At 40.9% G+C, this 132,439-nt stretch overlaps 1 long non-coding RNA gene across 1 annotated transcript; it reads left to right on the top strand.

Annotated features, from left to right (window-relative positions):
* The first annotated feature begins 10,887 nt into the window (after positions 1-10,887).
* On the top strand, positions 10,888-91,334 carry LOC122705142. Its single transcript, XR_006344043.1, has 3 exons — positions 10,888-10,979; positions 90,003-90,111; positions 91,275-91,334. It is a non-coding gene; the product is annotated as an uncharacterized LOC122705142 (long non-coding RNA).
* The last annotated feature ends 41,105 nt before the right edge of the window (positions 91,335-132,439 follow it).

The following is a 132,439-nucleotide window of genomic DNA, read 5'->3' as shown; positions in this document are numbered from 1 at the left end:
CTCTCCTCCCAGCCAGCCAGGTGCTTTCCTAGAGTCACGTGGTTTCTGGTCCTTCCTTCCATGGATAGGCTGGGCTGCAAGCTCAACAGGTATGTGTATTGATGTACCTATCTCCATTCACCAGGTGAAGACGCTGTTCTTAGGCTTCTAGCCCAGGACCCTGCAGACAGCTTGCTCATACAGGTACCTCCCCTCAGCTGGGGGTAGGGCTGGGGCAGTGTTGATAACTATCCCTAAATTCTTACATTTCCTGTTTGTAGAGGATGCTCTGGCAGTTGCTAATTCTTGACTTCTGGCTAATGTCCAGTGCACTTAGTGCCCTGCAGGCCTAGGCAGTAATGGAAATGCAGGTGTGAAATGGGCTGGTTGGACAGAGAGGGGAATCTGGAGAACCTCTGCCCCACTTTTCAGCTTTCAGATCTGGTGAAAACACCACCACATTAAGCACATGATGAGACATCTGTGAGCTGACTGATTTCCTGTTTTGACCTTTGGCAAACTTTAGGTAGAAACTCAGATGGAACATGACTCTGAGTCCCTAGAGGTCTGTGAAGTGCATGTAAATCTAATGAGATACTCTTTAAAATTCAAGTTAGGGGGGAGAACAAGATGGCAGAAGGGTAGGTGGACCTGGAGTACATCTCTCTCCGTGGATACATCAGGAGTACACCTTCAGACACAGAAATACATGCAGAACATCACTTGAGAGTGAACAGGAGTACCTGACCAGTGGAAAAGAATATATAGAGTCATGTCCGCTGGTAGGACGAAGGAACCAGGGGGAAAAACAGGAGTGTTAGTAGGCCTGGACCTGCCCTCGACAGGTGGGGGAACTGAAGCAGGGGTCTGATCCCCACATCAGGGCAATTGTTTGAGGCAGAGGAAAATCATTTAAAGCTGAGAGTAAAACAACTGATCTCTGGCAGCCTAAATAGGATGAGAATCAGACAGTCCTTACCGCCGCCATATATACCCCAGACAGGAACGCTGGTCCCCTGAAGGGTGCAGCGGCTGGGAGCTGGAGTTTGGGGATTGTGGAGCAATCCCAGGGTAAGGGCTGCTGGTGACTGTGGAGAGAGGGATCGAGGGGATGTGAGGGAGAAGACTGTGGGGGAAAATGCCTGTGGAGGAAAGCCCTGCAGCCATGGAAGCAAGGCGATACCACTGAGTCCAGCATAGGGGGTGGAGCCAGCACCATAACCTCTCTCCCCACACACCAGCATTGGCAGCTGAGCAATAGAGACGCTGGCCCATCAAGCACCCAAGGCACTGAACTGCAGAGTAGGACCCCACCCAGGGTGCCCCTTTAGGTGCCTGCCGCCTTGATCCGCAGAGTAGGACCCCAGCCAGGGGGCCCCTCTATGTGCCTGATGTGCCGAACAGAGAAGGACCCCAGGCAAGGAGCCCTGTAAGTGCCTGAACAGGCGGAGCTACAGAGAAAGACTGGCCAAAGAGGCCTGATCGTCAGCTACAAGAGGCTGGAACAGAGACTCTGATAGGGCCATAACTCCTGTGGCAAGGCAGTCCACGTCCCTGCACACTTGGCACTGACAGGGTCCCCGAAAGCCAAGCAGCTGCACCAGCTTCACGCTCAGTTCTCCCTGGGGCCGAGCTGCCACAGGCCAAAAAAGGCTTGCGTCTGTGCACGCAGGGTCGCTTCCGTCGTGGCCGACTCTTGTAGACTGTGGCCTGCCAGGCTTCTCTGTCAGAGAGGGGGTCTTCAGGCAAGAATACTGGAGCGTATGGGCCAATACTGGTTGCCATACCCTTCTAGAGCACTGTATTTCCTGCTGCCCCAGCCATCAACTCCCCTGAGTACCTGGTGCTGCCAGAACCCCTGCGACCCAAGCAGCTGCACCACCTCCACACCTGGCCCTCACTGGGGCAAACCCCAGTCCTCCAGGGCAGCCTCAGGTGCAAACCCCAGTGGACGACCCACATGCAGAGGTGGAAATAAAACCACAATTGAAACTCAGGGGCAGTAGGCAGTATGGCTAAGGAAGAAGACCGAAAACCTTCCCACCAGCTGTACAAGCCGCAGATTAAATTCACACAGTCAACTAGACAGCCTCTGTGTCTTTGGAATATATAAAAAGCCACTGAGAGCTCCCACAAAAGAAAATGCACTAGTTCTGATAGCTGTGGACATTGGAGGCAAGAACACACAGGAGCAGGACCAGATTAGAACCTGAGCTGCCCCCACAGCAGGTCCAGAGGTCAGCACAGTGTTGAAGGGCATCCTAGGGAGGTGAGGTGGACTGTGACTCCCAGTATGGGAAAGGACTCTTGACAGCAGTGACTCAGTAAAAACATTTATTATTCTTATTGTTTGACTTGTTCTGTAGAATCTTGGATTTTTTCCCCCCTTTTTCCCCCTCTGTTGTAGTTGTTGATTTTATTGGCACTGCTACTGCTACTGCCAAGTCACTTCAGTCGTGTCCGACTTTGTGCGACCCCATCCCTGGGATTCTCCAGGCAAGAACACTGGAGTGGGTTGCCATTTCCTTCTCCAATGCATAAAAGTGAAAAGTGAAAATGAAGTCGCTCAGTCATGTCTGACTCTTTGCAACCCCGTGGACTGCAGCCTACCAGGCTCCTCCGTCCATGGGATTTTCCAGGCAAGAGTACTGGAGTGGGGTGCCATTGCCTTCTCCGTTATTGGCACTATGAAATCCAATTAAGCTTTTGAGTGTTTTTTTTCCCCCCTCAGTTACATTTTTTAATTGTTGTTATAAACCTCTGCCTCTACGTTGGGCTTTTGCAGTTCTGTGGAGTTTTCCTTTTCCTTTTTTTCTTCTTCCATTTTTTCCTTTTTTATATAATTTAAAATTTTTAAACCTATTATATTTTTTCTACATTTATTCCTTTGTTTGCCTTTCCTACTGTTCTTTTCCCCTTGCAGTTAATCTTTAATGTATGAAAATTCTTCATCTACTTCTATTTAACTTTGCATATCTATTCTTTCTTTTCTTTCTTTCCTTCCCTCTCAATATATTTCTCAGTTTTGCTTTCATTGCTTAATTCCTCACTTGTCACCTTGCTTTAGTCTTGTTTTCCAGTTTGTGCTTTAATTAGTTTCATTCTTAACTGGTAAATATAATTTTTGGTTTCCTTTGTTTGCCAGGTCAATCTACTGTACTCTATTTTTGTTGGACTGTTTTGACTTTGCTCATGGGTGTATATTCCATTATTTTAATTATTATTTGCCTGATTTTGGAACTGCCATTATTCTGGGGTGCATCTTTGGTTTCTTGTTTTTGGATATTTTCAGTTCAGTTCAGTTCAGTTGCTCAGTCGTGTCTGACTCTTTGTGATCCCATGAACCACAGCACACCAGGCCTCCCTGTCCATCACCCACTCCCGGAGTTTACTCAAACTCATGTCCATTTAGTCAGTGATGCCATCCAGCCATCTCATCCTTTCTCATCCCCTTCTCCTCCTGTCCTCAATCCCTCCCAGCATCAGAGTCTTTTCCAATGAGTCAACTCTTCGCATGAGGTAGCCAAAGTATTGGAGTTTCAGCTTCAGCATCAGTCCTTCCAATGAACACCCAGGACTGATCTCCTTTAGGATGGACTGGTTGGATCTCCTTGCAGTCCAAGGGACTCTCAAGAGTCTTCTCCAACACCACAGTTCAAAAGCATCAATTTTTTGGCGCTCAGCTTTCTTCACAGTCCAACTCTCACATCCACACATGACCACTGGAAAAACCATAGCCTTGACTAGATATTTGTTTTAATCTCACTTAATTCCATAATAAACCACTTGTGGAATCTTTGTTCCTGACCAGAGATCAAGCCCTGAGCCTTTGGAGTGGGAGCACTGACTCCAAGACCCTAGACTACCAGAGAACTAGCCCTAGGGAGTACCAAATAGTGAGAACTCACACAAACGAAACCACTTGAATACAAGACCCAGCATCACCCAACCACCAGTAGTGCCCTGTGCAGGACGCCTCATCTAAACAACAAACAAAACAAAAATACAAACCCAATCATCAGCAGATAGGATTACCACCCCACTCAACCTTGCCCATCAGAGGAAAAACAAACAAACAAACAAAAACTCAGCACAAATCTCACCCTATATGAAGCTTAAACAAACCACTGGCCCAACCTTAGGAGGGCAGAAACCAAAAGGAAGAAAGAATTCAACCTTGAAGCCTGGGAAAAGGAGACCTCAAACACAATAAGTTAAAAAAGAATAATGAAAAGGCAGAGAAATACTACACAAATGAAGGAACAAACTAGAGACACAGAAGTCCAAATAAATGAAGAGGAAACAGGCAAACTCCCTGAAAAAGAATCCAGAATAATGATAGTAAAGATGATCAAAAACCTTGGAAACAAAATGGAGAAAATGCAAGAATCAATTAACAAAGACCTAGAAGAACTAAAGAATAAACATGCAGAGACAAGCAACATAATTATTGAAATTACAAATACTCTAGAAGGAATCAATAGCAGAATATCCGAAGCAGAAGAACAAATTAGTGAGCTGGAAGAGTAAATGGTAGAAATAGATTCACCGCAATCCCTATCAAATTACCAATGGCATTTTTCACAAACCTAGAACAAAAAAATTCATAATTCATATGGAAACACAGAAGACCCAGAATAGCCAAAGCAATCTTGAGAAAGAAGAATGGAGCTGGAGGAATCAACCTTCCTGACTTCAGATTATACTACAAAGCTACAGTCATCAGGAAGGTATGGTACCAGTACAAAAACAGAAATGTAGACAAATGGAACAAGATAGAAAGCCCATAAATAAACCAGTGCACCTATGGGTACCTTATTTTTGACAAAGGAGGCAAGAATATACAATGGGGCAAAGATAGCCTCTTCAATAGATGGTGCTGGGAAAACTGGACAGCTACATGTAAAACAATGACATTAGACTACTTCGTAACACCATGCACAAAGATAAACGCAAAATGGATTAAAGACCTAAATGTAAGACCAGAAACTATAAAACTCTTAGAGGAAAACATAGGCAGAATACTCGATAAAATAAATCAGATTCTCTATGACCTACCTCCTAGAGTAATGGAAATTAAAAAAAAGTAAACAAGTGGGAGCTGATGTAACTTGAAAGGTTTTGCACAGCAAAGACAACTATAAGCAAGGTGAAAAGACAACCCTCAGAATGGGAGAAAATAATAGCAAATGAAACAACTGACAGAGGATTAATTTCTAAATTATACAAGCAGCTCATACAACTCAATACCAGAAAAACAAACAACCCAATCAAAAAGTGGGGAAAAGACCTAAACAGACATTCCTCCAAAGAAGACATACAGATGGCTAATGAACACATGAAAAGATGTTCAACACTGCTCATTATTGGATAAGTGCAAATCAAAACTATAATGAGATATCACCTCACACCAGTCAGAATGGCCATCATCAAAAAGTCTACAAACAATAAATGCTGGAGAGGGTGTGGAGAAAAGGGAATGCTTTTTCACTGTTGGGAATGTAAATTGATGCAGCTGCTATGGAAGACGGTATGGAGATTCCTTAAAACTAGGAATAAAACCACCTTATGACCCAGCAATCGCACTCCTAGGCATATACCCTGAGGAAACCATAACTGAAAGAGACACATATATCCCATTGTTCATTGCAGCACTATTTACAATAGCTAGAATAGGGAAGCAACCTAGATGTCCATCAACAAATCAATGGATAAAGAAGTTGTGGTACATATACACAATTGAATATTACTCAGCCATAAAATGGAATGCATTTGAGTCAGTTCTGATGAGGTAGATGAATCTAGAACCTATTATACAGATTGAAGTGAGTCAGAAAGAGAAAGATAAATATCGTATTCTAACATAAATATATGGAATCTAGAAAAATGGTACTGAAGAATTTATTTACAGGGCAGCAATGGAGAAACAGACATAGAGAATAGACTTGTGGCATGGGGAGAGGGGAGGAGAGGGTGAGATGTATGGAGAGAGTAACATGGAAACTTACATTACCATATGTAAAATAGATCGCCAATGGGAATTTGCTATCTGGCTCAGGAAACTTAAACGGGGGCTCTGTATCAACCTAGAGGGGTGGGATGGGAGGGAGATGGGAGGAAGGTTCAAAAGGGAGGGGATATATGGCTGATTCATGTTGAGGCTTGACAGAAAACAAAATTCTGTAGAGCAATTATCCTTCAATAAAAAATAAATACATTTTTTAAAAGAGAAAAATGCAAGTTAGGCTAAAAATGGGTTTTTTTTCCTCAAATGTCTCCTCCTATGCATATTAGATTTTATTCCTCTCATCCCAAAATAGACTTTTTCGTGTGCTTGAGGCCAGAGTTCAAGAACTGCCTAAAAAGTAGAGACTTTCTGCTTCCCCCCACAGCCTGGTGTTGGCCTCAGAAGGGATGGGGCTGAGCACATTTAGGCTCCGTTCCCCAACAGACAGAAAACTGGAGGGAGAAGGCAGGGCTGGGCAGGCTCTCCCGGCCACTGGTCTGGCTGGTCTAGACCCCCAGCAGGCGTGAAAGGAAATCCAAGAGACAGACTGGCAAAAGGAAGGCCCCCAGAGCACCATTCCAGATGCTGCCTGCTGTCTCCCCTGAATGGGGCAGTGGCTGCCTAGCGTTTTCCAAAGCCAACAGAAATGGCATATGGAATTTGGTCTCGTATTCTGGATTCCAGCCTGTCCTCCACAGTCCGCTGTCCAAACCGTTTCTTGAAGTAAAGAACCATCTGGGGATTTGACTCTTCTCCCCATTTTACTTTGGCACCTGATAATAAGAACGCTGATTGTATTCTTGGAGAAGTTAAAGATAAATGCATGCAGTGTAGCCATGGGAACTTATTAAACTATGAATGAGAAGATATGATTTTTTTTTCCTCTCCTGACCCGCATGGTGGGCTGGACAGGACTGTCGCATTACACAGCTCCAGATGACACCCTTCACGTTGCAGTATATGTGAATGGCATGCCCCCTCAGTATGCCCCCTCACTGTAGGCTGTGCCTACAGTGCACGGCCTGAGCAGCCATACATCACAGCCCTATGTGGTGACCCTGGGTGTGTGTGAGGTGGCCCACTAAACCTCTGTGCCACGTTGTTGGCTTCCAGATTAGAGTTGGAAGACAAATCTTAAGAAACAGATGGCTAAAGCTCTCAAGGCCTCATCTTTTCCATGGACTCTGATCTTTGGACCTGTCTTACTGTGATATGCACCAATGATTGTACATACGATTCTTCCCAGTAGGTGAAATTCCCTTGGCATAAATTATTAGTAAAGATAGCTGGAGCAGAGGAAACCAGGCTCACAAAGTGGCTACATTTAGCAAGAAAAATGATTTGAGGACAGAAATCTTTTAAATCAATTTTTAGTTTTTAAAATGACTCCAATCTCCAGGCCTCTCCCCACATTTTGACAAACGGCTTTGGCTTCTTATCCACATCAGTTTATCTGACCTCCTTTTTCCATCAACTACCAAAATGAAAACGGCGCTGCTTGAGAGAGAGAGAGAGGGAGCAATTTTAAACATCTCTTAGCAATGAGGCAGAACATGCTATAGCCATCAAGTTCTAGTTGTTCATTCTATTTATTGAAAAAAGCCTGTAGCCTGATTTCTTTTATGCGAGTACATTTGAGCAAGCAAAGTTTATAGAGATGACTTATCTCATTACATTAGAAGAGTGATTTGCTATCTCAGCATCTATAAGCAATTTTAACAGACATTTCTGGATGAAGAAAAGCTTTTGTAAATATATGCGAAAGACACAATTTCATCAAGCATTAAATTGGAGGTGCCCTGGAAAAATATTACATTTGTGCATTCAATTAGCTTGATTGTGGCTGAATTTTGTCCACTGAAGGCAGCATTTCTGCAGAAAAACGGAAGCATTCCGTATGTCAGCAGGTTTCTTAAAACAGAAAAAAACACACTTTCCCCTTTGCAAGTCCTCTTTTGCATTTGTGCTGTTACCAGCTATGCGTCCCTAATCATCCTGCCCAGTCTCGTTCTTCACAGTATAGGGCAAAGGGAGAGTGAACCAGAAGCCACGTTCTATAGGCTTTAGAGAAATCCCAACCCAAGGATTCTACCATTAAATAGCCTACATCTAGTCTGAAAGCTAGGTAAGCTCTGGGCAAAGCTGGGACTGATTAACGATAGACTTAAGTTCTCCAAACTTCCCTGCTTGGTCTCTGCAGGGCCTATCTCTCCTTTCAGCGTCTGTGGGATGCTGCTGAAATCTTGACAGCGTGGTTAGCCATGTCTCTTTCTTGGAGGTAAGTTTATAGGGTAGCCTTTATCTTGGAATGAAGGCTTTGTTCCCGCATCATGGAAACAAAAGGAGTTAGTGAAGACATGGAGAATGGCTGGGGTTCAAGAGGGCATTCTTAAACCCCTGAAATCACAATAGAGAAGTGGGCTGAGTATTTAGAATGGTCACTATCCCTTCCCTGCAACCCTTGTTGTTCTGTAATAGAACCATCAGTTTTCTATTAATAAGAAACAAACCATAAAAGATGTTATGTCAATGGAACCTGGCTGTGGAGGTGACTGTCCTTTTTAAGTAGTAGGTAAGGACAATTAGAACTTTCCTAGCTGTAATCCATTAGAGCCCAAGGCTATCATACTTCCAAGTATGATTAATTAATTATTAAAGATAATTAATAATTTTTAAAGATTAATTAATACCAGGATTAGCAAGGAGTTTGGATCAGGAATACAGAAATATTTCAAACAAGTTTTAGGTTTCTATCAGCAAGATTGTCATATTTCTTGGATTCTTAAGCTTGGGAAAACCATCTTGGTCTTAAAGGATCACCTTTGTCCTAATAGATATGAAGTCATCTACGACTAGGAAACATTTTAAAGTCCAGGGTTGAGCAGGTAATACAGGATCTGTCAGTCATTCACTTATTCATTTATTGACTTATTAACGTATTCAGTAGAAAGCCTACTATATGCTGGTGACTGAACTAATCACTGAGAATTGGAAGAAGAACAAGGCAATGCTGACTATATAGAGTGATAAAGGCTAAGATGGAGGCACAGGTGAGACACTTTGTGGTCCACAGTAGCTGATTTTCACCTGGGATAAAACATCTGGAAGGGTTTTATGAGAGGTAGTCCTTAAAGCCTTTGAACTGTGGTGCTGGAGAAGACTACCGAGAGTCCCTTGGACTGCAAGGAGATCCAACCAGTCAATCTTAAAGCAAATCAACCCTGAATATTCACTGGAAGGACTGATGCTGAAACTGAAATTCCAATACATTGGCCACCTGACATGAAGAGCCAACTCAGTGGAAAAGGCCCTGATGCTGGGAAAGAATGAAGGCAAAAGGAGAAGAGGGAGGCAGAGGATGAGATAGTAGGATGGCCTCACCAACTCAGTAGACATGAGTTTGAGCAAAATCCAGGAGATAGTGAAGGACAGGGGAGTGTGGAGTGCTGCAGTCCGTGGGGTCACAAAGAGTTGGATACAACTTAGCAAACGAACAGCAACAATAATCCTTAAAACAGGAATTTTATTATTTTTGTACTTTTTTCCTGACATACAGGAAGAAGACAACAGAATCACTATAGGAAGTTCAAAACTACAGAAAAGTATAAAGGAGAAAGTCTGAATCAACTGGAACTCCAACTAGAACTAATCACACTGTTAACATTTTGGCAGGACGACCTTTTGAGAAGAGCTCTTGCTTCCTTGGCAGTAAGCTCATCAGGAAAGAACATGAGGCAGGCTTCCTTCCCCATCCTGAAGAGGGAGGACCAAGGTTCAGGCAGGAAAAGTCAGGCTCCCCTTGCTTCATGGAAGAGTTAGGCAGCTTTTGAGTTTCCAAAGTCCTGTTCAAGAAGATGTATACCTGGATTGTCTTCAAGGGAAGGGTTCTGGAGTAAAGGAAGACACAACTAGCCTTTAGCAAGTAGCCTAGCCCTGGGACAGCTGGGTTCGGAGACTAAACACGGCAGAGCCCAGAGATGAGGAACAGTACCAGCCTCCACACAACGCCTGGAGTGTCCTGACCTCTGAAGGGGGAGACTGGATGTTTGCAGGGAATTAAAAACTTGCCCACCACAGTACTGGTTCTATCTGGGAACAGCTTAGAGACTGGTGTAGTCAGTGGGGGAATGAGGCCCTGCCTAATGGTAAAATCTATTTTCCAGTCTTGCTCTGATTCTATACCATTTCTTCCCTCAGTCACCAGGACAGCCCACATGTCAGGATGAACTGCTGGAAGGGAATCTTTTTATGTTTACCTCCAGACTTCTTTCTCTTTTGAAATTTTATAATTTACAATATCTGTTCCATATAAATCCTAAGTATTCCAGATACTTCAGAGCTCCATGATTTAGATCTAACTTCGTGCTTTGAAGAGCCTAAGTTAGGGGTTCCGTTTAGAGTCTTCAAGCAAGAGAAGGAAGATGACAGATGCTCTCTGGATAGTGTATTCCAAATTGCTGGGAAAACAAACCATAGAAAATTATTTCAGAGCATATATGAAACAGAGGAGGAGGTGGAATCAAAACTTCTCAGCTCTTCAGTGGGATAACTGCCAGTTCTATTTTAATGTGAGCTTTCTGCATAGTTCACATCTAGTTTCTAATATGAACAGATGCAGAGAATGCACGTCAGCCTTATTCCTCGCCTCTGTATCCTTTGTTTATTCCCTTGGCCAAGACCTCCAAATCTGCACGTAGGAATCCAGGCCTTTGCTGGCCTGAGCGTGGAATATTTCACCAGCTTTGTCTTCCACTTAGCACTATCCCAGTCAGTCTCACATGGCCCAGCTCTTCCAGGAAGAGACTACTTGCTTCCTCCTTTCACCCCAGAGCCCTCCCCTTTGAGAGAACCTGCCTCTCCTGGGCCCACAAGGCTCCAATCAGCTTGTATATCATGTCCCTACAAACCCTGCAGGTTGCTTTCCTGACTAGATGGTGATCAGCTTATGCCCTGAAGCGACAGAGACGGAGACGACCAAAGTTAACAAAATAAGGTAGAAATCATGCTTCCTGCAAAATCAGTTGGCTTTGTAACTGTCTTTTCTCCTTGCCTAGCAACTGCTTTCTCCCACGTGAATACAAGTATTTATTGCCTTGTACTTGAAATGGAAAGGCAAATTTTGAGCTTCAAGGAATGGGCAGTCCTGAGAGGGCAGGGGCTCTGGAAGAACAGTGGTTGGTCAGCACAGGCTGTGCTCTTGAAACGACTTGACCTTTCTTCCCTCTCAGAGCCTATCCTCTAGGTCCGTCTGACATCTGCAAGCCTGGTGGCCACTCTCTCCCTCTGGGGCAACCTGAACAGTGAGGTGTGCAGTACCGCACAGGGACGAAATGTCCATCAGTTTATAAATCAACCACACTATTCTTGGGGCTGGGCTGGCTCCCCATCCCAGTTTTAGCAGGATGGGGCTGTGGCCATGGGGCTCCTGCTGAGCTCTGGGACTGTCCAGGGGGTGGGCACTGGTGCCCTCTGGGTGGGGAAGGGAATGTGCCGTAGGAACCCTGTGCATCAGGGCTCAGTATCTGCACATGGGCCTTACATGAAGGGCCGGCTGTGTCCTCCAGGCAGCAGGGAGCCCGGAGAAGGTCGTGGGATGTAGGGTCTCAGGTTCACACTGCAGGGCTGGCCCAGGAAGCCAACTTTGGGGGAGATCGCAGTCCTCCTCTGCTTACTATGATTGAAGGCCTCCTTCAGGTGGAACTTCTGGTCTCCAAGAAGTGAGCAATGCAGAGGGCTGGCTAATGCCAGATCCCTGCCTCGCAGTGGACCGGGCCCTTGCCTCCCTTTTCCCAGACCCAATGAAGCCTGTTGCTTTTTGGAAGCAGGAGCGAATATCAGCCATGTGGGCCTGTCTCGCCAGGAATCCATCTGTAGTGCAGGTGGGCCATGCAGGCCTGAGAGGCCCTCCCAGACACTCAGGGCGTGGTCATGCGCAGGGTGGCGGGGAACTGGCCCTGGAGGGCTTGGTAGGTACTTTCAAGGTGGAGGAACAGGATTGTTTCTGAGCTGCCGTGGTCCTTAGCTGATGTTCAGCACTGATGTTTAGCTCAACATCAGCGCCGTAGCTGCTGTTGAGCACTGGTTTCCCACACGGGCTGATGAGCGCGCTCTGGTTTCAGTCCTCTCTGGTGAAATGCGTTTTACAGCCATGCAACCCTCAAGATATTCCAAGTAGAAAGCCTCCTATCTTCCCCTGGAGGAACCACACTTGCTGGCGGGTGGGCTGGTGGAGGAGAAGCTAGGTGGGCGGGATGCGCCCCTCGGTCCCCTAGGCAACCTCGCCTAGCGCGCTGGCCCGGGGCCTGAAGCACACGGGGAGGTGGGCGGGGAGCGAGCGGCGCACGCCCCCGGGTTGCCAAGGAGTGGGGGCGGGGTGGGGTGCTAGTGGCTCCGCCCACGCCACGTGCAAGTGCCTCCTGCAGGTGGGACTCATCACAATGCTCCTTAGTCCCGCAGGCTCGGCGTCCTATGGGCCGCTCGCCATCCCAGCAGCCTGGCTGGGAAGTTTTGCGCTGGGAGGATAACTCAATATGCAGCATTACTAGAAACTAAATTCAAGACATTTAAGTGGAAGAGCCAGGTAAGATAGGTCATTTGACCCTTGAACCACGCACGGGTTAGGGGCGCCGACCTCCCATGGAGTGGAAATCCCTCATGCTCTATCTCTGTCTTGAAAACAAAGGAATTGGTACACGATTCACCTAAGAGCTGGAAGCTTAAAGAATTTGGATAGAATCCGAATTCAAGCCCTCGTTGTTGTTCACTCGACTCTTTGCGACCCCATGGACTGCGTGCAGCACGCCAGGGCTTCCCTGTCTTTCACTGTCTCCTGGAGTTTGCTCAGACTCATGTCCATTGAGTCGATGATGCTATTCAGCCATCTCATGCTGTCCCCTTCTCCTCCTGCCTTTATTTTTTTCCATATTCAAGCCCTAGTTCTTTGGATCCTGCATAGTGCGATCTCTAATTGAATGCAGACTCCCCCCCCCCACCCCCACATTTAATTAAAGATCTATATAGTGTAAAACACAGGTACTATATATGTTGGAAAAAACCTACCTGTAAGCTCAGTGCAAACTGCCGTTCAAACCTGCCTTGCTCAAGGGTCAGCTATATTTTAGGATGAAACTTTGGCTTAGATATCAAAGGTTTATGAGGGCTCCCTTTCAGAGGTGAGTTAAATAATCAGTCATTTTCTACCGCTGCCCCAGTAAAGAATACAGATTTGGGGGTGCCCAGTGGGTAGCTTGTGTCTAGATTCAGGTCTGCTGCTGTAAGTCAGATGGCTGAAGTTAAAGATAATCATAAAAAGTGTAGGGACTAGCAGGCCACCTAGATTCAGGGGAGTTTTGGCCCCACAAGCTCAGCAAACATGGAAAAGGCCAGAAGCCCGCAGTGTGTGGTGTCTGTTTCAGATGGATGTGTTAAACCAGCGTGGTGAGTCTTACCTCCATGCAGTGCTTTCACTCTTGTTCCTGGGGCCAAGCCCCTAGGAGTCACTTCTGGGGACATCACAGAATGTGTTATATAAGTGAGAAGTAGGTTTATGGATGGGGAATTTTATAATCATGTATGTGGAGTTTCCATGCCTCCCAAATATGTGTGTAAAATATTTCTAGGAAATGAAGTGTGTGTGGTGGCTCTTCCTGCACTGTCCTCTCCTCGTGTCCTGCAGCCTGCCTTGCTGGGGCCAAGGAGTAGAAGGAGGCCTTTTACAATGAAACTCCCCTGTGAGCGTCTTCTTTTCCTTTCTTTTTTTAAAACAGTTTAATCATAAAAAATCAACTTGACTGTCACATGTCCAGCATAACCTAAAAGGTAACCTTTCTGTTTTAGACAAATGTAAGCAATTGTTACAGTGGGCTCCACAGCTTTAAGTTTTTTTCCTGACTGTAATAGTAACCTGATGTAGAAAACATGAAAAATATTTTTTAAATTATGAAGAAAAACATGTAAAAATAACAGGTATCCAGTGAAAACCATTGTTAACATTTAGGTCTAGTATAGCTTTTTTTTTTTTTTTTTAATCCCCATGCATGTTTAAAGATATTAGTGAACACAATGTATATTGAGTTTGGGGACCTGCCTTCACTAAATATGAAAACATAAAACATAAGCATTTCCCCACATTGTTTTGAGAGCTTTATAAATGTCCCCGCTGAGTTTCGTAGCATTATAAGGAGGCTTGCTAGTGGGTGTGAGTCATTGCTGGGTATAAGGTTTTAGTCTCTGGACTTGACCATGAAGCAGAGGTGGATCTCTGCAGACAGGCCTGGGAGGGAGGTCTGGGGAGAAGAGGGAGTGAAGGAGCAAGAGGAGAGGCAGAAAAAAAAAGGCACAAGGGAAGGGTGAGGAAGCACCTTTTTCAGGCTGCACCCACAGAGCCAGAGACTAAAGACCCATCAGTATGGGCTGAGCCCCGGAGCCAGACTGAGCTGATTAGAGGAAAAAAAAAAAAAAACCCCATATCTCTCCCATAGAGACTGGCTCTGTATGAATTAGACTGTATTGCTTGAACCTGGCTCTCTGTGAATTAGATTGTATTGCTTGAACCTGGAGTAAGTACCTATTGAATATTTTTAGGGAACTGATGTTGATGCTTGATGGGTTAAGAGTAAAACTTTGTCATTCCATCCTCCACAATAAGGAAACCAGTCTAGAGATTTTTTACATTCTGAGTTTTTCTTTGAAATCTATTTACTACCAGGACATTTGTTTGATCAATCAGTCCACACTAGCTAGCTTGTAACAGCAGCAATCTCTTGAACTTACTCTATGTCAAGTGCTGTGTTATGAGTTTAGCATAGATTATGATGTTTAATTCCTCCAGCATGCCTGGAAATAGGAATCATGAGCCCATTTGACTGACGAGAGAACTGAGGCTCAGCGAGGTTGACTTTCCCAAAATCTTATGGCCAGTAAGAAGTGGAACCCAAATCTCTTAACACTCTTACTCAAACAGAGTTGGTAATTAACTCATTCACTGCCTCTGCAGCAGAATTTTAATAAAAATGGAAGAAAAATCTGTTCATTAATTTTGTGTGTGTGCATGTGTGTGAAGTGGGAAAAGACTGTTAACACTCCTTATAGCAAGCTTTTAATCTTAGAATAGTTTAAGATTTACAAAATTACTGTGAAGATAGTAAAAGAGTACCTATATTCCCACATCCAGTGTTCCCTTTTTAAAAACATGAGAGTGTGATATGTTTGTTACAACGAATAAACCAACATTGATATATTGTTACTAATTTAAACCCATAGTTTATTCAGTTTTCCCCTTACGTCCTTTTTCTGTTCCATGATTCCACCCACAATATTACATGTAGTAGTGTCTTCTCAGGCGCTTTTATATGGTAGTTACTCAAACTTTTCTTGTTTTGGGTAACTTTGGCAGTTTTGAGGATTGCTGGTCAGATATTTTGTAGAATGTTCCTCAGTTGGAATTTGTCTGATGTTCTCCTCATGATTAGATTAGTGTATTTTTGGAGGAAGACTGCAGAGGTAAGATGCCATCTTCCTCATCTTGTATCACAGGTCCTCCCATCACTGTAACATCACTTAGATGTTAACACTGATCATCTTCTTGGGTTGTCTGTCTTACTCCTTCCTCCTGTTTCCACGCTGTCCTCTGTGGAAGGAAGTGACTTAAGAAGTGTGGAGTTACGTGCCATCTCCTTGAGGATGGAGTATCTGTATAAGTTGTTTGGAATTCTGCAGAGTGGCTTTGTCTCCTTTCCCTTTGTATTTAATCAGTAGTTTATATCAGTATGGCCTCATGGATATTTACTTCATGTTTTAGGTTGTAATCCAATGCTACGTAATTTTCTTGCTCTGATTGTTCCCGTTTTGGCCATTGGGAGCTCTTTCAGTTGACTCCTGTTGTTGCAGGAAAGGGGACCCCTTCTAACACTCTTCTGAAAGGAAGCTCTTCTCTAACACTCAGAAATGAATTGTCTAAGAGAGTTCAGCACATTCAGCACAAGGGCTGACAAAGCAAGAGACTGTATTGGGGGGGCGCCTGGGCCGAGAACAGGAGAGTAAGGGAGCCCAGGAGGCCTGCCGCGTGGCTCACAGTCTCGGGTTTTATGGTCATGGGGTTAGTTTTGGGGCTGTGTTTGGCCAGTCTCTCTGACTCAGGGTCCTTCCTCGTGGCACATGCATTGCTCAGCCAAGGTGGATGCCAGCAAGAAGGATTCTGGGAGGTGGTAGGATGCGTGGTGTTTTTTGACCTTTGACCTGGATTCTTCCAATTGGTGGTGGCTTGTTAATTCTGTGTTCCTTACCAGAGCTTCCTGTCAGAAAATAACTCATGCTGGTGATTCAGTCAGTGTGTTTCCCATAACACTGTGTCCCTATGACACATCAGTTTTTTTGAGCAGTTCTTTGTTTCTTGGAGCTACATATGTTCCAAACTCATCTTGTGTATTTCCTGCTCTAGTCCTTGAATCTACTGCTTCTCCAAGCAGCCCTGGCTCCTTTCACCGAGAATAGTATCAGAAACCAGGGTCTGGGCATCAGGTGTGCTCATTGCTGTGGGGATGGCATTGCTTGTGGGTCCTCTCAGCTGAAAGAGCAAGGAAATGTATGTGTACTGATCTGTGTATGTGTGAAGTGGCTCAGTCGTGTCCGACTCTGCATCCCCATGGACTGTACAGTCCATGGAATTCTCCAGGCCAGAATACTGGAGTGGGTAGCTGTTCCCTTCTCCAGGGGGTCTTCCCAACCAGGGATGGAACCCAGGTCTCCCACACTGCAGGTGGATTCTTTTACCAGGGAGCCACAGGGAAGCCCAAGAATACTGGAGTGGGTAGTTTATCCCTTCTGCAGGGGATCTTCCTGACCCAGGAATCGAACCGGAGCCTCCTGCACTGCAGGCAGATTCTTTACCAACTGAGCTGTGAGGGAAGCTCTATCTGTGTATATATACATGCCTATAAAATTTTCTGTATGTAACCATCTGCATGTGTATTAAGCTGAGTATGAGTGCATACTAATATCTCCAGCTCCAGTCCACCACTGCATGGCTCATTCTATCCATCTCCCCTTCTTTATCTGTAAATTCACACTCCAGCGATGAGACATCTGCTTCCTGCCATCTGCCACCCTTTAACTTAGTTGTTCAATTCCAATGTATTTGTATAGATATCAGAATTGTTAACTCGCATCCCCAAGGAAAAGTCTTTATTGACTGGAGTGTAATGCTGTGTGCAGTTCCTGTTTCCTTTGGTGTTACAGATTCTACTGATTTTTAGAGTTACTAGGATTAGCACTATTGCCCCCCCAGCCTGTTTAATAAAGTTGTTTCATACATTTGTAATACAGTTGGGTTCAGCTCACATCAGTCACTCAATCGTGTCTGACTCTTTGTAACCCCATGGACTGCAATACGCCATGCCTCCCCGTCCATCAAAAACTCCTGGAGTTTACTCAAACTCATGTCCATTGAACTGGTGATGCCACCCAACTGTCCCATCCTCTGTCATCCCTTTCTCCTCCTGCCCTCAATCTTTGCCAGCATCAGGGTCTTTTCCAATGAGTCAGCTCTTTGCAGCAGGTGGCCAAAGTATTGGAGTTTCAGCCTCAACATCAATAATTCCAATAAATATTCAGGACTGATTTCCTTTAGGATGGACTGGTTGGATCTCCTTGCTGTTCAAGGGACTCTCAAGAGTTCAAAAGTTCCACAGTTCAAAAGCATCAATTCCTCGGTGCTCAGCTTTCTTTATAGTCCAACTCTCACCTCCATATATGACTACTGGAAAAACCATAGCCTTGACTAGATGGACCTTTGTTGGCAAAGTAATGTCTCTGCTTTTTAATATGCTGTGTAGGTTGGTCACAACTTTTCTTCCAAGGAGTAAGAGTCTTTTTATTTCATGGCTGCAGTCACCATCAGCAGTGATTTTGGACTCCCCCCCAAAATAAAGTCTGCCAGTGTTTCCCCATCTATTTTCCACGAAGTGATGGGACCTGATGCGATGATCTTAGGTTTCTGAACTTGAGCTTTAAGCCAACTTTTTCACTCTCCTCTTTCACCTTCATCAAGAGGCTCTTTAGTTCTTCTTCACTTTCTGCCACAGGGGTGGTGTCATCTGCATATCTGAGGTTATTGATATTTCTCCTGGCAGTCTTGATTCCAGCTTGTGCTTCATCCAGCCCAGCGTTTCTCATGATGTACTCTGCATATAAGTTAAATAAGCAGGGTGACAATATACAGCCTTGACATATTTCTTTTCCTATTTGGAGCCAGTCTGTTGTTCCATGTCCAGTTCTAACTGTTGCTTCTTGATGTGCATACAGATTTCTCAAGAGGCAGGTCAGGTGGTCTGATAGTCCCATCTCTTTAAGAATTTCCACAATTCCACTGGTGATCCACACAGTCAAAAGCTTTGGCCTAGTCAGTAAAGCAGAAATAGATGTTTTTTGGAACTCTCTTGCTTTTCCAATGATCCAACGGATGTTGGTAATTTGATCTCTGGTTCCTCTGCCTTTTCTAAAACCAGCTTGAACATCTGGAAGTTCACAGTTCATGTACTGTTGAAGCCTGGCTTGGAGAATTCTGAGCATTACTTTGCTAGTGTGAGAGATGAGTGCAATTGTGCAGTAGTTTGTTCCTTCCTTGGCATTGCCTTTCTTTGGGATTGGAATGAAAACTGACCTTTTCCAGTTCTGTGGCCACTGCTGAGTTTTCCAAATATGCTGGCATATTGAGTGCAGCACTTTCACAGCATCATCTTTTAGAATTTGAAATAGCTAAACTGGAATTCCATCACCTCCACTAGCTTTGTTCTTAGTGATGCTTCCTAAGGCCCACTTGACTTCACATTCTGGCAAGTCTGGCTCTAGGTGGGTGATCATACCATTGTGATTATCTGGGTCGTGAAGATCTTGTTTGTATAGTTCTTCTGTGTATTCTTGCCACCTTTTCTTAATATCTTCTGCTTCTGTTAGGTCCATACCATTTCTGTCCTTTATTGAGCCCATCTTTGGATGAAATGTTCCCTTGGTATCTCTAATTTTCTTGAAGAGATCTCTAGTCTTTCCTATTCTATTGTTTTCCTCTATTTCTTCACATTGATCAATGAGGAAGGCTTTCTTATCTCTCCTTGCTATTCTTTTGGAACTCTGCATTCAAATGGATGTATCTTTCCTTTTTTCTTTTACTTTTCGCTTCTCTTCTTTTCATAGCTATTTGTAAGTCCTCCTCAGACAGCCATTTTGCTTTTTTGCATTTCTTTTCCTTGGGGGTGGTCTTGATCCCTGTCTCCTGTACAATGTCATGAACCTCCATCCATAGTTCATCAGGCACTCTATCAAGTCTAGTCCCTTAAATCTGTTTCTCCCTTCCACTGTATAATCGTAATAAAATCAAATAGATTTGATTTAGGTCATACCTGGATGGTCTAGTGGTTTTCCATACTTTCTTCAATTTAAGTCTGAATTTGGCAATAAGGAGTTCATGATCTCAGCCACAGTCCGCTCCTGGTCTTGTTTTTCCTGACTTGTTTTCCATACCTACTTCATCTCTGGCTGCAAAGAATACAATCAATCTGATTTCAGTGTTGACCATCTGGTGATGTCCATGTGTAGAGTCTTCTCTTGTGTTGTTAGAAGAGGGTGTTTGCTATGACCAGTGCGTTCTCTTGGAAAAACTCTATTAGCTTTTGCCCTGCTTCATTCTGTACTCCAAGGCCAAATTTGCCTGTTACTGCAGGTGTTTCTTGACTTCCTACTTTTGCATTCCAGTCCCCTATAATGAAAAGGACATCTTTTGGGGGGCATTAGTTCTAGAAGGTCTTGTAGGTCTTCATAGAACCATTCAACTTCAGTTTCTTCAGGATTACTGGTCATGGCATAGACTTGGATTACTCTGATATTGAATAGTTTGCCTTGGATATGAACAGAGATCATTCTGTCATTTTTGAGATTGCATCCAAGTACTGCATTTCAGTCTCTTTGGTTGACTATGAGGGCTACTCCATTTTTTCTAAGGGATTCTTGACCACAAATAGTAGATATAATGGTCATCTGAGTTAAATTTGCCCATTCTGGTCTATTTTAGTTTGCTGATTCCTAAAATGTCAATATTCACTCTTGCTGTCTCCTGTTTGACCACTTCCAATTTGCCTTGATTTGTGGACCTAACAGTTGGCTTATCATACTTTTTATTCCAGTCTATTCCACTTTGGAATCTTGTAAATAATTTTTTTCCCTAGTTTGTGTCTGCTTTACAGTATCACACAGAATCACTGCCCCACCCCCCAAATCCGCTGCTCTTCACCTCCTCAACCTTACCTCCCCCCTCAACTCCTGGCAGCCAGTGATATGTTTATCAGCTTTATAGTTTTTCCTTTCCTGAATGTTATATATTTGGTACCACATAGTAGGCAGCTTCCCCAAACTGACTTCTTTCATTTGGTGATACGCACTTAAGATAAATCCATATTTTTCAATGACTTGATTGCTTGCTTGTTTTTATCAAATGAGGAATGCTTCATTGTCTGGGGGTAGCACAGTTTATTTATCCATTTGTCTATTAAGGGACATGTTGGTTACTTCCAGTTTTTGACAGGGTCCATCGAATTGATGATGCCGTCTTGGGACACAATTCTTAGGAATACAATTGCTGAGTCAGGTGGTAAGACTATGTCTAGTTTTGTAAGAAACTACCAAAATATCTTTCACAGTGGCTGTACTGTTTTGTGTTTCCATCAGTACTGAGTGAGTGTTCCTGTACCCTGCATTCTTGCCAGCATTTGGTAGTGTCAGGTTTTTTTTTTTTTTTTAATTTTGTCATTCTAATCATCTTGTAATGGTATCTCGTTGTTTTCACTTGCAAACCCCTAATGACCAGTAGTATTGAGCACTGAAGAATTGATACTTTTGAACTGTGGTGTTGGAGAAGACTCTTGAGAGTCCCTTGGACTGCCAGGAGATCCAGCTAGTCCATCCTAAAGGAGATCAGTCCTGGGTGTTCATTGGAAGGACTGATGTTGAAGCTGAAACTCCAGTACTTTGGCCACCTCTGACTCATTTGAAAAGACTCTGATGCTGGGAAAGATTGAGGGCAGGAGAAGAAGGGGATGACAGAGGATGAGATGGTTGGATGGCATCATAGACTCAATGGAGATGAGTTTGGATAAACTCCGGGAGTTGGTGATGGACAGGGAGGCCTGGCGTGCTGCAGTCCATGGGGTCGCAAAGGGTCGGACACAACTGAGCGACTGAACTGATCTGAACTTATTAAGCACCTTTCATATGCTTATTTGCCATCTGTATCTTCTTTGGTGAGGTGTCTGCTCAAATTTTTGACTCCTTTTAATTCTTTATTTTAAATCATTGACTTTTAAGAGTTCTTTCAGATTTTGGATATTGGCCCTTTATCAGGTACGTGTTCTGCAAATATTTTCCTCTAGTCTGTGGCTTAGTTTTGCATTTTCTTATCAGTGTCTCTCACAGAGCAGAAATTTTAAGTTTGATGAAGTCCAACTAATTTTTCTTTTCATCGACTGTGCTATTGGTATTTAAAAATTCATCACCAAATCCACAGGCATGTAGATTTTCTTCCATGTTTAAGAAGTTTTTTTATTTTTCCATTTTATGTTGGGGCCTACGATCTACTCTGAGTTAATTTTTGTGTAAGGTGTAAAGTCTATGCTTTGTTGCTGTTCAGTCACTAGGTCGTGTCCAATTCTGCGACTCCATGGACTGCATCATGCCAGGTCTGTGCCTAGAGTCCATCTTGTGTGTGGGCATTCAGTTGTTCCAGGACCATTTGTTAAGAAGCCAGCGTTTTTTTTTTATTGGCAACACATTTCTGTCTAGTTTGTGGAACTGGAGTGCTGTGAAAGTGAGCTTTGAGAGCTCTGGCCTGGTCACTGAGGTCTTCTGATAATGTCCGTCTATTATTTTCCTTTGTCCATCTTCCTGCCAAATCAGATGTTATCTTCCACCTACTAAAGAGAACTTGGTAGTTCCCCACTCCCAGCACAGGAGAGGGAGTGCTCTGTGCGTGTATGTGACAAAGACAGAAAAGCTTCTTCAGAGGGGACTTTGTGGAGCAAGGCACAGTAGTTGGAATGCCTCTATTTTGGCCTTGAAGATAGAGAAGTCTTAAGACAGTAGGCAACCTATCTAATTAACATAGTTTTAAGACAGAACTTACCTTTTAGGAAAAATATGGAACCATATGGTACACACATACCCACAGAGACACACAGACACACATAGACACAGACACACACACACACCCTTTTTCCCAAGGTCTGGCATTTCCTCAGAGCACCAACACCCATCTTTCCAGGCCTTTCTGTCCTCCATCAACACAAACCTCATCCTCAATGAGGTGAGGGGCAGATTTTCATCACTGTGACGCGTGTTACAACATTGAACTTGATTCTATATGGAGTTACCTACATATCCCATTTATTGTTAGACTGTGTAGAAAATTCCTTTTTGGCTTATGAATTAAAGGTAAAGAAGAGTGCCATCTTGTGGGCATCTATGTTATGACCACAACCACATCCGATCTTGGTGGATTTCCATCAACCTCAGAGAACTCTGCTATGTACACATCTGCATGTAATGTATCGTCAACTGGGGGCAACTGATGATGCCCCTCTTCAGCTCTTTTACTTACAGTGAGTCATCCTGTGGGCTTTTATTTTCATGAATGACCAATATCCTATAAAGTCAGTCATGGAGGAGTATTAACACTGGCGTTTATAATAAAAATGGCACATTACTGGTTCCCTTACATACTCTAATTCCATTTTGTATAAAAAGTTTGGCTGATGAGCTCCACAGTGTGACTCTCTGTGACCCCATGGACTGTAGCCTGCCAGGCTCCTCTGTCCATGGAATTCTCTAGGCAAGAATACTGGAGTAGGTTGCCATTCCCTTCTCCAGGTGATCTTCCCAACTCAGGGATCAAACCCAGGTCTCCTGCACAACAGGCAGATTCTGTACCAACTCAGCTACGAGGGAAGCCACCACAGTAAATGACCCCACATGGACTGGGAATTCTGGACATTTTGGGGGAGGATATTGTATTCGGTGTTGTATTGAGTTTGGTTGTGGTTTGCAGTAGCTGCTAGTCTTGTTTTAAAGAATATGGTTGTCATTTGTTTCTTTAAAAAAATTTTTTTTTATTGAAGGATAATTGCTTTACAGAATTTTGTTGTTTTCTGCCAAACCTCAACATGAATCAGCCATAGGTATACATATAGCCCCTCCCTTTTGAACCTCCCTCCCATCTCCCTCCCCATCCCACCCCATCCCACCCCTCTAGGCTGATACAGAGCCCCTCTTTAAGTTTCCTGAGCCGTACATCAAATTCCCATTGGCTGTCTATTTTACATATGGCTATCTATGTTACTCTTTCCATACATCTCACCCTCTCTTCCCCTTTCCCCATGTCCATAAGTCTATGTCTGTTTCTCCATTGCTGCCCTGTAAATAAATTCTTCAGTACCATTTTTTTTTTAGATTCCGCATATGCATGTTAAAATACAATATTTATCATTCTCTTTCTGACTCACTTCATTCTGTATAATAGGTTCTAGGTTCATCCACCTCATCAGAACCGACTCAAATGTGTTCCTTTTTATGGCTGTGTAATATTTAATTGTGAATATGTACCATGACCCTAGACTACCAGAGAGCTAACCCTAGGGGATATCAAATAGTGAGAACTCACACAAAGGAAACCACTTGAACACAAGACCTGGCATCACCCAACCACCAGTAGCACCCTGTGTAGGCCGCCTCATCTAAATAACAAACAGAACAAAAATATAAACCCAACCACCAGCAGACAGGATTACCTATTTGATTATCATCAGAGGAAAAACAAACAAACAAAAACTCAGCACAAATCTCACCCTATATGAAGCTTAAACAAACCACTGGGCCAACCTTAGGAGGGCAGAAACCAAAAGGAAGAAAGAATTCAACCTTGAAGCCTGGGAAATGGAGACCTCAATCACAATAAGTTTAAAAAAGGTAATAATGAAAAGGCAGAGAAATACTACATAAATGAAGGAACAAACTAGAGACACGGAAGTCCAAATAAATGAAGAGGAAACAGGCAAACTCCCTGAAAAAGAATCCAGAATAACGATAGTAAAGATGATCAAAAGCCTTGGAAACAAAATGGAGAAAATGCAAGAATCAATTGACAAAGACCTAGAAGAATTAAAGAATACACATGCAGAGACAAGCAACACAGTTGCTGAAATTAAAAATACTCTAGAAGGAATCAACGGCAGAGTATCCGAAGCATAAGAACGAATCAGTGAGCTGGAAGATAAAACGGTGGAAAAAACTTTTGAAGAGCAGAATAAAGTAAAAAGAATGAAGAGAACTGAGGATAGTCTCAGAGACTTCTGGAACAATATCAAACGCACCAACATTCGAATTATAGGGGTCCCAGAAAAAGAAGAGAAAAACAAAGGATATGAGAAAATTTTTGAAGAGATTATAGTTGAAAATCTCCCCAACATGGAAATAGTCAATCACGTCCAAGAGGCACAAAGAGTCACATACAAGATAAACTCAAGGAGAAACACACCAAGACACATACTAATCTAACAAAGACTGAACACAAAGAAAGAGTATCATTTGTTTCTTAAGGTGAGGAGAGAACAAGGACAGACCACTCATTAGCAGAAAAGTAGTTTTAGTAGCAGTTCAGGGACCACTGAGCTAGATTGTGGACCCCAGGCCTCCACAGGGAATTGGGTGCCAGGATGCTCTTTGGCAAGGAGAATGGGCCATGCTAGTTAGTATACTTGGGAGATGGCCTTCTAGTCCTGGGCTTGCTTCTTTTTACCAGGAGACCTTGGGCAAATCCCTACACCTCAGTGGGCTTTTATTAATTTATTTTTTAACCTGTGATGAGACAAATTTGCAATTTATAATCTCCAGGTTCCCCTCAAGGTCTAAAATCCAATGTGTGAAAGAGAAGGTCTCATTTCTCAATGCTGCTTAACCCAGGTTTTCTGGTCAAAGGCAGGATTTATCATAAAGATCCTGATTTTCAGTGAAGCTTCTAGGTAGAACATTCTGAAACCACAGAAGTGGTTTTGTTGGTCAGTTGCTAAGTCGTGTCCAACTGTTTGTGAGCCCATGGACTGCAGCATGCTAGGCTTCCCTGTCATCTATTACCTCTGGGAGTTTGCTCAAATTTATGTCCATTTAGTGGGTAATGCTATCTAACCATCTCATCCTCTGCCACCCCTTCTCCTTTTGCCTTCAAATCTTTCCCAGCATCAAGGTCTTTTCCAGTGAGTCTGCTTGTCGCGTCAAGTGGCCAAAGTATTGGAGCTTCAGCTTCACCATCAGTCCTTTCAATGAATATTAGGGGTTATTACCTTTAGGATTGACTGGTTTGATCTCCTTGCAGTCCAAGGGGCTCTCAAGAGTCTTCTCCAGCACTACAGTTTGAAAGAATCAATTCTTTGGCACTCAGCCTTCTTTATGGTCCAACTCTCATATCCATACATGACTACTGGAAAAACCATAGCTTTGACTATACGGACCTTTGTTGGCAAAGTAGTATCTCTGCTTTTTAATAGGCTGTCTAGTTTTTCATAGCTTTCCTTCCAGGGAGCAAGTATGTTTTAATTTCATGGTGTAGTCACCATCTGCAGTGATTTTGGAGCCCAAGAAAATAAAATCTATCACTGTCTCCACTTTTTCTTGTTCTATTTGCCATGAAGTGATGGGGCCAGGTGCCATGATGTTAGTTTCTTAAATGGTTTGTATTTTACTTATTTAACAAATTATGGAACTACCTGAATATAATTACTTCATTCACTATTTTTTCATTCATTTGGATACCTATAGCTCTTTTGGAGCAGATATAACAAAAAAGCTACACTTACTTCTACTCAAGGACTGAGGCAGCTGGGCCTCTGGTCCGCTGGGGATATATGTTCTCCTTGCAGATGAGTTTAGTCTGCATCACAGCATTTTAAGACATTTCAGGCAGTGATGGGTGACATCATCCATCTGGCTTACAGCTGTTATGTCAACCTAATGCTATAAATAGGTATCTGCCAGGGGTGTGGATGCTGGGAAAGAAACCATCCCTTCCACGGCCTGCTGAAGGACTTTTGGGGATGGGTGTCATTTCATGTAGAAGAATTTATCTGTTCCCAGATCACTAGGAATACTGTGTGTAACTTGTGCACGTATATGTTAAGAGATCTCGTACATTTAAGAACTCTCATACATTTTCCTGTTCTCTTGAGTGAATGCATTATAAGTTGTTTTTGGAGAATAGGAGAGGATCCAAAACCGAACAAAAGACTAGAACGTTCAGCTCTGGCTTGCAGCTTCTTTTTGTCAGAATTAGACTACGTGAATTGTTGAACTTGTTCTTTAAAAAAATGTGGAGCAGAAAGTGTGTTGATAATGTTTGACCACAAGAGGGCGCGCTAACAAAACACCTCACAGCTCAAAAATCTACATCTGCCTCCTCAAACATTTACACGCTACCATTTCTGCCTGGTCTTCTGACATAAAGCTCAATGTCACAAATATTGTTTCAAACTTTATGAAAAGATGTTTTTTTTTTAAAGAATGTTGGAAACCTGGGAAGTGAATCCGAAGCACAAGTTCAACTGCTTGTTTAGCTGGAGGTGCTTTATAATTCCTACATCAATTTTAGGAAAAAAGGCAGTTTAAAAACCATTGCTTTTTTCAACAGGCCAAACAATACAAGTTCAAAACACTTTAGGAACATTTGCACTTCCAAAACAGCTTTTAGGGATTATCTTCCTAAGAGTTATAGCTCTAGATATATGGTAAAAAAAATAAAAAAAACCGAACAAACAACTCATTCTCTAAGCTAAATACAAATATTAGAGAAAAACACCATTATTTCCTCCAGGACACAGATGCTTGAAAAAGAAAGTAGGGGAAAGGCTATGTGATAATCTCTGAAGTAAATTTAAAGCACCCAGACTACATTTCCCTAGAAATATTATTATTCAGATAATACTTGAGGGGGTAACTGCCAAAAATGAATATCCTTTACCTTTAAACAGTCTTTCTTGATAGTAAAATAATTAGAAAAATTTATATGCATCTCTGCTATTATTAATGTGCCTTTGCGTACAAGCGATTCAGTTGGTTATGCACGGATGTTACAGGAGTTCTCCCTCCCCCCTTCTCAGATGACATGTTTATACTCAGGCAGCACTTCTAAATTTTTAATAGAGACGAAGAGATTCCATTTAATTAGGCAGAGTGACTTGTTTATGTGCAGGTTATACATTTACGGGTTCTAATGAAGAACAGAAAATACCTATTGAACAGCCTTTGAAGTTTCACTGGTTTAAGGATAATTGTAAACCAGCTCAATGGATACAGCATCTCAGTCAATCAAATGACTAGAGAGTTGAGAAGAGGGAGTTAAATCTAGGTAAAATAATTGCACAAATCGCGTGTCGATCAGTGTTCAAAGGATTTTTTTCCTCTCCCAAATCAAAGCTCTTCAATCTTACGCTCATTTGGAATATGGAAACTGGGTTATGGGAGAAAATGGTGAAGAGGTAACCAGATTTTTTTCTTTCTTAAGAAATACCTCTACCATTTATATAAAGCTTTCTCCTTTTTTCATTTCAGTTTTTACTTCCGATGGTCTGTGCAGCCTGTTTTATTTTCGAACTAGATGACATAAACACGTTACTGTCAAAAGTGGTTTTTTTTTTCACTTTTATAAATCCTTCCTGAAAATGAAAAGTTAATTTTTTCTTAATCTCTGACCTAAGGTAAAAATCTCAAATATTTGCGTGCCTCAGATGTGCCACAAAAAGGCCACCTAAATTAATGAGGTTTCTTGAATTGGTGTACAGAAATGAATTACAAAGCTTAAGAAGTCGAAGAGATTTCTTGTGATGTTTAAAGCAGTATTAATGATCGTGTGGAATGAGATATCAAGCTTTGTGTTATTACTATAGGATTAGCTTTTAGTTCCTGTAAGCTGGTCTATTTATGGGTACATAGGATGGAATTAAACTTTGAAAAGGTTAATTTTCTTTTTTATAAAAAGTGTTCTGTAGAAGGTTTATTTCCTATCACCTTTTATAAGTTTCCCTTCGAATTGTAGTTTCAATCTACATTTGGAGTGGGTCCAGAAAGCTTGCCTAATAATCTAATCCCTGGCTGAGCCTGTCTTAGGGGAGGGAGTGGGGTAAATGAAATGCTACCTACAGGTTCCTGACAATATATTCATCTTGATATGATCGCAGCTGATGGCTTGTAGCAAGGCGACTCCTAGGACTTGCATTGGCTGTCATTAGGGTACGTTATAATTTCAGCGTGGAAAACAAAGCACCAGTGTACAAGAGAAAGAAAGGCATCTCTGATCAAAAAGTAGTACCTGAAAAAAAATATGTATATTTGAGCATTTACTCCATCCCAAGCATTCTACTGAGATTTTTTTTTTATTGGAGTATATTTGATTTACAGTGTTGTGTTAATTTCAGGTGTATGGAAAAGTGATTCAGTTACTCAAATACACATACCTATTCTTTTTCAGTTATTCATATAATCATATTTATTCTTTTTCAGATTCTTATTTGTTGAAAGCAAAACATTTGTTGCCGGGAGAAGGGATAGTAGAGAATAAAAAGCTGAAAAAAAATGAGAAAAGACGCCATTGCCCTTTGCTTAGCTCACCAACCGCAGTGAAGGCTCTCAGATATTTTAGCAGTTAGTTGCATGTCCGTTTTCTTTCTTCCGTGTGCTAGTCTCATTTATTTCCTTAAGTCTCTTCCCCTTGTCCAGAGTCAGTATTATGTGGCTGAAATCTTGGATGCTGTGGGTTTAAGATCAAATAGGACCTAATCAGGGGGGATTTGTTTTCCTATTGATCTTTTTATTGCTTGGGTCCTGCTGACAAGCTGCAGAATGATGGGGAGGAATTAGGGCTGTCAGTCTTCAGAGCAATGCGTCCTGGCCAGCGCTCCACCTCAACATGGGCAAGCAAGAGATGGTGAGCAGCTCCAGAGGGGGACCCTGGGCTTGCAGAGTGGAAGTGAGTTATGCCAGCAGCACCAGCATTTAAAATGGAAGATGCTGACATATTTGTGTTTATTGATATTTGGTTCTGGTTGGTTGGCCAATGCTCTCGATTAGAGTTGACCATCATACCTAATTCAGGCCTAATTTAAGCAATAAAAGTCTCCCAGTTTTGTGGGAAACCCTGGGAAGAAAGGGATATCATCCTCAGAAGAGAAAGGCAGAGGACATGGGTACTTTTTAAAAAAAAGATCACTTACCAGTCAAATACTTAGGAGTTGTTCGAAGGAAGATAAAGGAATTGGATGTGAGAAAAAGAATTTCATGAACATGTTAAACTTTCTGCCAGTAAATAGAAAGAGGTGGGGGGAAAAGTATCTTTTGAGGGGAGGAGGAAGTGCACTATTACCAATAAGAAATCATTCTGTTTCAATCTTTCCAAAGACAAGAGAATTTAAGGAGACAATCTTTCATGGCCTTATTTGATAATTAAATTGAACTAGGGCCCTGTTCATGGTCTTATTCAATAAATTAATTGAACGGGGGCAAATGACAGTCTGTCTTCTTTGAGGGTGGAGAATACATGTGTGATGTCCCCACAGAACAAGCGTATGTGCATGCTAAGTCACTTCAGTCGTGTCTGGCTTTTGTGACTCCCATGGACTATAACCTGCCAGGCTTCTCTGCTCAAGGAATTTTCCAGGCAAGAATAATGGAGTGGGTTGCCATTTCCTTCTCCCGAGGATCTTTCTGACCCAGGGATCGAATCTGCATCTCCTGCTTTCGCAGGCGGATTCTTTACCTCTGAGCTGCCTGGGAAGCCTCCCACAGAACATGAACAGCCACATGTTCATGTTATTGGCAATGCAGAAAATATGTCTGTAGATCCAACATCTGTTTAAATAACCACTTCCACCAGCATTGGTGCTGAGGATCTCTTTCTGTTTCTGCCTGCCTGTAAGTGTTGCTGCAGAAAAGCTAGAGGGTAAAACAGAACAAGAGGGCGCAGCCATGACGTGAAGTATCTTCGAGGATACGGGACTGCCTTTGCCCAGAGCTGCCTTCCGAGGCTCTTTGGTGAGATATTTACAGATGCGGTGTTTCTAACAATCTCCTCCCTCCTCCTCCTCTTTGTTCCTTTAATGAGCGAATTAGCCTTAGGTTCTTGTTAAATCTCTTCATTTCGGGAAGAGAACAGAGGTGTCCGTCATTACAGCTGGAGACTCCCCAGGAAAAAGGTAGTTGGAGAAGTGTCCCCTCCCCGGGGTCCTTTCTCCTTGGGCGGCGGCTGTCGCCACCTGCTGGAATGTCATGCCCTCCCTTGGTGAGCGGACAGGAGGAAGAGCCTCGGAACCGTCCCGGGGTCCACCTAGTTCTCCTCATGCAGGGAGACCTCCCTTCACTATTGGAGGTGAGAAGGAGCTTAGTGACCAGATACCCCATGCTTTTCACTTCACGGATGGGTAAACTGAGGCCCTTTGGTGCTCGGTGACTTGTTGTTGCTGTTTTTATAATTGTATTTGTTTTTGACTTTGCTGGAACTTCACTGGTGTGCCGGCTTTTCTCTAGCTGCGGTGACTGGGGGCTGCTCTCTAGTTACGGCGCACGCACTTCTCATTGCAGTGGCTCCTCCCGGGGAGCACGGTCTCGGGCGCACGGGCTTCAGGAGTTGTGGCTCATGGGCTCTAGAGCAGAGGCTCAGTAGTTGAGGCACATGGGTAGGTGCTTCAAGGCATGTGGGAGCTTCCCGCACCAGGGATGGAACCCATGTCTCCTGCGTTGGTAGGCAGAGTCTTTACCACTGAGCCGTCAGGGAAGCCCTCTGTGAACTGTTTAAGACAGCACAAGGAGTAGGAGTGAGTGGTAGAGGAATTTCAGGCCTGCTGGGCACTTTTGAGGAGGAAGATGCTGGGGAGATGAGGGCATCTTTTAGGGGCTGGGAGGGGCCTTGAGATAAGAGAGCTGTGCTCCTTGCTTCTTGAAGTATATAGTTCATGGATCAGAAGCTGGCATCACCTGGAACTTGTTAGACAGGCAGCATCTCAGTCTCTACCCCAGACCTACTGACTCAGAACCCACATTGCAACACGATCCCAGGTGATTTCTGTGCATGGTGAAATATGAGAAGTGCTGAGGCCGCAAACTCAAACTGGGATGATTGGGCAGCTCACAGCTGCGTAATTTCAGCAAATGTCATAGTTGCCTCTGAAAAAGATGCTCTTACAAGCAACATTTTTAACTGAGGTGGGTACATTAAAATTTAAAAATACGGGGACTTCCCTGGCAGTCCAGTGTTTAAAACTTTGCCTTCAAGTGCTGGTTGGATTCCTGGTTTGGGAGCTAAGATCCCACATGCCTCAGGGCCAAAAACCCAAACATAAAAAGGATGCACTATTGTATTAACAACAAATTCAATGAAAAATTTTTAAATGATCTATATAAAATAATCTTAAAAAAATAAAAGCATGAAATGCAAAGAGTAAGAAGAACGATGCTCTAAATCAAACATGGGGAAATGGTGATATTTAACGGCACAGCTTTTCTGTAGGGCAATTTGGTGATAGGTATCAATGTCTTAAACATGCTGAACCCTTTAAATTAAAAAAAAATTTATTGAAGTATAGTTGGTTTACAATGTGTGAGTTTCTTCTGTACAGCAGAGTGACTCAGATACACATATGTATACATTCTTTTTCATAATTTCTATTATGGTTTATCATGATATTGATATAGTTCCCTGTGCTATACAGTAGGACCTTGTCCATCCATTCTATGTGTAACAGTTTGCACCTGCTGATCCCAAACTCCCACTCCACCCCCCCCATCCGCCCTCCCCCTCAGCAACCACCTCTTTCTCTAAGTCTGTGAGTCTGTTTCTGCTTCCTAGATAGGTTTGTTTGTGTCAGTTTAAACACATGCTTACCCTTTGATCCAACTATTCAACTCTCAAGGAGGTTATTCTCGAGAAGTAACCTGGCTTTGAAAGGATGTGTGAACAAGAAAGTCATGTTTATTATAGCCAAAAAAACTGGAAGTGGCCTAAATTTCAAACAGTAGAGGACAGTGAAAGAAATGATGAAACTTTTAGTGGAATTCTATGTAATCACTTAAAATGATAAACTAGGGGAGCATTTACTGCTCTGGAAATATGTTAACATATGTTTGTGGAAAAGCGAAAATTCCAGGTTACCATACTCTGCGTAAAATGATCTCATATCTTGTTCAGAAATAGATATCTATCAATATTTTGAAACCTAGATGGCCATGCATCTAAATGTTGGCAGTAGTTATTTCAGACAGTAAGATCATAGGTTATATTTTTCTTTGTGCTTGTCTTCATTTCATGGGTCTTTTACAATTGATGTGTATTAATTAGTTAACCAAAGTTGGTATTATAGTCATTTTGAAAGAGTGTTTTAAAAAACTTAGGTCTTAAATACCTTACTTCCCAGGCCAAATTCCAAACAGGAAAAATATTTTGATATCTTGTGGGTAACTTTTTCCACTATAATGACAACATCACATTAAAGTTGTCTGTTAAACATCTTCTTCCTCCAAGATTGTGAAGGCCTTGATGACAAGGACTAAATCTTTGGCATTTTTGTATCTAGAGTCTAGCATGAAGTGTGACACACAGCATACAGTAGTAAGTGTGTTTTATTTTTATTTTTTTTATTATTTTTTTTTTCATTTATTTTTATTAGTTGGAGGCTAATTACTTCACAACATTGCAGTGGGTTTTGTCATACATTGACGTGAATCAGCCATGGAGTTACATGTATTCCCCATCCCGATCCCCCCTCCCACCTCCCTCTCCACTCGATTCCTCTGGGTCTTCCCAGTGCACCAGGCCCGAGCACTTGTCTCATGCATGTAAGTGTGTTTTAAATGGATGGAGGAAAGGGTTTAGGATCACAGTCTAAAAACTTTTTCCTTCCTGGGTATGTTTTTAAAAATATTTTTTATTTATTTATAACTACCCTGGGTCTTCATTGCTGTGCACGGACTCTCTCTAGTTGTGGCGAGCGGGGGCTCCTCTCTAGTTGCGATGCACAGGCTTATTTCCGTGACTTTTCTTGTTGTGGAGCATGAGCTCTAGGGCACAGGATCAGTTGTTGTGATGCTCAGGCTTAGTTGCCCACACCGTGTAGAATCTGCCTGGACCAGGGATTGGACCCATGTCCCCTGCATTGGCAGGTGGATTCTTAACCCCTGGACCACCTGGGAGGTTCCCTTCCTGAGGGTCTTATAGGACTAATGTTCTTAGCACACAGGAATTGATTGCTATGTATCTAGGTAATATGTGTGATGAAGTAACTGTGGAGGACAGAGTTCTGCTTGACCTGTTGGTTTAGCTGCAGTATCCACTTTGGTAATAAATTGCCCTGTGAGATGTGGGTCAGGGCTGAACATATCAGGAGGTCAGGCTATTGTCTAGTGACTAAGTTGTTTCTGACTCTTTGTGACCCCATGGACAATAGCCCACAAGGTTCCTCTGTCCATAGAATTTCAAGGGAAGAATACCAGAGTGGATTGTCATGCCCTGCTCCAGGGGATCTTCCTGACCCAGAGATCAAACCTATGTCTCTTGCATTGGCAGATGGATTCTTGACCACTGTGCTGTCAGGGAGCGCAGAGGTCAGGCTGTAGAGATCTCTAAAGACTGACTCAGAGGACACCTACGTGCCGTCTGCTCCGTGGGGTGATAGCTCCCCTGGGGGCCCTGCGGGCTTCCTCGGGTAGGACTATGACATTCAAGAACAAGCCCAAGGGCAGTGGAAAGTGCATTCTGGGTACCGGTTCGTGTTTTATTGTAGTTGTGACTTTGGGCCTTGTCTCATTAGGAAACAGAGTTTGGAGAGGCTTGAATGGTTGTGGAGAAGCACTCACTGTGTTTCAACATCATGCTAAGAAGCATTTGCATTTGTTCCCCCAACTAATTTCAGTTGCTTCCTTATGAAGTGGGTAGCCATTCTGCAGAGCAGGAGACTGACTGAGCAAGGCTAAGCTGCTAGCCCTCAGTTCAGACATGGAGAGGTGGAGCTAGAGTCCACGTGGGGTCTGGATCCAGAGCCCAGGCCCTCCTGCAGAGCTAGAAAGAATTTGGGGGATGCTCTCAGGATTCCCCCCAGCTCTAGTACTTTTCTGTGTGACTGTCCCAGTGAAGATGTCCCTGGGGCTTCCTGAATTTCCCCAGTTCTCCCTGTGAAACAGATTCTATTTAAGAATGGGCCTCCACATTCTGTGGTCAAGAATTTCTTTTTCTTGCTCTTGGCTCTCAGTGAAGTCACTGGGAAACCCATTTTATAATTTTAAAAAGTTGAATACAAAAGTTTTTAATCAAGTAATTTATATTATTTAGAAATAGTTATAATGTTCAAGAAAGTAGTATGCATACTTTAATTATGAGTTAATTTGAACAGATAAAGTTCTAAGAAAATTCATGGACAATTCACTGAATATATCTGAACACAGGCTTGTTTCTTGGGATATCTCAGTTTCTGTATTGGGAAATGTTAACAGTATTACAAAAATAAGTTCTTATCTACAAAATTAGTACCGTGTTTCTGATGTTGAATGGTACAGTAATGATATATGAATATTTGTTTGCAATTTTGGGGGCTGTTTTATATTTGAAATTTGCATAGTAATACAGAAGGCTTTGGAAACATCTGGGGAGGGGGTCGTGATTTGGTTGAAAGGTCGTGATTTGGTTGAAACGAAGTATCCAAGAGGTTTCAGAATCATAAAATGATACAGAACTACTCTGGGCTTTTCTTAGTTTGCATCCCCCATGGGCTACATTTTAATTGTTCAGTTTTTAACTTACGTTTAGTGAAGATAATTTTTTGGTATATGTCTCTGCTGCTAGCCCATGAGCTTCATGAGAACAGGAGAGCCACATCTGTTTTGCTTTTCACTTCATACTGTTAGCACATAATAGCATGTAATAGTGCATAATCTAACAGTAACAGCTACAGTAACCACAATAACAAATAAGAATGGGAGCTAACGTCGAGCCCTTGCTTCGTGCCAGGTCTTGTTCTAAGTGCTTGGTACTAACTCATGGCGTGGAACTTTGGAGAAACGCTGGTTAAGTGATTTTTATGTAAATAAAAAGTATATTTAGAGTTTATGCATTTGGGAACCATTCACTGTTGTGGAGGTTTGGGCGACCTTATTACAGTGAGAACTGGAAGATATTGGACTCAAAGTAGTTCTGTAGCTTTTACTTGTACCTGACAAATATTTAAGGTTTCGTGTTTTCATATTCTTTTTTATTTATTGGCCTCCAGAGCAGATCTTTTTCTCCCAAACTTTTAACTTTTTATTTTGTAATGGAGTATAGCCAATTAACAATATTCTAATGTTCTGGTAGTTTGAGGTGAACAGCAGAGGGACTCAGCCATACTCATGCATGTATCCACCCACCCCCAAAGCCCCCTCCCATTCAGGCTGGCACATAGCATACATAACATGTGCTGTATAATTGGTCCTTGTTAGTTATCCATTTTAAATATAGCCATGTGTACGTGTCCATCCCAAATTCCCTAACTGTCCCTTCCCCTGCAGTTTGTTTTCTAAGTCTGTGTCCAGAGCAGATTTTGAAGAAACAAGAGTAAAGGCTCAGCATGATCTAATTACTTAAAGAAATAGAATGGCAGTGCCCTTAACATTTCATTTTAATGGCCGCATCTTTGCCTGGCAGCTCTGAACTCTGCCAGTGGGAAGGGAGGATTGTCTTTCCAGAAAGTTTCAGGCTGACGCCTGTGTTGTGGCTGCAGTAACTGCCACTTAATTTATTGTCATTTAGTGCAAAAATTGATGAGAACATAACCTTTGTAAGGTTTTTATGTTTTATTGGCTATAAAAGATAAAATATGGAGTGAAAGGAAGTAAAATAGTATTTTGTTAGGTCAGGGGATGGATTTATGCCTTAACTAACTGACAGAAAAATCAGAGGGTCATAAAGATCTAGTCTCTGCCACCTATCTCTTCTCTTTTTTATGTGTGCATTCAACAAGCTTCTCTTTGTGGCAGTTAGTCCCATGGGAGCTCACCCAAACACCAGGCCCCTTTGTCCCAGGGCATTAACTCAGCTGTTTAGATCAAGAATATCACGGAGGCTTCTGTTGCAGATATTAAGCAAGTGGGATAAGTCTAAATGAATCAGGTACTTGACATGTTCTAATGGAATGTTGGTTCACAAGGAACTGGGGGCTGCATTGTGTCCTGAATGAACAGGCAAAAACAAAGTGTGCAAGTTAAATTGAATTTTGTGGGAAACACACACAGAGACCCGAAACTTTGGGAATTGCTGGTGATTGTGCTATTGCAGGGCGAGAAGGGTGATGTTGGGAAGAACCTGACCCTCCATCAATTCCCGCAACACACCCTCCCCAGCCAAAAAAAAGAAAAAAGAAATGGAATGATAACAAACATACTTCAGAGTGATAAAGTGGTTAAATTTGATCATCTAAGCTTTGTTGTTCTTTAGTTGCCAAGCCGTTGCCAACTCTTTTGTGACCCTATGAACTGCAGCTCCTTGGAAGGAAAGTTATGACCAACGTAGACAGCATATTAAAAAGCAGAGACATTACTTTGTCAACAAAGGTCCATCTAGTCAAGGCTATGGTTTTTCCAGTGGTCATGTATGGATGTGAGAGTTGGACTGTGAAGAAAGCTGAGCGCCGAAGAATTGATGCTTTTGAACTGTGGTGTTGGAGAAGACTCTTGAGAGTCCCTTGGACTGCAAGGAGATCCAACCAGTCCATCCTGAAGGAGATCAGTCCTGGGTGTTCATTGGAAGGACTGATGTTGAAGCTGAAACTCTAATACTTGGGCCACTTGATGCGAAGAGATGATTCATTGGAAAAGACCCTGGGAAAGATTGAGGGCAGGAGGAGAAGGGGACGACAGAGGATGAGATGGTTGGATGGCATCACTGACTCAATGGACGTGGGTTTGGGTGGACTCCAGGAGTTGGTGATGGACAGGGAGGCCTGGCGTGCTTCGGAGTCACAAGGAGTTGAACACGACTGAGCGACTGAAGTGAACTGTAGCTCACCAGGCTCCTTTGTCCATGAAATTTCCCAGGCAAGAACACTGGAGTATGTTGCCATTTCCTTCTCCAGGGCATCTTCCCAACCCAGGGATTGAACCTGTCTACCTGCAGTGGCAGGTGGATTGTTTACCACTGAGCCACCTGGGAAGCCCATCATCTAGGCTAGTGGTTCTGAAACTCAGTATCACCTGCAGGACTTGTTAAAATCCAGATTTCTGGGCCTACATCCAGACCTTTTCAGTAGGTCTGTGGCTGAACTTGAGAATTAACATCTCTAAGAAGCTCCCAGGTGTTGCTGATGGTCCTGGACTGGGGGCCACACTTCAAGAACCACAGCTTCAGGCACTTAGCTGTCCATGGCGTGTCCAGATGGACATTCCTCAGGGAGCTGTAAGTGTCCAGGAAGACAGCTCATCCCACAGGGTGTGGCTAGGTGAGTCTATAGGGGTGTTGGTGTGTGTTTCTTGTGCAAGCAAGCCAGAACCTGTCCTAAGGATAAGTAAATACTTTAATCTTTAGAGCTTTCAGTCTATCATCAGGCTAAGGAATAAAACAGGCACATTAATATCTTTCCTTGAATGTCCTGTTTGTTGTGTAGAACTTGCTTCCCGGGTAATATACTTACTTGGAGTTCCCTGAGAGTACTGGTCTGTTTTATCTCCATGTCCTGGACACTGAACACAGTGTTGGGTTCCAGGCCTCCTGCATGATTTGCAGGACTCAGTGCAAAATGACAGTGCAGGGTTCCTTGTTCAAAAATGAATGGAAGACACGAGACCTTAACCCCTGCGTGGGCTCCGCTGAGTGCAGGAAGCTGTGTGGCTGGTTGGGGTGCCCCTCCACCGCCCGCGAAGCTGGCGTGCTTTCCCCTGGTAGGCACTCAACGTGAGTAGGTGGTGTATTAGCTCTTTTTCTCCAAAGGACCATTGACTAAACATGGATCAAGAAGGGATATTGAAGGACCTCCCGGTTGACTCCCTCTGTTTTGAGGGGTAGGTTAGGGACATAACCTTTGCTCCTGTTACCCACCCCGTCCAGCAGTGCTATGACCTATGTGCTGTAAACTCATTTGCATAAAGCTCAGCTCTGACTTGGCCACCAGTTTCCTGAAGTCTAGTGCTTTTTAAAATTTTTACTTTTCCATTACCACATTTGCCTCTCACAGAGGTTTAGCTATTTGCTTGAAGACACACAGCCAGTGAGAGCTGAATTGGAATTGGAACCTAATTTTCTAAATCCTAGATGGACTTTCCTTTTATTCCCCATGATGGAAGAAAGCAAGTTTGGGGAATTTCCTTCTATTAATCAATACTACTTTTTAAATGTTTTTATTCTTCAATTGTGGTACAAGTCAATCGTATAAAACATATTATTTTGACCAGATTTAGCAGTATAATTCAGTGACACTAAGTAGTATTTTGTATCCTACAACTTTACAGATTCATTGATTAGCCCCAGTAGTTTTCTGGTGACATCTTGAGGATTTTCTATGTATAGTACTTTGTCATCTGCAAGCAGTGACAGTTTTACTTCTTCTTTTCCAATTTGGATTCCTTTTATTTCTTCTCTGATTGTTATGGCTAGGACTTCCAAAACTGTGTTTCATAATGGCAGTGATACTTTTGAGCTCTGAAACTTTTGTAGTGAGCTGAGAAATCTTATTGACTACTGATCCATAATCTTTCTGTCCCTGTGTGCTGTCTTCAATTTCTTCATTTTTGAACAAGGAGCCCTTATATTTTATTTACTGAATCTATTATTGATGACTTGTTCATAATTTCAAAACCTAGAAACAAGGCTCCTATGAACATTCTTGCCCATGTCTTCTGGCGAACAAGGAGGTTTGGAAACAAGATAGATGTAGCTGGCAGCAGGACACCTGGATGGAATATTCAGGAAGTTGAACCTTTGCCAGGTTTTTTCAAACATTTGCCAAAATAGGTGTACCAGGGACTGTGTCTTTTTAATCTCGTATCCCTGGTACCTACGACAGTGAATGGTCAAGTATAGTTGCTCACTGTACCCACTGATTGGAAGGAGAGCAGTAAGGTAGGTCACACCCTTTGTCTATGAATATCTCTGGGAAATAAAGGAAGCACATTTTCCAGCCCAACTTCAGCCTACAGGGTAGGCCTGTTGGCTTGGTATAGAATGGTGTATTTTAATAATAATAGAGATAGAAGTAATGTAACTATAATGTCTTTACACAGCTTTAAAGAGGATTCTTAGAAGACCTATTTGAAATTACAGATATAGCAGGCCAAACCTTCAGAACAAAATCGGTCTCAGTTACTCTTTTAAAATAATTTTATTCCATATTGCTGTGGGGTTAGAGCTGGGGAGCTAACCTGCCTTAAGATGTGAGTTTTTCTTCAGTGCATCTTCTGCAACTTAGAGTATAAAGATCTTTGACAGAGGAGAGACTAATGCTTCTAGAATGGGTGTGAAAGACCACAAATTTCCAGTGCTACACAGAGAAAGACAGAGAGAGGCTTTCTGTGTAACAAAGCACTGCTTTAGCTCTGTTAAAAAGCAGGTAATAAATTTGGATAAAGCATGAGTTAAATCGTGTTCCTTGAAATAACTACCTATCTAGAAAGCAATATTTTAGGGAGCCTTTCTCTTATCCAAGCCTTGTTTAAAATTGATTGTCTCTTTTTTTTTTAACCGTGATATGCTTACTGAAACTAAAAAATTAACATTGGTGCAATACGGTACTATTGACTAAATTACAGACTTTATTCTGATGTTACCACTTTTCTACCAATGTTCTCTTTCTAGCCAGCATCCCATCTAGGACACCACGTGCATATAGCTGCCGTGTCTTCTCCAATATGACAGTTTGAGTCCTTCTGTTTTTCTGTTTAGGCATTTTGTAGAAGTTACCTCAGTCTGGGTCTGTGTGATTTTTCTCATCATGAGACTGAGTTATGGCTTTTGGGGAGAAATGCCATAGACGTAGCAGTGGGCTCTACCGTCATGGGAGGGTGGACAGTGCTGTCACAGGACCCATCACTGGCCATGTCAACTTTGATCTCTGTGTCAGGTCATGTCCACCAGGTTTCCCTACTCCAGAGGTACTTTTCCCCTTTCTGTACTCTAAACTGTAGTCAGCAAGTCCGGCCCACACTGAGGAGAAGAGTGAGGAGTATCAGAGTTTGTAGAGATATATTACAACCAGACAGTAATAAATATTTTGGAAGATACCTTCAAGTTATGCAAGTACCCATTTTTTTTTCCAAATTGTTTTTTTTATATTGGGTGAAAATGGAGCATTCAGAACCCCAAGAATCTCTTACTCTTCTTTTTAAAAAATGTTAGGTTATTTATTTCTTACACTTTTCTCTGTGTAAACTAGGGGTTCCTAACATAGGGGATATGAATTCTTGGCAGTCTGGGTTCTTATTTGCTAGTTACAGAAACTCACTCTGCTCTTTTTAAACCAAAAGCATCGATTTAAAGGATATTGGATTAGGTGCTTAGATTTTCTTTTCTTTCTATTTTTTTAATAATAGGGGAGATTTTCTTTTCTATGATAGGAAAGGTTCATCTGTCAGTGGGGGTATTTTAGGACCCTAAGGTGTAGGCTGGTGGGTTGCCATCTATGGGGTCACACAGAGTCGGACACAACTGAAGCGACTTAGCAGCAGCAAGGACATCAGAATGGAGTATCAGTCATCTGTTTCTGTTTGATTGGTTATTATTTTTTTTTTTTAACAATAATATGTCTTCAGAGTTTTTGCCTCAAAATCTAGAAAAGAGTTCATTTTCTAATTTCAAACCAGTTAAATATTCTGGGTGAAACAGGTCACTGGTTTGCATGTGACCTTTTAGAGAAGTTGTTTTGTTAAAATACTGAACCTATTATTAATTTGAATTAGCATTGACTATGTTTTAGTGTATTTATAAATGGTGAACTCAGTATCTGAAATTAAACTTTTTATTGCAATTTTTTAAAACAGATATTGAATAGGATCTGAGAATAGATTTGGCTGGCTATGCAGCCAGACACTGTCCTTCTAGTTAGGCTGCAGAACTGATCATTGAAAGTACACTGCTGCTGACACTCCAGCCACATGGATCCTAGGCCATCCCTGGTTCTTTGGGCCATTAGTTTCCAATTCTTGGTCTAGGTACATGACTCTTAGCAAAGCTTGACCTATTTGTGCACCATAGCTGTGTTGGAAGCTGGTTAGGTGACTGCCTCCTTCTATGGTGGAATGTGCTTTGACTCATGAGGTATGCTGTCCTATGAATGCTCTATAATAAGCATTATTACATCATCATCATGTAAGAAAACCATAAACAACTTACTTTTCTAAACCACAGGTTGACTTTATTCTTAAGACTACTCTCAGTCTTTTCTTCTTTTGAGTATAGTTTAAGTCCCATCTTTGTGGGCCTCTCTGGTATTTGTTTCAGGGTTTTTTTTTTCCCCCTAGAAAAACTACATCTTTTCCTTTAAAAAGTTGGTATCCTAAATTTATTTTTCCTTCCCTTTCACTTAGAAATGCATTTGGGGTTAAAAATGGTGATTGAGTTTAAACGTTTATCCCTGTTCCCTCCTGACACCCACCCCCCCCCCCCAACATGGCAGTAATAAGACGTAGAGAGTAACAGAAAGAGTGGAAGTGGAGAGGTTAACAACAGCATTTTAGAAACTAGAAAGCAGGGAGGATGAGTAGTTAATTGACTTAGCAGATCTGAGAACTCTGAAGCCTAAGTCATCTGTGAGGGAAAACGTTTACGCAGCATTCCATAAACATTATGGAGTATCTACTTTGCGCTAGGCCCTCTTCGTGGTCCTTTGACTTATCAGTGACCAAAACCAACATCACTGTTTGTATGGAGTTACTCACCTGATAGGAAGAGCCAAAAACTCAACCAGATTTGTACCTCAGAACTTCCAGTGGGCTCAGGAATTGGGGATACCAGATATCTCTGGAATATAGGTCTGAAACAGGAGGATTGATCAAAAGTGTTTTCAGAAACAATTAGAGCAATGCTGGCCCAGAGAACTTTCTGCAGTATTCTCTATCTGTGCTACTCAATACAACAGCCACTAGTCACATGTGGTTAATGAGCACTTGAAATGTGACTAGTGCAACTGAGGAACCAAATTTTAAATTTTACTTAATTTAAATTCTTTTCAATTTACATAACTTCAGTGGCTAGTAGCTCCTATATTGGACGTGCATGTGCTATATATGTTGTAAGTCACTTCAGTCATGTCCGACTCCTTGCGACCCTATGAACAGTAGTGCCCCGGGCTCCTCTGTCCATGGGTTTCTCCAGGCAAGAATACTGGAGTGGATTGCCATGCCCTTCTCCAGGGAATCTTCCCAACTCAGGGACCAAACCCACATCTCTTATGTCTCCTGCATTGGCAGGCAAGTTCTTTACCACTAGCACCTGGGAATGCAAGTTAAATCATCTGTTCCCTCCCCAACCAAGAACAGCTTAATATTGCCCCTCCTCCAATACAACAGAAAGTTTTAAAGTTTATTCTTTGAACTAAGGTATATAAAGTATTTAAGAGGGTAGGGATACCATATAGAAATGGGGATAATTTCCTGTATTTGAGAACTTGGTTTTTTTTTTCCATTTGATTCCTGTTAAGCTGGCAGCCAGTTTCTACTTCATGCATGAGATTGTGAATTTAGTATCTGAACAGTCTGACTAGGCTATGAGAAAAGATCTAAAAATATTAATGTTGGAGACTTCCTGAGGAAACAGTAAGCCAGAGCTGAAAATCTAACCTATATACTCAAAGCTTCCATCAGTGTTTTAGTGGTGTAATCTTCAATGTGATCAGACAGTGAAGGATCAACCAGGCATCTGAGAATCTCTTCTCCCTAAAATGAAAGACTCTCCGGCCAAAAAAAAAAAAAAAAAAAAAAGAGGAGATGTCAGGAAGAATCAGTTAAGAGATGATTTTGCATTCACAAAGCAAGAATAGAATGTTGTAATAAAAGGAAAATCAGAAGAATATAAACCAAAATGGTCTTGGAAAAAATTATGATGCAAGTCATAAGCTTAATATAAGATAAATAAGATTGTGAAAATTTTGTAGAAACCAGAATAAGGCAAGAAAACATAAAACAGTAGAAAAGGGGATAAGAAAATTAGATGAGGAGCTTGAGCATCTGAATATAGAAACTCCTGAAATTTAGAATTGAGTGAATGAAAAGGAGGGAAAATATCCAATAAATAATTCATGGGCTGGAGGTTTCAGGATAAAAAGAACTTAGACCTGAAGTTTTCAGCATGAAAAGATCCATCAAGTATCCAGAAAAAGAGATGAAAATAGATTCCTTCCAAGGCACATCCTGAAAATATTTCTGAATCCTGGGGTCAAAATGGTTCTAAAAGCTTTCAAAGAACAGGGGGAAGATTGTAGTCAAATAATCAGGAATCCAAATCACTTTAGACACTGCATGTGCTCTCTAACATAGAATTTTATACCCAGCTAAAACATCAGTGAAGTGTACCAATTGAATAAATATATATATATTTTAGACATGGGAGGCCACAATATTTTGCCTTTCCTGTAGATTTTTCTCATAAGGCAACTGGAAGAAGTATTTGTCAAAACAAAGGAATAAACAAATGATGATGAAGATACAGATAGTGAGAAAAAAGAATTCAACCCAAGTGAGAGGTGAGGAAATTTTTCAGGATGGTGGTGGAGGGAGACTCCTGGATAAATCTGTGTAACAGAGCAAGGGAGCAACCAGAAGATTGGAGCTGGTCAGAAGGTCCAGCAAGAGAGAATTCCAAAAATAAAATGTTAGTGTTTGACTGAATTGAAAGGAAAGTTGGGTAATCAGGGGAGAGTCTGAAGATAATAGTAGTGAGAATTCCTAAGAAACTAAGCAAACCAGAAAACTAAGCAAAACTAGGGAAAACAGAAAGTTGTACAAGAAAGAAGTAGACTTCATGGTTCAGCAGTAGAATAGCATTTACATAATCATAATGTAAGAGTGGATAATGAGCAGACCAAAAGTATGATTAAAATAGGTTGGGCACAGAGAATTGGGAAGTATGCCTCTGTGTGTGTGTGTGTGTCTTGGGGAGCTGGGGCAGAGAAAAAGTGAAATATTTATTTTTAATAGGGGAAATCAATAGGTAATATTTTAAAAAATTTATTTGAGTTGAATCTTAGTTGCAACATGCAGGATCTTTTGTTGTAGCCATGGGGGCTCTCTAGTTGTGGCACACAAGCTTAGTTGCCACACGGCATGTGGGATCTTAGTTTCCTGACCAGGGATCGAATCCAAGTCCCCTGCATTGCAAGGCAGATTCTTAACCGCTGGACCACCAGGGAAGTCCCAATAAGTGATACTTAAAACTAAAAATGCAAAAGGAAAAAGCTTATACTTGCTATTAGAGTTATGGAGGTAAATACTCAATTAAACAGTAAAGGTGCTTTACTGGCATGGAGGGGAGGTTATAGAAGAACAATTATTTTCCATAACCATCCCTTGTAGAACTGTGTGCCTTTTAAAACTCCTACCACATAGGATTTCAATTAAGACAAAAACAACAGCAGTCAAACATTAGAAATGAGGTGTGGGATGGCAGAATTTCTGAATTTCTCATAAGTTGTTAGGGTAAAGATCAAAAATATTATCAAGAGTCAAATCCTTGTCCTCACTCTCCAAAGTTGTAAAAGTAAACTTATTTGAAGCAACAAACATCTGACATAAAATAATAAAAACATGTGTTGCATAACTCCCCCCCATTCCCCCCCCCCCACCACACATACCATATTATAAGAGAGGTAGGGCTTCTCTGCTGGCTCAGCAGTAAAGAATCTACCTGCCAGGGCTGGAGATGTGGGTTCCATCCCTGGGTTGGGAAGATCCCATGGAGAAGGAAATGGCAACCCATTTCAGTATTCTTGCCTGGGAAATCCCAGGGACGCAAGAGCCTGGTAGGTCCATGGGAGTCCAGTTCAGATCAGTTCACTCAGTCGTGTCTGACTCTTTGCATCCCCATGAACTGCAACACACCAGGCTTCCTTGTCCATCACCAACTCCCAGAGCTTGCTCAAACTCATGTCCATTGAGTCAGTGATGCTATCCAACCATCTCATCCTCTGTTATCCCCTTCTCCTGCCTTCAGTCTTGCCCAGCATCAGGGTCTTTTCCAGTGAGTCAGGTCTTTGGTCAAGTGGACAAAGGATTGGGGCATCAGGCCTTCCAATGAATATTCAGGACTGATTTCCTTTAGGATTGACCTATTTGATCTCCTTGCAGTCCAAGGGACTCGCAAGAGTCTTCTCCATTACCACAGTTCAAAAGCATCAATTCTTTGGCACTCAGCTTTCTTTATGGTCCAACTGGTACATCCATACATGACTACTGAAAAATGAAGTCCTGTAGCTATGACTAGATGGACTTTTGTTGGCAAAGTAATGTCTCTGCTTTTTAATATACTGTCTAGGTTTGTCATAGCTTTTCTTCCAAGGAGCAAGCATCTTTTAATTTCATGGTGGCAGTCACCATCTGCAGTGAGTTTGGAGCCCAAAAAAATGAAGTCTCTCACTGTTTGCATTGTTTCCCCATCTATTTCCATGAAGTGATGGGACCAGATGCCATGATCTTCATTTTTTGAATGTCGAGTTTTAAGCCAGCTCTTTCACCCTCCTCTTTCAACTTCATCAAGACGCTCTTTAGTTCCTCTTTGCTTTCTGCTATAAGGGTGGTGTCATCTGCATATCTGAGGTTATTGATATTCCTCCCAGCAATCTTGATTCCAACTTGTGCTTCATCCAGCCCGGCATTTTGCATGATGTACTCTGCATATAAGTTAAATAAGCAGGGTGACAATATACAGCCTTGATGTACCCCTTTCCCAGTTTTAAACCAGTCTGTTATTCCGTGTCTGGTTCTAACTGTTGCTTCTTGACATGCATGCAGGTTTCTCAGGAGGCAGGTAAAGTGGTCTGGTATTCCCATCTCTTTAAGAATTTTCCACAGTTTCTTATGATCCGCACAGTCAAAGGCTTTAATGTAGTCAATGAAGCAGAAATAGATGTTTTTCTGGAATTCTGTTCCTTTTTTAATGATCCCATGGATGTTGGAAATTTGATCTCTGGTTCCTTTGCCTTTTCTAAATCCAGCTTGAATATCTGAAAGTTCTTGGTTCACGTAGTTGAACCTAGCTTGAAGAATTTTGAAGCCTAGCTTGGAGAATTTTCAGCATTACTCTGCTAGTGTATGAGATGAGTGCAATTGTGCAGTGATTTGGACATTCTTTGGCATTGCCTTTCTTTAGGATTGGAATGAAAACTGACCTTTTCCAGTCCTGTGGTCACTGCTGAGTTTTCCAAATTTACTGGCATATTGAGTGCAGCACTTTCCCAGCATCACCTTTTAAGATTTGAAATGGCTCAGCTGGAATTCCATCACTTCCACTTTGTTCGTTGCAATGCTCACTTTACTCCGCACTCCAGGGTTTCTGGCTCTAGGCTCTAGATGATAACACCGTTGTGGTTATCTGGGTCATGAATATCTTTTTAATATAGTTGTTCTGTGCATCCATGCCACCTCTTCTTAATATCTTCTGCTTCTGTTAGGTCCATACTGTTTCCGTCCTTTACTGGGCCTATCTTTGCATGAAATGTTCCCTTGGTATCTCTGATTTTCTTGAGGATATCCCTAATCTTTCCCATTCTTTTGTTTTCCTCTATTTCTTTGCATTGATCACTTAGGAAGGCTTTCTTATCTCTCCTTGCTGTTCTTTGGAACTCTGCATTCAGATGGATATATTATTCCTTTTCTCCTTTGCCTTTTACTTTTCTTCTTTTCTCAGCTATTTGTGAGGCTTCCTCAGACAACCTTTTTGAATATCTTTTTCTTGAGGATGGTTTTGATCACTGTCTCCTGTACAATGTTTCAAACCTTTGTCCATAGTTCTTCAGGCACTCTGACTATCAGATCTAATCCCTTGAATCTATTTGTCTCTTCCACTGTATAATTGTAAGGGATTTGGTTTAGGTCATACCTGAATAGCCTAGTGGTTTCCCCTACTTTCTTCAATTTAAATATGAATTTAGCAATAAGGAGTCTAGCCACAGTCAGCTCCTGGTCTTGTTTTTGCTGACTGTATAGAGCTTCTCTGTCTTTGGCTGCAAAGAATATAATCAATTTGATTTTGGTATTGACCATCTGGTGATGTCCATGTGTAGAGTCGTCTCTTGTGTTGTTGGAAGAGGGTGTTTGCTGTGACCAGTGCATTCTGTTGGCAAAATTCTGTTAGCCTTTGCCCTGCTTCATTTTGTATTCCAAGGCCAAATTTGCCTGTTACTCCAGGTATCTCTTGACTTCCTACTTTGCATTCAATGTATTTTTTTGATGTTAGTTCTAGAATGTCTTGTATGTCTTCATAGAACCATTCAACTTCAGCTTCTTTGGCATTAGTGATTGGGGCATAGACTTGGATTACTGTGATGTTGAATGGTTTACCTTGGAAATGAACAGAGATGGTTCTATCACTTTTGAGATTGCACCCAAGTACTGCATTTTGGACTCTCTTGTTGACTATGAGGGCTACTCCATTTCTTCTAAGGGATTCTTGCCCACAGTAGTAGATACAAGGGTCATTTGAATTAAATATGCCCATTCCAGTCCATTTTAGTTCACTGATTCCTAAAATGTCAATGTTCACTCTTGCCATCTCCTGTGTGACCCCTTCTCATTTACCTTGATTCATGGACCTAACATTTCAGGTTCCTATGTGATATTGTTCTTTACAGCATCAGACTTTATTTCTATCACCAGTCACATCCACAGCTGGGCATTGTTTTTTCTTTGGCTCTGTCTCTTTATTCTTTCTGGAGCTATTTGTCCAATCTTCTCCAGTAGCATATTGGGCACCTACCAACCTGGGGAGTTATCTTTCAGTGTCATATCTTTTTGCCTTTTCATCCTGTTCATGGGGTTCTCAAGGCAAGAATAATGATGTGGTTTGCTATTGCCTTCTCCAGTGGACTACGTTTTGTCAGTCCATGGAGTTGCAAAAGAGTTGGACACGACTTAGCGAACTAAACAACAACGAAGTAACATAGAAAACGTTGAGTCGGCCCAGACTCTTTTCCTGCCTTCTCCTGGTAGCAGCACTCCTTATCTTTGAAAAGGGATCCTTCCCTCTTCTAACTGGAACTGATGGAGAGAAACAGTCCTTTTTTTGCAGTCTTGTTTGTGTGGTTAGGGGGATGTAAGCCTGGGTTGCCTGTGGCCATATCTGCAATGTGTGGGGTCAGTTGTATAGAGAAAGTGAAGCAAGTATGCAGGCCCATACAGAGATGCGGGGTGGGGAGGAGGAAGAGAGGGAGGGGAGAACTCTGTGTTCTTGTATCCACCCAACCCCAAGTGTAGCTCCATCCGTGCCCTTTTTATAGTTTGAATTCAGAAGCCAACCCATCCCTAACCCCTTGATAAGAATAGAGTTGGGATTTTGTACTTCCCTCAAAGGATCTGGACTAGTACTAGCAGTTAGCATCTTTTATATCCTTAGGCAAGAAAATTTTTCCACGTTCAAAAAGAAAGCATATGGGCATGTCCATTACTCTCTGTTTAATTTTTTTTCTTAACAGTTGGGGTTATATCTTTGAAAGGAAAAGACTCTCAGGTGGGATGGAAAAGAATCTGATGTTTGGCAGTCAACACGCAGAGCTGGTCTGTGTCGACCCCAGCAACAAGAGCTCTTTGTTTTTGAAATTTGTATGGAAATAAATTTGATTCAATTCAAAATATAAAGTTAAACATTTTATATTCAGTCACAACATTTACTGAAGAGTTAAAAACCATGTTTAAGGGTCTAACAGTGATCTTCTGGACACTGTTAGGTTGGTACTTTGGAGAAATTAAGAGTAAGTATAAAGCATGCCCCATACTCTCCTGTTGCTTGGAATCAGTTCACGAAAGATGATGTAGATGTGTGAAATATATAAGCATCATAGCTTAAGGTCTGTAGACACTCACTCAAAAGGAAGGAGCCATTCTCTTGATGCAACTTCTGGCCAGTTGAGTCTTGAACTTACTTGTGAGTGTCTCCCCTGTGTAGACCAATGGTTTTTCTATTTCCTTGAACCCAGGCTCAGGGGAAAGAACCTTAGCTCTGGAAAGAGAATAGAGCAGCAAGGCTGCTTTTCTGGCTTGGGTTGTAAACAAACACCCTTGGAACGAACGTGGAGGCCAAAGAACTCCAGTGCTTTGTTAGGAAGGAAGTGAAAAGCTCAGCTGTTCTGTGGGCCAGAAATGCTGAGCCTGCAGGATCCTCGGCAGAAGAAAAGAAACTGCTTTGCAATGACTCGACGCCTCCAGGGTTGCCCAGCTCTCATCAGATGCTTTGCTTGTTCCTACGGGCAGCCATCACCCAGAGGAGGAGGGGATGGCAAGGTGCCAGCCGTAAATAATGAATAGCACCCTCATTTACATTCTTTTTTAGTGGAGACTGTTTGCTCACAGCATCACAGGGACCTGGAGCCTGAGGAAATAGGGCTCAGACCCTCCCTTGGATGCCCTCCCTCCAGTGTGCCTAGCTCAGGAAAAGGCAGATTCTTCCCGTCAGACCATCTGGTTCTCTTGAATGTGCTTATTAGTAACAGTGGAGGTGGATCTGTTAGCCCAGGACAGCATCTCAGAGACAGATGCTGAGTTTATGTGTAAAATGTGGCTTCCAGCCAAAGCACTAATCATGATCGCCTCTGAAGTGGTTCCAGTCGTCTGGATGAGGCGCCCCGGCTCTTATGTTGTTTGTACAAGCTGGTAGTTAGAGGTGTTGTGTACAAGATATTTGTAGTCATAATTTCTCCAAACAGGTTAAGGCAAACATTATGAGAATCAGCATATTAATGTGCTGTGTTTCAAATTAAAATTATAAACACACTTTCCTCGTTGGAGACCTAATCTGCTAGGAAGAAGCCAGATGTTTAATGATGAAACCATTATTTAGGAGGACCTATCAAAGTAAAACAAATTGTTGTTGTTTAAGTGGAGGGAAAAACCTGCTTTAGGCCAGGACAGTGCATTTCCCAGTGAAGAGGTAGTAGCTGATATACTGGCACACTAGCTCAATATCTGGGGAAAAATTGGGTGTCAAAGGCTTTTTGATGTTAACCTATTTGGGGGTCTGCACCGGGTCCTCATTGCTGCACTCAGGTTTTCCCTGGTTGTACCGAGTAGGGGACACTTTCTAGTTGTGATGTGTGGACTTCTCATTGTGCTGGCCTCTCTTGTTGTGGAGCACAGGCTCTAGGGTGCATGGGCTTCAGTAGTTGGGGCACGTGGACTTAGTTGCCCTGTGGCATGTGGGATCTTCCCACACCAGGGATTGAACCAGTGTCCCCTGCATTGGCAGGCAGATTCTCAACCTCTGAGTCACCAGGGAAGTCCTTGATATTAACTTTTGATATCGACTCTCTTTCCTGTTTCTGAGGTGAAAAGCAGGAAGCAATGGTTTTTTGTTTGTTTGAATATTTTTTAGGCTGCACGGCATGTGGGATCTTAGTTCCCTGACCAGGGGTGGAACGTGCACCCCCTGCATGGATAGAGTGGAGTTTTAACCACTGGACTGCCAGAGAAGTGAGTGGCAGCTGACATCTGTGTCTTCCACTTGTATCCTGAGCTGCTTCATGTAGACTTGGCCTCCCCATTCTTACAATTCAGCTGTAATCATTCCATTAGTCCCTTACTATCTTTAAGGGGGCACAACCCCACTCTTTGCATCTGTCTGCAAATGTACCTTTCTTTCCTCTTCTCTTTTTGCTTCACCTCCACGCTGCTCTCTGCTTTCTTATGTGCCCTTCATTCCCTTCTCTCTCCCTTCCTTGTAGGAAGCACATCTTAGATAGCAGATCCAATTGCTCCTTTAAGCAAAGAGCACATGAGAGGCAGGAAGAAAAGTGAAGATGGGCTGTGGATATGGTTTCTAAAATCGAACGCCATCACATGTCTTGTTTTAAATATCTAAAATACTCCCAGTACTATTTTGAAGAATTCCAATTTACTCACTTCCCCTTAGTTTTCTTTGCTGCTGGCAGGTTTTTGGATTGTTCAAGGCCTTTCAGAGTACACGAGGCTGTTTTGGCAGGCACACAATTGTAATTATTATAGCCATGAGGGGAATAGCATCTTGAGGTGGTTAGAAACCATGGGAGTTTGGAGACTTCTGGATTCTAGATTCTGGCAGCTATCAAATCCTGGAAGGATCCAGAGAAGCCAGCACGTCACCTGAAGTTTCTCCACAAAATTGGATGGGTTCATGTGGCCCCAGGGCTCACTCACCCCATCGCCTTTGCCACTGCAGGAGACCAGAAAGAAACCACCCTGTAGAAAGACTTTGTTGTGTTACTGAAGACGTCTTGATTCATATTAATGCCCTCTCACTTTCCTTGAAATAAGTTTCAGTTTTTCCTTCAAGTCTGTTTCATGTTCCTCTGTTTTCATCCATTCAGAAGCCTCTATTAGGCCTTCCTTGTTTATATCTTTTTTATTCCAGCAAGTACTAGAAGGGACTTGCGGGACCTCACCCAGCTCCCCATTTGCTGCTCGAATTCTCTTTACAGCATCCTCTCACCTAGGGTTTTCCAGCACATAATTGGTCATAGGCAGTGACAAGACAGACACCGGCGTCTTTCAACATAGCCTGTTTCATCTCTGGTGACTAATTGTTAGAATATTATTCTGTGTGTTGGTTTTATATCTGTTTCTTGGTAACTGCCACTTATTAACATCAAGATTGTAGTGACAATTAAATAGGGTACTGAATATAATGTATTTATATATATAATATAGTGTAGTATCTGACACAGAGAAAGAACCCAATAAAAGGTAACTGCTTTTATCATTGCTATTATTGGTTCTTGTTCTGCCTCTTGAAGTTGTATAACACAAACCAACACAAACCAATTCTCCACATGGGAGCCCTTTGCGTAATTGAAAACAATTATTTTCTGTCCTTGATCCCTGGTCTTCCTTTCAATATTTGCAGCTGAGTATTCCCATTAACTGAAATCATTCCTCATATGACAGGGCTTGAATTTCTTCACTGTCATGATCACTTGCCTTGAACAAATTATAGCTGTTCTAGGCATGGCTTTTAGAAGTGAAAGTAGTATTCTTGTTGAGGGTGGGAGTGGGTGGATTCTTTTTTTTTAATACTATTGGGGATCTTAGTTCCCCAACCAGGGATTGAACCCAAGCCCCCTGCAGTGAAAGGACAGTCTTAACCTCTGGGTGACCAGGGAAGTCCCTGTGTTGTTTATTATGATTTGTGCACAGTAGCTATACTGAGGCCCAAGTCATGTTATCTTCTGTAGAAGTTACATTAAATTGGTGATACAAACTGGGATTGATGGTGGTGGTGGTTTAATTGCTAAGCTGTGTCCAATTCTTTGGGACCCCATGGACTGTAGCCTGCCAGGCTCCTTTGTCCATGGGGATTCTCCAGGCAGGAATACTGGAGTGGGTTGCCATTTCCTTCTTCAGGGGATCTTCCCAACCTAGGGAATGTACCGGGCCCTCCTGCATTGCAAGTGGATTCTTTACTGACTGAGCCACCAGGGAAGATTGCATATTAGGTTTATTGTTGACCAAATTTCTGTTTTTCTTTTTTAACAGGCTAAACCTATATACATCTACATTTTTTTCAACTAAAGTCAAAACACTTATTTTTATCACAGCTAAATACTGTCTTTTTAAAAACCTGCATTTTATTATTCTAGCTCTCAAAGACTTCTTTTGGCTACATCTACATTACATTTTGCTATTGGACCCACATAAACAGCTTTCTTTGCTTGATTTTTTTTTTAAAGAAACCCTAGGTTTCTGCACAACAATGTCCTAATCAGTTTGGGTTGCTACTCAAACAGAGATACTATTGATGAAGTAGCTTATAAGCAAAAGAAATGTATTCCTCACAGTTCTGGAGGTTCTAAGTCCAGGATCATAGTATACCAGCATGATTGGGTTCTGGTGAGGCCCCTTTTCAGGTTGCAAACTGATGATTTGTCATTGAATCCTTACATGGTAGAGAGCCAAGAATGAAGCAAGCTTTCTCTGTTTTTGAGATTTTTGTTTTAGTTTGGACCATTTTTAAGGTCTTTGTTGAATTTGTTACAATATTGCTTCTGTTTTATGTTTTTGTTTTTTGGCTCTGAGGCATATAGGATCTTAGCTTCTCAACCACACACCCTTTTACTGGAAGGTGAAGTCTTAACCACTGGACTGCTAGGGATGTCCCCTATCTCCTAACTCTGAAAAGGGCACTAATCCCATTCATGAGGGCTCCTCCCTCATGACCTCCTCTAATCCTAATTTCCTCCCAGAAGCCTCACCTAATACCATCACATAGGATGGTGGAGTTACAACTTAGCAATTTGAGAAGGAGTCACACATTCAGTCTATAACAGATAAAGAGACTGATGGGGGCATTCGTTAGGAAGGAGAACAAGGAGTCTGGGAGAGCATAGTTGTTCAAATAGCAGAGTTACTCCAAATTCAATTAGAGTGAAAAGGGAACAGAGAAATAGGTAAACACAAGGACTGAGTGACCAGAAGCAATAGATTTAGAGACATCATGAAAACTTGAAAATAACTTAGCTATTCTGGTGGAATGCAGTCTCTAGCACTGCATTTAATTGACCAAGCATTCAAGCAACTGTGAAAAAACTCGACATTCTCCCTGGAGGGGTTGTTATTAGGATCAAATGTGATCAGTAGGAAAGAGCTTAGCGTGAAGCTAGAAACCTAGTAGAGAGTCAGTAAAAACGTGTCTGGTAGACATTCGTCCTCCTCTGGACGGACTTTGCCGTCCAGTCTTGCTGTCAATCTTGACTTTGCCCTTCATCTTTTCTCTTTAGTGATTTTCTCTTAGGTGATTACATCCAATCCATTATCTGTCTTCACTTCTCATATTTTCCATCTCCAGTCTTTCATCTTGTGAACAAACCCATGTTTATGGTCTCCTCACTCTTCATGATTTTATAGCCTCTGATCATTCCCCCTTTCATTCTTTCTTCCCAAGCTTAAGAGCTCACTGATTTTTAGCTCGCCAAATTCTCTACCTCCTTACCCCAGAGACCCTCTCAGGATTTTGCCTAGGTTTCTGCCTTACTTGCAGAAGGGCTTCTTCCTGAACATATGGTCTGGTCCCCCTGCTTATTTTCCCTGGTCTCTTAGTAGTCTGTTTAGCGTCTCTACCTATAAAGTAGGGCACGGAGCCAATATTACCACAGAGGAAGTGATGAGATTTAAGTGAGTGGATGACTATAAATTGCCTAAAGCAGAGCATGGCATGGAGGGTCACTCAGAGATGCCATGGTAAAATTGTCATATTCTTAATTAAATCTCCTTTTGTAATTTGACTTAGAAGCCATTAGTGTGTAATACACAGGCCTTCCTTAAAAAGTCATACTATAGATTTCTGATGACGAGCACAAGAATAATTTTTTCTAACCAGTAACAACTCACTTTAGCCTCACAGTAACATGCTTTTGTGACTTGTGTGAGGAATTGTGACAGAGAGAGCTCTGATGAGGTCATTCACTGTGTCCTACTCCTGCCTAAACTGTCCCCTGAGTTGTTGACAGCTGTTAGAGTCAGGACTTTTTAGATCCCCTGGAGAAGGGAATGGCTACCCCCTCCAGTATTCTTACCTGGCTAAGTCCATGACAGAGGAGCCTGGCGGCCTATAGTCCATGGGATTGCAGAGTTGGACATGACTGAGTGACTAATACACACACACACACACGAGTCAGGACTTAGGGCTTCTCTGAGCCTGATAGGAGTGCACCTCTGAAAAACATTGGCCTCTGTGTCACCTTTGAATGCCTCCACCATTAACAAGAGTGATACGATGATGATGCTATGTTTGAGCCACCTGCTGTATGCCAGGTACCATGCTATTTCCTGGGGTCAAAAGAATGAACAAGATAATCATAGATGAATGACTATCTACATAGAGCTCCTACCTCAGTGCCTGGCACATGGTGTTCAAAAAATATTTGAAGGAAAAAAAGAAAAAAGTGATGCTCAGAGTGTTTAAGTAACCTCCAAGGAGATCTTTTGGATTCTTGAAAAAATAATAACTTTAACTTTGTATGAGGCTCAAAATAGCTCCACTCCATACCAAATTCAACTCCTTGGCGAGTGATGTGACTCCGAGATTACGCTGCATTTGGGCCCCTTCAGTTCAAACAAGCTTATAGGATCCTGACTTTAGGTTCCTGCTTATTTAGTCCCTTCAGACTTGTCCTTGGTGCCCCACACTGTTGTAGGGAGCGCATCTTTAGACCAGAGTGTGTTACAGAAAAGAGATGGCAGAAGCAGGAGGCCATTCAGTTCATCTGGATAATTTTTCTTAGTATGCCAGCCAGAATTTAGGAACACAACGCTTTTCTCCCTTTTCTTTCCCCTCCATTACTGATAGCAAAGGGCTTCCCAGGTGGTTCAATGGTAAAGAATCTGCCTGTTAATGCAGTAAATACAGGAGACACGAGTTCAATCCCTGGGTTGGGAAGATCCCCTGGAGAAGGGAATGGCTACCCACTCCAGTATTCTTGCCCAGAAAATCCCATCGACAGGAGCCTGGTGGGCTACTCTCCATGAGGTTCCAAAGAGTCAAACACAACTGAACACCCGTGCATATTGACAGCAAATGGTTCTTAATTGTTAAGCAAGTAAGCTGTTCTTAAATTGCTTTGAAAATAGGGATGACATTGACAAATCTGTCTAAAGCTCTCTCTTTCTGGTTGGAATATAACAGTAGTATTGCTTAGCAAGGCTCTATGTGTGTGTGTATGTTGTGTGTGAAGTACAATATGTTTGGTAAACACTCTTGATTAGCTTAATTCATGCTTGCACAGGTCTTTGTGGCTTTAATTTCAGTTTTAAATGACATTTGGTGGTGGATACATTAGATACTTAGCTCTTTCTGCCTCTTAGGGTCCATTTGTTAAATTACCTATTTTCACTGCACCCGATAGCTTCTGGGTCCTAAGGAAGTTAATGCTCCCATTGAAAGTGAGCAACTTTATTCCTGAGCTTTCTGCATTAGAAGGATCATCTCCAATGTTTCTGAATTACTTAAGGAGGTGAAGAATATCTTTATTTTCTATTTGATGACACTTCTAGGTAATGTGAGGAATTATCGTATAATACCTTAGCTCGGAAAGGATTTTACTCCAAAATAAAATCAAGTCAGATTCTCAGCTGTTGCCTGTTAAGTGCCAGTTTGACATTCGAAATGATCTGAATTTAGTGATTTGGAGAACCCCACAACCAGCAGCGATAACCTTCATCCACTCGAAACCCATTTGGCCATGACTGATGAAGGGGCTCATTGTGTTTGGGAGGATTGAATTGGAGCAGTTGGGGATGAAAACATAAGACCTACTGATGGAGTCGCTTCTGTGCAACTCCAAGGTCCAGATTTATGTGCACTTTAAACACTCTTATGTTTGTGCCTTTTTTTGCTTGGGAAAGTTAGGATGGAATAAAAATAAACTAATGTTGAGAAATGTAGAAGTAAGACTTCCGTATAATCTTTCAGTCTTAGGAGGCCACATTGTGTTCTGGCTAACCATAGGGTGCTGGAGTTAGGTGCTCACTCTATCCTCTGTGGCACTGTGACCTTGGACACGTTGCTGAACCTTTTTAAACCTTGGTATCTTCAGTTTGCAGCAAAGCTAGAAACAGTGCATTTCTCAGAAGGCTGGGATGATGATTAAGTAGGCATCCCTCAGTAATGGGTTTAACATGTAGAAAGTACTGGTAGGAACTCTTAGGAAAACCTAGGTGGGAGGTAGTTTACCATGAAGCTTATGAAATTTAATTTTCAGGACTCCTCACTTTGCACATACCCAAGTGAAGTAAAGATTTTCTTTTATACCTAATTTTATATTCATTATTGTTGTGTTTTTTTAAAAATATTTATTTATCATGTTTATTTTTGGCTGCCCTGGGTCTTCATTGCTACACTCATTTCAGTTCAGTCGCTCAGTCATATCTGATTCTTTGTGATGCCATGGACTGCAGCATGCCAGGCTTCCCTGTCCATCACCAACTCCTGGAGCTTGCTCAAACTCACGTCTATCAAGTCAGTGATTGCTACACACAGGCTTTCTCTAGTTGAGGCAAGCTGGGGCTACATTCTAGTTGCAGTGTGCAGGCGTCTCATCATGGGGGCCTCTCTTATTGCAGATGATGGGGTCTAGGCACATGGGCTCAGTAGTTAACTAACACAGGCTTAGTTGCCCTGCAGCATGTGGCATCTTCCCCGACTAGGAATTAAACCCACGTCCGCTGCATTTCCAGGTGGATTCTTAACCACTGGACCACCAGGGAAGCCCTTGGTATGTTTTCTTTAAACAGGGGTTCCCAAATTACATGTTTTGCTAAATCCTTGAGCCTCCTTTGTCAAGCCTTCTTCATAAGTTGGTTCCATTATCCCTCCTACTAGGGTGCAGACTCCAGAATCCATGAATTTAAAAATGCTTTTAATGACTATTAAAAATAAGACACTATTTTTTAAGCATCTGCATGATGTATGTTATGATAGAGCTCTCTTTGGCAGGAATTATGTATAGGGAGGATTAATTTGTCTCCTCACATATATTAAACAAGGGATTTATTTCTGCCAAGGAAAGCAAGAGTGTAGAATCTTCTTTGATGAGATTTAATAATTTGTAGACCGATCCACTGATGAATGTCACCTGGTATTAGAACAATAAACTCAATGAAATCAAATACATAGTTCTTTATGGATGTCTGTGATCCAAACCCCAATTACATTTTATTGTACTTGGTTAGGTTGATGATTTTTTTTTTTTGGCAGTCTTGGTTATCTGTTTATTAGACCTGGAAAAGCTGTGTATCTTCTTTAAGGAGAAGAGAGGTATGGACCGTTTTAACTGGGACTGGGAGGGAAAAACACTCAGAGATGTCCGGAGGTGAGAGATACATGATGTACTGGCAGAGTATGATGATTTCTGCCTGAAGTGTGAAGACTTTTTCTTGAAGGAAAGAGTTTGGTTAGTGAGGCATTAACTGAGAGAAGCTTTTCATTGTAAGTTACATCTCATGCCGAAGAAGCCCTGTGATTAAATAGACACGCAGAAATTCACACTCACTCAGAGATTGAGAGAAGTCAAGAGGAGACTGAGGGAGATACATCAAGAAAGACTGAGCAGTTTGAAACAGAAATGAGAACAAAAATAGTGTTCCTCCTTGCAGATGAAAGCAACCAAAGCTGGGGCTCATTTTCTTTTATTTTTGTTTGTAGCAGCATTATTTATAGTTGCCCAAAATGAAAACAGTCCAAAAGTCCCTCAACTGATGTATGGATAAACAAACTGGGATACTTGCATACAATGGAATATTACTCAGTGATAGAAAGGAACAAACTACTGATGTGCACAACAACATTTATAAGTCTCAGAAGCATTTATGATGAATAAAAAAGGCTAGACACAAAGAGCTACGTACTCTATGATTCCCTTTATTGGAGGACATTATGAAAAAGGCAAAACTATAGGCATAGAAATCATATCAGGGATTGCCAGTGGCTGAATTGGAGGAAAGAGTTTGACCACAACAGGGTTTAAGGGAGCGTTTTAAGGGAATGGAAATATCCTATCTCTTGATTGGGCTAATAGCTGTGTACCCATGTTCATTTGTTAAAATTCACAAAATTGTATACCTAAAAATATAATTTTCACTGTGTATAAATGTTACCTTGATAAATCCTGCATTAAAAAAGAAACAAGCAAAAACTCAGGGTCAGGCTTATCTATATGGGAAACCTCCTGTGACTCCATCCAACTCACAGACTGGGTTTAGTGACTTCCTTTTAGTTCCTACAGCATCTACTGCCCATGTGTTTCCCTGTTGTATCATATTATATTCAAATTATCTACTTAAAATAAAATTAAAATATTAGAGTTTTGTTTGTTTAGCTCTCCTACTGGGTGGCAAGCTTGTTAAAGTCAGAAAACATACCATATTGTCTTAATACCCATGCATCCTACCCTCATCTTATCACTAGCCCCATGACTGACATATTGATCAACGAGTGATCAATGAAGTCTCTCCACCAATTCACTTAGCAGGAGATCCAATGTAGTCTCCTGCTAAGTTTAGAATCTTTAAGCTGGGCCTCATTTTAAAAGAGGAGGGAAAGAAAACAGATTTCAGGCAGAGATTTCAGAGACTAATTTTGCTAAGCAGAAAAACAGTTCAAAGTACATTTCTGTTTCTGAGTACCTTCAGAAAAGGTTAGGGAGAGCTCAGTGAAATGCAGGGAGACAGAACCCCAGAGTGACCTGCTGCCGTGCCCAAGTGGCTGAGGCAGCATGCCCTGGGAGGGACCTAGTGTGGGACTAGACTATTAGTAGATCAAGAGGGAGTTGATGTGGACCATTCAAGGACAACAGGGCCTTGAGTCTGTGTAGAAGGAAGGCTTCTTCACAAGAAGAAATTATATTAACTGAGAATTCACTAAGTGTTCTAATGCTTTGTGGTTTTTTTCTCTTGAGTGACTCATATTCATTTCATTTATTACTTAGTGTTCCTGGTTTATTAACCCATAGTATACATTTTATTGGTGACAGTAAATACCATAGCACGTAGTTTTTGTTTATGGGCACATACAGCTCCCATGTATCTTGTTATGACAAGGTTTTCTACTAAAGTTATAAGTAGAATTCCTTGGTCATAGTGACATAATGAGTGATGAAGAGGTCAAATTCTTGATTGGGAGAAAAACTTGATTATTTTACTGCGAGTACAGGTGATGGTGAATGGATGCTTCTACTCCCAGCAGTCATGTACCTGGCTCTTTGCTGGCCATCGTATAAAATCATTTAAGGTTTGGCCCATTTTCAGTTCCATAATTATTTACTAAATGAATCCAGTCATGGACTGGAGCAGCTTTTACAGCCCCCAAGAAAGGAAGATGTGCATCTCTTCCCAATACCATTTTCAGTGACATCATCTTGGTTGCTTGAACTTCATCCTGATGAGGGTATTTATACCATGGAAACTGGTCATCACTCCACGTCAGTTTTCCCCATCCCTGGAGAGCTGGTTGTTTAATGTTGGCCTGCAGACACGTGTTCTCTGTGCAGGGCACTGTGCGGGAATTAAAACGTGAATGAGATACAACCCAGGCTCTAAGAATCTTGTAGTTTGGTAGAAGGAATTGATGATGATGATGTTGATGATAAGTAGCCATTGATCACTTCACATGTATACTCTTCTAGAGCTTTACAGATATTAGTTCATTTGATCATTACAAAAAGGGAGGAGGCTGGAGGAAATTATGTGCTTACATCGATTTCCTGTGGAAAGCACTGTTTTATCCTAAATGCTGCTGTTTGCAATATCAAAATTGCCCTTCTTTTCAGGCCCCCAGCCGTTCCCTAGTTCTTACTTATCTGGCTATGTCGGGTCTAGTTGCAGCTGTGGGACCTTCCTCGCGTCATCTTTAGCTGCAATGCATAAACTCTCTAGTTGCGGTGTGCAGGCTCAGTAGTTGTGATGCTTGGGCTTAATTGCTCTGCAGCATGTGGGATCCTAGTTCCCCAACCAGGGGTCAAACCCTCATTCCCTGCATTGCAAGACATATTCTTTACCACTAGACCACCAGGGAAGTCCCCCCAGTTCTATTCGAGTTGTGTGAACAAGCTCTTATTGATGCTTTCTCTCTTCCTAATGAGCTTAAAGACTTTGGTCATCCTTGGTCATCCCTCTTTTCATTCTACATCTTCTCAGACTGAAGGACCCTAAGGCTTTGAGCTCACCAGGCTCCCTGTTTCCTTCCTCACCCCCATTCACCTGTCTCAGGACTTTTGCTGTCCCTCTGCCTTTGTTGGGAATGGTAGGTGACACCCAGTCCCCCTGCTTATTTGGAGGTTGACATTTTGAGATTCAAACATAACATCCATATCTGTATTTCTTCATAAATCATTTTAAATGCATCCTTGAAAAGGAAGGACAGGAGATACTAATGAAGATCACATCTTTAGAATGAAGGATTTCAGAAGTCTTTACAAATACTTTACATTTTTATATTATCTAAGTCATATATGAACACAGAGGGCTTGGGGAAACAATTTTCACTGAAGCTGGCTAGTTGAGAAGTCAATACAGCCAGTGCATATCAAGGCTTGGAGTTGGAACCGTGCCTGTGTAAACCACCAGGGGAAAGTGAAAGTGTTAGTCATTCAGCTGTGTCCCAATCTTTGCGACCCCATAGACTGTAGCCCACCAGGCTTCTCTGTCCATGGAATTCTCCAGGCAAGAATATTCTCTTTGCCAGGGGATCTTCCCAACCCAGGGATCAAACCTGGCTCTCCTGCATTGCAGGCAGATTCTTTACCATCTGAGTCACCGGGGAAGCCACCAGGAGGAGTGAATAAATCTGCATTCTTCCTTGATTGTTTGCTGTAGGTTCAGACAAAACCAGGATTAGAGTTGGGATTGCTGCTTCAAGCCCTCTTACTATTTGATAGACAAAGACATTTACAAGTAGAACATTCTTATTCATCTGAGGCGGAAATATGCTATAGCTCCTGGGAATGTATCAGGATTCTCGCTAAGGGAATTTATTTTAAAACCTGAACTTGATCCATCAACTTTCTTTGGCCAGAAGGGAAACCAGCAAGTGTTTGATTTAAAATGGAAAAGGAGAAACCAGCCTTCCCTTTGGAGTATGCAGTGAATAGCTAATTCTTGATTTTCTTCAAGCTTCCTCCTTCAATTAATGTAAATACGTTAATGTGGTATGATTTCCCTAATAGACAACACTGATAAAAACAGGGGTGGGACCTAACCTTTATGGTTTCTGTAACATGTTTAATTTCTGATGCTGCTGTTAAATGTTGAGGAAAATTAGTCACATTTAGAACCATCTGTTTCCAAAAGTGGTTAAAGTGTGAACTGCCTTCTAAATAGCCATTTTATCGCTCATAATAATAGTTGTGGCATGAAATTATTCTTTTGATTCCCTTTGTTTTATGCTATGAATACTTATACATTTTGCTTCTAGGGACCTGGGATTAAAAATATAAAAGGACATCCTTTAAGTGTCCTGGCCATTAGAGATAGAAAAAGGAATCTAAATTTCTTACTTTCTTCTCAGTTCCAGTATACCTTATCTTTGATTTAGGTACAGTTGTGGTTTGGAAGGGCTTGCCAGGTAGCTCAATGGTAAAGAATCTGCCTGCCAATGCAGGAGATAGAGGTTCAATCCCTGGGTTGGAAAAAGATTCCCTGGAGAAGGGAATGGCAACCCACTCTGGTATTCTTGCCTGGGAAATCCCAGGAACAGAGGAGTCTGGCGAGCTGCAGTCCATGGGGTCGCAAAGAGTTGGACCCGACTTACAGACTGAGCATGCAGGCATGGAATGGAAGCCATAGGTAAGAAGTATTTGAAATCTTCAGTAGTAAGAAGCACTGCATGGCTGATAGATGAAGAAATGAATTTGGAGGATGTAATGTGTGGTGCCTTATACATTTTATTTCTTATGTTGTTGCTGTTGACAAAATAGAAGAGGTGGGGGATAGTGGACAGAGTCCTTTAAATGTATGAATGCCTTTCACAGGATGGAAAAACTTTAAAGCTGGCAACCAAAGAATTTGGCCAATGTAACCCTCAACTTTTTTTTTTTTTTTTTTTGCCTTCTGAACGGTCATTTCCATAGAAGGGGCATGAAATTTATGTATGACAGACCAAATGTTTTAGTGATTCGGCCAAAGTTCTGCAAGCCTGTCTGAATGTTTGTTAGGGTATTTAAAATGTTTACATAATGTGTTTCTTTAGGAAAGAAAAAGTCTTCCATTCGGGGTTGTGGATGGTGCTTTATTTTTGAGTGGTCACAAGAATGGTTGCACAGTTGCCTAATTTTGGGTTACTTTCTCACATGTACTTATGGAAAAATGAGACCCATGTTCTTTTTCTGTCCTGAGTGGGTATGGATGTTCAAATCTGCCCTGATGGTGAAGCAGATACCTCTGCTCTATAGCACTCACACAGGGGAGGAAGTTGTTACTCAGTCACTAAGTCATGTCCAGCTCTTTGTGACCCATGGACTGCAGGCCTCCCTGTCCCTCACCGTCTCCCAGAGTTTGCCCAGGCTCATGTCTACTTGAGTCGGTGTTGCTATTCAATCATCTCATCCTCTGCCGCCCTCTTCTCATTTGCCTTCAGTCTTTCCCAAAAAACCGCTTCGTGGATCACTGCCTTATCATGGTGAAGGGGCTTGCATAACTCAATGAAGCTATGAGCCATGCCATGCAGGGTCACCCAAGAGAGACAGATCACAGTGCAGAGTTCTGACAAAATGTGGTCCCCTGGTGGAGAGAATGGCAAACCACCCCAGTTATTCTTGCTTGAGAAGCCCATGAACCATATAAAAAGGGGAGGAAAAAAAAAAAAAAGGGGGGGGGGAGGAAAACTGACCTGCTTTACCTGCGGCCTGTCTGCTTGGAAACACTGTTTACTTGATAACACAAGTTAAAAAACAAAACAAGCAAGCAACCTTTTCTGGGACAAAGAAGTTGAAAGAAAAAAAGAAGGAGTCTTTGGAAGGAAAAGTTTGTTTTGAAACCTATATTTAAAGGTCCATTTTCCCACATATTAAAAAGGAGCACGACCAGCTGTGAAATGAATTAAAACTGTGGTATAAGGTGATAATCCCATGGATGAAGGAGTCTGGCGGGCTATAGTCCATCGGGTTGCAAAGAGTTGGACATGACTGAGAGACTTAACTTTCACTTTATAGGGTGATCAACCTCCAGATGCATAAAGAAGCAAAACATTAATCGGTAAAACACTTTTTGTGAAATGTCGCTTCATGTCACCAGGAGTGGCAGCAGCTGGGATTACTCGCTTGAGGCTGGATGTTACCTGGAGCTTTGGATCCTCAGTTAATGAGCTAATCCTTTCGAGGGTGAAAAATGGCTACCTCACTTCCTATGTTTGTTGGTATGGGAGGAACTTGGTCATCTTCTGAAACTACTTCTTGGGTCATTGGAATAGAGGTGAGGATAAAATTTGGCATTTTGCTAAAATTTAGGCATTTTAAAATTAAAAATTTGAGCTACCTGGTGGAGAAGTTCCAGTATCTAGGCAGGCAGGAATCTGGGTTGGTCTTTACTGAATGTTGGGTGAAGTGGGTTGCTGACAACTTGTCCAGTGCTCTTCCATGATGGTAATTTTTAAATGGCATTTTGCTCCTTGTAGGGTAGTGGAATCCATTGCTTGCTTGCAAAATTTGTAAATAGCAGCTTTTTATGGTACCGTTTATGGAACCAGTGTGGACTGGAACACCTTAATTAGGCCACTGTAAAAATGAAATGTGGCTTACTTACACCAGGTGGAATCCTCCATGGAAGTTCCACAGAGAGAATTTCTGATGGCTTTAAGTTGAGTGTGGAGCAGAGCCACGTCACCAGCTGCATGTGGAATCTGTAATAAAAAAGGGCAGGAGCCGTTCAAAGAGAATTGACGCGATTAGCTTCACTTACATTCTGTCGGCATTCTTTGAATTACCTCTGGACTCTCTCTCTCTCTTTCCACCTTTCTCCTGTTCATAACCAAATCAGCTCTTGTATAGCAAATAGTCTTTTATTCATGCCTTATGCATAAGGGCTTTTGCTTGGAATTTTAACAATTATTTTTTTTTCTAGCTAAAAAATGAACATGAATGTGAGCAAAGGAGGGACTGACTGTCTTTCTCTTCTGGAATATCTACTTTATACAAGCAGAATTTATAGTGCAGGAGAGCAGGTGACAATATTATATATTCTTTGCTACTTTTCTCTCTCAGACAAGTCCTCTGTTGCTGGTGTCTATAGGTATATAGTTCATTTATGTAGAAACAGCTGACAATATGGACATGAGTAATGATGAACAGTTAGTAAAAAAAAAAAAAAGTGATTAAAAGAATTTATTCTCCCATCATGAAATAGTTGCACAAAAAAGAGCTTTGACATTATCTTGTGTTACTAAGATAGTGTGTATGTATATATTTATTCTTTTTCAGGTTCTTTTTAAAAAATATTTATTTAATTGACTGCACTGGGTCCTAGTTGAGGCATGCAGGATCTAGTTCCCTGACTGGGAATCAAACCTAGGCCCCCCTGCATTGGGAATGCAGAGTCTTAGCCACTAGACCACCAGAGAAGTCCCTCAGACTGATTTCCATTATTGGTAATTACAAGATGTTGAGTATAGTCCCCTGTGCTATATACTAGGTCCTTGTTGGCAATCTATATTTTATATATAGTAGTGTGTATATGTTAATCCCAAACTCCTAATTTATCTTTCCTCACCTGCATTCCCCTTTGGTAATGATAACTTTTCAGTTTTATTTTATATTGGACTGTAGTTGATTTACAATGTTGTGTTAGTTTCAGATGTACAGCAAAATGATTGTTATACATATACATGTATCTGTTCTTTTAAAATTCTTTTCCCATTTATATTATTACAGGATATTGAGTAGAGTTACCTCTGCTATACAGTAGGTCCTTGTTGGTTATTTTAAATATAGCAATGTATATCTGTCAATTTCAAACTCCCAATCTATCGTTTCTCCCCACCTTTCCTCTTTGTAGATGTTTTCTGTATCTGTGACTCTATTTCTGTTTATAAATAAGTTCATTTGTATATATATATATATTTTAGATTCTGCATATAAGAGGTATAATATGATATTTATCTTTCTCTGACTTCACAACTCTGACTTCACTTTCTTCTGACTTCACTTCCCTTGTATGACACTCTCTAGGTCCATCCATGTTGCTGGAAAGGGCATTATTTCATTCCTTTTCATGGCTGAGTAATATTCCATTGCATATATTTACTGCATCTTTTTTATTTTTTATTTTATTTATTTTTTGACTGCACCTTACGACATACAGGATCTTTGTTCCCTGACCAGAGATCAAACCCACACCCCCTACGGTGGAACCACAGAGTCTTAACCACCAGACCTCCAGGGAAGTCCCTACCATATCTTCCTTATCCATTCTTCTATGGATAGGTGTTTGGGTTGCTTCCATGTCTTGGCTGTTGTAAATAGTGTTGCTATGGATGTTGGGGTGCATATATCTTTTCAAATTAGTTTTCTCCAGATACATGCCCCACAGTGGGATTGCAGGATCAGTCAATCAATCAATCAAATCTAAAATCAAGTTTGAGATTTTTGAGGAACCTCCAAACTGTTCTCCATAGTAGCTGTGCCAATTTACATTACCACCAACAGTGTAGGAGGTTCAGGTTATGAATCCTGTTGGGTGTCAGTCATTTACTTTTTCATTTATTTATTCACTCTTTCTATACATATTTCTTCTGTGCCTACTATGGGCCAGCTCTGCATGAGGCACTAGAGACAGACTTATGAATCAGTCATGGAGCTTACAAACACTGAAACTTGTTGACATAATGAACTACAATGGCGATGAAAGTTTGAGAGAGAGGTACGGTGGGCTTTATGAGCATTAGTCAAGGGGCTATCTAATACGGATAAGCTTGGTCAGATGATAGTCTGGAAGCTGCCTCAAGTCTTGATTAGTACTTATAAAAATACATAGATGAACAGGTAACTATGAAATAGCATTTCTAGAAAGATATTTATGCAAGCTATGCAAGATATTCATGCAAGCTGCCAGCTTCCTTTTTGGCTCACTGTGTTATTAATTTACATCACACTGAACATCTTTGCTTTCTTGTACATGTTATGCTTCCCCTTCTCTGCGTATTTTATTCTCTCTGGTCAGAACCTTATCTCCCTGAGAGCTTCCTTCGCAAACTGCAAGCCTCACTTCCAGGACCACATGCCCTGTGAAGCCCGGAGAGACTACAGAGAAGCCTTCAGAGGCTCTTTTGGCTGGCTCACAGATCCACCCCAATGCTCAGATTAAACCAACGATACTGCCATTTTAGTGCTGACCATGGGTGTCGTAATTATGTTTTTCTCTTGAAGGCAAGGTCCATGTCATTCCATCTTTGAACTTCTAGTACCTCATAGAGTGTCTAGCTCTTGGAAGGTGCTTATGGGATGCAGGACAGCTGAGTAAGACTAGAGCTAGGCACCTCTGGAAATGAAAGATGAGCAGAGACTATTTGTGAGGCTGGATCCCAAGATAAAGACAGAAGGACAAGTCTCCCCTTTGTAAATGTTCCTGCTGCATCTCTGTCATAGTTCCGCCTAATCTATCCTATGGCAGAGGTGGCTTGTGGTTCAGCTGTGTTCATTCTTTAATTCTTCCTTCAGTAATATTGGGTTGGCCAAAAAGTTCTTTTGGGTATTTCCATAAGATGTGATGGATGCATCCAAATGAACTTTTTGGCCAACCCAGTAGAACTGCAAGGTTTGGCTGGTTGTGTGGTTTCCTAGCCAGAGAGTACACTTGTCACATTCCCTTACAAGATGTGGCCACGCAGTAAAGTTCTCACAAATATGATATGAAAAGGAGCTATGTGTGGCAATTTCATGTTATAACCTTAAAAGGGATGAAGTGTAGTCTCCTCGACATTTTCCTGCTCTCCCATCGGCTCTTCTGTAGATGTGATGGAGACGGTGGAGCATCGATCTATTTTGTTATGGGGACATGGGGTTGAAGATGGCAGAACTGTGCTGCCAGTCCTGGACGACCAGCTCCTAGACTATGATTACAGAAGAGAGACTTATGACTTGTCTAACCTATTGTAGTTTTGGATCTCTGTAGAGACTGGACCGAAATAACAAGTACCTTTTAAATAAATTGTGTTCAGGAATGACTCTGTTATTTAGCAGAACATGCCTTGGCATGTATCTTTCTATGTTCATTTAGTCATGTTTGTTTAAAAATTTTGAAAAATTTAAAACATACACAGTTATAACCTTTTTGTGATATGTACTTCATATTTTTCTTTTTATAAGTAATAAGATGTTATATTTAGAGTTAATACTCAACCTCTGATTGTAATACTTTTTTTTTTCCTTCAGAAGCCACCTCTATTCTGATTTTATATTTATAATTCTCATGTATACTTTTACATTGGCTTCCCCAGTGGCTCAGCAGTAAAGAATCTGCCTACAATGCAGCTGATGGGGATTTGATCCCTGGGTCAGGATGGTCCCCTGGAGGAGGGCATGGCAAGCCACTCCAGTATTTTTGCTTGGAGACAGTGGAGCCCGGAGGGCTATAGTCCTTAGGGTCACAACGAGTTGGACGCAAATGAAGCAACTGAGCATACACACATGCATACTTTTATACTTTTAGCTACATCTTTATGTGCCTCTAAATATATGTAGCATTTTTTATATTAAAAATACTTTATTCTTATGAGATTTTTGTGAATTGTACATATTTATTTGTATATGATTGGTTCACATTTTAACTGCTACGTAATATTTCACTGAATGAATATAATTCACTTTAGTGATCCTCTTCTTGATGAATTTTGATGTTGCTTCTCATTTTTAACTATTGTGAACATTTGCTGCAAGAACACCCTGTACATGTCTTTTGTGGTCACATCCAATAGAGATAATGAGGCAGAACCAATATTTGAATAGCTACTAACTAAGGGTTTCCAAAAATGAGAAAAGATATTAAATCAGCTAAAATTCAAGAGATTTATAAACCCCGGAACAGGTTGATGGAATGGTCCATCGTTTTGAACATTTGTAGGTATCATGGCAACAGCAAGAGAGTTCTGGCAGGTTTTACACTGCCGATTAAAGCTCTGGCCTAAAAGTGGTACATAGTATTTCTTCTCACAATTATTTGTCAGAACTAGTCACACGACCCTACCCAACCATAGGGACCAGGAATCTGGTCCAGTGTGTGCCCAGGAGAGAAGAGTTAGGATATTTGACAGTCAACATGTTATTACCATAAGCTCAAACCATAGCTCTATTAAAATCAACTCCAAAAGCAAACAATTCAATTTCTACTTGACCAGACTTCTTGGGATTGATAATAACAGCAAGTAAGTGGCATTAGTAAATGTTAGTCGCTCAGTTGTGCCCAACTCTTTGCGACCCCATGGACTGCAGCCCACCAGGGTCCTCTGTCCATGAGATTTTCCAGGCAAGGATACTGGAATGGGTTGCCATTTCCTTCTCCAGGGGATCTTCCCAACTAGGGATCGAACCTGGGTCTCCCACACTGCAGGCCAGATTCTTTACCGACTAAGCTATAAGGGAAGCCCAAGTGGCATTAAGTGCTGACTATCATCCCAGCTTCCCTGGTAGCTCAGACAGTAAAGAATCTGTCTGCAATGCAGGAGACCCAGGTTCAATCCCTGGGTTGGGAGGATCCCCTGGAGAAGAATGGCTACCCACTCCAGTATTCTTTCCTGGAGAATTCTGTGGACAGAGGAGCCTGGGCGACTACAGTCCATGGGGTTGCAAAGAGTCAGACATGATTGAGAGACTAATGCTTTAACTTTTTCATCATCCCAGCTCTGGGTTTTATTTTCCTCATTTATTAAATATTCTCAGAGCCCTAGGAGGTGGTATTATTCTTCCCATCTTACAAGTGAGGAAACTGAGAAAGAATAAGTAACTAGGTCATAGAGCTCTAGGGGGCTGGAGAAGGTGGGTGTAAATTCCAGAGCTGGCCTGGGACTCTTCACCCCACATAGACCACCTCAGTGAGTCCTCAGAGCCTCTGCTCTGAGGCCTCCTTGTCTAATAGAACCAGAGATGAAGGCCTCTCTCTGCCTCTCCTCACAATTTAAAGCCGCTAGACTCCTCTCCAGAATAGAGTTTAGCAACATTATGCTCCCACAGTAAGTGTTCAAAGCACCTCAGCGTTCTAGTCGGAGATGAAACAGCTGTTTCCTCCGAATGGCTTATACTGAAATGTAAATGAACAAGGACGTTAGGAAAAAAAGAGGAAAATAGATTTAAGTTCTTGCCTTTTAAAATTTTTATCATTTCCCATCCAAGCTTACTGTTTTTGTTTAATCTTGCCATTCCTTTTCTTCTTCCTTGGATGCTCCTTTTCTTAGGGATATGCAAACTTTATTAGTCAGCTCCTCTTTCAAGCTCTGTGTGCTTTTGTGTTTGAGAATTGGGAATCAGGTACTTTTACTGTTAGCCCCGGGGTGGATCTGAGCAGGAGGACGCTTTATGAATAATCAAGGTTGACATCTCCGACGTCGTTCCTTCATTATAAATATTGTTAAAGGAGCTGTGACCACCGTGGGCTCCCACTGAACAGAATGTGCACAGGGAGGCAGATGCAGCCTTTGATTTCAGCTCTTTGCTGGTTATCACTTCACTGATGACCCTGGCGTTGACAGGTCTCTTAGATTTGGCTGCCTTTTTAAAAAAATTTTTTCAGAAAGTTTCTCCTCAATTAGCATAAGTGTTTGGTCTGCAGGAAGCTGGGTTCATCTCGCCAACTCCAAAGGCTAAGAACCATAGTTAATATTAGTGCTTGAGCATCGCCTGTGCCCGAATCCCTAATGAATGCTGAGCTGCTTGGTGACTTTAACCATTTTAATTCCATTTGGGTTAGGTATAGCACTGTGATCTTTTTCAGGGAGAAAACATATTCTTGTGCTCCAGGTCTTTGGCCCTTCTCCTCACCTCCTGAGAAAGCTCAAGCACCACAAAGGCACCAGTATTCCATTCCTATATCTATTCAGTGCCTCCTCCCACCTAAACCCCATTAATCACTGATCACATTGTTAGCCAACAATCCTTTAGATTATCTTTGTTATCTTGACACGGTTTTCATTTTCAAAATGGAGGAGATAGGGAACTGGAGTTTATATCACGTGAGTAGAACTTTGTAAATTTCCTCTGTCTTCTCACCTCCCCTGCTCTGTTGCCTTCTATTCACTGACCCAGTAGATTCCCCAAAATATTACAGAACCTGCTAAGAAATGTTATGGACTGCATCTCATTTAATTGTCTCAGTAACCCTGTGGGGAAGGTGATACTGTTGTTGTTCCCGTTTCCTTAAAAGACGTAAAAACCCAGGCCTAGGGCGTAAGAAGACTTGCCAAGGTCGCACAGTGAGTCACAGAATCTGAAGTAAAATGCTCAGCCTCCAATTTCAATCATGGACTCTCCTGCCTCATCCAGCTTTTTAGCATTTGCCATGCATTCATTCTGCCAACATCATTGAGCATTTGTTTATGTCAGGCACTTGGATTACAAAGATAAATATTAATAAAACAGTAGCTCAGATCCTGATGAGGAAGAAAGGTCTGTTAACCAGTGGTGATGATAGTAAGTTACTAAGATATTCAACAGTGCAATGGTTGAAATAGGGGGTCATGGAGGAGAGCTGTGTATTGTGCTCTCAGGGGCTCAGGGAAGCCTTCTTGGAGGAGCTGATATCTGGGGATGAGTGTTAAAGATAAAAAGGTAAATCTCATTGAAAAGGAACTGAGTCTGCTTTCAGGTAGAGGAAGGGGATAGGATTCCTTCCTTTTCTAGGCCCTTTAAAAACATTTCAAATACTTTGGAGTAATCCTGCTTAAATTTTGATGTGTGTATATACGTGTGTGTGCTTGAGGTTCAAAAAACTCACATTTCCAAATGCAGAAGTGCATTTTTGATTTGTCAGATATGGGCGTAGGGAAGACAAGAGTAGTAGCAGATTTTGGAAGAAAATTTAGGTGTTTAGTTTCAGGTACGTGGAATTTCAGATGTTTGTAAGATATTCAAGTGAAGATCGGAGAAGGCAATGGCACCCCACTCTAATACTCTTGCCTGGAAAATCCCATGGACGGAGGAACCTGGTGGGCTGCAGTCCATGGGGTCGCTAAGAGTCAGACACCAGCGACTTCACTTTCACTTTCATGCATTGGAGAAGGAAATGCAACCCACTCCAGTGTTCTTGTCTGGAGAATCCCAGGGACGGGGGAGCCTGGTTGGCTGCCGTCTATGGGGTCATATAGACTCGGACACGACTGAAGTGACTTAGCAGCAGCAGCAGAGAAAAAGTGATTAAGGAGGTGGGAAGAAAATGAGGAGACTATGGTATCATGAAACCCTAGGGAACAGAACATCAGGAGAGAGGGCTCAATGTAGTCTAACGTTGCTGTCCAGAACATAACTGTCAGTGACACATGGCCATTGGATCTGGCATCAGGGAAGCACTATCAGCCTGTGGAGAGCAATTTCAGTGGAGTGTGGGTCAGTCTCTAGGCTGCCAGAGTGGAGAAATGAACAGAGGATCGGTGTAAAGTTTATAACCCTGTTATGAATTGGCCTTTGAAAAAAATTACCACTTTTTCTATTAGTTTCTCTGAAGAACAAGATAGATGTAGGAAAGTATTTGCAGAGGGATATCGTGTTGATGGAGGAGACTTTAAGGTGAAAGAGGGCACTGGGATGCTGAGTGGATGTGTGTAGCAGACAGGGAAGGGGTAACCAGCTGAGTGCCTCTCCAAAGTGGGGGAAGGATGGTGGAGTCCCAGGCCAAGATGGAAGGGTTAGCCTAAGCCGGAGGAGGAATCCTCTTCTCTGTTGATAGGGAGGTCTGAAGGATGGCTCTGGAAAGTTAATAAGAGTCAAGGCCCCAGGATAATTAGCTGCATGGTGTGTGTCATGTATGTAAGCAAGCCATTGTAATCCCAGTACTACAGATGGGGAGAGGGAGGCTGAAGAAGTCCAGTAAGTTTCCCAAGCCACAGCTGGTGGTGCAGAACTGGGACTGGAATACGGGCAATGTCACAGCCTGCTCCCTGACCACACACCTAGCCGTGTCAGGCTTGTGACCCAGGCAAGAATCGGGAAGCTTCAGGAAACCATGGCAGGAGGTCTGACTTGGGTCTCCTTTGTTGTTGTTTTTTTTGGTATTTTGTTGTTCGTTGCTGAGTTGTGTCCGACTCTTTTTAACCCCATGGACTGCAGCACACCAGGCTTCCCTGTCCTTCACCATCTCCCGGAGCTTGCTCACACTCATGTTCATTGAGTCAGTGATGCCATCCAACCATCTCATCCTCTGTCATCCCCTTCTCCTCCTGCCTTCAATCTTTCCCAGCATCAGGGTCATTTCTAATGAGTTGGATCTTTGCATCAGGTGGCCAAAGTATTGGCGCTTCAGCTTCAGCATCAGTTCTTCCAATGAATATTTAGGACTGGTTTCCTTTAGGATTGACTGGTTTGATCTCCTTGAAGTCCAGGGGACTCTCAAGAGTCTTCTCCAGCACCACATTTCAAAAGCATCAATTCTTTGACACTCAGCCTTCTTTATGGTCCAACTTTCACATCCATACATCATACATCCATACTACATCCAAACATCTAGTCAAACCCGTAGCTTTGACTAGATGGACCTTTGTTGGCAAAGTAATGTATCTGCTTTTCAACATGCTATCTAGATTTGTCATAGCTTTTTGTATTTACCAATATCCTTTTTAGTTTTTATTAATTTTCATTGGAGTATAATTGCTTTACAATGTTGTGTTAGTTTCTACTGTATAGCAAAGTGAATCAGCTATACATTTGCACATGTCCTCTCTTTTTTGGATTTCCTTCTCATTCAGGTCACCGCAGAGCACTGAGTAGTGTTCCCTGAGCTATACAGTAAGTTCTCGTTAGTAATCTATGTTATACATGGTATCAATAGTATATGTATGTCAATTCCTATGTCCCAACTCATCCCACATCCCCTTCCTCCCTGGGTGTCCTTTGTTGCCCTAGGTAGTTCTCTCCCTAAACTGGCTGTCTCTTTCTGCCTCATGAATATTAATTCACTCTGGTCCTTGAAGTTCAAATAATGTGTGTATTTTGAGGGTGTGGATATCTGATACCTCTTTATCCATTATCGACATCTATTCATCATCTCTGATTTATTCTGTGTAGTCATCAATGTTTTTCAAATTAGAATGTTCAAACGAATTTTAGGGGAGCTGTGCCTTTTCTGTAAGAATTTAAAATTGTTTGTTAATTTTTGTTAGGAACTCTTAGTATCTAACTATAGTTTGGGTCACTTCAAGGATCACCTTGTAGTTAGTCCTGTCCCACAATTCCAGTTCCAAGTTGAATTTGTGTTATAATTGCATTAGCACCAAGAACCCAACTATGATGACTGATTTGGGCTAGTGAGAAAAGATCAGAGGCTTAAGATAAAAATAATATATCCATACCAAGTGAAGTTTAAATGGCCTCAGTGAACAAATATTTAGTGCTGGGCACTATGAAAGAAAAAAAAAAGTACAGGAAGAATCCAGAAATCAGCCACATTTTCAGGGAGATTTATATTCTCTTTGGGAAAATTAGACTAACATAAATGAAACCAGTTGGCAAGTTTTTAGGGTTTAAGGGGATGGGGTTTTGCTAGAGTTCTCTGATAAAAGTTAGAAAGAGAAAGGTGACTTGTGCTTAAGGTCAAATGATATATCCTATTCCATTCAAACCTATCTTATGACTAAGTTGAGCATTGAAACCGGGAATTCCATTGAGCCTGTGGGAACAGAGTAGAAAGTGATCAGGTTTGTCATCCCAGTTGTCCTCCTATCTCAGAGGAGGTAGAGAGATGAAGGCCATACCTGAGAGCCAGGTGACCGGGGGTAGGGGGTAAAGAGGTCAGTCAGGCTGCTAAGGACCACCCTGTCTTGTGAGTGGCCTGTCAGATGTCTAAATCTGACCAGAAAAAAAAATAAATAAATCTGACCAGAGCAGGAACTCTTCCTTGCTTGGAGGGAGCAGAGTTGGTAAGTAGTGCAGAGGAGGGTCTGGTGGGGGATAAAGGGGTTCCAAGTTACTCCCCTCCTACATGGTTGGGGAGGCACCAATATATAAGTATTGTTGTTAGGGCTTCCAGGGCATTTAGAGTCACTGCCAGTGTGGGAGTCTGGATAGTACAGATTGTATAGCTCAGCTTTTCAAGAACAGAATTCAATTCATTTTCCCAGAGGGGATTAGGCTAAGGAATCAATTCACATGTACAAAGCCCCTAAGAGACCGATGTGCAAACAGGAGTGTTGATGTATTAATTGGTGGTGGGAGAGTGTGGCTGGCAGACTCTCCTTTGTGTTTATATACTCAGAAGATTGTGCTACACATGATAAGGTTGCTCCCTGAGTCCCAGGTTTGCGGAGAGGAACTGAAGATTCTTGAGTGATGACTTGATGAATTGCCCTTCTCCCATCCAAGGGCTTGTCTGTCGTAGAAGTTGGCATTATCTAGAATTAGAGCACCAATCTCGTGGACAATTTTACTGTAAACTAGAAGCATTTGTCATTACATTTCTTAAGGTAATGCATGTGGCAAGTTTGTTGATCATCTGATGATAGCTATTAATTTGGATTGACACATTGCAGAGAGCATTTTGGGTTGGCACCTTAAGTCTTACATCACAAGTCATCCATAACTGTGGGTAACATCCTAGGATGATTTCCCCAGATGGCCAATGCAATAATATTATGTTGACTCTTATTGCAGTTTCTTACAATAATATCTTCTCTCCTGGGCCCATAATTCTGTATATACCCTGTATTTGGAGCTTAGCACAACAGTGTTTTGAGCACAGTTTAGAGCAGATTAAAAGAAAGGCAATTAATTAATATTGCCAAATACTATGTTAAGAAATTCAGAGCTGCCTGGTGAAGTAGAAGAACACCCATGTTAGTCCTTAGGAAGGTAAGCTCTGGAAAGGTTGGGAGGAATGGTCAGGAACTCTGTTCAAGGACACATGGCAGGAAGTAGAGGACCTTGGAGTCTAAATTAGTCCTGCATCCAATGGAAGCACTTTGGGAATTCAGAACTTATCTCTGCCAGTTAAGGTTTCATCAGCAGAAAATTGGATTAAAGATTTACTGAGCATGGCCCTGCCCATTAGAGCAAGACCCAGTTTCCCCCACAGTCAGTCTCTCCCAACAGGAAGCTTCCATAAGCCTCTTATCCTTAGGTGTCAGAGGGCAGACAGAATGAATACCACAATCACAGAAAACTAATCAAACTGATCATATGGACCACAGCCTTGTCTAATTCAGTGAAACTATGAGCCATGCTGTTTAGGGCCACCCAAGACAGACGGGTCATGGTGGAGAGTTCTGACAAAATGAGGTCCACTAGAGAAGGGAATGGCAAACCACTTCAGTATTCTTGCCTTGAGAGCCCCATGAACAGTATAAAAAGGCAAAAAGATATGACACTGAAAGATGAACTCCCCAGGTTGGTAGGTGCCCAATAGGCTACTGGAGAAGAGTGGACAAATAGCTCCAGAAAGAATGAAGAGACAGAGCCAAAGCAAAAACAATGCCAAGTTGTGGATGTGATGGGTGATGGAAGTAAAGTCCAATGCTGTAAAGAACAATGTTGCATAGGAACCTGGAATGTTAGGTCCATGAATCAAGGTAAATTAGAACTCGTCAAACAAGATGGCAAGAGTGAACATTGACATTTTAGAAATCAGTGAACTAAAATGGACTGGAATGGGTGAGTTTAATTCAAATGACCATTATATCTATTATTGTGGGCAAGAATCCCTTAGAAGAAATGGAGTAGCCCTCATAGTCAACAAAAGAGTCCAAAATGCAGTACTTGGGTGCAGTCTCAAAAATGACAGAACGATCTCTGTTCATTTCCAAGGCAAGTAATTCAGTACCACAGTAATCCAAGTCTATGCCCCAGTCACTAATGCCAAAGAAGCTGAAGTTGAATGGTTCTCTGAAGACCTACAAGACCTTCTAGAACTAACATCCAAAAAAGATGTCCTTTTCATTATAGGGGACTGGAATGCAAAAGTAGGAAGTCAAGAGATACCTGGAGTAACTGGCAAATTTGGCCCTGGAATACAAAATGAAGCAGGGCAAAGGTTAACAGAGTTTTGCCAAGAGAACACACTGGTCATAGCAAACACCCTCTTCCAACAACACAAGAGACAACTCTACACATGGACATCACCAGATGGTCAATAGCAAAATCAGATTGATTATTTTCTTTGCAGCCAGAGATGGATAAGCTCTATACAGTCAACAAAAACAAGACTGGGAGCTGACTGTGGCTCAGATCATGAACTCCTTATTGAAAAATTCAGACTTAAAATGAAGAAAGTATGGAAAACCACTAGACCACTCAGGTATGACCTAAATCAAATCCCTTAGAATTATACAGTGGAAGTGACAAATAGATTCAAGGGATTAGATCTGATAGACAGAGTGCCTGAAGAACAATGGATGGAGGTTTGTGACATTGTACAAGAGACAGTGATCAAAACCATCCCCAAGAAAAAGAAATGCAAAAAGGGAAAATGGCTGTCTAAGGAGGCCTTACAAATGGCTGTGAAAAGAAGAGAAGCTAAAGGCAAAGGAGAAAAGCGAAGATATACCCATTTGAATGCAGAGTTCCAAAGTATAACAAGGAGAGATAAGAAAGCCTTCCTCAGTGACCAATGCAAAGAAATAGAAGAAAACAAAAGAATGGAAAAGACTAGAGATATCTTCAAGAAAATTAGAGATACCAAGGGAACATTGCATGCAAAGATGGTCACAATAAAGGACAGAAATGGTATGGATCTAACAGAAGCAGAATGTATTAAGAAGAGGTGGCAAGAATACACAGAAGAACTCTGCAAAAAAGATCTTCATGAACCAGATAATCACAATGGTGTGATTACTCACCCAGAGCCAGGCATCCTGGAATGTGAAGTCAAGTGGGCCTTAGGAAGCATCACTACCAACAAAGCTAGTGGAGGTGATGGCATTCTAGCTGAGCTATTTCAAATCCTAAAAGATGATGCTGTGAAAGTGCTGTACTCAGTATGCCAGCAAATTTGGAAAACTCAGCGATGACCACAGGACTGGAAAAGGCCAGTTTTCATTCCAATCCCAAAGAAGGGCAATGCCAAAGTATGTTCAAACTACTGCACAATTGCACTCATCTCACATGCTAGCAAAGTAATGATAAAAATTCTCCAAGCTAGGCTCAACAGTACATGAACCATGAACTTCCAGATGTTCAAGCTGGATTTAGAAAAGGCAGAGGAACCAGAGATCAAATTGCCAACATTGAAAAAGCAAGAGAATACCTGAAAAACATCTACTTCTGCTTTATTGATTACACCAAAGCTTTTGACTGTGTAGATCACAACAAACTGTAGAAAATTCTTCAAGAGATGGGAATACCAGACTACCTGACCTGCCACCCGAGACATCTGTATGCAGGTCAAGAAGCAACAGTTAGAACTGGACATGGAACAGACTGGTTCCAAATTGAGAAAGGAGTATGTCAAAGCTGTATACTGTCAGCCTGGCTATTAACTTATATGCAGAGTAGATCATACAAAATGCCATGCTGGATGAAGCACAAGCTGGAATCAAGATTGCTGGGAGAAATATCAATAACCTCAGATATGTAGATGGCACCACCCTTTTGGCAGAAAGTGAAGAAGAACTAAAGAGCCTCTTGATGAAAGTGAAAGAGGAGAGTGAAAGAGCTGGCTTAAAACTCAACATTCAAAATATGAAGATCATGGCATCTGGTCCCATCACTTCATGGCAAATAGATGGGGAAATAATGGAAATAGTGACAGCCTTTATTTTGGGGGGCTCCAAAATCACTACAGATGGTGACTGCAGCCATAAAATTAAAAGATGCTTGCTCCTTGGAAGAAAAGCTATGACCAATCTAGATAGCATATTAAAAAGCATAGACATTACTCTGCCGACATAAGTCCATCTAGTCAAAGCTATGGTTTTTTTCAGTAGTCATGTATGGATGTGAGAGTTGGACTATAAAAAAAGCTGAGTGCTGAAGAATTGATGCTTTTGAACTGTGGTGTTGAAGAAGACTCTTGAGAGTCCCTTAGACTACGAGGGGATCAAACCAGTCATTCCTACAGGAAATCAGTCCTGAATATTCATTGGAAGGACTTATTCTGAAGCTGAAACTCCAATAACTTTGGCCACCTGATGCGAAGAACTGACTCCTTGGAAAAGACCCTGATGCTGGGAAAGATCAAAGGCAGGAGGAGAAGAGGACAACAGAGGATGAGATGGTTGGATGGCATCACTGACTCAATGGACATGAATTTGAGTAAGCTCCGGGAGTTAGTGATGGACAGAGAAGCCTGGCGTGCTGTAGTCCATGGCGATCACAAATAATCAGATATAACTGAGCAGCTGAACTGAACTGAAATAATGTTTCACATAAGAGTTAAGATTCCAGGTGACTCCTGAAAGACAAGGATTAGTAGGAAGAGGAGAAATATTTTGTTTAGTGAACCAGTCTGCATTGTCCTGGCTAACCTGGGTTTTTGCATTACATTTCAGCTGCTACACTTTTCAAAGAATAAATAAACTGGGGTGCATTTAAAATAATGGTTCTCAGCATTTAACCCACTATGGATCATGTGGTTTATTACCTTCACAGAAGCAAAATACTCACCTGGGTATTTTTAGTTTCTTCCTGGCCAGTGGCACAGAATAATATAGAAAGTGTTATCCTTAATTCTGGGTGCAGTCGTTACCACTGCTCACCCTTTCTTTTCTTATTGATCACAAGAATGGCTGTGATTCTTACAAAATCCTGGTTAAAATCATCTGACCCAGAGATTAGATAGCAGGGCAGTGATAGAACCAAAAATATGTTCTATGAGGAATAATTCAAGGAGCAAAGCATCTTTAGAATGGAGTGTTGAGGATATGGTAGGGGGTTTCACATATTTTGAGGACTGTCATAGGAAAGGATTATATTTGTCCAAAGAGACTCAAAGGACTATAACTAACATCAAGGATTAAAGCTATAGAAGAACTGACTCAGAACAGTGAAAACATTTTTAAAGTGGTTTGGGAAGACAGAATGATCTCTGGTTCAAAGGTAGGGAGCTCCCCATTGCTGGGGCTTTTGGAACAAGGGCTGACAACCACTTGTTACAGATGTTGCTTAAGAGACCCAAGCTCTGGATGGATGTGCCTTAAAGCTCATTTCCAGCATATCATTTCCAGATGCGCTTTAGAACTCATTTCATCTCTGGAATTCTAAAACTAATAATTTGAAAAACTATATTTTGACTTTCTATTACCTATCAAACACCACCATATTACTAATCTGATTCATAACCCACAAATTAAAAAATTTAAATATTTGGCCTGTAGGAATCCAGCTGTGCATTTTATCTTTAAAACTCCAAAGCCAAAAAGGCCCTGGTTTCCAAAGAGATTACAAAGTTGATTGTAGATTATTGATTGTGTTTGAAAAAAGTATCCTTGAAAAGGGAAGTTTTTCAGGAGCCATTACATTAGAATAAAGGAGTCCTTGAGAATAAAGGGGCTTTAAGAACAGAGGAGTCCTTGGTATTTGTCGAGTTTCACCATCCCCCCATCCCACGCTTATGATAAATGATTATTAAAGTAAGTTATCTGTTTTCCCTCTGAAGATTTAGTACATAAAAGCCAAGAGAATATATAAAATTACTTCCAGAAAGAGTATAGGGAAAGAAAGGGCTAAGTGGTCTGAGATCGTCCCTCTCCATGTGGCATTTCCTGTTTATCACACATTGAAGCATTTGCTTGGTTTGTTACAAGTGATCTTTAGCTTTCAAGTGTTTGTAGAACAAAGCAGTCTTTCTTTTTTATTTTTATTGAAGTATAGTTAATTTGCAGTATTGTATTAGTTTCCAGTGTATAGCAAAGTGATTCATTTTTACATATATATTTTTTCAGATTCTTTTCCATTAAAGATTATTACAAGATACTGAATACAATATCCTGTGCTATACAGTAAATCTCTTGTTTATCTATTTTATATATGGTAGGAAATGCAAAATATTCTTATCCTGGGGTATTATAATGGACAGCATAGTAGTAAATTTTTATCATATGGATTTTTCCATCATTCAGTATTTTAATAAATACAAAGTTTTTGTCAACAGAAGGCAGTAATCTCATTCCAGTTACTCTTCAGAGCCAGTGAGATGTATAGGTATTGAGGTTTTGCCACAACAGAGTGATTTTGGGTTAATTATTAGGGTTTTCTGAACAATAAGAAATATTTGAAAAGGAGCAGTGAGGAAGGCCCCTGGGTGCTGATGGCTTCTGAGAAAATTGCATATTTGCAGGGTAGGTAACATGAAGTTAAAAGAGAAAGAGTGTGAAGAATAGGTTTCCTTCGAAACACAATTTTAGTCCTCTATCTCTGTATTCCCAACAGTAAGCAAAATACTTAGATCATGGTAGGCATTCAGCAAATGTTTGGGGTTGGATGACTTTTAGGAAAAGGAAAACTACCCTAAACTTCAGTTATTTCTTTTACCGAAACCATGTCTGTGTGACTGAATGAAAAGTGAAAATTCCAGTCATCATCCAGTTATTAAATATTTAGGCTGCCAAACCATTTATTTAATTGACGTTTATACCTTTGGAGTTGACTGACGACTTTGGCTGTGGGTAGGCACAGCATGAGTCATACTCAGTGGTTCTTGTCAGGCAGTGGCTATGTTTCCATGTATAAGCATTTGACTTATGTCTGTTACATCAGGCACAAACATAAATCATGACAGTCTAATAATTGGTACTTGGGTCTTTTCTGGCTGGAATGATTTCTTGGCCATTCAGGTGTTAATGACACTGACTACACTCAGTGATTGAACAGCATCGGCTAGTTTCCTACCCTGAAAAGATCTTAAAATACAAAGTGAAATAGAACTGCCCAGTGAACGTGGTTTCATCTAAGTAAATGCAATTCTAGAACATGATAGAGAAGGACTCTCCACTGAGAAAAGCTGGGCAAAGCTGGGATAGAGTAAGTCACAAATAATATATTTTTTAAGTTTCTTGTTGCAAGGGACGTACTTGAATGTCGTCCCCATAAGCTCTGCATCCTGGTGTTTATGCCTCGGTATAATCCCTACCCTTTGTGCATAAACAATAGAATATGGTAAGGTAATGGGCTATCACTCCTTGCTAGCACAATTGCTAGCAAAATTGCTCTAAGGTTTTACTCTCCTTGCCAGCTTTGAAGAAGCAAGATGGCATGAGTCTTATGACTACAAGCACATGAATTCTGCCAACAACTTAAGTGACCCTGGAAGCAGATGCTTTCCCAGCCAAGCTTGCAGAGGAGAACCCAGGCCTGGATCACAGCCTTGCAGAGGCCCTGCTTAACTGTGTATGGACATAACCAACATGTGTCTTAAGCTATTAGTTGGTGGTCATTTGTTATGCTATGTACAAGATGTGTCACTGTTCTTACATGAAAGGTTGATGGTGGTGTTGATACTCAAAATACATACTGAGGAATCACCTGGAAAATGTCCTAACATGTAACTCCCCTGGATTAGAAATACCAAATACTGACTTGTACAGGGCAGAAAGAAGAATGAAGAATAGAAATGGAGTCTGTATTCCTATGGTCAAGCCTAACCATTAGTATATTTGAATTATTACTAAATGGGCCATTTGTGTTTTAAGAAAATAGAAGTATGGTTGTTCCCACACTTGGGAACAACTATGGTTGTTACACTTTAGATTTGATTTTATGGTCAGTGTGGTGGATATCGTTTGCCCACCATGGTTCCTCCCTCCCAGCTCTTGCCTGGCTTTCCTGTGGGTGCAATATTTCCCTGTCATGTTGTTGAGCTTAGCCATTCGACTTGCTTTGGCTAATGAAACACAGTAAAGGTGATAGTGTACCAGTTCTGAACTGAGGCTTATGACATTTGGCAAATGTCTGACAGCAATTTTGTGCTCCTGTTTTATCCCACAAGAAAAGCACACCCACAGTAGCCACTGCTTTTTAGACTGGATTCCTGAGTGAGAAATGCCTGGAAAACACCTGCATTTGACCTACAACTTAAAGCCAATTGGTTCCATCCCATTCAGAGATGCATCAACGAGAAGTAAATGTTGGTTGTTATATGTGGGTGAGGTTTGGAGATCGTTTGCTCTGCGGGCTTATTGCAACAGTACCTGAACAATCGAAAATCGAGAAACTCATTCATATCAGTTTGTAAATGAAGGTAGTACAGTTTTTGCCCCTCACTGGTTTTGTTTGTTGGTTGGTTTGAATTAGGTATTGAGTTTTGGTTGTGCTGGGTCTTCACTGCTGTGTGGGCTTTTCTCTAGTTGTGATGTGTGGGGGCTACTCTCCAGTTGTGGTGCTCAGACGTCTCATTGCAGTGGCTTCTCTTGTCGCAGAGCACAGGCTCTAGGGCACGCAGGCTTCGGTTGTTGCAGCACGTGAGCTTAGTCATCGTGGCTTGAGGGCCCTAGGATGCAGGCTCAGTAGTTGGGGTGCATGTACTTAGTTGCTCCGTGGCATGTGGAATCTTCTCAGATTAGGATCAAACTCCTGCATTGGCAGGCAGATTCTTTACCACTGAGCCACCAGGGAAGCCCCTACCCCTCACTCTTACGTGTGAGTAGATAGATGTGTTAATTGTTCTTCCCTACTAGGGTAGTATATTGGATCTTTTATAGGGCAGGGCCTTTTAGAATAGTGTTTCCATCTGATGTCCTGTTGAATACCAATGTTATTTTTGATGTTTACTAGTGTTCTGAAGCAAGGATTCTGTATTCATGGAAATTAAAAGACTGATAATGTTTTTTAGACCTAAGAATTTCTGCCTTGATAAAAGAAAGGACTCCTAGTAAATGTTAAACCCAGTATTTTCCCGTCTCATTTGACCATGGAAATTTCCCTCTCTTCCCTGCCTCCTTCCCCCAGTCTGAACAACAGTTCATACTTTGTTCCTCTGGAATCACTGGACACTGCTATTGAGGGCAGTGTATGCTCACCTCCCTGGCCTTGTCACATTACAGGCAGGGGCTGTACTGTGTAAATTTGGAATGGTGCCCCTCAAACTGAAGGCTATTAAGCAGATAACACAGATGCCCCTGATGAGTACATCTCTCTTTTATATCTGCCTATGAGATACAAAACCTGGAAGGAAGATGCCCATATTTAAGCAGATGACAAGTGTAGATCTTGTCAGTGCAAAGCCCTGGGTCTTCAGCCAGGTTTAACAGTAGTCTTCTGGAAAGTTGGGCAAGAATCAAGGTTATGGGGAATCAATTCCACTTGGTCAAGTTGTAAGGAGGTTATTTGCGTCCTATGAATGATCGATTCAAATCTAAAACAGAGTGACTTGGTATTTGGCCCCAATTGATCTTAAGCTGCTGATCTTGAGGTCTGACATGTTTGGAAGTGCAGAGAATCAGTTGGTAGAAGTTTGTAAAAGTGTTGCTCAGACGTGTGGGATTAAAGGTGTTACGTCTATGGCTGAATTTACTGTGGGATGCATATTCCTTCTGATTTATGGCTTGAAGGGGGGATGTCGACTGCTTATCAGTTCAGTTTAGTCACTCAGTTGTGTCTGACCCTTTGCGACCCCATGGACTGCAGCACGCCAGGCTTCCCTGTCCATCACCAACTCCCGGAGCTTGCTCAAGCTCATGTCCATTGAGTTGGTGATGTCATCAACCATTTCATCCTCTGTCGTCCCCTTCTCCTCTTGCCTTCAATCTTGCCCAACACCAGGGTCTTTTCCATTGAGTCAGTTTTTCGCATCAGCTGGCCAAAGTATTGGAGCTTCAGCATCAGGCCTTCCAATGAACATTCAGGACTGATTTCCTTTAGTATTGACTGGTTGGATCTCCTTGCAGTCCAAGGGACTCTCAAGAGTCTTCTCCAACACCACAGTTCAAAAGTATCAATTCTTCGGCACTCAGCTTTCTTAATAGTCCAACTCTCACATCCATACATGACTACTGGAAAAACCATAGCCTTGACTAGACGGACCTTTGTTGGCAAAGTAATGTCTCTGCTTTTTTAATATGCTGTCTAGGTTTGTCATCGTTTTATTTCCAAGGAGCAAGCTTCTTTTAATTTAATGGCTGCAGTCACCATCTGCAGTGATTTGGAGCCCAAGAAAATAGTCTGTCACTGTTTCCATTGTTTCCCCATCTATTTCCATGAAGTGATGGGACCAGATGCCATGATTTTTGTTTTTTGAATGTTGTTTTAAGCCAGCTTTTTCACTCTCCTTTTTCACTTTCATCAAGAGATTCTTTAGTTCATCTTCACTTTTTGCCATAAGGGTGGTGTCATCTGTGTATCTGAGGTTATTGATATTTTTCCCAGCAGTCTTGATTCCAGCTTGTGCTTCATTCAGCCTGGCATTTCACATGCTGTACTCTGCATATAAATTAAATAAGCAGGGTAACAGTATACAACCTTGACGTACTCCTTTCCCAATTTGGAATCAGTCCATTGTTCCATAACCAGTTCTAAATGTTTCTCCTTGACCTGCACAGATTTCTCAGGAGGCAGGTCAGGTGGTCTGGTATTCCCATCTCTTGAAGAATTTTCCACAGTTTGTTGTGATCCACACAGTCAAAGGCTTTAGTGTAGTCAGTGAAGCAGAAGTAGAGTTTTTCTGAAATTCTCTTCATTTTTCTATGATTGAATGGATGTTCAATTTGATCTCTGGTTCCTCTGCCTTTTCTAAATCCAGCTTGAACATCTGGAAGTTCTCAGTTCATGTACTGTTGCAACCTAGGTTGGAGAATTTTCAGCATTACTTTACTAGTGTGTGACTGCTTATAAGTGGCATTAAAAATGAACAGGTAAAGTACAAGATGAAAAAACTTTAAAACATTCCCTAAATATATCAACTCCTTACCTTGGGGACTGGAAGCTATTTCTTGCACTCCATCAAGCTGTTTCTTCAAATATAGTTGACAATTCCTGGTGCTCTAATATCTGCCTCTTGAAGATACTCAGTTGTCAAAAGGCAATTAAAATGGAGACCACAGTTTGAATATACCCCTAGTCCAAACACTCATAGTCACATGTGTAAAATGCCCTGATTTCCCTGAACTTCTGACTCTGGCCTCAAATAAAAATTAAGTAGTCCTCATGTTGGAGAAGGCAATGACAACCCACTCCAGTACTCTTGCCTGGAAAATCCCATGGACAGATGAGCCTGGTAGGCTGCAGTCCATGGGGTTGCGAAGAGTCGGGCATGACTGAGCGACTTCACTTTCACTTTTCACTTTCATGCATTGGAGAAGGAAATGGCAGCCCACTCCAGTGTTCTTGCCTGGAGAGTCCCAGGGATGGCAGAGCCTGGTGGGCTGCCGTCTATGGGGTCGCACAGAGTCGGACACAACTGAAGTGACACAGCAGCAGCAGCCCTCATGTCCACAGGACCTTGCACCTTCCTAGCTAAAGCAGCCACAAGCAAGTAAACTTATGCAGTTAAAAAAAAAAAAAGTTTCTGGTAAAAGATCACAAGAGAAAACAATGTACTTATTCATCACCTGAGCTGTTATTAATAGTGCTGAGAGCCAAGAACTTAACTACCTTTGGTTTGAGAGTTCAGTAACAGTTTCTTGCTCAGTGAAGTAGATCAAGTAAAGCTCTCTGAGTTGTTTTTGACACAGTTTCCTTTAATGGGATTTCTCATCCTTTCATTTCTAACATTTTGGAGCTGGGTCTGTGCTTTCAGAAGGGAATGGCAAGGCAGTTCTAGGGCCGGTGGCAGTGACTGGAGAAGCCATGGAGATAACCGCCTTAAAAATGGTTGTGATGGGGGAATGAGATTAGCATATTAATTAGAGTCTTCATATCTGGTAATGATCTCATTTGCTTGTACAAACAGTTGACAACAACATTTGGAGAAATATCTTAATCCTTTTTCTGTTTATATATGAGTGAATTTTGGTAAAATGCAGGGTTGTCTGTTCTAGAGCTCTGGGAGGTAAAATCAGACGTTGTTTCCAGTCACTGTGCTTGTTTTCATGGGCAGGTCCCTCTTGTTTGCTTGCTTTTTCTCATCTATGAAACAGGGAACTGTGACCAGGGGACTGGTTATAATGTTTCTTGATAAACCTTCGTAAAGCAATGTGCTGTTGCGAGTAATGGGCTCCATTCATTATTAGCCCAGTTGATTTTCATTTACACTTGGCTCTAACAATTAGCTTGAGCAGGTGTGAAGGTGATGGAGGGGCTGGGACACCCAGAGGTCAGCCTCCGCTGGATGTGATAAATTAACCATTATTATCAGCAGTGAAAGTGGTTCTTTACGCTTGTCAGCAGCAAACAAAGGGACAACATATCTCACATAAACCCACTGCTAAGAGCTGGTTTTGCTGAAGGATCAGAGTTTCCTTCTGGGCCCTACAGACAGATGGGAGGGAGTCAAAGAACCCATAAAAGTAGAGGTGAGGGTACCTTGAAGGAGTGACTTTGCTGATGGAGAGGCATATAGATATCCCAACCTGGGTTTTTTTTTTTTTTTTTTCAATCCTCACCCATTCTATTATGAAGCTGTCATCAGCCTCTGCTGATGATGGAGGATCTATCTCTGCTGAAGAATTATTAGAGAGTGAAGAGTTTGTACATCAACAGAGGAGACAGTTTTTACACAGGGTATATAGATATATGCATATTTCTGTATACCAATTAATAGATATTTTGGAACAGTACATTATAATTGAGCACATTTATAGGGTCTCCCTGATGGCCCAGACAGTAAAGCGTCTGCCTGCAATGCGGGAGACCTGGGTGTGATCCCTGGGTTGGCAAGATCCCCTGGAGAAGGAAATGGCAACCCACTCCAGTACTCTTGCCTGGAAAATCCCATGGACAGAGGAGCCTGGTAGGCTACAGTCCATGGGGTTGCAAAGAGTCGGACATGACTAAGCAACTTCACTCACTCTTATATTCACTGAAAATAGAACGTTAAATCAGTGGTTTTCAGTTCTCCATCTCTACCAGTTTTACAAGACTTAACAGACTTAAACCTCTGAAAGAGGGCATAGCACTGTCCACAGAAGGCAACATCAGGTCCATCAACTCTAGAGCCAATGGAACTAAATACACTGTTTTTGAAACAGGAAGTGTTTTCCCACTTAGTTACCCTCCGGTTTGGAGACTCACTGAGCACACTCAGAGGTGAAACAGTCAATAAGAAAGGAAGAGATGATGGTTGGGAATCACCATCTGTATACTGAAACTCCATAGATAGAGTTAAATTTGTTTTGACAACATTTGGGGGACTATTACGAACTAAATGTTTATGTGTCTCCCCTCCCCCCATTCACAGGTTGAAGCCCTAACTCTTCAAGTCACTGTATTTGGAGATCGGGGCCTATGAGAAAGTAATGAAAGTTATATGAGGCCATAAGGGTGGAGCCCTGACCCAGCAGGTTTAGTGTCCTTAAAATTGTGATACCAGAGATCTCACTCTCCTTCTTTCTCCATGCACATGAGCTGAGGAAAGGCCATGTGAGCCCAGAACAAGGTGGTAGCTGTCTGAAAGCCAGGAAGAGAGCCTGCACCAGAAACTGAATTCTCTCGCATCTTGATCACGGAGTTCTAGCTTCCAGAAGTGTGGGGAAAATAGGCTTTAAAAAGTCTGTTGTTTAAGCTGCTCAGTGTGTGGTATTTTGTTATGACACCCTGGGCAGACTAAGATAGGCACTAAAGATTGGTTTGGGCTGTTGGAGCCTGTGGGTGGACTTGGTAACCACAACTTTGTTTTAGAATGATTAGATTGAGCTTTTAGTGAACCCGTGGTGTCAGTGTGTATATGTCTTTGCTCCTGGGCTGTTAAGACTGCATAGAACTGTCCAGGCTCTGCCTGGGGCTGACTGCCTGGCTGCCCGGGCCCTATAAGCTAAGCCAAGTAAGGCTGGGAAGAAGGTCTGTTCCATGTGATCCTGCTATCTCATGAATTATATATCCACCAGAAATTGTACCTCGTAGTTTTAAGTCCAAATTCCCTTTGTTTTAACCTCATCAGATAAAAAAATTTCAGTCGTCTATTATTATCAATAATACGTAATAAAAAAGAAACTAGAACAATGTCTCTAAAGAGAAACTATAAGAAAAAGGAAGAGAAGGTGCAGCAAAATGTATTAGCAGATGATTATTACTCACCAGAGATGTTGTCATGAAGCAGATAAGAATTATGAATAAACATTTTGATATCAAAACAACAACAACAAAAACTCGGTAAACCAATCACTTCCCACCAGGTGGAAGTGCAGTACTGTATTTGAAAAAAGAGCTCGTAAGATAGGAGGAAGAGAAGAAATATAAACTGGTGGAAATCAGGAAAGAAGTAGAAGGAAAAAATAAACAGCACAGAAATAAAGACAAAACTGGAAGAAGTAACAAGCAATATGGAAAATATTGCTAGGGACGTAAAAGATAAAAAAAGAAAAGGGAACATAGTGAGGTAGAAATCAAAGAATTTAAAAATTAAAATATACAAGGGAGATCCAATAAGCACTTTTAAGTAGAATATCCAAAGAAAAAAACCAAAAATGATACACAACAAATATTAATATTTTAAAATACAGTTCAAAAAAGAAAAAGATTTGAATCTCTATATTTAATAGTCATACTGTGTGCCAAGGAAATGTGACCCAGAATGATCAACACCAAGACAGATCCTGGAAAAGTTGTTAGATTTTGAAGATAAAGAATTGTTACAAAAAGTTAAAAAAAAGAAAAGAAAAAAAATTGGCTGGATCCAGACTTTTCACAGAATCTTTTTTTAAAATTAAAACACTTTTAATAAATATTTACTTTTTTATCTTTTGGCCATGCCATATGGCGTGTGGGATCTTAGTTCCCTGACCAGGATTGAATTTCCGGCACTGGCAGCATGAAGCCTTAACCCCTGGACCACCAGGGAAGTCTCTCTATAGTATCTTTTAGAAGATTATAAATCACCAGCAACCTGGAAGTTCCTCAAGGAAAGAAAGAGTGAGTCAGTCACACTGTTCTTCAAATAAGAAACATGAACCTACAGAACCCAAGGAATATTAAGTGCTTTGGGCACAGAATTTAAGAGAGTACCAGAAAGTTCAATAATCAACAATAATATTTAATGCAATGTTAAACTAAATAATGAAAAACTCTATGTTAAATAAAATATCAAAACTTTAACAGGAAAACAGGGTCATTACTACTGATTTTTCCTTTTTCCCCAGGCTCCCGTATGACTTGGTGCAGCACTATCAGGAGTCCTTCCTGCGGAAATTGCTAGAAAACATATTTTAACTAACTACGACTAGGTTAATACCAGAGACAGGACTGGAGGTAAGCACTGAATATATTTAACAGTATAATGGAGACTAATGTGGAGTATAAGAATGACAGAAAAAAATTGTTGTGTATCCTCTTGTAATTAAATTCTCTAATAAGCCATAACTGAGTCAAAGAAAAAGTATAAACTCAAATGCCAGGATAGCTAGAAAATGATCATATAAATACTATATATCAGAAACTATGGGATGTAACTAAAGTAATCCTTGGAAAATTTATATATGTATATGTGTATGTGTATGTGTATACACACACTATAAAAATAGAAATCATGATATAAACATCAATCTAAAAGTTATAAAAAGAGAAATGCATTGAGAGAATGAAGGAAAGAATACAAACAGAAAATAATGAATGTAGTAGAAATAATAAATCCAAAAGCTTTGGCAAGATAAACTATTTGCAGATTTATTCAGTAAAAAAAGGAAGAGAGTGCAAATATAAAAACTAGGGAACAATAGGGGAGTTTAATAGAAAAGGAAAAAACTGGAGCAATTGTAAGAAACTACTCTGCTAAATTTAATAATTTACTCTGCAAATTAATAGTTTATCAACTAGACTCCAAAGGATATTGGCAATCTAAGCAGCTCCATTGTACAAACAGAGGAAATTGACCCAGAACCAGTCCCTAAAATACTAAGACCCAATGGGTTCACAGAGAAATTCCAGGATGCCATTAAAGATCAGATCACTTTAAAGATAATTCAGTTGTTCCAGTACATCAAATAAGGAAGAAAGTCTCTAACATCTCTGTAAGAAGCAAGTGTAAAACTGATACCAAATCCTGAAAGGAATTAGACAAAAAAGAAAATTACAGGCCAATCTCACTTATGATCATAGACCTTAAAATTCTAAATAAAATGTTCACAAGCATAATCCAGAAACATATTAAAAGTACAAATCATGTGCAGTTTTATTTTAGAAACACACATTTGAATATTAGAAAATCTTTGATCATAATTTATAATATTGGTAAATCTAAGGAACTTATAAAAAAACTTAACATTTATCCTTGATAGAAAATCCACAGTAAAATAATATATTTCTTTGAGAGAAAATATTTTTGTCTCAGCTCCCAAACTGAGGGGGCTCAGATGAAATAACAAGAATTATTATTTTTTTTTTTTTTAAAACAAACAAGGTTTATTTCTTTTCAGAGTGTACTTGGAACATTGGTTGCTGGTAAGAAGGAACTCTTTTTTCACAAGCCACACATGGTGAGGGTGTTGGAAACATGGCATTTGTGGGGTGCATAATCTGAAACTCATGCTTTCTTCAGTTGCCATCAAAGGAGATAATAAGCACATAGAAATCTTACATATTCTCTTTTGTTCTTTGGCTCAAAGGTGATAACAATTGGTCACAAGAAGCCACATGTCTTTTCTAAAAGCAAGGGCTCTAAGAAACATAGTCTTCTATGTGCCAGAATGAAATGGAAATTTCTTTTCACCAAATAATCTGGTCCCTCTCCCTGATACATAGAGAATTGGCTCACCCCCTTCCCAAGGAAGACAATCTCAAACCCACTAATTCAGAATCATGTTTTTCTTTGAAACAAGTATTGTTTTTAATGGGGAGACTGTAGACTTATTCCTCACTTATTATTTATTAAAGTTAGGAATAAGAGAAAGATGTAGTATAGTTAACACTGTGTTGGAGGCTGGAGATACTACTCCTCAACGTCTTAAAATGAATAAATTAAAATTACAGAGGAGCAAACCTTATTTCTGTTGGCAGTTGCCATTGATGTATACTTAAAAATCCTATGGGAAAAAACAGAGTCTAGAAGAAAGCAGAGAATTTAGTAAGGTAGTAGGGTGTAAAATGAACAGAAATGACTAGTTTTCATATATACAAAGAACAGTCAGTACATAAAAGGAAGGAAAACATGCATCTGCAATTACCAGCCCCAAAGATAGCACACTTAGGAATAAATCTAGCAATCAAGCCTTATATGAAAAAAACTTTAAATCATTCCTGAAGGACTTAAAGTAATAGAAAAAAATGGGAAAAGGCATATCCTGTTCTTGTCTAAACAGACTCAACATTGTAGAGATGTCAGTTAATTTATCAATTTAACATGGTGCCTCAAAAATATCAAAGAGATTTTTGTTTTTTCAGAATCAGGCAATTTTTTTCCCTAAAAACAGCCAGAAAACCTTTGTAAAGAGCAAAAATTAGTGAGACTAGATATTCCAGATGTCAATGTATGTTATAGACTTTTAGTTTTAAATTAATGTTATTAGTGCATATAGTTAGGACAATGGGATAGACTAGAAAATCCTGATCTCAAAATATATACAGTTTTGATATGTAAAAGGTGGCAATGCAAATTAGCAAGAAATAACCTTTTCAAAAACTATTGATGATTTACATGTAAATCCATGGCTGATTCATATCAATGTATGACAAAACCCACTGGAAAAAAAATAAATAAATAAATTAAAAAAAAAAAAACAAAAAACTATTGATGAGACAGTAGTGTAGCCTCTGGAAGAATTAAAGCTGGATCCATACTTCACACTGTATACCAAAAAAAAAAATCCAAATGCATAGAAATTTTAATATCAATAAATGAACCCATTAAATTAAAGAAGGCACAAAAAATAACTCTATATCTCAGAATAAGGAAGAAAGGTTTTGTAAACTATAACAAAATCTAGAAGCCTTAAAGGAAAAGATTAACACATTTGTGTGTATGTATTAATATGCACGTTTTTATGTTCATATTCATGGCAAAAATCATGATAAGCAAAATCAAAAGAAAGATGGCAAATTGGGTAAAAGATTTTAAGCTCATACTGCAGATGTTAAATTTCCTTAATGTTTATAGAGTTCCTTCAATTTCAGTAAGAAAACATTTATTGAAGAGTTGACCTAAAAGGGAAGCACACAGAATCCCTAAATACATTATAAGATACTCAATGTTATACATAATAAGAAAAGTCTATCAAAAATATACTGAGATACTGTTTGTAACCAGTTTGGCAGAAGCTACAAGTTAGGTACCATATTATGTTGGCAAGATTGTGGACAAACAAGCATTTTCACTCACTGGTGGTGGGAGTTTAAGTTGGTACAACTCCTTTGGAGAGTAATGTGGCGATGGTGTGACAGTTAAAAATGCATATACCCTTTGACCTGGCAATTCAACATTTTACTTTGCAGTAATACTTAAGCATTTGTGTAATAATTTACACACACAAGACAGTTTAGCACAGCATTATCAAAAATTTGGAAGCACCCAGCAGCCTTTCAGTTGGGGATTGTTTAATAAACTATGGGATATTCACACAAAAAACAGTGCAACTATGAAAAGAATGTGGATGTTCTTTCTATGCTTATTTTGGAAAGATCTCAAAGGTACATTGTTAAGTAATAAAAAGAAGGTGAATAGCAATATAATATTTGGGGGAAAATAAGATACATACAATCACATACTATGCTTGAATATACATTTAACAAATTCTTTAAAAAAATTCTTTAGAAGGATAGACAAGATGCTAATAATGAGGATTGTCTGTTGAAGGAGGATGGGAACTGTGTAGTTAGGTATGTGGATGGGAGGGGAACTTCTACTTTTTGATGTTTAAGCCACCTGAATATTATAACCTATTTTAAAAAGTAAATGACCATGTATTTTTTAAAATCTAGAAGGGGTTATAAGAACTTAAATAGAACTTGCACATTTGAAATGGCCAAAAACAAAAACAGACATTACATTATAACAGGATTGCAACAAGAATCTCAAAGAACTAAACTCTTTGGAATTTGTGTTGCATTTAACTTTTGAGACAGACACCATGTAAACAAGAAATAGGAATTTAGTTACTAAATACCATTCCAAACTGTGATGCTTGAACTAGTGAATATTAAACCCTTAACACCAGCATTCATGGTTCTCTGGATATGATGAGTAATGTTTATCTTCATAAGTTGTGGTTCCTATGAGATGCTTAAATAAGAAAGTAAGGTATAATTGTGTGCACTTGTTCTGAATTTCTATCAAGTACTTTATTAGCTTAGTGATGTAGTAACTGAATGAAAGTGAAAACTTAAGACTTAACTCCTTTGGAATATCACATGCATCAGAATTGATTGGCTGACTGATTTCATAGAATATAATTATTTGTTTTTGGCTGTCCTGTGTCGTTGTTGCTATGTGGGTTTTTCTCTAGTTGCAGCAAGCTGGGGCTGCTCTCTAGGTGCAATGAGAGGGCTTGTCATTGTGGTGGCTTCTCTTGCTGTGGAACACGGGCTTTAGGGTGGGCAGGCTTCAGTAGCTGATTGAAGCTCCCGGGCTCTGAACACCCGCTCACTAGTTGTGTTGTACCAGCTTCGTTGCTCTGAGGCATGTGGGGTCTTCCCGGATCAGGAATCGAACCTCGGTCTCCTGCTTTGGCAGGCAGATTCTTTACTATTGAGCCATCAGGGAAGCCCCATTGAATATAATTAGATCGTAAGGTTTTGTTGACCAGTAACCAGGATGTGGATGAAAATTCTTGAACCATTCTAAAGTTCTTTTGCCTACTTTTCAGTTAAACTAGGAAATATAATTAAGTAGCTTAATCACTTTCCTATCATTATATTTTCTAACATTAAAATACTGAACATTTATTGTGTAATATTTAGAAAACTGAGATAAATGAAAAGGAGAAAAAAAAACCATATAATGTAAAATAAACTTAGTCTTTTGATGTCTATATAGTCTAGTTTTCTAGTCTCTATATATGTTTTTAAAAACACAAAGAAGTTGATCCTGCTTTTTTTATGACCTTTTCATATGTGAAGATTTTATATAACAACACTTCCATTGTCAGTTAAAATTCTGGAACATGATTTTTAATTATTCCTGTGTATTTTATTGTGTGAATGTACCATAATTGATTTAATTAATCCTGTAGTCTTGGATGTCTAAGGACAACTTATTTACAAAGCACTTAGTTATCTAGCTTCCCAGGTGGCACTAGTGGTAAGGAACCCGCCTGCCAATCCAGGAGAGACATGAGATGCAGGTTTGATCCCTGGGTCAGGAAGATCCTCTGGAGGAGGGCATGGCAATCCATTCCAGTATTCTTGCCTGGAGAATCTAATGGGGTCACAAAGAGTTGGACACGACTGAGCGACTTTCACTTTGCTTGCTTAATTGAAGTTTTCCTGTATTTTTCTCATGATGAATTTAGTCTGCTTATTTCAAAAGTGCTTTGTAGAATTTTTACACTGGTTGCCTGAGAAGGATGTGATCCCTGGTTTTGTCCTGCAGTCAGTCCCAAAGGCCAGATTTTAATTGTGCCCGCCTCATTTTCCACTGGAGGGATAAGACTGGTAATTTGGAATGGACCGTGTTTCCCAAAGCCTTTGGAAACAATGGTTTTGCTGGTTGATCTTGTTTAGGTTAGTCTGTTGATAAGATGTTTTAAGATATTATAGCAGCATGTTAAAAAAAAAAAAAACTGGATGTGGTGTTCTAGGCAGTGGATCTTTTATTTTTTAGTTGAATGATAAGGCCATCACTTTTGGAAAGCTAGGCAGGATATTGGCAGGGTAAGAACTTCCAACCTGGCCCAGCCATTCTGAGTCAGGAGCTTTGTCTCAAGTTCAACAAAATTACATGGTTTTAGAAAATTATTCCTTTCATTATTTTTCAGCATTCTTTATTAAACAATATGTGTGTGTACATTTCCACTTTGACATCAGTTTACATTCGATTTGCAATTAGAAGATTTCAATAATTTTGCTTTAGTCATTTGTAATGTGATTAAAACTAGATGTTATGGCCTATCTGAAGTTTCCTTTGCAGAGAACAAACTTCACTTCTATGATAATGAATATAAAGATTGCAAGTGAAAGTTAGGCTCTATGTATGCTATATGAGTGACTAAAACAGTTTTTAAGTATTCCCAAGCACATTAAATAACTTTTCACTTACAAAAGAATAATATAGTACTTAAAAACAAAGAAGTTACATTTGCCTCCACTTCCAAATCATCATAAGTTAAATTTGTGATTCTAACATAAAGCAAAAAAAAAAAAAAAGACTCCTTTCATTCTTGGGTCATTTTGATCCTAGGCTATTAGTGCTGTTCACTAACTCTATTAGGCTTTTTCTCTGAAAGAGAAATAAATTGAAAGTATTATATGAGCTGATACCTGGTAATAGTAGAGGCAAGTAAATCCACAAATGTTATGGTGTCCAGCGTTTAAATTCTGATATACACATTTTTTTAACTTAATTAATTAATTTATTTTTTCAGTGGGTTTTGTCATACATTGACATGAATCAGCAATAGATTTACATGTATTCCCCATCCCGATCCCCCCTCCCACCTCCCTCTCCACCCGATTCCTCTGGGTCTTCCCAGTGCACCAGGCCCGAGCACTTGTCTCATGCATCCCACCTGGGCTGGTGACCTGTTTCACCATAGATAGTATACATGCTGTTCTTTCGCAACATCCCACCCTCACCTTCTCCCACAGAGTTCAAAAGTCTGTTCTGTACTTCTGTGTCTCTTTTTCTGTTTTGCATATAGGGTTGTCGTTACCATCTTTCTAAATTCCATATATATGTGTTAGTATGCTGTAATGTTCTTTATCTTTCTGGCTTACTTCACTCTGTATAATGGGATCCAGTTTCATCCATCTCATTAGAACTGGTTCAAATGAATTCTTTTTAACGGCTGAGTAATATTCCATGGTGTATATGTACCACAGCTTCCTTATCCATTCATCTGCTGATGGGCATCTAGGTTGCTTCCATGTCCTGGCTATTATAAACAGTGCTGCGATGAACACTGGGGTGCACGTGTCTCTTTCAGATCTGGTTTCCTCAGTGTGTATGCCCAGAAGTGGGATTGCTGGGTCATATGGCAGTTCTATTTCCAGATTTTTAAGGAATCTCCACACTGTTCTCCATAGCGGCTGTACTAGTTTGCATTCCCACCAACAGTGTAAGAGGGTTCCCTTTTCTCCACACCCTCTGCAGCATTTATTGCTTGTAGACTTTTGGATAGCAGCCATCCTGACTGGAGTGTAATGGTACCTCATTGTGGTTTTGATTTGCATTTCTCTAATAATGAGTGATGTTGAGCATCTTTTCATGTGTTTGTTAGCCATCTGTATGTCTTCTTTGGAGAAATGTCTGTTTAGTTCTTTGGCCCATTTTTTGATTGGGTCATTTATTTTTCTGGAATTGAGCTGCAGGAGTTGCTTGTATATTTTTGAGATTAGTCCTTTGTCTGTTTCTTCATTTGCTATTATTTTCTCCCAATCTGAGGGCTGTCTTTTCACCTTACTTATAGTTTCCTTTGTAGTGCAAAAGCTTTTAAGTTTCATTAGGTCCCATTTGTTTAGTTTTGCTTTTATTTCCAATATTCTGGGAGGTGGGTCATAGAGGATCTTGCTGTGATTTATGTCGGAGAGTGTTTTGCCTATGTTCTCCTCTAGGAGTTTTATAGTTTCTGGTCTTACATTTAGATCTTTAATCCATTTTGAGTTTATTTTTGTGTAAGTTCTGATATACACATTTTTTAAAAAAATTCGGATATACACATTTTAAAGGCAAGGAAGTTCATTGTGATAGGAATGTGTGGCATAATTATAAAACCAGTTTAGAAGTCAGAATGACAATAAACAACTTTGGAAGAAATACCATAGAAAGTGAAGGGAGAACAGAACTCTGTCAGATACTTATTCCATTTAGTTGAAAATTTAAGCTGAGAAAACTTTTTAAATGGAGCAACTTTCAGAAGGATATCAGGGAAAATAACAGATTTAAAATATACTACTGCAGCATATTTGCTCTAGAGGAAAAATTTTTAAAAATATTTATTGGCAGTTATTAGTTTTAGTTCTTCAAGTATGCTTGGGAATTATTCCTTTGTATAGGGCACCAAAAGTTGATTTGTTTGCTAAAAAGTGAGGTTTGGCTATGAGGAATAATGAGGTATGTCAGTATGTGCTAGTTAGAAGTAGAATGAACAAAGCAATGGAGATGATTTTTTGTTAATTTTCACAGCAAGTAGCTGTTACGTAGATAATTACTCATTATCAAGCGAAGTGTTGTATTTGAGATGTTTTTATTCTATTATAGGGGCCTCTATCTTGAAAGCTGTCTGTACCAGCAGGTAAAAGTTATCTGCAAATTTAGACACCAGATCTGCCACTGATGGAGTTTGTGGTAGGTGAATTCTCACCTGGTCATTTACTAGTTGTTGGGGAGATGGGTCCTCTCAGCTCTCAATGAGTGGTCGTGGTACTAAAGGAGCAAAGATTGTGGGTTCTGTGCCAAAAGAGCTCGTCAGCTTTGCAAGGGAACCAGTTATCTCCTGGTGTCCATGTACCTATTGCCTCTTCAGACCACTTAAATTAAGTTCATTAATGAAGAGAGGGAGGAAAAGAGATGAAACAAGATGGGGAAGAGAAAATGGGTGACAACTCTTGGAAAAGCAACTCACACGACTGATTACTGGAGTAATCAAATGAGAATGTATTTAAAGCAGATGATTCATTAACCCTACCAGTGCATATGTTAAAGGACTTTAATTCTCCCAGAAGAAGAACAGGAAAGTCACTCAGTCATGTCCGACTCTTCGCGACCCCCTGGCCTGCAGCCTGCCAGGCTCCTCCAGCCATGGGATTTTCCAGGCAAGAGAACTGGAGTGGGCTGCCATTTCTTTCTCCAGGGGATCTTTCCGACTCAGCGATCAAACCCAGTTCTCCTCTTCACTGTCTGAGCCACCAAAAAGTTCCTTTGCTTGGAGGCTTTTCCATACAGTATTGAAATAACACAGGTCTTTGTGTTGATGCCATTCTGAAAAATCCCAGAGCAGCAGAAGGCAAGACTGCAGATGGAAAAATATAAAGAAAAAAAAATCCAATGGTGATGACTGTCATGATAGCAGTGCTTAAGTTGCACTGATCTATCAAAACTTTCACTGCTGTGTCTCATATGTAGATTTTAGAGATGAGTAAAATTCAAGAAATAATCCACTGTGAATTTGCACATCCGGAAATGATCTTGGGGAGCCTGTTTTAAATGACTTCTTTTGAAAGCACTAATTTCTCTTGTTCCTATGAAACCACTTGATGAATATTATCTAACAGCATGTTGGTGTCAGAAGCCTTCAGAAGACTACTTAATACCTGGTTCAAAATAACTTGCTTTGGGTGTGGACAGTTAAGTCAATTGTATGGTTTCACCATCAGGTAGCTGGTTTTAATCCTGGTGGATCTTAAAGCTGTCTGTGATTTGGCTTCTACAGAATTTAATTGTATTTATACCCTACAATGTATGGTTTCATTGTACAACATCTGTTATCTGCTAATTGCTTCAGGTATGTTCACTGGCTTCTATAAAGATTGTCTTTCCAGCGTTTTAAGGACAGAGGACAAATCTGAAACTTTTGTGTGCCTTGCATCTCCTAGTAAAAGTCAGTCAGTTCAGTCACTCAGTCATGTCTGACTCTTTGCGACCCCATGAATCGCAGCACGCCAGGCCTCCCTGCCCATCACAAACTCCCGGAGTTTACTCAAACTCATGTCCATCAAGTCAGTGATGCCATCCAATTATCTCATCCTCTGCCGTCCCCTTCTCCTCCTGCCTTCAATCTTTCCCAGCATCAGGGTCTTTTCCAGTGAGTCAGTTCTTCACATCAGGTGGCCAAAGTATTGGAGTTTCAGCTTCAGCATCAGTCCTTCCAATGAATATTCAGGACTGATTTCCTTTAGGATTGACTGGTTGGATCTCCTTGCAGTGCAAGGGACTCTCAAGAGTCTTCCCCAACACCACAGTTCAAGCATCAATTTTAGATTGGCTTCTTTCACTTAGTAATCTGTAATTAAGGATCCTGTATGTCTTTTCATGGTGTAATAATTTGTTTCTTTTTATCTCTGAATAATATTTGTTGTATGAATATAGCACAGTTTATCCATTCACTTTCTAAAAGGTATATTAGTTGCTTCTATAGTTTGGCAATTATGAATAAAGCTTCTATAACCATCAATGTGTAGATTTTTTGGGTGGATATAAATTTTCAACTACTTTGGGTAAATACCAAAAAAGTGAAAATGCTGGATCATATAAAAGAGTATATAACTTTGTAACATAACCACAGGCTGTCTTCTGAAGTGGTTGCACCATTTCGTATTCCCACCAGTGATGAAAGAGAATTCTTGTTGTTCCACAACCTCACCAACATTTGGTATTGTTACTGTTCTGGATTTTGGTCATTCTAATAAGTATGTAGTGGTATCTCATTGTTTTCATCTGCATTTCCCTGATGACATATGCTATGGACTATCTTTTCATATGCTTTTTGCCATCTATGTATCTTCTTTGGTGAGATGTGGACTTTGGTCCCATTTTAATAACTAGGTTGGTTGTTTCCTTATGAGTGAGTTTGAAGAGTTCTTTATATACTTTAAATAATAGTTCTTTATCAGATATGTCTTTTGGAAATATTTCTTCCCATGTGAGGCTTGTTTTCTAATTCTCATGACATTGTCTTTCATAGACCTGAAGTTTTTAAAATGAAGTCCAGCTTATCAGTTATTCCTTTCGTGGATGATGCTTTTGATGTAATATCTTGAAAGTCATTGCCACACCCAAGGTCATCTAACTCATGTTAACTTCTAGGAGTTTTAATCATTTTGCACTTTACATTTAGGTCTGTGATCCACTTTGAATCAGTTTTTGTGAAGGATATATATTCCGTGTCTATTCATTTTTTTTGCATGTGGATATTCAGTTGTTCTAGCACCATTGTTGAAGAGACCATCTTTGTAACTTTGTCTTGCTTTGACTCCTTTGTCAAAAATCAGTTAACTATGTTATAGGGAGTTATTTCTGGGCCCTTTGTTCTATTGATCTATTTGTTTGTTCTTTTTCAGTACCACAGTGTCTTGACTATGTGGCTTTATAGTAAGTCTTGAAGTTGTGGTGCCACTCCTCCAGCTTTGTTCTTCTTTAATATTGTGTTGACTATTTTGGATCTTTTGCTTTTCCATATAAACTTTAGGATGAGTTTGTTGAAATCCATAAAATAACTTTCTGGGGTTTTGATTTAGTTTGCTTTGTCTGTAAAACAATTTTGGAAGAACTAACATATTGATAATATAGAATTTTCCTATCCATGAATATAAAATATCTATTTAGTTCTTTGATTTCATTCATCAGAGATTTTATAATTTTCCTCAGATCTTGTACATATTTTGTTAGAGTTATAAGTAATTCATTATTTACATGCTAATGTAAATGGTATGGTTTTTAATTTCAAATTTGACCCCCAAATTTTACCACAATAAATCTAATTTGCATGTGTCCTTCTGATTTACAAAATTTTTTTCTTGTGATGAAAATATTCAAGATTTACTCTATTAGCAACTTTCAAATATACATTACAGTATTCTTTAACTCTAATCACCATGCTGTACATTACACCCTATGACTTATTTATTTTATAGCTGGGAGTCTGTACTTTTTAACCTCCTTCCATTTCACCCACTCCTCACCCCCACCTCTGATAATTGCTGATTTGTTCTCTGTATTCATGAACTCATGCTTTTTAATTTTGAATTTGTTTGTTGTTTAGCTTCTGCATGTAAGTGAGATGATACAGCATTTGTCTATCTCTGTCTGACTTATTCCACTTGGCAAGATGCCCTCAAGGTCTTTATTCATGTTGTTACAAATAACAAGGTTTTCTTATTTTTTAAGGCTGAATAATATTCCTGGAGAAGGGATACTTCTTCATCAAAGATACTTCAATATTTTTGCCTGGAGAATTTCATGGATAGAGGAGCCTGGCAGGCTGCAGTCCATGGGGTCACAAAGAGTCAGACAGATTGGGTGACTTTGATCTGGTCAATATTTCATCACATATATCACATTTGTGGATACTTAGGTTGTTTAAATTTCTTGGCTATTATAAATAATGATATAATGAACATGGTATGCATATATCTTTTCATGTTAGTGTTTTTATTTTCTTTGAATAAACACCCAGAAGTGGAATTGCTAAATCCTATGGTGGTTCTCATTTTAGACGGATCATTCTTGCTTTGTACCTGATTTTAGTGGGAAAGTTTTTTACTTCCTCACTATAAAGTATAATATTAGCTGTAGGTTTTTTTTGTAGATCAGTTCAGTTCAGTCGCTCAGTCATGTCTGACTCTTTGCAACCCCATGAAGTGCAACAGGCCAGGCTTCGCTGTCTATCACCAACTCCCGGAGTTTGCTCAAACTCATGTCCATTGAGTCAATGATATAGATATTCTTTATCAAATTGAGAAAGTTATCATCTATTCCTAGTTTACTGAGAGTTTTTATTGTAAATGGATATTAGATTTTGTCAGTGCTTTTTCTGCATGGATTGATATAATCCTGTGATTTTTCTTTTTAATCTCTTGATGTAATGGATTACATTAATTATTTTTGAATGATGAACCAGCCTTGCATACCTGGGATAAATCCAACTTGCTCATGGTGTATAATTCTTTTTATGTATTTGTTAGATTTCATTTGTTAACATTTTGTTGAGGATTTTTACATCTATGTTCATTAGAGATACTGGTCACTAGTTTTCTTGTAATGTCTTTGTCTGGTTTTGGTATTAGGATAATACTGGCCTCATAGAATGAGTTAGGAAATATTATTTCTGCTTTTATCCTCTGAAAGAGACTGCAGAGAATTGATGTCATTTCTTCCTTAAATGTTTCATAGTATTCATGAGTGAACCTACCTAGGCCTTGTGCTTCCTCTTTAGAAGAGTATTGATTATTTATTCAAATTTTGAAATAGAACCATCTATTATTTCTTATGTAAGTTTCAGCAGGTTATGTCTTTGAAGAAATGGACTCATTTTGTCTAGGTTATCAAGTTTATCATGGAACTGTTAATAATATACCTTTACTATGTTTTTGATGTCTGTGGGATCAGTAGAGATGGCCCATCTTTCATTTCTGATTAAGTATAATTTTTTCTTCTCTTTTTTTCATGATTAGCCTTGCTAGAGGTTTATTGATTTTGTTGATCTTTTCAAAGAAACTGCTTTTAGTTTTGTTTATTTTCTGTATTGATTTCATATTTTCAATTTCATTGGTGTTTACTCTAGTTTTAACTGTATTTTTCTTTGGCTTGCTTTAGGCTGATGGTGCCTTTCTTTTTCTGTTTCCCTTAAGATGAAAGCGTGTGTTGTTGATTATAGAGTTTTTCCTCTTTTCTAGTATATGCATTTGATGCTATCAGTTTCCCTCACTATCAATTTCTCACAAATTTCAGTAAGTTGTATCTTCCTTTCCATTTAGCTTTCTTAAAATTTTGAAAAAATCTTCTTTGACCCATGTATTATTTAGAAGTGGGTTGTGTAATATTATGTTACTGATTTTTAGTTTAATTCCATCGTGGTCTAAGGGGTTTCCCTGGTGGCTCAGATGGTAAAGAATCTGCCTGCAGTGTGGGAGACCCAGGGTTGATCCCTGGGTTGGGAAGATCCCTTGGAGAAGGGCACTGCAACCCACTCCAGTATTCTTGCCTGGAGAATTCCATAGACAGAGAAGTCTGTTGCAGTATAGTCCATGGGGTCGCAAAGAGTCAGACACAACTGAGTGACTGACATTTCACATTTTACACTGTGGTCTAAGATCATATTTTACGATTTCTATTCTTTTAAATTCATTCATTGTATTATATTAACCAAAATGGAATCTGTTTGGGGCTTTGTGCCACGTTAGATTAAGGATATATATTCTGCTGCTTTGGAGTGAAGTATTCTATAAGTCAGACACAACTGAGTGACTGACATTTCACATTTTACACTGTGGTCTAAGATCATATTTTACGATTTCTATTCTTTTAAATTCATTCATTGTATTATATTAACCAAAATGGAATCTGTTTGAGGCTTTGTGCCACGTTAGATTAAGGATATATCTTCTGCTGCTTTGGAGTGAAGTATTCTATGAGTGTCAGTTTATATTGATGGGTGCTGTTCAGTTCTGCAACATCCTTACTTATTTTCTACATGAAGGATCACTTGTCTATTATTGAGACAGGATGAAGTCTCCAATTAAAATAATGGATTTGACAACAAATTCCACCCCCACCTTTTTTTTCCTTGATAAAGCCATTATTTCTACTTTACCATGAAGGATAATTTAACAAGATACAGAACCCTAGATTGATGCATTTTTCCTTTAACACTTTATATATTTCACTCTAATCTTTTCTCACTTGTGTGGCTTCTGAAGAAAAGTTCAGTGTAATTCTTATTCCTGTTCCTCTGTATGTACATCTCTAAAGTGATTTCTCTCTTTAGCTTCTTTCATGATTACATGTTTGACTATGGTTTTCTGCAATTTCAACGTGATATTCCTCAGTGTAGATTTTGGTATTTGATATACTTGGTGTTCTCTGAGCTTTCTGGGTATGTGGATTGGTATCTGTCATGAATTTTGGAATATGCTCTGCCTTTATTGGGGCTTTCCTGGTGGCTCGGCAGTAAAGAATCTTCCTGCAGTTCAGTAGCTACAGGAGATGTGGGTTCAATCCCTGAGTCAGGAAGATCCCCTGGAGGAGGGCATGACAACCCACTCCAGTATTCTTGCCTGAAGAATCCCATGAACAGAGGAGCCTGGCAGGTTACAGTCCATGGGGTCACAAAGAGTCAGACATGACTGAAATGACTTAGCATGCATGCACACACACACTGCCATTATTATTTCAAATATCTTTTCTGACCTTTCTTTTCCTTCTGCATTTTTATTATATGTATGTAACACCTTTTGCAGCTGTCCCACAGTTACTGGATATTCTATTTCTTCTATTTTAAATTTTATTTTTCCTTTTCAGTTTGGGATATTTTTACAGATGTATTTTCAAGATCACTGTTTTTCTAAACCATACTCAGTCTATTGATGAGGTTATCAGAAGCATTCTTAATGTCTTTTAAAGTGTTTTGGCTCTCTAGCACTTCATTTTGATTCTTTTTTCTCTTTTTTTTTATTTTTAATATTTTATCCACACCACACTGCATGTCTGATCTTAGTTCCTTGACCAGGATTGAACCCACCCCCCTCCCCCACATTGAAAGTATAGCATATCAACTACTGGACCACCAGAGAAGTCCCTGATTCTTTCTTGGAATTACCACCTCTTTGCTTATATTTCTCATCTGCTCTTGCATGTTGTACATTTTTTCCATTTGATCCCTTAGCTTATTTCCAATGTCAGTGTCAAGTTGTGATTTTGCTTTGTCTCTTCAGACCTTTTTTTTTGTGGCCTCTTAACATGACTTGTACATTTTTGCTGCAAGTTGAACATGACACATTGATATACAGGTACTGAGTTAAAAAAAAAAAAAAAGAACTTTAAGGGTATGGTCTTATGTTTACCTAGTTAGGAGTTAAACTGTGTTTAGTGTTTATCCTGGATATATGTGCTGGAGGATTCAGTTTCATGTCCTTATTGCAGTTTTCCCTGTTTCTTTGGGTTTCCCTAGAAACTTTTCCTTAAGTATAGTTGGGATCTTGCATCTCCCTCAGTTGTAATCCACTGTCATTATATTGTACCCTCATTGATGTGGTGGTAAGTATTGGAGAGGGTAAGCAATATACAGTTTTATGATTAAATTTTAGGGTTTTTTTTTTTTTTTTTTTGGTGGGTTGAATCCCTTCAGAATTATCTTTTAGCCTTTTCTTTACCTTCTCTGATGTGAGAGAGAAAGGCTACAGGGAGCTCAAGGTGTCTAATTTCCATTCTCCTAGGTCAGATGAGGGTCTGGTAAAGGATCTGGAGAATCCCATAGACAAAGGACCCTGGCAGGCTACAGTCTATAGGGTTGCACAGAGTCAGACAAGACTGAAGTTACTTCACAAACATGCCTGTGCAAAGGGTCTGGGCAGGTAAGGGTGTTGAGGGCAGGACTTTGTTATGAAGAACACAATACTGTGCTTGTATTTCATATTTCATGCTTACTTTCTTCCTCTCCTAGCTTGAGGGGGGAAAATTTCCTCTTGCTGTGAGAACCTAGTAAGGTCTGGAGGTAAAACTCGTGAAAATGTGGGCAACTCCTAAAAACTGAGTCCCCAGAATTTTTAACCCTCAAGCTGGTCCATGCTCAGCATCCAGCTATTAATCACCGTTATTTAAATTAACATTTCAGTTCAGTTCAGTCGCTCAGTCGTGTCCGACTCTTTGCAACCCCATGAATCGCAGCACGCCAGGCCTCCCTGTCCATCACCAACTCCCAGAGTTTACTCAAATTCATGCCCATCGAGTTGGTGATGCCATCCAGCCATCTCATCCTCTGTTGTCCCCTTCTCCTGCCCCCAATCCCTCCCAGCATCAGGGTCTTTTCCAATGAGTCAGCTCTTTGCATGAGGTGACCAAAGTACTGGAGTTTCAGCTTCAGCATCAGTCCTTCCAATGAACACCCAGGACTTATCTCCTTTAGGATGGACTGGTTGGATCTCCTTGCAGTCCAAGGGACTCTCAAGAGTCTTCTCCAACACAGTTCAAAAGCATCAATTTTTTGGCACTCAGCTTTCTTTACAGTCCAACTCTCACATCCATACATGACCACTGGAAAAACCATAGCCGTGACCAGATGGACCTTTGTTGGCAAAGTAATGTCTCTGCTTTTTAATATGCTATCTAGATTGGCCATAACTTTCCTTCCAAGGAGTAAGTGTCTTTTAATTTCATGGCTGCAATCACTATCTGCAGTGATTTTGGAGCCCCAAAAAATAAAGTCTGACACAGTTTCCACTGTCTCCCCATCTATTTCCCATGAGGTGATGGGACCAGATGCCATGATCTTAGTTTTCTGAATGTTAAGCTTTAAACCAACTTTTTCACTTTCCTCTTTCACTTTCATCAAGAGGCTTTTTAGTTCCTCTTCACTCTCTGCCATAAGGGTGGTGTTATCTGCATATCTGAGGTTATTGATATTTCTCCCGGCAATCTTGATTCCAGCTTGTGCTTCTTCCAGCCCAGCGTTTCTCATGATGTACTCTGCATATAAGTTAAATAAGCAGGGTGACAATATACAGCCTTGACGTATTCCTTTTCCTATTTGGAACCAGTCTGTTGTTCCATGTCCAATTCTAACTGTTGCTTCCTGACCTGCATACAGGTTTCTCAAGAGGCAGGTCAGGTGGTCTGGTATTCCCATCTCTTTCAGAATTTTCCACAGTTTATTGTGATCCACACAGTCAAAGGCTTTGGCATAGTCAATAAAGCAGAAATAAATGTTTTTCTGGAACTCTCTTGCCTTTTCGATGGAGTAACAGGCAAATTTGGCCTTGGAGTACGGAATGAAGCAGGGCAAAAGCTAATAGAGTTTTGCCAAGAGAACGCACTGGTCATAGCAAACACCTTCTTCCAACAACACAAGAGAAGACTCTACACATGGACATCACCAGATGGTCAACACCGAAATCAGATTGATTATATTCTTTACAGCCAAAGATGTAGAAGCTCTATACAGTCAGCAAAAACAAGACCAGGAGCTGACTGTGGCTCAGATCATGAACTCCTTATTGCCAAATTCAGACTTAAACTGAAGAAAGTAGGGAAAAGCACTAGACCGTTCAGGTATGACCTAAATCAAATCCCTTATGACTATACAGTGGAAGTGAGAAATAGATTTAAGGGACTAGACTTGATAGACAGAGTTCCTGATGAACTATGGATGGAGGTTCATGACATTGTACAGGAGACAGGGATCAAGACCATCCCCATGGAAAAGAAATGCAAGAAGGCAAAATGGTTGAGGAGGCCTTACAAATGGAAAAGAAATGCAAGAAGGCAAAATGGTTGAGGAGGCCTTACAAATAGCTGTGAAAAGAAGAGAAGCGAAAAGCAAAGGAGAAAAGGAAAGATATTCCCATTTAAATGCAGAGTTCCGAAGAATAGCAAGGAAAGATAAGAAAGCCTTCCTCAGCGATTGATGCCAAGAAATAGAGGAAAACAACAGAATGGGAAAGACTAGAGATCTCTTCAAGAAAATTAGAGATACCAAGGGAACATTTCAGGCAAAGACGGGTTCGATAAAGGACAGAAATGGCATGGATCTAACAGAAGCAGAAGATATTAAGAAGAGGTGGCAAGAATACACAGAAGAACTGTACAAAAAAGATCTTCATGACCCAGATAATCATGATGGTGTGATCACTCACCTAGAGCCAGACATCCTGGAAAGTGAAGTCAAGTGGGCCTTAGAAAGCATCACTACGAACAAATTAACATTTAACTGCTATTAAATATTCTGGTACTAATAGGTGAAGTACTATCACCCGTGGCTTTTGTTCTTATGATTCTTTGAATTGACCTGTCTCTCCAGTTTCTAGGGTGGTGGTTTGCCCTGTTTGTTCAATTATCTGATGGATCTAAGAAAAGCTGTTGATTTTCTGTGTGTTCAGGATGGGAGTGATGACTTCTGAGTTCTTTACATGTTGCAGTAGAAACCAAAAATTCTTTTCTTTTTTTAAAGTAACTTTCTTGGATTTAATCTGTGGCATCTGTGTGCCCTGTGATGTGTTACCACTGGTGATATCTGTGCTCTGATTTTTCAGTTGTTCTTATTTTTCAACCTGGTCACCTAGAGAGGTTTCCCATGGGCCTGTATATGTTGTTGGTTAATCGATAATTGGCCAGGAACTTTGCACAAACACTAGGCTTCCACTCTTTGCAGTTGATCTCTGTGTCCATTGGAAAGCACATGGAATGTTCATGTTGTTTTCAGATTAGCCTCGGTTTTTACTTGTTCTCAGGCCTTGTTTTGTCTTCCCCTGTGCATGAACATAATCAGGAAACCAGTCAGGGTTCTGTGGGAAACTAGTCAAGTACCTTCCCACTAAATTTCTGGTTCTTTTTGTGGTTGCTGCACTTCCTACCTAGGACCAGAATCTCAGACTAGAAGAGATACTGAAATTCCCTATTCCTTTCTTTGAGTGGGTTTTCTATTCTCCCTCTCAAATTCACTGACCACTTGAACCTCATTTTCTAGCAGTAATCTGCTGGTTTTCTTGAGTAGCTATGTTCTGGTAAAATTATAATACACACTGACTGAGCTGTGGGGTGGAAGGGATAAGGACCACCCCAGGTAAGAATACCACACGCTCTCATTATTTCAGCACCTTCTCATGATTAAACTCTTCCCAATTTGTTGTTTGGATTTGATCAATTTCTAAAGTCCTGATATGTTTGCTTTTTTTTTTTTTTTTGGACAGTTTTGTCCAGTTTTATCATTGTTTTCTGGGGAGAGGGTTTATCAACTTCTTTACTATTTTGGAGAACTGGGTTTGATCCCTAAGTTGGGAAGATCCCCTGGAGAAGGAAATGGCAACCCACTCTAGTATTCTTGCCTGGAGAATTCCATGGACAGAGGAGCCTGGAGGGCTGCAGTCCATGGGGTCTCAAAGAGTTGGACATGACTTTGTGACTTTTTTTTTAAACTATTTTATAGCCCAAAAATATCCACCTTCTAATACACCTTTGTTTAGCCTTTTTTTTAATGGTAAATATGTCTTCCTCTTAAACTCTTTACTCATGTAAGCGACTTGTTACCAGAGTCTTTACTGTTCTTTCATATTCCTCTGCATACACTAATTTGTCAATATTCCTTTATGAATGTGGTGGTTATAAATGGTGAAGAACCTCCAGGTGTGGCCTGACAACAGCAGAGATAAGTAGGGTTACTAGCTTCCTTGACCTGTACACTAATTCCTATCCGTTTGGACTGAAGTGGCATTAACCACATTGAACTATTGGCACCAATCAAGTCTATGGTCAACCAAAGTTCTGAGTCTTTGCTCATGGAAAAAGCCACTCACTTTGATCCTTCATCTTTTATTTGTGCAATTGAAATGTTTGGACGTGAGTGTAAATTTTGCAACGAAATTTTTGTTAAATTTCGCCCTTGACATTACTACATAGTTTTACCCTGTCAAGATCCCTTTGGATTTGTGTTGTCATTTATTACATAAAATTATGAAAAGCTTACTTTCTATTCATCCAAATTATTGAAGGAAATGTGTGATTTTGCATTCTTTGCTGAGAGCACTTGCCGATTCTTTTTTTTTTTTTTTTTAACATGGGCCAGTTTTGAAGTCTATTAAATTTGTTGCAGTATTTTTTCTGTTTTATGTTTGTTTGTTTGTTTTTGCCACAAGGCATGTAGAATCTTAGCTACCCAACCAGGAATTGAACCCATATCCCTGCATTAGAAGTGCACAGTCTTAACCATTGGACCACCAGGGAAGTCCCTACTTGCTGATTCTTAATAATCACAAAATTTTTAAAATAAATTTTTACAAGCCATCTGTTTGATAACCTAGATAAGGCCAAAGACAAAACCTTTTGCTGTGTAATGACAAATAGAGCCTTAAAAATCTGTAAGCATTTTCCAAATTTTAATGGACCACATGCCTCTTTGAGATGTTCTCATTTTGTTCCTTGTCTTAAAAATCATCTTTGGATTTGATATTATGAATTTAATTTATTATTTGTGATGCCTTCTCCTACTAGAACATAAACTTTATCAGAGTAAGAACTTTATCTGACAGTTATTAGCATATTGTAGGCATTTAAATATTTGCTGATTGAATGAAGGGGTAGTTTTTTGATCTTTTTGAAAGATTAACTTTTTTTTTTAGAATATTTTGAAACTTAAAAAAAAATTAAAGCGCTAGTACAGGAACTTTCTGTATTATCTATATCTAGTTTCCTCTGTTATTAACATCTTACTTTAAGATAGCACATTTGTTTCAATTAATGAACCACTATTGATAGTCTGACTGAACAATATGGATCCTTGGTAAGCATGTCCATACTTTATTCAGATTCCCTTAGTTCTTTCCTAATGTCTTTTTCTGTGTTCAGATCCCATCCAGATACTACTGGATGAGATATCATACTACATAAATATCATACCTAACATTTAGTGGTCATGTTTCCTTAATCTCCTTTTCACTGTGACAATTTTTAGGCTCTCCCTGTTTTTCTGTTTGACAGTTTTGAAGAGTATTGGTCAGGAATTTTATAAAATGTCTCTCTATTGAGATTTGTCTGATGCTTTGGCCTCACTAGACTAGGGTTGTAGGTTTGGGGAGGAAGACCACAGAGATCAAGTGCCATTCTCGTTATAGTAAACGGAGGCTACATACCAGCAACATGACTTACCACTGCTGGTGTTCACCTCGACCCCTTGGCTGAGGTAGTTTGTCTGGCTTCTCCACGGCAAAGTCGACACTCAGCCCTCCACCCCTTTCATACTGTCCTCTCTGGAAGAAGGTCACTATGCATGACTCACACTGGAAGGATGGAGAGGTCGGCTCCACCTCCTGAGGCTGTGGCACCCATCTACATAAATTACTTGAAATTCTTCTGCTCAGTAGATTTGTCTATTCTCCCAAATATATTTACTTATTCAGATATTTATTTATATCAGTATGGACTCAAGGATTTTTATTTTATATCCTGGTGTTATAATTCACTACTAATTTGCCTTCTTTGTTGCCCAGATTGTTTCAGCTTTGACCACTGGGAGCTCCTTAAGTTGATTTTCTTTGGATACTTTTTTGTTATTCCCTTTTCCTACCTAAATTTAGTTTAAAACCCTCTCAGTCAGGTCAGGTAAACTGGTACCAGTTTTCAGCCTTCTGTGAGAATGTTCTGTCACTTTTCAGGAGCTCTTTGGCAAAACAAAATGAAATGCCCCCAAAAAACAAAAACTCTTGGGGAATAAACAGAAGTGGACTACGCAACATGGTTGTAGTATAGCACGAGTTTTTGTATACAGACTAAATAAAATGCATGTCATTGACTTCCTGACAGTTTCACAGTCAAGAGTTCCAACCATTAACCCTTCTTTTTCAGAGGTAGGCATGAGTAAATTCTCTGAGTTCCTTAAACCAAAAGAAATGAAATAGAATATGTGTTTATGCATGTAGAATGTAGGTGCTTGATTGGACATTAGGATACTTCCACCATTTAGTCTAGGTCAGTTTTCTACATCTCATGTTTGAAGACTTCTTATGCCATTAGTTTCATCCCTCCCGACCCAACACACTTTTTTTTTGGCTACCCCAGGAGGCCTATACGATCTTAGTTCCCTTACTAGGTCTCAAACTTGAGCTCTTGGCAATGAAAACACAGAGTCCTAACCACTGGACCGCTGGGGAATTCCTGTTAGTTTTAGCAAGAAGTTGGAAATTATCTTCACAAAGAACCATGAGGAACCCTGGGTATACACATAGTCTCCTTACAAACTGTGTGTCCTGTGAATTATCACATGACTGGCCAGGAGAACTTAATAGTAATGTTCTTTTGCATTTTATAGCACTTTACAGTTTACAAAGAACTTTCATTTAACTCATAAGATTTCACGCTTACAACAGCGCTAAGGCTGATTGATGGCATTGACCCCTCTTTATGGATGAGTGAGGTGTAGGAAGTCTGTAATGCCGGGGTCATGGAGCCAGGAGGTGCATCTAGACCTGGATCCTTAGCCAGGAGCCATAGCTCTTAGCATAATTCTCTTTCCAGTATGAGTACATCATGTTGCCAAATTTGGGAAGATTTATAGGATACAAGAGATCAGTACTGAGAAATGGAGCAACTTTAAACACAAGTTTTCCCCCAGTATTTGGTGGCACATTTGGTCCTGGGAGAATAGGAGTGAGCAGCGTACACTGTGACAACTCTGAGTGTTTTGGTCCTATGCCCTTCCGCTCCAGGAACTCTGGTCTTCCCTCATACCTTCCTACCCCCACTCCTCTTTCAAAATCTTCTCTTATAGCCCAAGCAGTGAGAGTTGACAATAGGACCATTAAACCATTGGATCCATAAACACAGAGCTGGGGGCTTTGAAATTTGCAAGAGCTTAATAACATGTTGGAATTCTGGAAAGGAATTACTGAAAGGAAAATGTGAAACTATGAAATTTATAATAATTAATGTTTAAGCTTTTACAAACTGAAACATGTTTACCTATTAACTGCAAAGAGTTTTATACACATCTCCTGAAATTATGGGATGCAGGGTATTTGGTATCATGTGAGAGAGGTTGTTGTTGTTTAGTCACTAAGTCCTGTGCCACTCTTGTGACCCCACAGACTGTAGCCCTTCAGGCTCTTCTGTCCATGGGATTTCCCAGGCAAGAATATTGGAGCAGGTTGCCATTTCCTTTTCCATGATATCTTCCCAACCCAGGGATTGAACATTCATCTCCTGCACTGCAAGTGGATTCTTTACCACCGAGCCACCTGGGAAGCCCCATGAGAAAGGTGGGGCTTGCACAAAAGCAAGAGTGCATGGGGGCCCATAGAGCAACCCTCGTTGGTAGCTAGCAACTTCCTTTTAACTTTCCCAGTGGTCCTGAAATGATGCCAGACAACCTCCTCCCCTTGCAAATCATGGTGGCCCCCTGGCCTTACCCATCTCTTCTGGACCAGCCTACGTTATGACCAAGTCTGAAGGTGAAAGATGTTTAGTCCCAAGGTGAAAACTACTCAAAAAGAACGGCACTTTCAAGGAAGGGCATCAGTGCTCCATAGAGGCAGTGGCTGATTTGAAAGAGGAGGAAAAATACATGCTAAATCTTTTGATCTGTCAAATGAAAGACATGTTCTCAAGTAAATAGATGCAGTACACAGGGGCTTAATTGCTGAGGTGAGTGCAGAGAGATATAAAACACACAAATGATACGTTCATTTCATGTGAGAGTATCTATGTACAGGACATAGTCACAGAAATTTGAAGTTGATAATATGTAAGTTTTTTCTGGATGGTCCCTGGACCGACCATGGTGTTGGTATCACTTTGTCTCATCTAAATGGCAGTATGGTTAAGGATACTTTTGCCATATTTTTTAAAAAACTTTGTTTTAGTTAAATTTAAAAAAATTTTGTCTGTGCTAGGTCTTCATTATGGCATGTGGACTCTAGAGCACATGGGCTCAGTAGTTGCAGCACACAGGTTTAGTTGCCCTGTGGCATATGGGATCTTAGTTCCCTGACCAGAGATCGAACTCACATCCCCTGCATTGAAAGGCAGATTCTTAACCCCTGGACCATTAGGGACTTCCCTGGTGGCAGGACTTCATGTCATTTTTTTTTTTAATCAAAGATTCTCCATGGAGGCATGGGTGGTCATTTATAGACTTTTGGGGGTGTGTGCATTGTCTTCTGTCTTTTCCTTAAATAAAAAGTCCTTTGAGACCTTGGAGACCCATGTGGTTTAGAGATGAAGTAGAGGAGAAAGCAAAACTCTTATCTCTTTCCCCTGAAAAATCCACATGTCCAAATTCTGATGGCAGGTGTGCTGAGAAGACTGATTACTCCAGCTCCAAGCAGCTCAGACTGATTGCAGAATGGCTGTTGCTCTGATAACAGGCTCTTACGGTTGTACAGGCTTTCAAAATGTTAGTGGACTAAACACTTTGTCATCCAGTCTCACCTATGCAGTTCATAACAGCACTAGGAGGATAAGTCAGGTGTGACCCCTCTAATCCTCTAGATAAGGATGCGGAGTCAGAAAGGGTAAGTGACTGATTCAGGGTCTTACAGCTGGTGAGTGGTGAGAGAAGAACCCAAACCCAACCACCTGGTCCCACATCCAGGGATTTCCTCCAGGTAACTGGGAACGGGTTTTTGTCCCACTTTTCTTCTTTGGAAGGGTGAGTAGCTGGAGTCCCAACAGTGGGGGGAATGCTGGAGTGCTGTGTGTGCCTCAGTGTGAGCGCGGTCATCCCTCAGTATCCATGGCGAATTGCTTCCAGGAACCCTCCCTGGATAACAAAATCCGCAGTTCTCAGGTCCATTGTGTAAGATGATGGAGTATAATGGACCACAAGTTCCACACCTGCGGATTCAGTCCACAGTTGGTTGAATTTGAGAAGGCAGAACTGCAGTTACCAGGGCTGACCATCTAAGAGAAAGTCCGGGAGGCTGTTTCGGAATAGCCACTCCTAAAGAGTGGGCTGCAGCTGGGGAGGGTCACTAACCAACAGGGTTTGGTCCCTAATTGTTTCCATTTAAAAACCTTCTTGACTTTTAGGGATAGCAACGGAAAGCCCTGGAGGTAGAATGAAGTGAGCTGGGTCAAGCAGGCTCTGTAGTACCTGGGAGATTCTAAGAAAATGATTCAAGGTATAGTCCTTAAATCCTTGTTCCTGAAAGTATTTGCTCATTTTCAAAAGTGATTATTATGGTATAAGATAAAGCACTAAAATAATTTTTAAAAATAGTGAACAGTGCCATTAGGCAGGACGTTTTGAAGCTCCCTTAAGAATGAATCATGGGATGTGATTAAGGCCCAAGGATGCATTGGGTCAGGGACAACACCAGGGGTGTCTGTTGTACATTATTACTTGGTGGTAAAGGAACTAATGAGATTAATGGTTTGTGTTTTAAGATTACCAGTGGTGGTCTTAATTTTTTTAAGCATTGAAAGAATCACATCAGATACTTCCTTTGAGAGCAAAATGGGAATCAGAGTGAAGTTCCCAAAAGACATTGCATGAAGTCCTATTCTATTGCTGGAGAAGGGCCATAGTTTGAACTCTTCAGTGTTCAGACTGCCAAAGAGAACCACAGTTTGATTCAGGGGCCAACAAACCTCTTTTTAAACAAGTTAGATAGTAAATATTTCAGGCTTTGTAGACCTCATACATCTCTGTTGCATTTTCTTGTTTGTTTTTGTTTAGTTTTTTATAACCCTTTAAAACCCTTAACTTGTAGACCACCTGAAAACTAGTAGTAAGTCAGATTTGGTTGTAGTTTGCTAACCTTTCTTCAATTGATGGTTGATAAGGTAAAAACGAATTGCTGTGGGGAGATGCTGAAATTGTAGAGAAGTGTGTTTAGGGACTCCTTGTTGAATGGATACTGCGCAGGAGCAGTTATATGTGTTAAAGTTCGTCTAGGGGAAGGATTAATACCCTCTTTTGAAAACTGCCAAGCCAGGCAAGGTTGCTCCTTATTCCAAAAGTGTTTAAGCCCCACTCAAGGTGAGAGGCAGGTCACTTTACCTACCTGAGCCTCTGTTTTCTTCTCTTATCTAAAATGGGGATGACGATAAAAGTCCTACTTGCCTTCTAGGGTAATTGTGAGGATTAAATGAATTTCTTTATATGAAATTGCCTCATAAATGATTCTAACAACCCTTAAACTTAGTTACTTAGTTACTATTTATCAGCTTGGCATAGTCAGTGCCAGGGAGCCAACCTGTGCTAACTGTATTCATAAAAAAACATACAGAATCCCTGTTCTGGAGATGATTCCAATCAAGTGAGACAAGAAAGGCAAGAGAGACGACTTCAATTCAACCCACGTGCAAAAACATCTACACAGATGACCCCTGGTCTCCAGGAGCTCATGGGAGGTTAGACCAGAGAGATAACAGAATAACAAAACTAAATATTACTCTGCCATAAAAAGGAAAGAAATTGGGTCATTTGTAGAGATGACGGATGGATCTAGAGACTGTCATATAGAGTGAAGTAAGTTAGAGAAAAAATATCACCTATTAATGCATATATGTACAATCTGAAAAAATTGGTATAGATTATCTTATTTACAAAGCAGAAATAGAGACAGACATAGAGAGCAAATGTATGGATATCAAGAGGGAAGGAGGGTGGGATGAATTGGGAGCTTGGGATTGACATATATACTACTATGTGTAAAATACCGAATAACAACATGTATAAAATCAGTAACTAATGAGGACCGACTGTGTAGCACAGGGAACTCTACTTAGTGCTCTGTGGTGACCTAAATGGGAAGGAAATCCAAGAAAGAGGAGCTATGTGTATTTATATAGCTGACTCACTTTGCCGTACAATAGAAGCTAACACAACTTTGTAAGCTACTATTTGTTGTTCAGTTGCTAAGTCATGTCCGACTCTTTGTGACCCCATTTATTGCAGCATGCCAGGCTTCCCTGTCCTGCACTATCTCCCAGAGTTTGCCCATGTCCATGGTGTTGGTGTTGCCATCCAACCATCTCATGCACTGCCACCCTCTTCTTTTGCCTTCAGTCTTTCCCAGTATCAAGATCTTTTCCAATGAGTTTGCTGTTCACACAGTAAACAACTATACTCCAATAAAAATTAAAAACAAAATGAAAAAACTAAATATAATGTGCTAAAGTCTCCCGGAGAGACTCACCCAACAACTTCGCTGTGGAGATTTATTTGCTCTTGTGATAACGGACAAGATAAAGGACTAATATCTTTCTTTAACTGAGCACTTACTTATCATATGTTATTATTTGTCAGATGTTGTGCTAGGCCCTTTACACAAATTATCTCCCCTGAAACTCACAGCCATCCTAGCAAGTAGATCTTGGCATTCCTATCTTTTAGAGGGAGAAATGGAACCCTAAGTTGTCAGGCAGCTATCCCATGGCTGGTCAGTGGAAGGGTTGGGATGCTGGGAAGAGTTGGGAGTAGGAGAGACTAGCCTGATGGGCTTCCTGGATGAGGCAAGTTTGAAGCACAGGTTTAGAAAGAGAAAAGGGCAAGGGCAAGTGAGAAGATTTGGGCTTTAGGATCTAGCAAATGACATGAACTCAGCTTCCTCCTGTTATTCACATGCCTGGATGCCCCAGGTGCTTCCTGCCCCCTAATGTGATTTCTCTCTCTCCTTCAGAAGGTTAAGCTAGAAGGGCAGTAAGCTTGAAGGGGCCAAATTTGTAGCTGTCTTTGTACACTGTACTTAATTTCATAGAAACCACTGGAGTCTTGGATCCTTGCTTCCACCTCTGCCCCTGCATCGTTGCACGACTTTGGGAGGTCCCCGCCTTGCCCTGGGCTGGCTTGTTTTCTCAGTGGTTGAGACCATTGATTTCTCAGGGCCCTTCCACTTGTGAAATGTCCTAGACTGTACGATCCTCAAACACAGCAGGTGCATCCAGTGGTGAGGAAAGCTTTCTTAGGAATGTCAGAGCCCTAAGCGTTGGTTCCTGGGCCCACAGGAAAATGAGATGTTCTGTAAGTGAATTTTCCAAATACCCGAGGCTGGCCTTTTTATTTTATTTTTTAATATTTATTTATGGCTGCGCTGGTCTTCGTTGCTGCGCGCGGGCTTTCTGTGGTTGCAGCGATAGAGACCACTCTCTATAGTTGGCGGTGCACAGTCCCCTCACTGTGGTGTCTGCTCTTGTTGCCAAGCCTAGGCTCTAGGGCGTGAGGACTTCAGTAGTTGTGGTACACAGGCTTAGTTGTCCTGTGGCATGTGGGATCTTCCCAGAACAGGGATTGAATTGGTGTTCCCTGCTTTGCAAGGCAGATTCTTAACTACTGGACCGCCAGGGAAACCCGAGGCTGGCCCTTTTAAACCCTCAGACTTAGTTTTGTGTATGTAACTGAGGATACAAACCCTTCCTAGGATGTGTGGCACTCTTTATTTCTTACTAAACGAAACATACCAAACATCACTAATCTTTCTATTTCTAGTCCAGCCCATTTTTGTAATGTAAAATTCTCAGGTATGTTTATTGAGTTTTATAAAGATGCGTTCCTTCACACTAAATAGTCCTTGGATATTGTTTTCAAGAGATTTTATATCTGATTTTCTGGGGTTTTTTAGTCTCCAGCTTCCCTGGTAGCTCAGATGGTAAAGAATATGCCTGCAGTTCAGGAGACCTGGGTTCGATCCCTGGGTCAGAAAGATGCCCTGGAGAAGGGACTGACTATGCACTCCAGTATTCTTGCCTGGAGAATTTCATGGAAAGAGAAGCCCCAAGGGCCACAGTCCATGGGGTTGCAAAGAGCCAGACACGACTGAGCGACTAACACTTTGTCTCTAGCGTTGTATATATTACCTCTTACCTTGGTCTTCGTGCTGTTACTATTAACTTCTTATACATACGAATTTCTGGCTTCAAATATCCTCTCAGTTAGGAAACCAGATGTCCTCCTTTGTTTGGAAGAATAAATAAGAGTAACATGTGAGCCCAGTAGTTACTGGAATAAAGTGAGCTTTGAGGGAGAACTTTAAAGGAAGGATATCCATTTCTGTTCTTGTTAGCTTGATTTTGCGCTCTCATCTCTTAATATGTTACAGATAATCAAGAATGACTAGAAAGCAAACTTTAGGAAAGTGTCTTCAGGTTGACATATAAATGCAAACAGCTTTGTAGTTTATTTCTGTTCTCAGAGGGCAGTGTCCCAGTAAACTAACGAGGTGTCATTCTTTTCATTTTTTTTTTCAATGTTCTGTGTTCTTTTTGTCAGACCTCTTATGCTGGTATAGTTGCTCCTTGAATTTCTGCCCTCAGCATCTCTCAGGTGCTGGGCTATGCAGGAATAATTGTGTTACTCTGTGGACAAATATCTGCAGAGAAAGAGGGTCCTCCTTTGTGACAGTGCCTAGGACTCCAAGTGCCAAATTTCTTGAATTAGACTTTATCATGCCATGTTAATTGCTAGTTGATTTCCTTGTCCTCAGTTTTAATAACATCTGAGTCATTGTCAAGCTCTGAAACACAGCATATATCTCATTTCCAAACCCAGTTCTTCCCTGAATGATACAGAGAGGGGTGTGGGTGGGGACTCTGTAAACAGGTTGAGTTGTGAGTATCATTTATATTCATTACCACTAATTATTATGTACATGCAGCCAAAGGCTGAAACACATCTTTTATAAGTGGAAGGAGTGCATAAATAAGTGGCTACTTTTGCATTTTATGTTGACTGTAGTTTCTTTTTTTCTTTATTTCCTCGTCTATGATTTCCATGTGCCACCTTCCCTCCATGAGGGAACTTGTCCAATTATTTCCGTTGTCTGATTTCTTTTTGATAGGAGGGGAAGAAAGCACAGGATATGATCACTAACTTTTCTGATGTTTTGTTCTATTAACCTTTTCCCACTTTCTTTTGGTAAAGAATTATCTTATGAATTATCTTATCATCATATCTATTATCTTATGCTTCTAGTGATTTCTTTGTCATCAGAAGCATGTTGGAAGTTGGTGTGATGAATTCTTCTCTCTCTCCCACACATCTCCATGGTGGTACAAGGGAGCCTGACCGATCACTGCCCGAGGTGACAGTTAAGCCAAACTCTCTGACATGCCCATGGATGGCTAGACCACCAGTAGCCATGAGGGTCAGCCACCGAGCCGATCATTGGCAGGTGGCAGTTCAACCTTTTTTTACTTTACAAAGACGTGGTCCGTAAGGGAGTAGCATGCCAGAAAGAAAGGGGTCAGCTCTTTAGCACACCCCTTTTAAAAGGTTGCTGACCTCTCATCTAATCCGATGGTTTATTTACTGCTTCTGTCACCTTTCCAAAGTGCTGTGAACTCAAACGTTCTGTGTCTGTATCTCAGGGGGCTGACCTTCACCTTGGAGTTGGTCTCTTATTTCTGCTTGCATTTCTGCTCAACTTCAATCTTTTGAGAACAAAAGTCTAATGTGCTCCTTTCAGTATGCAGGTATCAATGTGCAGAAATATTGTGGGAAAATTTGTTAAACCACATGAAGCTCCTCCCATTCTTTTGAACCCAAACTGTTGACTAGTAATAGCATCAAATTCTTTTTTATGAATTTGCTTTCAGTTTCCTCATTGAATCTCAGTAATAAACTTAAAAGTTCCATTTTTCCTCATGTGGGACCAGTTATTAAAACTTTGTATCTTAAACTTGGATGGTATCTACATGAGAGGCAATTCTGGCATGCAAAACTGAGACCAAAACAGAAAATGGGTGATTCTCAGCTAATTCCTTAGAGTAAATTAAAAGATGCATCTACATTTAAAATGGTAGAATCAACAGAACAAAAAGACATCGAAGGGTCACTTAAAGCAGTGGTGAGTTTTTAAAAAAACTTTTAAAAAGTACTTAATTGTATCTTTTTTAGCTTTATCTATATTTATAAAGAGCAAATTTCCAATTAACATATATTGGTGTAATTCATTGAACCTATCAGTAGAGGTTAGGGATGATTTATCCTCTTCCGTTCTTTCAGTGCAGATCTTTGCACATGCAAGCATTAGTTTAAGAAGTTTATGATTTGGAGAAGATAGATAAGTCCACCTGGGCAAAGAGCCAAGCCCAGGCTACATGGACTGTGCATGGAGCCAAGATTGAAGCAGAGCCTGGATAAGGGATGTCACCAGAGCAGGGCTGACCCGAACTTCTGGCCTGCAGTTGAGAGATGGGGGCAGACAGCTGGGGGTTTTAGAACAGGTTATTACCATACAGGGATCTAAAAATCCACACTGGGCTCTGGCATTGTCATTGACAAGCTATGGGATCTTGGGCTTAGACACCAACTTCTCCAGGCTTAAGTTTTTGTTTTTTTAAGATTTTTTTTTTTTGATGTGGACCATTTTAAAAGTCTTTATTGAATTTGTTACAACATTGCTTCTGTTTTATGTTTTGGATTTTTGGCCACAAGGCATGTGGCATCTTGGCTCCCTGACTAGGGATTGAACCCACACCCCCTGCCTTGGAAGGCAAAGTCTTAACCACTCGATCACCAGGGAGGTTCCTTAAGTTTTTCATTTACACTGTGAGAATGACAAAGTCTGCCCTATGGTGATTGTGAAACGGCGTTGAGACCCAGTAATAGAATTCCTGTTGGAATTCACAGGACCTCTTGATCAGGCAGTATGCTGTATTGACTCTTGGCAACCAGCTTCCCTAGTTACTTTTTGAGATGTTAAAATGTGGAATAATAAACTAAGGCTATGGGTAACAGTTAGTTGTTTTAGTAGCTAAGTTGTGTCTGACTCTTTGCAACCCCATGGACTGGAGTCCACCAGGCTCCTCTGTCCATGGGATTTCCCAGGCAAGAATTCTGGAGTGGGTTGCCATTTCCTTCTCCAGGGGATCTTCCCCACCCAGGGATTGAAACTGTATCTCTCTGGGTGACACTATGTTATACTAATATTCAAATGTAACTCTTATAATGATAAGAGTAAATAACAGGTAAGAGCACAGATGGGGTTCATTGAGGTCTCAGGGACAAAGTTTGCTGTCAGATATCTACCTGTCATGGAAACAAAAACAAGGTAACAGATTTCCCCAGACTTTTCTTTTCATGGCCTATCAATTTCCCCCATTTTCCTCACTGTCAAACACAGAGTCATGAAAATCAACAGTGCCCACTAACTCCAGGTCAAGTTTGTATTTGTTCAGATACCATAGGCTGCACCTTGATTTTTAAACTATTTGCCACAGAATGGAAGAGTTTGGCGAACTGCTTTGAGGAGAAAGAAAGTTGCATTGTACCTTCAGTTTTTATGATCTCCAAGTCCTCACTGGTGCTGTTAGAGGCTTTTGAGACCTTCATGGTTCCTTTCCCTGGCAACCGTTTTTATTTTCCTTACGTTGGTCCAGTTCCATTGAAAATCTAGCAAATGTTCCAAATACTTCACTGGGAGTAGCAGCATTTGATGAGGCTGTATTAAAGTGACCGTTTCAAGTTGGCCAGCACCAGCACTGAATAAACACATATTGATATTATAGAACAAAATAATATATTAGCACATTGCTCATTTGTGCTCCGATGGTCACCCTGATACTATCCGTCATGTGGGGAGTGACAAACACAATTACACCCGAGTGCTAATAGAGTGGAAGGGCAAAACTGCCTGACCTCGGCATCCCGGGTCGATTTAAATGTTTGATGTCTCATTGAATTAGTATCACAGTGTGAAAGACAAAGCTCAAACTAATGGAAATGAGCCTGGACATGCAATACTGCTGATTGGGCTGACATAATTAGAATAATATTCTGCGCAGAGCTAATAACAAGCCGAAGAAATAAATAACCGAGAGATAACCTAATTGCTGCATGCTAAAACGTTCTTTTGAATATGCTAAGGTTAGCATTTTCTATTTACTTATAAGGCACACGGATGGGCTGAAAAGGAGAATGTAGTGAGTGTGGCAGAGAGCTGGCCATCAACACACACTGCCCTCCGAGGGTTCGCTCTTCCAGTGCTCCTGTGCCTGTTCACCAGTACCTATTTTTGGAGGCCTGCTCTGTGTCAAAGCGAGTGTCAGGGAGAGGGAAACTGTGAACCAAATACACACTTTGCCTTCCAGGAGCTCCTGGCCTCACGAGGGTAATATAGCACAGAGTGGGGCCAAGTCTGCATGCGGAGACAGATTCCGAAGAGTGTTAAGAAAATTTCATTGAGGGAGACTTCACTTTGAACCGATTTGCACATTTGTGGCCTGGGGACTCGAATAGAAAGTAGTATAATTTTTACTTGGTTTGTTATTCAGATACCTGGGGAAGATTCTAATTTGCTATAGATTCCAGCATCCCAGAGAAGGAAAGACAGTATTTGGATTGGGTTGCCAGATCTGTGCTTAAACTTGAGGAGTACTAATAAAATACCTTTTATTTGTTTTGAATTTTTAACAATTTTCACAGTACAGTTGATCCTTGAACAAGGTCAGGGTGAAGGGCACTAAATCTCTGGGTAGTCAAAATTCCATGTGTAATTTACAGCCAGCCCTCTGGTCCTCCATACATAAGGTTCCTCCATACTTGCCTGTTCAGCATCCATGGATTCAACCAACCATAGATTGTGTAGTGCTGTAATATTTACTTTAGAAAAATATCCACATATAAGTTCAGTTCAGTTCAGTCGCTCAGTCGTGTCCGACTCTTTGCGACCCCATGAATTGCAGCATGCCAGGCCTCCCTGTCCATCAACAACTCCCGGAGTTTACTCAAACTCATGCCCATCAAGTCAATAATGCCATCCAGCCATCTCATCCTCTGTCGTCCCCTTCTCCTCCTGCCCCCAACCCCTCCCAGCATCAGGGTCTTTTCCAATGAGTCAACTCTTCGCAGGAGGTGGCCAACAATTCACACTCATGTTGTTTACGAATCCACTGTAGTTACATTAAATTCTAAGGCAAAGAGGCACACTCTATTTACTTGAAAGTAAAGGGCCTGGGACTTCCCTGGTGGTCCAGTAGTTAAGAACCCACCCTCCCAATGCAGGGGATGCAGGTTTGATCCCTGGTTGGGAAAATGAGATCCCACATGCTGTGGAGCAACTGAGACCGTGTGCCACAATGAAGATCCTACAGGCAGCATCTTAAGACCCGATGCAGCCAAAAATGGATAAATAAATAATTTTTGAATGAATGTTTAAAAAGAAAGTAAAGGGCCTTATTGTAAGCATCCAAACGGGAGTTGAGGAGGTACAGAGCAACTCCCAAAAGTGAAATTCTGAAGCCTTGCGGAGATGAGAACTCATTTATTTTGGTTCAGTGCTCTATCCCCTCTACCGGGAATCCCTCCTGGAACAGGCAATGGACAAATATTTGTTGAGTGAATGCTTATGTGCTTTGTCTCAGTTATCTCATTTAAACATTGCAGTAACCTGGTTATGGGAACTGTTAATAGTTCTGTTTACACAGAAGGAAACCAAGCCATGGAGAGATTAAGTGACTTGCCCCAGGTTGCACAGCTGAGAACTGGTGGGCCCACCTTTGACCCAGAGCACATAGGGGCTGCGAGTGTAGATTCTTTTGGGTAATTTGCTTATGAAAGGAAAGAAGGAAAAGGAGGTTGTAGGTTGAGGTGAAGACAGGGCTTGGAGACCCAGATTTCTGAGCAGAGGGGAAACTGCTGTGGACGAGGAAGCATCCAGCCTCATGGATAGAGCTGCTGGATTTACAGTTATGCCCAACAGGAATGTTGAAATTGAAAAACATTAAGTGGTCATCCAACAAGCAAGCATCAAAATAGGACTAAACATTAGGATTTTTGAGGCTGGTTTACCATTATTTACACATCTTTGACTTATATACCATCAAGTTTTTTCTAGTTATATTTTATTAATATTGTCACACAAAATGAGCAGGCAGCATGGGATAGTGATAAGAATACAGGTCTAGGAATTAAGAGTCAGTCTGCTATTAATTGGCTCTGTGACCTCAGGTAAACCCCTTCACCTTTCTGGGCCAGTGTCTTCTGGCTCTAAAATCCTAGTGGTCTATGGAATATTTTGGAGTTATCTACTGTTTCAAGTGTCCCCCAGTCCTGCTCCTTGTGATTGTGGGGATAATAAGGAATCATTCTTGTAAATCTTATAAGTCCTTTAGCAGTGATTGTCAATCTCTTGGTCAGTGGATCACCCTCTACAGAATCACTGTACCCCTGCTTCTACAGTAAGGCATCCTGGTAAGAGACCTTTCCAAAGAAAAGAAGTAAAATGGCATGGACTTTTGTGAGGACATTATGGGATAACAAGTAAGTTTGTGAAATATTAAATGAAAATTGTTCATGCCTAAGTTCAATGATAGGTTTTCATTGGATTGATTTCATTTCAATAAAACTTATGAACATCTAGTTTGAGCCAGGCATGGTATCACTTATCTGCACAGATGTTGTAAGAAGTCAGCCAGCCTGTGACTTCCTGGTAAGCTATGGGCACTGTTTTACTTAAGAACCATGGCCCAAAATTAGACATAATATCGAGAGATATAGGGATGTACTTTGAAGTAAAAGTTGGTAAAAGTTGCTTCATGTAAAAGAGGATGATGATGGAAAAGATTTTTTTTTTATTAAACAGACATGAACTCTTAATATTTTGATTAAGTAGATACTAATACTATGCAACAACAATAGCTAAGCAGTTGAGTTCTAGTGTAATAAAACTTGAAATGGTGAGTTCATTTACATTTGATTTCAAGATATGATACTAACCTGTGAGTTCCATGGAGAAGGGTTGGCTGCAGTGAAGTACTCTAGCAATGGTCCCCAAAGTTTTTGGCACCAGGGCCTGGTTTCATGGAAGACAACTTTCCCGTGAATGGGGATGGAGGACGGTGCAGATGGTAATGGGAGTGACAGATGAAACTTCATTCAATCCCTCACCTCTCACCTTCTGCTCTGTGGCCCTGGGGTTAGAGACCCATGCTCTAAAAGACAAGGACTTTAGGAATCCCCTATCTAGACAGGTATTTTTAATTAAAGCAGTATCAAAATGGTCAAGACTGAGAAATTTCTCCTAAGTTTATAATAACTGACATTGACATTCAAACCCTTATTGTTTCTTACCTAAATTATGCTCATAGCTTCCCAACTAGTTTCCCTTTCTTGTCTAGCATGACTGCCACAGGGCTACCTAGGGATCGTTCTGAAAAGGAAACCCATGTGTAACAGCCCCCTTAGTTTCACATTATTTTGAGGCTGTCATTGTTCTCGTTCAGGGAACAGTCTAACTTTAGACGAGCCAGTAGGGCCATCATGGACCGAGTTCAGTAGCTTTTACTTTTATCTCCTCCTTCTCCTCTTGCTCTGACTTTGAAGAACTGCCTGGAGTCCCTAAGTCAGCCCTCCGCCGGCTGTGTGTGTGCACCTTCCTCCCTTCAGGAACACTTTGCCTTTTCTTTTCTCCCTGACTTACTCCTCCTAATCCTTCCAGACTCAGCCCTAGAGAAACCCCTTTTGAATCCCTCTCTAAAGAAACCTGGAGATATGATTGCTTGCTCTAGGTTTGTCTTTCCCCTGGGATCAGAGGGCATATGTGGACAGCAGGCTCTAGAGCCAGGCAGCCTGTGTTTGAAGTTCAGCCCCTTCACTTATTTATGTGTTAACTACCCTCTGCTGTTTCCTCAGCTACGAAGCTGGGATAGTAAGGGTTCTTATCTCCTGGGGGTGTTGTGAAGATTATGTGTGTGAAATTTGTGAGATAGTGCCTGACAGTGTGTGCCCTCCAAGTATTAGCTGTTAGTCTTAGAAATAGTGATGGTAGTAATATGTAAAATAATTTAAGAGAATGCCTAGCACGTGAAAGTGTTAGTTGGCTCAGTCATGTCTGACTTTTTGTGACACCACGGATTGTAGCCCTCCAGACTCCTCTCTCCATGGAATTCTCCAGGCAAGAGTACTGGAGTGGGTTGCCATTCCCTCTCTAGGGGTATCTTCCCAACCCAGGGATCGAATCTCAGTCTCCTGCATTGCAGGCAGATTCTTCACCATCTGAGCCACCAGGAAAGCTATAACTCTTAAAATAATTGTTAGTGGTGATGACACATGTACACCCATGGCTGATTCATGTCAATGTGTGGCAAAAACCACTACAATATTGTAAAGTAATTAGCCTCCAATTAAAATAAATAAATAAATATTTTAAAAAAGAACTTACCACTAGATTCATTTCCCCCCCAAAGATCCCTCTAAGGAAAAAAAAATTATTAGTGGTGATGATGAGAAGGAGGGGAGGATAAAGGAGAACTTCACAGGGCAAGGTGGGCTTGGGAGCATTAAAGTGAAAAGTTTGAGGTTCAGTAGTGACTCCTAAAGTGAAGTAAGGCAGTGATTCCTTTCCTCCTGGCTCGGATGCCTAGTATCTCAGCTCTGGGTCATGACTGTAACTTTGCTTTTGCCCTAGAGATGCTGCTTGGCAAGTGGCGGAGTTCAAGATCTATATAAGATGGCAGCAACAAATGTGGTTCACGGCTGACTGGGTGGCCTTGGCAGTGACTGAGAAAGTCAATATTTAAAAAGCAATTTTTTTTCCCGTCTGGCAAGAAGTGCTGTCAGTGTTGGAAGGCGGGGGGGCTTCACAGACCAGAGGAAACCTCTTTGTGATATGGAAGATGTACTTAATGTAAAAGTCACTCGATGTGACTTTTTTAAATCCCAGAAATGTCATTCCCATTTTTCCCTGGAGTTCACCAAACAGTTCTGGAACTTGGAATGTCTGAGCACATGACCTTCAAAAGGAGAAAGACCCATCCTTGCCAGGGAGCTATTGACAAAACTCTTTATAGATGAAGTTTTTTTTTTTCCTTCTTGTCATAGCTTCTAATTGTCCACCTTTAAAAGCTATACATCTGTGTGTATATGCGCCTTTCTTGGAACGGAGTACATGGGAGAGCTCGTGGTTTCATTGCATTAAGGGCTAAAGGCGTGGGAACTCCCAGAGGTCCAGAGGTTGGGCGCTTTCACTGCCAGGCCCAGGTTTAGGGAACTAAGATCCTGCAAGCCAAGCAGGGCGGCAAAAATAAATAAAATAAAATAAAGACTTTAATGCCATTTGTTACCAGTTAATCCCTGAGAGAGCATTGCTGGACCCTCAGTGTCCACTTATGTTTTGTAGAAGAGTATTTCCTTGCATTTGGTGTGCTGATGAGTTACTTACAGAGGTGTATTCAAGGGAGACTCCCCTGGTGGTCAAGTGGCTAAGACTCCACACTCCCAATGCAAGGGGTTCAGGTTTAACCCATGGTCAGGGAACTAGATCCTACATGCTGCAACTAAGAGTTTGCATGCCACAACTAAGACCTGGTGCAGCCAAATAAATACATATTTTAAAAATATTTTTTAAAAAAACCAGTGGTATCAAAACATAAAAAAAGAGGTGTATGCAAAAGAGGGAGGAGAAAGCCAAGGTTCAGTTCAGTTGCTCAGTCGTGTCCGACTCTTTGCAACCCCAAACTGCAGCACGCCAAGCTTCCCTGTCCATCACCAACTCCCAGAGCTTGTTCAAACTCATGTCCATCATATCGATGATGGGGAGTGCAAAAGCCAGTTTCTACTTGCAGTATATTCTAACCAGCAATGGAGAAAAGAGAAGCACTGTTCTTTCCCATAATTAGTCCTTCCACAGACTGGCCGTGCTTGTAGCATGCTTATCAGTAGGCATTGCTCTGGTCGCCCGGGTACAGAAGCACACCCCTAAGGGGCCCTACATTACCATATGGATTTTCAGAACCCAAAGCATGCCCAAACATTTTGAAATGAACCAAATACTAATATAGCTCTCTAATTGCTTCTGGCTAAGATTATCAGACTAAACAAAACAGGGGATTTATTAGATTCCTTGTATGATATATGTGTTTAAAAACTTGGATGTGGGGATTAGAAATATATCTAAAAGGAATCATTTGACATTTGAGTCCCTGAGATATTGAAAAGATGCTGAATCAACAGCAGGGAGTAGGTGGCCAAAAAAACAGACAGTAAAAAATAATTAATGGTAACATTCTGACCTAGCATTCATCCGTTTAGGACTTCTAGTAGCCACAAAGGAAGCCCAGCTTCTGTTCTGTTCAATATGACATGGTCTGGAGTTTATGTGGAAATGATGGGACATGGCAGCTAAGTGTTCTATCTTTAAAATTAAGAAGAGCCCTTGGCATACATGAATCATCCTTCTTGTGATAGTACCAACCCTGTGACCACATTTGCTCCATCGACAACCTTTACTAATGCTTTCTGATTGGCTTTGAACTCCAGTGAGAGGTAAGGGAAATAAAAAATATGATCATGGTTCTTGAGAAACTATAAGGAGGGTGGATGACAAAAGAGAGAGATGCGTAGCAATGCAAGTAATAGAAACAAGGGCACACTTGTAGGTGCCAACCGTAGGTGTATGCTTGAAAGGTTTCCTCATATGACTGAGTTTAGCATTTGTGTGTTTGTGTGCTGAGTCTGTGGGGCGGGATTGCGGGGAGTGGAGCTGTTAGTCAGTGACATCTTCATGAGGGAGGAAAGGGGCTCTGTAATTATCTAAGCCCACTTGGAGCACTATTTCCAGAAGGAAGCTGCTTTGGTTAAAATACCAGCCGAGCTACTTTCTATCTGTGTAATTGCACAGTCTCCCTAAGCGTCAGTTCAGTTCAGTCACTCAGTTGTGTCTGACTCTTTGCGACCCCATGGACTGAAGCATGTCAGGCTTCCCTGTCCATCACCAACTCCCAGACCTTGCCCAAACTCATGTCCATCAAGTTGGTGATGCCATCCAACCGTCTCGTCCTCTGTTGTCCTCTTCTCCTCCTGCCTTCAATCTTTCCCAGCATCAGGGTCTTTTTCCAATGAGTCAGTTGTTCGCACCAGGTGGCCTAAGTATTGGAGCTTCAGTTTCAGCATCAGTCCTTCCAATGAATATTCAGGACTGATTTCCTTTAGGATTGACTGGTTGGATCCCCTTGCAGTCCAAGGGACTCTCAAGAGTCTTCTCCAACACCACAGTTCAAAAGCATCAATTCTTTGGCGCTCAGCTTTCTTTATGGTCCAACTCTCACATCCATACATGACAGCTGGAAAAACCTCACTTGTCTCATCTGTAAAATAGAGATTCAGGGAGTGACCTAATAGGAATGCTGTGGGGGGTTAGGGCAAAGAATGTATGTGAAACACTTAGCGCATGCCTGGCGTGGAATGCAGGCAGTATTATAATAGCTCCTCCTTTTCTTTCTGGTTAATGAGAGGATCTGCTTGTCATATGCAGTACTAGGGCTTCTCTCTGTGTTATCACATTTAGAACTTTTACCAGTTCTTTTTTAGAAATTTTAAGTCACTCATATTCTTTTTTAAATTTTTATTAATTAATCAATTTGGCTGTGCTAGGGCTTCATTGCTGTGCATGGGCCTTCTCTAGTTGTGGCAAGCAGGGACTGCTCTTTGTTGTGGAGCATGGGCTCTAGGGCATGTGAGCTCAGTAGTTGCTGCCCATGGGCTCTAGTGAGCAGGCTCAGTAGTTGTGGCACATGGGCTTAGTTGTCCTGCTGCAGGTGAAATCTTCCCTGGCCAGGGATTGAACCCATGTCACCTTGATTGGCAGTTGTATTCTTAAGCACTGGACCACCAGGGAAGTGCTCACCAACTCTTAAGTGCTCATATAGTGTTATCATACCCAATTTTTATCATTGCTAAAGCGGAGGGCTAGAAAGGTAAGTGATTTTCCCAACATTACGAGATGATAAGTGGCAAACTCACCAATCCAGTTAGGTCTATGAAATTCTAAGCCTGATCTTACCCTCCTTTGACAGTTGACCTCCCAGCAGACCTCATCAGCTGTGCTTTCAAGGAGTTGTGAGGTATGAATGGAAGAAAGGAATGACAACAACAATAGCAGTTGCTCTTAATTGAGCTTTCTGGTTAGTGGCAATTGTGGTAGGCTCTCTCCATGAAGCCTCTCTGATCCTGATCAGAGCCCGCAAGGCAATGTCATACATCCGTGTTTATAGAACAGGAAACTGGTCCTCAGGGAAGGTAAGTGGGTCTCCCAGCATTACCCAACTGATAGGGGGAAGAGCCAGAGATTCTGTGTGTGAAGAAATGGGGATTGCTCTCATAATGCGATATATTTGGAGGGATAGTAGGGATGAGAAACTCAGCTAAAGGCCCATCCCACTGTTCAGGAGAAGTGATTAGGGTGCATAAATTGTGAGGATGCTCATGATGAAGTGAAACAACTTGGCCACTAATTCTAAAGCACCCCCCATCCCATTTTAACTGATCTGTCGTAATAGTCAGCAGGTATTAGTTCCAGTTCTGAAAATTATTGGCTGAGCAGCCTTGCACAAATTACATTACTTCTGAAGTTCCTTCACAAGTTAGCACATGTGGACAAAATATGTCTATTCCACAGAATTTTCAGGGTAATTAACTACTGTATGCAACATATGTCATTGTGCATAACACTTGGCAGGCCATCCATGGATGATGGCCATGACTGTTACACATGGCATCCCCATCTTGGCAAGCACAGCAAAGAGAGAGAACTTGCCATGGACCACATGGCAAGTGAACCACAGCTTATCGGCAGGTGAGCTGTAACTACCATTGGTGGTGGGGAACGTAGGAGAGGAGGCATGTTTGAAGAGGGTTCACATTGGCCAAAGCTAAGGAGATGATGGGGGTCATTCTGGATACAGAAGAAGAAGGTCAGAACTAACAGTTGGAAGTAGAGATTGGGGGAACTTACTTGGACATGTGTAACAGTCAAAACCATGGATGTAAAGTAAGATAGAATGCTCAGGGCAAGTAGTATTTGGCCAATAGTAAGTAGTGGAGAATGTGTATTTGTGTGTGTGTGTGAGAGTATGCATGCATGCGTGCATGCTTGCTTATATGGGGGAGATGGGGGTTATATTTCTTATTATAAATGCTATAGAACAAGCACTGGCACTTCAGATCAAGGACACTTTCCCCTTTCTAATAGCTTTAAATAATTGCTACAGAATAGGAGAATAAAGTATGATAAATTTTGCATTTAGCATATGTGGAAATATTATGAATAGTTGCAGACTCAATTCACTTTGATGCCCTTTGACAATCTGATAATTTTTGCAAAGATGTACTTAAAATGCTGTTTCATGCAAAGTTCAGATTTTTTTCCCCTTCTTTAAAAAAATAAATGACATCATTAATTTGCAGGCCTGTGTATTAATTTTGCTGAGAGTACCATTTACTTCTCTTTCCTTCCACTTTGTTTAAAGTCAGTTGTTGACAACTCTCCCGCGTGTCAAACTCTCACCGCCAATAATTGCTTAAGGACTCCTAACTTCTACAAATGTTGGTTCCAGCTCCAAACCCCATGCTAGCCCTGG

Source organism: Cervus elaphus, chromosome 12, assembly GCF_910594005.1.
Source record: "Cervus elaphus chromosome 12, mCerEla1.1, whole genome shotgun sequence".
NCBI classification, from domain to species: domain Eukaryota; kingdom Metazoa; phylum Chordata; class Mammalia; order Artiodactyla; family Cervidae; genus Cervus; species Cervus elaphus.
The sequence above is the reverse complement of the archived record's forward strand: the minus strand, read 5'-3'. Positions and strand labels throughout refer to the sequence as shown.